This window comes from Uloborus diversus, chromosome 6, assembly GCF_026930045.1.
Source record: "Uloborus diversus isolate 005 chromosome 6, Udiv.v.3.1, whole genome shotgun sequence".
Classification (NCBI taxonomy): domain Eukaryota; kingdom Metazoa; phylum Arthropoda; class Arachnida; order Araneae; family Uloboridae; genus Uloborus; species Uloborus diversus.
Window position 1 is genome coordinate 44,447,599 of NC_072736.1, and position 116,903 is coordinate 44,564,501.

The following is a 116,903-nucleotide window of genomic DNA, read 5'->3' on the forward strand; positions in this document are numbered from 1 at the left end:
AAATCAAACATTACAATTTTTGCATTACAAATATAGTCCCTTCTTTTTGGTAATTCCTCTTTTTTTTTAAATATAAAACATTCTTTCAAAAAAAACGATAAGCCCCCACCCCCCCCCTAAAATGGTCATGCTTGAAAGCAGTTTCGCGTTGTCTTCACGTATTCATCAATTCATCAATCCTAAGTACGACCATGGCTTTCCTGCACTTGGGCTGTGCCACCAGAAAATATTTATAGGGGGGGGGGTACGCTTAAAAAATACCCGTATCTGCTAGAGGGGTCTGGGGGTTCTCCCTCGGAGAATTTTTTGAAATTATAGTCTTAAGAACGCAGTTTTAGACGCTCTGTGGCGGTTTAGACGGTGGAAAGTTTCAGGGGGTCTTTTGAGGGGGGAATTTTAAGAAACTGAAGTCTTAAAAACACGATTATAGGCGAAATGTGTTGACTTCAGAGTAAGGGTTGGGTCTTCGATGATTTTTTTTTTAAAATAGATTTGAGATGACGTAAACTTTTCACCCCAATTTTTTGACACTGAAGTTCCAAAAGGCAGTTACCGACAAACTTTCATGATTACAGGAAAGGGCTCTTTGAATCTCCCCAAGAAACATTCCAAAAGAGAAGTAATAAAAAGCGATGTTTTTAAGCCATTTTCAAGGACTGGGGTGAGGGTTAAAAGGTCTCATCTTAATTTTTTGAAATTATAGTTTTTTCATTTTCAGATTGCATACGGGAGCATCGTCTCAATGTATTAAAAGAGGACTTCGCGCTAAGCACCTCAACAAAGCGTCGTTTTTAGACGATTTGTATGATATTAAAAGCAGGGTGAAACGAGATTTGAAGAGCACTTTAATGATTTTAACTGAGGGAGGAGGCTTCCGAAGCGTAGAATTTTAAGTATTTTCTTATTTTTTGATCGTCTAGTAAAAGTAAAAAGAAAAAAAAGGAGAGGTGGGGGTAAAACAAATATGAAGTGTAGTGTGGGGTGTGATTAACTAAGAAATAATCTGTAACTATAGAAAAATTTAATTTTAAGTTTCTTTTGAAAATAAATTAAGACTTTTTCACGACAATCGATATTTTTTCCAATTAAAATTACTTTGTTTCCCTAAGGAGCATTAATTTCTTCTCTTTAATAGCATGGAACATTTTTTTAAAAATGCTCAATCTAGGAAGGGGGTGGGGGAGAGAGAGGAGTCCTGTGCGCGATCCAATTCCGACAACATGCAGAAGTTCAAAAACTGGACCGTCAAATATGTATCATTATTTAAAACGTGGTAAATAATATAAATAAATACCTTTGTGCTGAACAGTAAAGTAACATAAAGTAACAACGTCTAAAAAGCACAAATTCTGCGAATTTGTGCTTTTTAGACGTTGTTACTTTACGTTACTTTAGTGGTATATAATAATTACTTGCTACGCAATTGCAATATCCCACGGCGCCCCTCCCCACGGGAAAAAATAAAAAGGGATAAATTGACAGTAAATACATGCCAATAAACCTTTAATAGATCATGCCAATAAATAAACAGCACAATGAAATGAAATCAAATTTATTAAAGCTGTACATTAAACTAGACAAAAAAAGGGCACTTCAAAACAAACACCAAATTAACATGTCTTGTATTAAAGACCTCGAAACATAGCTGGATTATCAAATTATTGGAAGAAAAAAACAATTATAGTATTTAATTAATTTAACAATATTTCTTGAGAACAGACAGGATTTTGGAAGTGCTATGCATTACTGACAATTAAAGTGACAGCAAAGCAAAATACTAAAATGGACGAAAAAAATAGAATCGTTATTTTAAAAACATTAACTCATCTTTTTTTTTTAAATAATCATAAAGTAGGAATGCAATTAAACAATTTTTGTATTGGTGCATATTTTCATGACAGCTTAATGAAAATTACTTTCTCGTGTTGTACAAAAGTTTTAGAAGTCAGATTACTGTTTACCGATGTTTCTCTTCTTGTAGTAACTTATAATAAAAGTTCAGTCTGCATCAAGTCTGTTAAATAACTAAAAATGAAAAAGAATACCAGGACAAAGGTTAGAATTCAATGTGTACCGCCCCCCCCCTCCTCTAAATTATTACTACTGCGCACCTTAAATAAACACATTTAAAAGGCTTTTTTTCTTACTTTTAATTCTGCAAACTTAGTGATTATTTTTTTTTAAATCTATTTGTTCAGCTAACTCATGTTCAATAGCCAATGTAGCTAAACCATTTAACCTATCTTGAAGAGTTGTGGAGCGTAAGAAATTTTTTATTAATTTTAGTTTTGAGAAACTCCTCTCTCCACTTGCCACACTTATTGGCAAAGACAATAAAATTCTCAAACTAATAGCTAAATTTGGTGCGATATCAAGAGTTGAAACTAACGACAAAACTTCAATTGGGCTTTGCCTTTTTCGTAATAAGGCGGAAACTGACACTATTTCGTCTGCTAAGTCCACTGCACTTATGTCTCGTGAATCTCCATCCGTCAACACTAATTCTAAATCTTTGCAGAACCAAAACAGGCAACTGTTGACCATTTGCTGTCGGCGACAGCAATTAAGGTACAATAAACGAAGAGGAAAGAAAACCTTCACGTATTTTTCAGACTCCCAAGCTATTGTGCTCGCAAAATACTCTCATACAAATTTGCTCCTAATGTAAAATGTATTTTAGACATTCGAACCAAAATGCCGCCCCTCAAATTTGCCGCCCCGGACAGGGGTCCGGTTTGTCCGGCGCTAGAGCCGCCCTGGATAAGATGGATTTGAGCAGAGAAACAAATGTTGCTAGGTACGGTACTTTCTGATCATTTGGATCTGATGATTTGGTTAGGAAAACCTAAAGCACCGATCCGGTCACATGGTTCAACTACGACGACAGAACGCACGTTTTGCGTGAACCTTGCAGTACTTTACTTTAAAATATACACGGGGCCTAAAATCGTTGCTTTCAAGAGAAATGAAGGCTTCACTCTCTTTTTCTACGTTTTATCTATACTCAATTGACATATCACAGTAGGGAATTTCATTACAAAAAGCAGACCTGGCTTTCTTATTGTCCTTTGGCAACGGGTTAAATATTTATTTCAGTTCTCGCTCAACAATTGGTTAAAATAAATTTAAATCATTTGGAAAATATAACCATCCAATATGAAATTAATTAATTAATTAACAAAAACGTTTTCGAAACCATGCTTGCCACAACTTAATTACACACAAAAAATTTGATCAAAATCTGTCCAGCCGTTTAAAAGCCTTATGGTGACAAACGTCCGCACAGAAGATTTTTATATATTAAGATTTAATGAAGAAAGTAGTGCCTAAATTTCAGCTAAGCCTAAAATAATTCGAGCAAAAACAAAGAACGTTCGATTGCGCCACCCCCTTTTCAGCTATTGACACCAAAATAGAGTCAGCATTTATACCTTCTAGGGGCTACTTGTCGATAATTTTTTCTTTGATTCCGTTCATTATTTCTGGAGATACAGCAGTCACAATTGACGACAAAAAACGTTCTATAGCTCAACCCCCGTTTCAGTTATTGACACCAAAATTGAATCAGCACCTGTTCCTGTTAATGGCAATATATGGACCTAATTTTTTTGATTCCGCCAGTTACTTCCTGAGGAATAGCAAGCACGCGTAACTCAAAAAACGTCCCATTGCTCCACCCCCCTTGGAGGAATTCGCGCCAAAAACCAATGGGCACAAGTTCACATAGGGGCACATATAGGGCTCGACCGATGGCATTTTTTGGCCGATGGGCCGATGTCGTTGGCCGATGGTAAAAAAAAAAAAAAAAAAAATCTAACGGAAATAAATTTATAAGATTGTCAAGGATTTAAAGGATCATTTATTCATTTCACTTTACTTCCTTTCTACGAATAAGGACTTTTAATCAAAAAAAAAAAATCAAATCAAATTTCGACCTAATTTCTATTTTACAATCACCCAATTTAAACTTCACAAGTTTTTTTGGCACATCTGTACACGCATATGTACCTAAGAACATATAGATGACCAAAATATCCATTTTGAACACCTCCTCAGTTAATTATCGCAAGTTCTCTTGTGATGTCTTCATACGCGTAAACTTGCGTCACTCAGAAACGTTATGAAATAGTAAGTTGAAAACTCATACGTACGTAGTATGATCTAAAAGTTCGAGGACAAGCAGTATAAAACCTTTACCCTGAAATAGTTCACATTACCGAAGCACATTTATCTACAAAATAATCACCTTGAACGACTATGCACTTCTGCCAACGTTCGTATAGCTTTTAGAAGCACTCCTGGCAGCCATTTTTCGCAACCTCCTGTAAGGCCTCTTGCGCTGCTGCTTTAACTTCATCGTGGGGAAGAAGGCGATTTTCATGTTGAGGATGCACGGTTTGATTGATCAATGCTCTGATATGACAAACAAATAACATAACGTTTCGTCGGACTTAGCTCCGTGTGACTCTTACCTGTTCCCAGCAAAAAAAACATTTGCATGGACGCCGCTTTCTTCCGTCAGGAGAAGATAAAGCTGCATCATAGTAGGTTGCGAAAAAGGCTTCCAGGAGTGTTTCCAAAAGTTATATGAACACTGGCAGAAGTACATAGTCCCTCAAGGTGACCCTTTGAAGGTGGATGTGCTTCGGTAATGTGAACTATTCTGGGTAACGTTTTATACAGCTTGTCCCCGAAATTTTGGATCGTACTACGTACAATCTATATAGGATGTAGTTATGCTTCTCTTTTTTGACTGTTGTATGAGATAGAAAAAGAAAAGAGCCAAAAAAAAAAGGAAGAAAAACAAAGACACTGTTTAATAACCAACTGATTTTTTTTTTAATTGAACATATAACTAAGATTTCAGCAATATTGTAATAATGTATGGATTATGTATGCTATACATAGTTAAAAAACTTTAAATTATGTTGTTTAATCATTCAAAAAAAATTAAGAATAAAAATATGAAACCTTCAACAAATTACGCAATTGAAGTGGAAAAATTGCACTTCGACATTTTTTAGTCATGAAATTAAACAAAAAAGGTGACAGATAAATTACAATATTAAATCATAATAGGAATATTTTTATACTTATTTAAAATTTATGAATAGAAAAATTTGCATTTTTCATAAAAGCTATAACGGTGACATAGATTTTTCTGAAAAAAGGAATAGGCATGAAAAGAATGAGATTCTTAAAACGCAGCTACAATAAACAAACTCGATATTTACTTCAAGTTAATAATAACTGAATACATATGCTACTTGATCTGATGTTTGGACACATAATATTGAACAATTTGATTGTTTAAAATCTTTTATGAAGCGCTACAAACAAGTTCAAATTAAATTTTTCAATTTGACAATAATTTGCTGAAATTTAAAAAAATGCTTAATAGAAAACCCTTGAAGCTTTTCTATAGCATATTATTAAAAATATGATGAAAACGAAAATAACTCGTTCATTGATTTTATAAAAATAAATGAAAATAGTTACTTACAATAGAAAAAAATCAATCGCTATAAATGATGCAAAAAAGATGGCGCATTACGAAATAAAGATGAAACAAGCATGAAAAATACGCAAAATGACATTTCTTGAGCAAAATAAATGATCGCTAAATATTTAAGAAATGCTTGAAACGACGAGGGAGGGGCGGGGTGGGGGGGGGGGGTGAGTCGACTTCAGCACTTCCGAAGAAAAAATTCAAAAGTCCCTTGATTATGTCACCCGAATTATGTCACCAGTCGAAACGTCTTTAATCAATTTCTTATATTAATGCTGTAAATTCTTCCTAAACAATAGATTAAGTTTGAACATAAAAATCTCTAACTTTATGAATGGTGTTAGTTTTAAACAACTCGGAAGTGCAACTACAGTTTAATTTCAGAAATACAGGGAGGCGGGAGGGACGGGGGTTTTAAAAATTACCGTCGGTTCAACGGGAATCTAACAAAGTGACACAAAAAGCGGTTTCACCACCTGATATTTGTTTCCATGGTCTCCAATTCGGCAATAAGAAGAAAAAAAAAAAAAAAACGATGCATCAAGAAGCAATCATCCAATTGCTTTGGAATTTTGTATGTATGATTGTTTTGACCAGATGTGCAAATGATTAAAATTTGGTAATTGAATGAATAGTTTGATCTGCAGCGCATCGAAACTGCGCATCCAGTAAATGTATATAAAGAGCAGTTCTTCAACAGTTGTTAAAATTTTCGGTTTGATTGCGATTCAGATTACCTTTCAACAACTTAAAAATGCCTCGCCGCAGGTTCGTGCTCATTACGAGCAACTATCTGAGTTTAAACGAGGTCATATCATTGGATTGAAAGAGGCCGGTTGGTCAAATCGGAGAATCGCTCGTCATTTGAGTCGAAGCGATGCGGCGATTGGAAAATGCTGGCGAGGATGGGTGGAAAATGGCAGCGTCAGGATGTTAGCGGTCGACCTAGGGTCATAGCAGATGGTGATGAGAGAGTGATTGTTCGATCAGCTGAAACAGCGCTTTCTTCATCTCTTTGAACTATCAGACATTCAACTCAAACACCAGTGTCCATCATGACCATTTACAGACGGTTGGGACAACGAAATCGACGCTCGCGCCGACCGTTACGCCACCTGCCACTGACGCCGAGCCAGATTACAGTGGTGCATGGCTCTATCAGGTTGGAATGGTGCCGACTGGGGATGCATAGTCTTTAGCGACGAATCCCGCTTCCAACTATGTCATGACGATAATCGAAGACGCGTTTGGAGACACCCAGGGCAGAGGAGGGATCCTGGTTTCACTTTTGCACGCCACATTGGCCCTCAACAAAGCATTATGGTCTGGGGTGCCATTTCCTTTGATAATTGGACCCCTTTGGTCGTAATTAGAGGTACACTTACTGCACAGTGGTACGTCGACGACATCCTAAGACCTGCACCTGTTTTGTTGCCGTTCTTTTTGCAGTAACCTCGACTGGTTTTCAGCAGGACAATGCCAGATAACATGCAACATGTGTTACTGTGAACTGCCCGCAAGCTTGTCAAACTCTTCCGTGGTCTGCCAGATCGTCATATCTCTCTCCCATCGAGCATGTCTGGGACATGATGGGATAGCGATTGCATCTGGCAAGGAACCTCTTCTGACAATTGGCGCGAATTTAGTTGGGAATACTGCAGGACAACCTCCGGGAGCTTTATCTGTGTTTAATACGTCGTGCGTTAGCTTGTATCTAGGATAGAGGCGGTCAATACCTTATTGAGCTTCTTACTGTACCTCTGACATAAATTATTCAATTGCTTTAAGAATTTAATCGTTTATACTATTCTTTGCATTATCATCCTATCCACCAATTTTCGACAAAATCGGATCACTCCTTCTTGGTGTGTCGATTTTTTTTTGTTATAGAGTGCATCACCAAATGATCGTCAGTCTGAGACGCTGTATTAGTTGTGTATTGAAATAAGTAATTAATAGTCACAAAAAATGACTAAATAGGCTTTTTAGAACATCCGATCGAAAACAAAAAGGAAAGTGCACAACTGGAATGTACGCACACCCCACATGCGAAATTTTAACCTTCTACAGCTTACCATTTTTGAGTTATGACTTATGAGAGATACATACGTACATCCAGCCGCAAGAAACAACGCAATAATTAACTTGTTTAGTACCTGAATGCAGTATTAAAAACTCTTTCAGGGGCGATAAAATAGAAATCCATACTGAAGTTTAAGTAAACAATTTTATATAAAAACAATAACTCCCTTTACTTTGCATTAAAAAGTAAAGCAGCAAGGTCTTTTTTTTTTCTAAAACATCGACCAATTCCATCGGCTTTTCGATGTTTTTAAGGCCGATGGGCCGATGTTTCCTGCAATTTAGCATCGGCCGCCGATGCCGATGCCGATGGCTAAACTGTTGAACCATCGGCGCCGAGGCCGATGCATCGGTCGAGTCCTAGGCACATATGTGTACCAAATTTCGTTCGATTTCATGCGGTAGTTTTTGCTGTAGAGCGGCCACAAAAAACTGGTCACACACAGACGTGACACACACACACACACACACATACATACACAAATACACACAGACAGACAGACATTTTCCAAAAATAGTTTAAATGGACTCAGCACACCTCGAAACGTTCGAATCCGTCAAAATTCGAAATTCGAAAATTTGCACGAATCCAATACTTTCTTCTATATATTAGATATTGAAGAAAGTAAAAAGGAATCATAAAGTATTCATGCAACTGATGGTTGGAATTAGGGATTGCAATACCGGATCACAAATTCAATGCCGGTATGCGGTATTTTAAAAACGTGATACCGAAAACCGGTATTTGAAGTTTCTCAAAAAATTGCTTGAAAACATATTGTTTCATTGCCACATTTCATTATTTTGTACGAAAATTGCATTATCCATGAAAACCTATTAAAAAATCAATAATAGTTAAAACCATAATGCAGATATTGAATTGTCTCTAATCCTGGAACTCATTTGAGTGCTCAATTTTTCTACAATTGAAAATACTCTTTCTGAATTCATGCAGGTCGATGGTTTACGATGCTCGATACACTACCTCTAATTGTTAAGAAGTCCTTCATCTTCACGTAATTCGGTCTCTTGCATGTTTTTTTACCTCCTTTTACAAAAAAGGAAGTATTGTATTCGCGAAAAAAATTTCACTCAAAAATTGGCCTTAATTTCCATTTTTCTCACCCCCGAATGAATGTTGAGTTTTTTTTTCGACCCGACCACACGTGTATATATGTCTAGAAACGTACAGAGACCTGAAATATCCATTTTGACGACCCCCTGAGTTAATTACAACGAATTTTCTCGTGACGTCCGTACGTACGTATGTATGTGTGTATGTGTGTATGTATCTCGCATAACTCAAAAACGGTAAGTCCCAGAAAGTTGAAATTTGGTAAGTAGATTCTTAGTGGGGTTTAGTTGTGCACCTTCTCTTTTGGTTACATTCGGATGTTCCTAAGGGGGTCTTTTGCTACTTTTTGGGGCGAAATCATTGTTAATTTCGATGTAAACTCAAGTGGTGTTATAATTTGTCGGACACTTGGCGATATATCGCCAGTCTTTTGGTCGCCAAGTTTTGTCGCCAACCTGGCGACAAATTTGGATTTTTTTTTAAAATCTGGTTTTAATTTTTCCACTGTTGGTGATATTTAGAGACTAAACAATTGAATCACATTAAAATTGCCAGTAATGGGGAAATGACATTAAATTGGAGTAAAAGGAAGTCATGTGATGCACACATCAGTTTTTTTTTTTTTTTTGATAAATCCTTTTGAGTGTGGATGTGTGTGTTTCCTTTGTATTGGGTGTATGTGTGTATTATGATTATTTTTTAAAAATTTATAACAAGTTATAATTTTCTCCGAGACACGATACTTTTCCAATATTGACATCATTTTCTCTTGAATAGGAAAGGTTTGTGTTTGCTTTTTATTTGCCTTTTGGTTAGAAATTAACGATACTATTGACTAAATTTAATCTTGTTAGTTTCTCTAATCTGTTTTCGCTTTCTCTTGAAACTCTTTACAATTATGATTACGCAAATATCTGAAAATATATGTTTCAATTGATTATGCTTTACCTCTATGCAAATTTTAACGCACTATATAATTTCTACATCAATATTATCTTGCCAAGTATAAAGCCAAATATCGAGACAGGACAACAAACCAATATTGGTGACAACAGATTATCATTTGCTATTCTAACAAAAAGCTTTTGTCAAAATTCAGTACAGTTTAGACAAATAATTATAAAAATATCAAAATATTATTTTGATATTTTTTGCTACTGCAGTTGATGGTTGGAATGAATTGTTCATAGGACAAATAATGCATTCAAAATTAGACTCGAAATTAACTTTACAAAAGTGGAAGTGAGTGATCAGGGAAATGAAAAAAAAAAAAAGAACATAGTGCACAAAAGCGCACGAAAATGCGATTCATCTCACCATCTAGTAATGACAATATCATTTTGCAATCTTTCCGCTACTTTTGTTTAATGACATTCTATTAGTTCGTGCTTTTGAAGCCAAACTTTTACATCAATAGATCAATTTTGGTTCTGTATCATCAACAGAACTTAACAAAAGGGGAAGTGAGTGATCAGGGAAATGAAGAAAAAAAGGAACATAGTGCACAAAAGCGCACGAAAATGCGATTCATGTCACCATCTAGTAATGACAATATCATTTTGCAATCTTTCGCTACTTTTGTTGAATGACATTCTATTAGTTCGTGCTTTTGAAGCCAAATTTTTACATCAATAGATCAATTTTGGTTCTGTATCATGAAAAAAGAAATGTATATTTAAAACTTTTTATAAGTTAAAATAAAAATTCTTTAATTGAAACTATTCATTATTTTCAGCTAATATCGAAAATACCGGTATTACTTCAGCAAATGACCGGTATTACGAAATTGCAAAATTACTCGAAACACCGGTATTCGGTATAGCGGCATACCGGTATTGCAATCACAACATGCAATGTTTCTTGGAACATGAAATTTTTGTTGACAGAACAACTTTGCAATGAAATAGTAAAATGAAAGGAGAGAAAACAATAGCATCATTAATTTATTTGACTACTATTTATTAATACTCGTATAATCTCTATATATCTCTATGAATTAAAAAAAAAACGTAACGTCGAAGGAATTGTGGCAGGAAACCTACGGCGGGCCTGGGAGACCCCATAGCACCTACAGCCTTGAAATTTGGTACAAAATTACTTCGAGCCCAGAAGGTTTTCACTTGGAGTTTTTTATTTTAAATTTAAAATTAGTTGTTATAATTAATTTTTTTATTTAACATTTCACGTAAATTGCCTATTTAAGGGATGAAAGGTTCCCCCCCCCCCCAACCATGTCGTTCGAAAGAGATTTTTTTATTCTGCACCAAATAAAGCTTGTTCCAACTTTTTCAATTAATTAGAACAACATGTGTAAGGGTTTCTATTTCAGCAGAAAATCTTAGGCTCAACTCAATTCAAACCCTTAAAAGCAAAATATATTACTAGAGACCTCGAATTTGAAGCGACATTTCAATCGTACAATACTGCCGTTTTGTAGTGCTCAAGAACTCCTTATCACCTGTGTGGATTTACTCGAGCCTCGTGGGGACCTATTGGATTTTGAGTTTAGGTTATAAGAAGAAGAAAATGTTGTATCATGCTCCACATTAGTGGTGGGGAAAGTGTCTACTGATATTCATAAATGTTTAAAAAAAATTACATGGGCATACTCGAGCGTGTCAAATATTGATAGTTTTGATGCTCCAACGTGTCTCTGATAGTAAAGGTATGCTTATCAGCCGACTTGCGTGGTGGGATGTGCGGAAGGAGAGAAAATAAATATATGAAAAAATTCTTGAGATTGTCAGATATTCAAAGGGGAGGGAAAGTGACCCTTAAAAAGACGTTTCGAAAGGGACGCAAGCTCGTAGCGAGTTTTTGAAAGTGAAAAATAAATAAATAAATAAATAAAATAAAATAAATAAATTTTGAAAAAAATATATATATAAAAATTAATTTGAATTTTGACATTTGGAATTCAAATTATGTTTTTCGTAATCACGAGTGTGTGTGTGTGTGTGTGTGTGTGTGTATGTAGGCGTGTGTTTGTGTGCAAGCATGAGTGTGTGGGTATGCTGTATGTGTGCGTGTGTATAGGTGTGTATGTATGTGTGTATGTGTGTGTGTATGTGTGCGTGTGTGTGTGTGTGTATGTATTTGTGTGTGTGTAGGATATGGACGCAACCTGGCGACGGTTTTCGCTAAAGGAGCAGCATCGTGAGGCCGGTTGACGGTGGTGCTGCAGAGGGAGGCGGGGGGGGGGGAATAAAAACATGGGAATTCAAAACAGTCAAATGAAAATAATAAGCAATGTGATTGCTCAAAAAAAAATTATGATAATAATAATAATTTGAGTTTTGAAATCTTGAATTCAAATTATGTTTTTCGCAATCACGAATGTGCGTGTGTGTGTATGTGTGTGTAGGTATATGTGTTTGTGTCTGTGTGCAGGCATGATTGTGTGGGTATGTGTGTATGTGTGTAGGTCTGTGTGTGTAGGATATGGATGCAACCTGGCGACTTTGCTCGCTAGAGGAGCAGCATCGGGAGCAGTCGGTCGACGGTGGTGCTGCAGAGGAAGGCAGGGGGGGGAATGAAGTCATAAGACGTAAAAAACTGTCAAATGAGATCAATAAGTAATGTGATTGCTCAAAAAAAAAATCGTCATTTTGAAAAACGCGAGCGTGTCAGATTTTTATAAAGAAAGTTCATTTTGATGCTCCAGTCACTGTGGTCAGAAATCTGACGATTATATTGAAAGGTATTCTTAATTTGACAGCTAGGGGAAATAAGAAAGACTTTTTTTTTTTGTTTTGCAACTTTGTAACCCTCCTACATCCTTGCGTTACGCTCAAATCTTCAGATGTTTTAAATGTACACTCTTTAGCCCTATGTTTATCTGATGCTCTCGAGTAAATCCCCAAAACCGCTTTGGGCTATACCCTACTATATAGTTCTACTAGTTAGTACAAGTTAGTTTAAAACCTGAGAAGAAAGTGGTACTTTATAAGATTGTGAAGCAATCTGATGGATTGGTGAGCCTGTGCCTGTGCAGCAGGATTGGAGAGCGCTAGCGAGCAGAGGGCGGAACCACCAACTCTTACAAATGTCTCCTACATGTCAGTTATATAGGAGGTGGTGGCGGAAACCCCTCTGGTAGTGGAAATAAAATATACTTGTCAAAAAATGAATAAAAGCTGCAGTTAAATGCTGTTGCCAATTCTTAAGCAGCATTTGTATTTCTAAACTGAAGTGAACTGAACCTTGATCAATTGCGACCTCTAGTGAGAGAAACTTGCAGACAATTTTCAATACACGGTTTGTTTACCGCAGGAGCAGGGTGAGTTTTGTCAGCAGTAAGTGAATTTCCGGCTGACAATTTAATACGAAAATTTGAACTTTTCTGAAAGTGTTTTCAGTGCTAAAAAAAGTTGATTTATCTCTAGTGTTTTCTCTCCTGGGAAATAAACGTGTTTTACAGTTTTCATCTGTGCATTAAGGAATAACTTCGGCACGACCATATGAACTTTATTTCTATATTGGATAATCAATGAAGAAGAAGAGCGATCATATTGTGTGCTCGCTGTTTGAAATATGTGTGCATTTAAGAATAATTCAGCAATCTTGATTTGTGTGGATTCATTTTTCAACGCGACTAAAGCGCGCTCGGTTCATATTTATATTTCTTCTCATTATGAAATCGATGATGTTGCGTCATTTGAAATAACAAATGGATTCTGAGGAGAATAAAATAATCAAAACTCCTTGTACTGATGATAACACGCAAAAGGAGCTTATTGCGATCGTCGGTGATGATGCTGCAGTGAATGTCTCAAATGTCACGGATCCAAGTTCCGGTGCTGCTGACCAAGTGAAACTCGAAATAAATAAACCCGTTGGGATTAAACCTGTCAAAAAAGATTTGCCGAATCTTGCCCCCATTAACACCCAACCACTTGTTAATGTTGCGGGGAGAGATGATGGGAATAGTTTGTCCGAAGACAGCAGTGAGAATTTAGAGTGCTTGGATTGGTCATGCTCAGGAAGTAGAGATGATGGGAGTGGGAACTTCCAAAATCAAACTCAGCGGCCAAAATCTGTATCATTCCATACGGGCTCTAGTCTTCCTGTTGAAAGAAAGATTTCTAATGGTAAGTCATAGAACCCATTATTTTTGAATGTATTATGTATATATTTCATAAAACATCCCTGGAAGTGGTAGTTCCAAATGTAGCAGAAAGTTTACTATTGTAGTGTTTTCCCCAAAACAAAAAAGGAGTAATACTTCCACATGAATGGCACTTTTTAATAGAAATTTTGTTGTAGAGAAGGTTCACTTTTTTGCATATAAAGCAAGTTTTTTTTTTCAATTTCCAATAAAATAACTCCAAAATCTGAGAAAATTCAAATTTTTAATTCAAATCAAATTTTAGTGTATGAGGGAAACAAATGTATATACTAGAGATGTACTGAGTACTCGGTAACTACTCGGTACTCGACCAAATTCTGATCAGATACTCGGCCAATACCGAGTAGTTGTAAAAAATTGAATATTGTCCAAGACACATACTAAAATTTATAAAAAAAGAGCAAGCATTATATTCTGCAGTCATTTACAATTAAAATTTATAAGTCAAATTTAAATTTTGAGAATAATGAAGTTTGTAATGCTTCAATGGAATAAATCTCTATTTTAATGTCCTCAAAATTAATAAAACTTATTTATTAAAAATTACGCAAAAAAAGGTTTGTATAGAAAATATGGAAATTAAAAATGGATTTTTGCTGCAAATAAAAATTAGTTATAAAAAATGTAAAAATACCTTTGCTTAAAAAATAAAAGGAAATAAAACAACGTTAAAAACACAGTGCAAGAACACTGCAGACACCTGTTTTGGTGTTACAAGGAATTCCTTTTTCAATGCACAAAATGGGACCTCATAAATTTAAAGGCATCCGACAAAAGTCGGATTTTTTTGTCGAATGTCTTGAATGTCTTTACGTTCTTTAGCTCATATGTTATGCACTAAAAAAGATGTTCCTGGTAATGGGGGGGGGGGGGCAGAAACATGTGTCTGCAGTGTTCCTGCACATTTGTTTTATTTGCTTTTAAAAATTATTTATGTTTGGCGGACTAGAACTATAATTGATTGGTATACAGTGAAACCCTCCTAACGGACACCCCTCTTATGCAGACAATTATTAATTCCCCAGTTCCAATGCAAATAACATTATTAAACCTCTGGTTAATTCCATATGTGACAGACATTACATCAGACAAACTATTTTTCTTAGTTTCAGGTACCAAATATTAAAATATGTTTATAAATTTTGGTGTACTAAGACATTTTTATGCCCTTATTACATACAAATAAAAAAAAATATTTTGTTGAATTAAATGTTTGAGTTATGAAGTAATAAAACACCGTGACAGACATTACAAAAAATGGACATGGAAATGAGCCGATGCCTCGTTGTTAACCAATTGCTCTGAATTGATTTATGTTATGGGTTCAAAAAAAAGTTGTTAGTAAACAAAGAATGCTTTCTACAATATTTAAGTGAAAAAAGTAAAAATTTCAAAAAAGGTTTTTTTTTTAAAAATATTTCAACTGTGTGACAGACATTACAAGATTTTGTGACAGACATTACATGTGCAAAATTTTTATTTAAATTTCTATCAGTAAATGAAAAATATTTATTTCTTATGACATTAAATGTTACAAATTGAATACTTAAATGATTTGGAAGATGAAAAATTGTTAAACTACGTTATTAAAGTTTGTAAAACCCACGAGAGTTGACCAAAGTTGGAGCAACTGTGGTCGCTACTATTTGTGTTTTATTATACCAAACAGCATGGTCTTCTGACTCAAATTTAAATAGTCCTTTTATTTTGACTGGCACAAGACACTTTATTTGGTACTGTTCTCCCTCTGTTTTAATTATTATACCATTAAACTTTTCATTGTCATATGTTGCAGTGACCCACTGACCGCATTGAAATTCTTCAGGAAATTTTTTAATAACATTACTTGGAGGTAATGGTATTAAAGAGCTTTCCACGCATTCTCCAGTATTAAAATTAAAAATTATTCCCTTTTTGCTGTCTGATATTGAACTATAAAATATTTTCCCTTCAGAGCGAGAACGGCAACTGTGCTTTCCTGGTATTTGGAATTCCCTTGATTTCTTCATCATCTATTCTCCACAAATTATCCCAATCTGCTTTCATTGCTTGAATGTTTTTCTGACCTGAACAATACATTCCAGGACAAACCCTTTTTGCTGCCAAAATCAACTTAGAAATTGTTACAATTTGATGCTTGCATATTTAAATAAACTATTGTGACAGACATTACACATGTGACAGACATTACATTTGTGACAGACATTACAAATTTAAAAACTCTCTATATAATTCAATCTTTTAGGTTTTTTAAAATTAACTACATGGACATGTTTCTTATAACACAGAATAAGAGGAAATATAAATAAAAGTATAAGATATAAACATATAATTGTTAAAACTTAAAAAAATTATGTTTTTTGTGACAGACATTACAGGTTTCAGAGAGATTATTCTAAAACCTTTAAAAAATTCAAAAACATTTTTTATCAATAACTTTGATGTTTTTCAAGTGCTCATGAATCATTTTTCTTGACTAATAAAACTTTTGAAAGGGATCCATTTCAAATTTTTAATTTAAAGGAAAATCAAAGTTGTGAAAATAAAGCTTGTAGTTTCGGTCAGAGAATTCACTCTAAAAAATACTTCATAAAAAATATTAAGATATAATAATAGCAGTGAATTTTATTAATTTCAAAAAATTTGTTTTATTTCCTACACATTATGATCCAAAACTAAAAGTTTTGATGAAATTTAAAAATTAGCAACTATGTCCACATATTCATGGAATTAACCCTCTGTCCTGCGGACACCTCTATATTGCGGACATAAAAATTTGTCCCGTTAATGTCCGCATTAGAGAGATTTTACTGTAATTTGTTTTAATTCCAACTTGAGTAATCATACCTTTTATTTATTTATTTTTAATTTTAAAAATAAATTTTTTGTAAAATTTTTGACACAAACAAAATTGTATATATAATGCATAGTTAAATTTCAGCAGGAATTTAGTTTTAAAAACTATTATATGAAACCAAAAAAACAGCAAAAACCATGCCCATGTAAATACATTAATTTCTAATTTCTCAAAGTCAGCAGGGAAAGTGTCCCTCCTGATCCTCTTTAAGTGACAGGCCTGCCTTGAGAGGCACACCTCACAGATTGAAAAGTACTGGCCTACACAGAGAACGAACAGCATTTGGTGTATAATTGAATTCTGATCAGCGGACGATGGGGAAGAGATAGAGAAATGAACTGCTTTTTTCTGACACGTGACAATAAGTTTTAAAATGGTTATTTCAATAAAAAATTTTCAGTAAAGCAGGATTATTAATGGATAATTTTCTGTTAAGCTTTAATAACTAAAAGGAGTATTATTTATTCCATTAAAATTTATAAAAGTTGAAACATTTCAAAAAAAAAGAGAAAGTTGAACGCATTAGCTCCGATAGGACTCATAATGTCAAAATATTGACTGTAACGCATACCTGATTAGCAGGCATTCAGGGGCTACTCGATAAGAGGTCACTGTGAACTTTCATAAACTTTCCTTTCCCAGAAAATTTTGTTTGACGAGTCTTCAAATTTCGAGTAGTTTTTTGCAAAATATTGCATTAAAAAGATATTCTCATTTATGTAGTGATGTGAGTAATTAGAAATTTCATTCAGAAAATCGAGAAGTAACCCAATCTGAATAGTATAAAATCGGGGAGCCCCTGCATGTATTACACTCAACAGAATGGTACTTACCTATCAGTCTTTTGATTTTTTGAAGATGGTTCCGTGGATGTTGATGATGATTCAGTTGTTAAAAATTGCTCAGGTTCAATTGATGTAGAAGGTTTGCTACATTTTCCCCTTTCAAGCCACCTCTCCATAGCCGTAATCGAATATGTAAAAAAAAGTATTTTTACCAAAATAGGAGCGCTCTTCAGGTCACCTACTCTCAAGACCAAAAGACCACATGAAATTATCTTTATTTTTGTCAGAACGTCCTTTTATTTCTGTCTTTTTTTCTGGTCATCTTGCTCTTCTTTTTTCGTTGGTCTATCGGAAGTGACGTGACATCACAGTATCCATCGTTATGCTGGCTTACGATTTGCTTTTGAAATTGCACTTTAATTTTTAGATTCCTCATCTTTTCTTCTGTAACGTAACGATTTTTTGGTCAAATTTGAGATGCCGCAAACACATTTGAGAAACCGCGCTTCGGTAAGGTACTTTGAAGCCATGTGTTGAATAATGTCAAACAATGACACGTCTCCTTTCCCTTTCTACCCCAAACTTAACCTTTGACCAGCTAAGTGATCTTCTAAATTTTTGTGCATCCTTTGGCCAGGGTGTTGTTGCCAGCTGCAAAAAACCGCCAAAGAGGTCTGGTGTCTCATTTTGTTTGGGTAACATTGGGGTCGCTATAAATTGAATCAAATCGGCGAAACAAACACTGCAAAACTCGAAACAGAAACCTGGAAGCGCCGAGAAACGAGATAAGAAAGAAAGGGGCAGAAGCTCAGATCCCCGTCTGACTTCTGTTGACTTATTAGGACGAGAGTCGTAAAAAAGGGGGGGTTGCATATACGCTGGAGACTCGACAATGGATGGTTGACATTGCACTCGGGAGAAGGTATCCCCTTTCTAGCATCCTCCACTGAAGCTAGTGTGCGCAGAGAGCAGAGCAATGGTTTGTCAATGGAGTTCACTTTCCGACTATCCGTTCATTATACACATCACATATTTTGTTTTTTTTAGTTCTTTTTTTTTCGATGTTCATTTCGTTTTATTTGATATGAATTAAACATGGTAAATTATATATTATGCAACTGTTTAAAGTCTTCAAAGCAAAAATAATTTCCCCAAAATAATGAATTTCATCTTGACAGTTATCGAGGGGGTCTGATTTTCAAGTATTGAAGGGGTCCGGTCCTCAAATATGGGGAGGTCCGGACCCCTTGGACCCCCCCCCCCCTGGCCGCGACGCCCATGAACATCAGTATACAATGAGCAGGCAATATGCTTAGTAAGGAGTTTTTTTGCTCTCACTCATGTATCCATAAAAGCAAGATTCACAATTATTAGGCGATGCACATATCTACAGCAAATGTATCTGCACAGCAGCTAATGTATCCTCGCACGTTCCTCTATTTTCTCTTGTTATGCATCAAATGTTAACTTAAAGGAGGAACGGCAAAGTGCTCTCTTAAAAAGGCCCGGGAAAACATTACTGTAAAATGAAAAAAAAAAGAAAAGAGGATAAAATAAAATGTGATAAGTAACTTAGCCAGCCCGTCATTTCAGAATTTTCAATGGGGAGGGAGGTATGAATTCAATGTATTTTATAAGATAAAGGCATCAAAATACAAGCAAAACTACGTAATATTTTTAAAACCCGAATTGCCCATATGATGGGCCAATAACTTAGATCAGAGGTGTGGAATCTGTTTAAAAGCACAAAAAAATCTGGGGGGAAAAATTTGCGCTGTTGGAGTATTTCTGCAGACGAAATTTTAATGAGTGATTTTTCATAACATTTTGGTGTCATGCAGAAATATCTCGCTAGATTTTTTGTGACGCTTAGTTGCTCCACATAATAGTCTTCAAATGTTATGCAAATGTAGTTTGAAAATTTTATGCTTGGGCGAGGTTATCTGCTTGAATTAAATTACATTATAAAATATATTGAAGTTTTATTTTTCTGAAAATTCATCTCATACTGCAGAACTTGATTTTTAATTTCCATCCGTCCAGCATTTGCCAATAATTAGCAAACGTTTTTAACCCTTGCATTCTGTAAAGATTTTTTTGTGATGCTTAAAAACATATTCAAAATAATATCAAATTCATTACAGAGCACACTACAATGGTTTTACTCGTATTAACAAATTAAAAGTATACGACATATTCATTCCTATTAGGGCTCGACCGATGGCATTTTTTGGCCGATGGGCCGATGCCGATTGTTGGCCGATTGCTCAAAGATGGCCGATGGCCGATGGCCGATTGTTTTCCTCCAAATGGCCGATGGCCGATGGCCGATGGCCGATGCCGTTGGCCGATGGCAAAAAAAGAAAAAAGAAAAAGAAATCAAACAGAAATAAATTGATAAAATTGTCAGGGATTTAAAAGATCGTTGATTCATTTCACTTTACTTCCGTTCTACGAATAAGGAATTGTAATCACAAAAAAAAAAAAAAAAAATCAGATTTTGACCTAAATTTCTATTTTACGATCACTCAATTTAAACTTCACAAGTTTTTTCGGCACATCTGCTGTACATGCATATGTACCTAAGAACATATAGATGACCGAAATATCCATTTTGAACGCCTCCTCAGTTAATTATCGCAAATTCTCTAGTGATGTCTTCATGCGCGTAAACTTGCGTCACTCAAAAACTTTATGAAATAGCAAGTTGAAAACTCATATGTACGTATTATGATCTAAAAGTTAGAGGACAAGTTGTATAAAACCTTACCCTGAATAGTTCACATTACCGAAGCACATCGATCTACAAAGTAGTCGCCTATATGTATATACAAATTGAACATATAACTAAGATTTTAGAAAAAGATTGTAATGATGTATGGATTTAGGAACACTAAACGTAATTAAAAAACATTAAACTATGTTGTTTAATCATTCCCAAAAGAAATAATAATAATAATAATAAAACAATGAAACCTTCAACAAATTACGCAATTAAAGTGGAAAGATTGCACGTAGACATTTTTTAGTCATCAAATTAAACAAAAAAGGTAACAGATAAATTACAATATTAAATCATAATAGGAATATTTTTATACTTATTTAAAATTTATGAATAGAAAATTTTGCATTTTTCAGAAAACTAAAACAGTGACATAAATTTTGCTGAAAAAGAAAAAGCCATGAAAAGAGCGAGGTTCTTAAAACGCAGCTACAATAAACAAACTCAATATTTACACCAAGTTAATAACTGAATACATATACTACTTGATTTGTTGTTTGCACACATAATATTAAACAATTTGATTGTTTAATCTTTGATGAAGCTTTACAAACATGTTAAAATTAAATTGTTCAATATAACAATAATTTTCTGAAATTTAAAAAATTACATAATAGAAAATCCTTGAAACTTTTCCATAAGAAACGAAAATAAGTTATTCATTGATTTTATATAAATACATTAAAATAGTTACTTACGACAGAAAAAAATCAATCGCAAAAAAGATGGCGCATTACAAAATGGGGGGGGGGGGGGGGGGGGTCACCCTCTGATTTTGCAGTAACTCACACTTCGGCCCCAACCTCGGCCTAATTTTTTTCAGTACAGAACCGCTAAAGCCAACGCATTGGAAGAGTTTCTGAATCTATCTCAGCGCTTCCGAAGAAAACAATTCAAAAGTCTTTTCGATTTCCGAATTATGTCACCATTCAAAACGTCTTTAATCAATTTCTAACATTAATGCTCTAAATTCTTTCTAAACAATAGATAAAGTTTTTGAAAAAAAATCTCTAGTTTTATGAATGGTGTTAGTTTTAAACAACTCAAAAAAACAACTAGAGTTTAATTTCAAAAATTGAGGGAGTGGGAGGAGGGACGCGCAAGTGTTCTTGGAAATTCAAAAAATAGTCGTAAAAAATAGAGTTCAAAATAATCATAAACATTGAGCAGAAAAACCCTCTCAAAACTTGCACCCGAGTTTGTTTTGATGTGCGGTGGCGGATTTAAAATATAGCAAATGTTGCAATTGCGCGAGAGGCACCATAATCATAGTGGCACCGTAGGAGTTAGAAAAATGCTTGTGATAAATGTTTTACAACTTCTGTGATAGGGAAATAGGGCCCCAAAATGTATTTCGACGGGCCCCAAACTTGTAACTCCGCCGAAGCGATACAGAAAAGACTGCATTACTGTGATTTATTTTACAAATTATCAAAAATACCCGGCGTCGCCTGGGTCAGTCATAATTGCGAGAAACAATAGCTACTTTCTTCCGTTTTCTGTTTTAACTGAAAGAACTCAAAACACATCGCTTTGACGTCATTAAAAATCGAGCTTCTTCCTTACCCATAAAAGTAAAATAGCAATAAGTATAAAGAACGAACGAATATTAATTTAGAAACGAAAGCACGAATTTAAGCATATAAAAATTTGAAGAATTTCCAAAATACGAACTAGCAAAAACAAAGATCACTAAAAAAAACCGTGCGCTTTATTTAATTAAATAGTACACACACAAAAAAAAGTTCTCTACTAGGTTTCTTTAAGGGTGCAAAAAGTAGAGTTTCCAAAAGTTTAAATGACTTTAAACTCATGTTTGCTCCGGAGAAGCCTTGATTCAAAATTTTCATTATGATTACTTTTAATATTGCTGTTGTTAGGCAACGAATTTTTGTAACAATGGGTTTTATAATCGCGACTCCAGAGCTCGAATACGCTACTTTGCGGTGAAAAACCAATGCTAAAGAAAAAGGTAAAACATTCCATTCCACGTGTTTTCTTTGGGGTAAACTACAGGCTTCTAGCAGTTTGTGGTGTAATGTAATTTCAGAAGAATAGAAAAGAAGGCTTCTCACAAACACGATGAAAAATTAATGTCATTCACTACGCGTCAAAGAAAGTTTTACGGTATTTTTTTGTTTTACCTTTTTCATCCGCCATTAGACAGTGGCTGCTGCGCCCCCTATAGTTTATTGGAGTTGCGAATTTAATCACTTAATGGGGAAATTATATGAAATTTACTGTTTTCCACCATAACTTTTTAAAACTAAGTTTATAAGGAATAAATTGTAGCCTAAGTTGTTCACGGATAATATAGCTATATATGGTGAAAAAATTATTAAAATCCGTCCAGTACTTTTGAAGTTTACCCCCGGACTTCCCCACAGAAGCAGCCATATCTATCTATCTATCTATCTATCTATCTATCTATCTATCTATATATATATATATATATATATATATATATATATATATATATATATATATATATATATATATATATATATATATATATATATATATATATATATATATATATAAATGAATGTTTGTCTGTATGTCATCCAAGAACTCAAAAACTACCCGGCAGATTTGGCTGAAACTTTCACCGTTTGTTATTTTTGGTACTGGGAATATTTATAGACCAGTTCGAAAAAAGTGACAATCCATTGGATAAATACGAATAAAATTATCGGCTGCAGAAATTAATTCGCGTGAAAGATCTCATTGATAAGAAGTTAGCTGTTGCCATTTTTCTTGAGTTTGAACAAATAAATTCTTTCTTTATTGTTTTATGGCTTTTCATGCAACGGGGGATTTAAAACTTTTTCTATTTGATATTTTTAGCGATTGATTGATCTTGCAAACTGCGTGAGTACAAAATTTGAGTATAGTCACGGCTTCACTTGATACCTGGACCGATTATTATGAAAATTGCTATATATGTGTATTTTTCCACGAAGAAGGTGCATAATATGCTCATTGAAGCCACTCACCACCAGGTGGCACTGCAGAGTAGCAACTTCTGCCCCGTTCAACCGATTGTCATGAAAATCAGTATTGTAACGGATTCGGTGCGACTTCCGCTTTCTTGAAATGAAGACACAGTTCTTGATAAAAACACAGGAAATTTATTTACACTATGTACAGGAAAGATCGTCAACAACTGCTAAATTATTCATCAGCAATAAAGCAATTATCACACAACACCGTAAACTCAACGTTTACACACGTATTTACTTCCAAATACGAAAACAACACAGCGAAATGCCTCGCTATAAACAGAGCAAAAATGCACTCAGTTCGAAAATCTCAATCGAAACTAACTGTTTATCCATCGCTAACGGCTTAAATACACCGAAAAGAATTTTCTCAAATATTCCACACGCTTCTCGAAATGCGTTGACCGTTATCAAATTTTATCAATGAACAAAAAGGGAATAGGGGTCGTATATTTTAGCCATATGAAAAAGGGGTTGTATATTCATTACGGGAAACTATTTACAGGTTACGTTACTACAATAATTACTATTTACAGGATTTGTAACATTGCCCCCTTCCTAAGGACTGCACGTCCCGGGCAGTACAATCCCCAGAAAGGGTGCCAAACTTCTATCACATGTTCACAAATATACACATTAATTAATAACTAACAGATACAGAAAACACAATAATAACAAGAAATATTACTAAACATTAAAAGCAAAAATTATCTACAACTTTTATGTTATCAACCATGGTTGTTTACGTAATACTCATGAACTATGGCCATAGTATGGGGCTAACCGATCATAATGTACAACCCTAGGTTTTGCATTAGGTGATTTTTGGATCCTCACTACGACGTCATTTAGTCGGTTAACGACTTTGTAGGGTCCATCCCAATGCGACTGCAATTTGGGTGACAGACCTTTCCGTCGGATGGGATTCCATAACCAAACCTTGTCGCCTTCGTTGAATTCATGTCCAGTAGACCTTGTGTCGTATCTGGTCTTCATCTTCTCCGCCGCGATGTTGATTCGCTCTCGTGCGAAGTTATGAACGTCTTCCAACCGGGCCTGGAGATCCTGGATGTACTCCTCAGGCGATGCAGGCGCATCCGGAGGACGACCGAAGACGAGATCACAAGGTAGCCGAAGCTCTCGTCCGAAGAGCATCTGAGATGGGGCATATCCGGTAGTCTCATGGACAGCACTGCGGTAGGCCAGCAGGAACAAAGGTAGCTTCTTGTCCCAATCCTGTTGATTTCTGGATACCATAAGTGAGAGATTATTCAGGATTGTGCGGTTAAATCTCTCCACCATGCCGTCCGATTGTGGGTGTAGTGGTGTTGTCCTAGTTTTCTCAATTCCGAAAATTTGACATAGGCCCTTAAACACAGCAGAGATGAAATTCCTCCCTTGATCGGAATGAATCTGCAAAGGTGTTCCGTATCTCGAGATCCAATGTTGGACTAGAGTCTCTGCTACGGTGGTAGCCTCTTGATCTGGAATGGGATATGCTTCCGGCCATTTGGTGAAGTAGTCGATGGAAACAAGAATGTATTTGTTCCCATCAGCAGTTCTTGGAAGAGGACCCAGGATGTCGATCCCAATTCGTTCGAAAGGAGCTCCAACGTTGTACAGATGTAGCTTCCCTCTGCTTCTCTTCTTCGGTCCTTTACGAGCAGCACAGGCGTCACAAGAATGGCACCACTTCTCCACGTCATCCTTCGCCTTGCTCCAGAAGAAGCGCTCCCGAACTTTATTGAGGGTTTTCAAGACACCAAAATGTCCTCCAGTCGCACTACTATGTATTTCTTTCAGAACATCTGAAATCCTGGATCGAGGAAGTAGTAACTGCCACCTAGATGTCTTGCCGTCGTCAGATTCCCATTTCCGGTGTAGCACGCCGTTCCGTAAATGGAGTGAGTTCCATAAAGCCCAGTATCTTTTTGTTGCAGGACTGAAGATGGAAACGTCCTGCCAGCTAGGGCGTCGACTGTCACTTTCCATGAACTCTAAAATTGGTTTTATGTCGGGGTCTTCAAGTTGATCTTTTCGAACTTGGTCATCACTCCATGGATCAGGTTCTGATGATGTTGGAGTCACTGTCACCTGATAGGCGGTAGGGCTAGTCGTTCCAAACTGTTTCTCGATTCGGGAACAATAGTGGCAGTTCTCAGAACAGGGTCTCCTTGATAAAGCGTCAGCATTACCGTGAGATAACCCTTTTCGATGCTTGATCTCCATGTCATATTCCTGGAGCCGCTGTATCAGTCTGGCTATCTGACCTTCCGGATTTTTGAAGTTCAAAAGTCAAGTTAATGAGGCATGATCTGTCCGAAGCAGAAATTTTCGGCCGTAAAGGTAATGATGGAAGTGTTCTACAGCTTTCACTATGGCAAGTAACTCCTTTCTGGTGACGCAGTAATTTCGCTCCGACTTTGATAAGCATTTGCTCCAGTAAGCGATGACATGTTCATTTCCGTCAATTTCTTGGGATAAAACAGCTCCGATGCCCTCGTTGCTCGCATCAGTGTCCAGGATGAAGGATTTTTCAGGCTGAGGATACGCGAGGATAGGCGTTGATGTTAAAGCCTCCTTCAGTCGTAGAAATGCATCTTCGCATTCTTTGGACCATTCAAACTTTTGCTTGCTCTCCGTCAGCTTATGCAAAGGTCGTGCAATGTTGGAAAAACCCTTTACAAACTTCCTGTAGTATGTGCAGAGCCCCAGGAAACTTCGCAGCTGATGGATGTCTTCGGGACGACTCCAACTCTTGACTGCAGATACCTTCTCTGGATCGGTTTGTACACCCTCAGAAGAAATGATGTGACCAAGGTAGTTCACTTCCCGGCGGAACAAATTACATTTGGACGGGCTTAACTTCAGATTGGCTTCCTTAAGCTTTTGCAGCACTTTCCTAAGATTTGCCAGATGTTCTTCGAAACTGCGTCCCACGATGATGATATCGTCTAAGTAGACCAGACAGGATTCGTAGGAAAGTCCTCTTAACACTGTCTCCATAAGACGCTCGAACGTAGCTGGTGCATTGCAGAGGCCGAAGGGCATCACTTTAAACTGCCATAAGCCTTGTCCAGTTGTAAACGCTGTCTTCTCTCGATCATCAGGATGTATCTCAACCTGCCAGTAGCCGCTCTTCAAGTCCAGGGTCGAAAACCACTTGTGTCCGGAAAGAGTGTCCAAGGTGTCGTCTATCCGTGGAAGAGGGTAACTGTCTTTCTTGGTGATTTCATTCAGCCGTCGGTAATCGACACAAAATCTGGTGGAGCCATCTTTCTTTCGGACCAAGACGATGGGAGAGGCCCAAGGGCTGGATGACGGTTCGATGACATCATTCTCCTTCATCTCTTTCAGGAGGGTCTCAACTTCTTCCTTTTTGGCGAATGGTAGTCGTCTTGGATGCTGCTTAATAGGGGGGTGTTCTCCAGTGTAAATCCTATGCTGCGTTAAATTCGTACGGCCGACATCCTCCGATGCTGATGAAAACAGATGCTTGAAGTCATCCACCAATTGTTCCGCAGCAGTTCTTTGATCTTTCGATAATGCCGCACTCCCAATTAACTTCGATGTCAAGGACTCGGAAGACATAGTCTCGGGGAAATTGATTCTTCTAATGATGCAGTTTACTGGAGTACAAGTTGCCAACACTTCACCTTTTCGGATATTCCTTGGCCTTTCACTCACGTTGGCGACTCTCACAGGAATTACATCCTTAGAAAGGTCCACAAGCGTAGATGCTACCAGCACTCCTTTTAGGTTATTGCTTAGGTTAGGGTATTCAATGAGTCCAAATCGAAAACTGTTGCTTTCTTCAAGGGAGCCAGGTATTAATGATTCTGACCTTGAGGGAATCGATAAATCTGTTTGAGCTATTATTTGATGAGCGGATTTTACATCACTTTTTGCAGGGAAAACGGCTATGTCTTCTCTCATCGAGTGCAGCTCATTAGTCTTGAAGTCGAGAGTGAAGTCATATTTCTTCAAAAAGTCCAATCCGAGAATGAAGGGGTCTGTGATATTAGCGACGAATGCCGTATGATGGTAGGTGGCATTCCCAAACACTATTTCCAAGTCCACTTTACCGTCAATCTCAATTTTGTCACCTGTCACAGTCTGGAGACTTACGCGTGGCGATGTCCACAGCAGTTTCAATCCAAATTCACGAGCCACATCTGTCCTAATGATTGTCACATTGGCTCCAGTGTCAACAATCAGTCTGCAGGGGTTCCCATTTACATGTGCGTAAATGAAAAGTCCATCACTGCCACTACTAGAAGAGGAAATCTGCAGAGCTTTAGTGGTGGTGATTTCCTTCCCTCGCGTAGCTTGGCGAGCCGGACAACTCCTTCGCAGGTGTCCTTCACTACCGCATTTCCAGCACTTCTGCTCTTGTTTCTTTTGGGCTGTTATGCTGCTCAAATGTCTTGTCAAGTCACCGAGTTGTCTCTCAAGTTCAGCGAGGTGGGACGACCTGGAATCAGACTCATCAGCTTCCTGAGTCCGGATTAGATGGCGATCCACACGGGTTGCTTCTTGGGCGGCCTCGTATCTCATCGCATACACAACGGCAGAATTCAGGTCTTTGACATCCGCCATCCGTAGAGCTTTCTGGATTTCCGGATCTCGAACCCCGTCGATGTAGTAGTCGAGTGCCAGGTTGTCTCGAACATCCGCAGGGCAGTCGTAAAAAGCAAGATGAGACAGTCTCTCGATGTCCGCCGCAAGCTCTTGCAGGGTTTCCCCGGTTTTCTGGAAACGGGACTTCAACTGGAGTCGGCTGAAATCTTTCTGGCACTTCTCACCGAAGCGAAGCTCCAACGCAGATGTGAGGGCGGCGAAATCCAGGCGCTGGCTGTCCGGAAGGGTCTGGAGAATGTCCGCTGCGTCACCTCTCAGGGATGCTACAAGATGACAGGCCTTGGTAGCAGAGTCCCATCCGTTCGCTTCCGCCACTATCATGAATTGAGTTTTGTAAACTTGCCACGAAGTTTTCCCATCAAATGTGGCAAGTTTAATGGACGGTCGAGCAACCGATGTGGGAGTGCCAAACTGTACAGAGCTGCTTTCCGCGGTCGCCAATCTCCTTTCCACGTCCTTAAAGATCTCTTCTTTAAGTAGATGAAATCTTCTATCTTCTTCTTCAAATTTATTTTCTACAGCATTGAATCGGCTTTCAACGGTATCAAATTTTTCTTCAATTGCATCAACTCGATGCTCTATGTCATTAAATTTATTTTCCATCACAGTCTTTACCGAAATAAGGTCGTTTTTAATTTCTTCTTGGTTAGACGTTAAGTCCTTTTTCAGCACCGTTAAATCGCTTTTTAACTGGTCTTGATTTGCCAACATACTTGCAGTCAGATCACTTTTTACAGAGGTGATTGCGTCAAGAAGTTGTTTTAATTGGTCATCCATTGCGCGAGTAATCACCATAAAAACAAAGTCTATAAATTCAAACAGTCTTTATGAAAAAATGTCCAAAGTCAAACTTACTCCAAGAAAGTCCAGAAGAAGCCCCACGTTGGGCGCCAAATTGTAACGGATTCGGTGCGACTTCCGCTTTCTTGAAATGAAGACACAGTTCTTGATAAAAACACAGGAAATTTATTTACACTATGTACAGGAAAGATCGTCAACAACTGCTAAATTATTCATCAGCAATAAAGCAATTATCACACAACACCGTAAACTCAACGTTTACACACGTATTTACTTCCAAATACGAAAACAACACAGCGAAATGCCTCGCTATAAACAGAGCAAAAATGCACTCAGTTCGAAAATCTCAATCGAAACTAACTGTTTATCCATCGCTAACGGCTTAAATACACCGAAAAGAATTTTCTCAAATATTCCACACGCTTCTCGAAATGCGTTGACCGTTATCAAATTTTATCAATGAACAAAAAGGGAATAGGGGTCGTATATTTTAGCCATATGAAAAAGGGGTTGTATATTCATTACGGGAAACTATTTACAGGTTACGTTACTACAATAATTACTATTTACAGGATTTGTAACAGTATAATGATGTATTTTTTTGTTTGCGTAGCAACGCGCGTCGGGTACAGCTAGTTTATATGTAAAGATGAGGATACAACTCCTAAGAAAGCAATAAATGTCATGCTTGCTCCGGAGAAGCCTTGATTCAAAATTTTCATTGTGATTACTTTTAATATTGCTGTTGTTAGGCAACGAATTTTCCTAACAATGGGTTTTATATTTAATCATAACATGGGGAAATTACATGAAATTTAATGTTTTCCACCATAACTTTTTAAAACTAAGTTTTTAAGGAATAAATTATAGCCTAAAATGCTCCCCGATGATGTAGCTATCTGAAAAAATGGTTAAAACATGTCCAGTAGTTTTGAAGTTTACCCCGGACATCCCCACAGAAGTAGCCATTTATGTATATAGATATCGAAAAATTAAGAATTACCGTCGGCTCAAACGGAATCTAACAAAGTGACACAAAAACCGGTTTTGCCATTTCATATTTGTTTTCAAGGTATCCAATTCGGCAATATATTACCAAATGATCGTCAGTCTGAGAAGCTATATTAGTTTTGCATTGAAATAAGTAATTAATAGCCACAAAAAATGAGTAAACAGGCTTTTCAGAACACCCGATCGAAAACAAAAAGGGAAGTGCACAACTGGAAGTGCACACCCAAAATGCGAAAATTATCCTTCTACAGCTTACGATTTTTGAGTTATGACTTATGAGAGGTACATACGTACATCCAGCAGCAAGGAACAACGCAATAATAAACTTGTTTGGTACTTGAATGCAGTATTAAAAACTCTTCCAGGGGTGACTAAAATAGAAATTCATACTGAAATTTAGTAAACAATTTTATATGAAAACAACCTTTACTTTGTATTAAAAAGTAAAACATCAAAGGTCCTTTTTTTTTTTCAAAAACATCGGCCAGTTCCATCGGCTTTTCGATGTTTTTAAGGCCGATGGGCCGATGTTTCCTGCAATTTAGCATCGGCCGCCGATGCCGATGCCGATGGATAAATTGTTGAACAATCGGCGCCGATGCATCGGCCAGGCCGATGCATCGGTCGAGTCCTAATTCCTATAAGGGGCACTGTATTAGAATTATCTATCTTTTCAAAAAAAATCAGTCTGTAAGAACTGAATAAATTTCTTTTGGTGCTTAAAAATAAAAGAACATAATGAAAGGCCAACATTTGAAGGAAACTGCATACAAGTGTTCGGGGGTTACAAGGAACCCCTTCTCCAATACAAAAGAAATAAGCTAATGGATGAAAAGGCATCCAACAAAAGCTAATAAGCTCACTTCTTTTGCATTGCAAAAGAGTTCCTTATAACCCCAAACGCATGTAGTATTCAGTTTCTTGCAAATTTGGGCCTTATTTTGTTGTTGTTGTTTTTTTTAAATCAATCTGTGTCGTAATTTAAATATATTTAAAACATTGATAACAATTACAGTGAAACCTCCCTTAACGGACACTTCCGAATAAGGGACACCTCTAATTAACGGACATTTTTGCAAGTCCCAGTCCCTCAATATAGGTCATTCCATGTACGAGGGCTATCCAGAAAGTAGATTACGTTTTGGAATAAAAAATAAACAAAGTATAGGAAATTTTTTTTATTATATACAGATGAAAGCCACACTCAAATACTACTTTTCGACATAGTCACCATACAAATTAAGGCATTTATCGTAGCGATGTACGAGCTTGGAAATTCCTTCGTCGAAAAATTCGGCCGCCTGCGCCTTCAACCACTCCGTTACCTCTTCTTGCAGCTGTGCGTCGTCATCAAAACGCTGCATAGCCAGCCACTTCTTCATTGCTGGGAATAGGTGGAAGTCGCTCGGTGCCAGGTCGGGACTGTACGGTGGATGAGGAAACAACTCCCACTTAAAAGATTCAAGAACTTTACGAGTGACATTTGCCGTGTGGGGCCGGGCGTTGTCGTGAAACAACAAGATCTTAGAGCTCAACATTCCTCTGCGCTTGTTTTGAATTGCTCTTCTGAGTTTTTGGAGAGTTTGGCAATACCTTTGAGAGTTTATTGTAGTGCCTCTTTCCAGGAAGTCCACCAAAATCACACCTTTTCTGTCCCAAAAAACAGTCGCCATGATCTTCCTTGCCGACATTGTTTGCATGCATTTCTTGGGTTTTTGGGGAGAACTTGTGTGCCCCCACTGCATTGATTGCGATTTCGTTTCACAGTTCACGTGTTTCACCCATGTTTCGTCACCAGTAACGATGCGATCGAGTAAAAAGTCACCATCCTTATGGTAAGCGTCCAAAAAGTTCAACGCTGCAGCCATTCGCTGATTTTTGTGGTCCTCTGTCAAGATTTTTGGAATCCATCTTGCACAAAACTTGTGGTAACCAAGCTTTTCGCTGATGATTTCGTGCACCAAACTTCGCGAAATTTGTGGAAAACTTAAAGAAAGTTCCGTTATTGTGAAATTTCGATTTTCCCGGACTTAAGCATCGACTTTTTCGAGAAGTTCGGCGTTCACTATGCTGGGTCTCCCACTTCGATCTTCGTCGTGAACATTGGTTCGGCCATTTTTAAATCTTATGACCCACTGACGCACTCCACCTTCAGTGATAATGTTGTCCCCATACACTTCACAGAGCTGCCGATAGATTTCTATCGGTTTACAGTTTTTTGCAGTCAGAAACCTTTATTACTGCGCGCACCTCGCAGCTCGCGGGATTTTCAATTAACGCAGACATTTCAAACCGTCACAGTATCTGAACGAACACAGCACGAACCTCTCACTAGCACGGCTAGATGCAGACTGAGCTGCGCAACGCTTTGACCCCAAGATGGCCGCGCTAGCCCCGCCCCTAGCGGCCACAGACGAAAACGTAATCTACTTTCTGGATAGCCCTCGTAATTCACTCAATTCACTCTGAATAACGGACACTCCGAATAACGGGCAGTTATTTCACAAAAAAATTTCCTTGCGATCGTAGCACTTCCGGTTTTTTTTTCTTTTTCTTTTCACAGCTTAGTAACTGCTTGCCTTACAAAGCTTTTCATCCTCCACAACTGATATTCCACCTCCCCCCCCCCCGTCATTTCCTCATCACTGTTTCTTGGAATTAAAAGGGTGGTAATGTGCAGAGGCAGCGATTGGGGCTTAAAAGTTGGGGGCAGAAAGAAAAAAAAGAACTAAAAGACATGGTACTTTTTGCGGGCAGCAAAAAATGAAAAAGAGAAAAAAAGTCATACTTTGGTTACGGCTAGTTTTGAGAGTATTAAAGCAGATAAGTGAAAACTGATGTCAGTCTAACAATTAACGTACGTTTTTCTTAAGATTTTAATGAATTTTGTACACAATAACTATTTAAAAGTTAAGATAAAAAAGAGGAAACTCGCGCTTTTTCTAACTGGGGCTCTCGGACGATGCAATTGAGCAAACCAGCGCCGATGGCGCCGTGGTTTCGTTGGGTTGTTTAATTTTTAGACATGAAAAAGATTTGCCCATATTCAAGGTCATATTGCCAACTGCCAATCATGCAATAGTGATACTCGAGATAAAATAAATAAATTAACCATAAAACGTGTGTGTGGGGGGGGGGAGGGGTTGCTCCGCCGAATCGCCGCCGTTGGTAATGGGATATTCATACCTTGAGATGAATTGAGAGGCAAGCGAATCTGCTTTTCATGCAGCAATCGTAGCTTTGCAGATGCAAACTTTCCTAAAGGCTTGTTGATTTAGTTGATTTTTTTTTGTGTGCCAATAATATTTGAGTTTTAAAATGGAAACTAAAAGAAAGAGACTGACATTGAAAGAAAAAATTAATGTTTTGGATGTTGCCGAAAAAGAAAAAATAAGTGTGCGTTGTCAAACTGTTTTAACTGATTACTTTAATTGATTAAATGCTTTTTAAGACAAGTGTGTGCTGTCAGTATACCTTTATTAAGAAAAAACATATTAATTACACTTGACGTAAAATGTAGTAAACCTTTTGCAATTGTTTCGATTGTGTTCTACAAAGGGAACAACAGCCCATTTTGAAAAAGGTAAATTAAGTAGTTCCTCCCAATAACGGAAAATACTTCTAGTCCCTTGACTGTCCGCTATTCGGAGGTTTCACTGAACCTAGTAAATATTTTGTTACAACTTCTTGGAAGAAATATTATATTAATTATACAGTTCAAGAGATACAGTTGAGCCCCATTTAACGAATTTCGCGATTTAACTAATTTTTCTCTATTTCTGACTAATATGAAGACAAAAAACCCTAGTTACTGAACAATAAACCCCGAATTAACAAATTATTTTAACAGCCTAAAAGTTTTTTTTTTTTTTTTTTTTTGTTAATTTGAGTTAGGAAATATTGGGTTGTTTTCCAAATGTTATATCCATATTGTCTGAAATAGAAAGCGACTTTTCTTGGAATCAGACATTTTTGACAGGCGAGAGGGCAACCAATGAATATTGATTTTGATGCAGAAAGCAATAATGAAACTCCCATTAAAACTTACTTTTTCAAATGCTTTACATGGCCTGGAATCTGTTAAAACGTATCTAATTTCTCATGCAGCAGGCTGCAAATGACACAGTATTTTCTTCTCTCCATAAAGTCGAAAGGGAACTATTTCGAGTCAAGTATCAAGGAAATTGTCTAACATCAATAAAACAGTACTTTAAAATTTTAAATTAACTAGTGTGTAATAAGTCGTGAAATGCTGAACAAAAAGTGTACACTTTCTAAGTATGGATATTTTTGTGCAGTTGCTTATTAAGGGTTTTAGATAAGATAAATGCAGTTTTTTAAATTTATTTTTCACACCCTGATTTTACGAATAGCCTTAATTTTACGTCAGCGTTAGAAATCAGTAAAAAATCCTACTGGTCCGTCGGACCAGTTAACATGAATATGCACTAATCCGCAGACATTATTGCTCGACCGATGGCATTTTTTGGCTGATGGGCAGGGTTGGCAAAAACCCGGGTTTTTTTAAAAAAGCCCATGGACCCAGGGTTTTTTGGTTTTTTTTAAATAAAACCCAAAAAAACCCAACTAAAGCTGGGTTTTTTAAAAGAAATGTGGGTTTTTTTTGTCTTTTTTTAGGGAAAATGTGGGGTGCTTGTAGCATATTGTAGCGTAAGTATATGGACAAAGCACAAAAATTGTCTTGGGGTAAAAAAAAGCTGGAAAATTCAGCGTTTTCTGAAGAAAAGTAAAAAAGACAACGGAACCCAAGAATGGTGAAGTTTCAGATTTTTTGGTTTCCATGATTACCAACAGTTAGGGCAAAGTTACTTCTCGAGTGATAAAATCTATTGTTCGTTTATTCGTTTTTAATTACTACATTTTTTCTGGATTTTACTTTATTGTATTTCATTTAGTCACGCAAAACTACTATAGAACCTCAAGTAGTTTAAATCCCTTTTTACTGAACTCCAACTTAATCAAGACATTTCTTTGAATTTTATGTTGCCTGTTTTTCTATTTCTGTGTACATAGTAAGAAATATTAAACTTTTTCATGAGATAATGAAAATACTGTACATCCTATTCTGTTTTCTGTCCGACCGTTTGTAAAACCTGTTAATTTCTAAAAAATATACCTTGTTTATTCGAGATTTGTGACGTGTTGGTTTGCAGAAAATAATTCACATGAAAGCCTTTTAGCTAGAGTAGTTTCCTCTGTACAATCTACAAATATTGGGAAAATCAGACGTGACATGACTTAGTCAAGATAATTTGAGTTATTTATTGACCAGTTAAAGAAAAAAGTTAAATATATTTATTTAAAATCTTTGAAGCATTTTGTTAATGACGTTAAGAGTTAAGAAATACTATTTAAGTTCAAAATTCATTTTTTATGTCCATTATCTGTGGTAAGAACAAATAAAAAAGAAGTTTAAATTGTGAAAGTATTTAAATTAATTAATTTTTTAAAAATCTTCTACAAAAATTTGAAAAAAACCCAAAAGTGGGCTAAATAATGGGTTTTTTTAAATGGGTTTTTTCAAAAAAAACCATTGGGTCCAACCCAATTGGGTCCAATCCGGCCAACCCTGCTGATGGGCCGATGCCGGTTTTTGGCTGATTGTTCAAAGATGGCCAATTGTTTTTCTTCAAATGGCCGATGGCAAAAAAAAAAAAAAAAAAAAAAAAAAAAAAAAAAAAAATCGAATGGAATTAAATTATTAAGATTGTCAGGGATTTGAAGGATCCTTCCCCCTCCCTTTCTTACTCTTACCACCATTTTCCTGATGGTAAAAAAGGGAAGTTTTTTTTTTTGTTAGGAAGTTTTCAAGAAACTCCTTTATAATCAAGTGTTAACTTTTTCTTATAACGAAATTTAGGAAAACTTCATTGTTTTCTTCCTCCTTGAGTTAACTTCTACATTAGAAAAAACATTGGTTCCATGATTTTCCTCTGCCATCCCCCCCAGTGGCATAGCTACGGTTCTTGCCACCCGGGATGGTCCCTCAATTTGCCGCTCTTTAGTCAGGGGTTCCCGCCTAGGAAGGATCATGACGCAGATTGTACCATTGCAATTTTTAGGGGGGGGGGGGGGAGGGAGTTTGATGGGCATTTTTATGTTTTTAGGAGGGACTCTAGCTTTTGGGAGGGGGTGTTTGTGATATTTAGAGGAGTGGGCCTTTGCTCTTATGGGGGATTGACACCCCTGCTTTGCATTCATTTCTATATATTTCTCTTGCAGAAGAAAAAAAGGAGTCCATAACCCCACCCAACATTTCAAAGTTCAAGTTCGAAATCCTAATTTTAGGTAATTTTTAGCATTGCGAATGAAAAAAAAGAGTTGGAACTCCCTCCCAATTTATTTTCGAAATTGAAGTCAGTTTTAAAGCTTTCTTTCATGACGTTAAGGGCAAGCCCGTCATTTGGGCAATCAGCCCCTGGATTCAAAAAACATATTGTAATTAAGCATTTTTGCATGTATTTTGATGTTTTTTCCCGATAAAATACATTCAGTACGTACCCTAACCCTTCCCCCCCTCCCCCTGGAAAAGTTTGAAATGACTGCCCTGATTAAGAGTCAGGAGCTTCTCAAGAACATTTTACATGGTCAAATGAAAACAATAAGCAAATTGTGCTTGCTGGCTTAGAAAGAAAAAGAAAAAAAACTTTTTCCCGTGACTTTTCAATGCCGTGTCCAAAGGGACAGATAGACAAGCAATAGTGCTGATGTGTCCACAAGATAAACACATGTTTTGTATGTGAGTAATTTTATTATCATAGTCATGTCTAAAAATTTACACTTCGTAGATTTTTTTTTGGCCTTCATTAATAGATTAAAAGCATAATTTTCTTGTTGGGGGAGAATGCGTTGAAACTTTTTTTCCCTCATGAAATGTGTCAAATTGCCGCGCGGAGCGGACCGACCCCTCCGCCTCACTCTAGCTATGCTACTGGCCATCCTCTCAGAGAAAAACAAGGAATTGCACTGATATGCTATCAAAAAAAATTCTTGTTTTGTATCTAAGTAATTTTATTCTGGTAGTGATACGAAAGACTTAATTTCTAAGAGATTTTCTTTTTGATATATATAAAAAATATACTATGAGTCATTTCAGTTCAAATCAGGCAGGCAGGTATGAAAAGTGTCATTTGACCATCACTGATTATTTTGAAAAAATTACAGTAGTTACATCTAAGAGACATATGAAATAGTCCAAAAGGATTTTGCAAGAAATTTTTTTTTTCTTCAGTTACAGCCTACTAAAATTCTGCACAAAATCTGCCATTTTGGAAAAAAAACCCAGCAAAGCACTCCATTTGGAATGGACACTATTTCAAAAGCTTTTAACCTATTTGAATAATTCTTTTTTCTAAAAATAAATAAGGACCTATATATTCTATAGACATTGTTTTTAAAAATTTAGTTAGGTTTTTTGATAAAGAAAAAAATTTATTTTTGTGGCAAAAAAACTGCCTTTTTACAGATTTTATGATTTTTCTCCGTGAATTTTTTTTTTTTTTTAAACTAAACGGAGATGGCAATCTGAAGCCCTTATATGATAGTTTCATATCATATTTTATTACAATCCTCAGATGCATACAGCCTTGGAAATAAAATTTGAAAATTTGAAATTTTTTAAAAACTAGTGATTTTTAAAGTGAGATTACTCAAAGAACCCATTTTTTTTTAATCTAAAAATTGGCGTATTTGAACCCCTTTTAATGCTTATTAAGTGATATTCACCGAATCCTGTATTTTTTCCCAGAAAATGTTTTATGATTTTTTGAAAGTGACCTTATCGCCCACGGCATGCATGCAAAATAAAAATGTCTAATAATTTCATTCACTGAAATTCTGATTATATTAGTGCCTAATAGCTACAATTATGGTGCACTTTACCTGAAACAACTAAAATCTTACTGACTTTTAAAATATATATGTAGCAAACCGCTTTTGATGACCCAGTCAATTCGTTATATAAATATATTTTTCTGCTGATCAAGGCCTAATTGTTATGGGGGCTGAGCTCTCATACTTCCTTATTTATTTCACTCAGATTTTTGTATTTTGACGAATTCAGGCCACTCAAGCATTAAAATAAGTTCTGAAGACTATAGGGCTCCTGCAATTCTTTCGTTAGAAATCGGATCTCTGGCTATAATAGCTACCTTTGGTGAGATCTAATTGGTTACCTCAACTTAAAACCATCTTCAATTGATTACTGCTCTCATAAAACAGGTGGCCTTTTTAAATTCTTAAACTATAGGTGAGTTTTTGCGTTTTGAATTTAGTATATCAATACTTATGTACATAAAAGTAATCAAACGAGGTAGGATCGAAAAATTCTGGGACAACAGTCACCAATGACAACCAAAGCACAAAATTAAAATTAAATTGTTTTAAATGCATTGGCATTGTTCTTCCCTTAGATTTAGATGGTTTCTCCTGTCATGTAACTGAATTTCGGGTTTTAATTGAAAGAGAAAAATGTGATACGTTGCGGGCATATGTAAGTAATGGTGAATGCATAGCTTTGGAGAGAAAATAAACTAATATTGAAACACGAAAAAGGAAAGATTTTAGCTGTTACTTATAAAGTACACCATTATTGAGGTAGCTATTAGGCATTGATATACTCAGAATTTCAGTGAATGAAATTATTAGAAATTTTTATTTTACATGCATGCCGTGGGCGATAAGGTCACTTTCAAAAAATCATAAAACATTTTCTGGGAAAAAATACAGGATTCGGTGAATATCCACTTGTTAAGCATTAAAAGGGGTTCAAATGAGCCAACTTTTAGATTTTTAAAAAATGGTTTTTTGAGTAATCTCACTTCAAAAATCGCTAATTTTGAAAAATTTTCAAAGTTTCAAATTTTATTTCCAAGGCTGTATGCATCTAAGGATTATAATAAAATATGATATGAAACTATCATATAAGGGCTTTCGACTGTCATCTCCGTTTAGTAAAAAAAAAACTTTTTTTCACGGAGAAAAAAAAATCATAAAGGCGTTAAAAATGCAGTTTTTTCGCCACAAATTTTTTTTTTCTTTGTCAAAAAGCCTAACTAAAAGTTCAAAAACAATGTTTATTGATATATGGGTCCTTACATATTTTTAGAAAAAATAATTATTCAAATAGGTTGAATACTTTTGAAATAGTGTCCATTTCAAATGGAGTGTTTTGCTCGTTTTTTCCAAAATGGCGGATTTTGTGCAGAATTTTAGTAGGCTGTAACTGAAGAAAAAAAAAAATTCTTGCAAAATCCTTTTGGGATATTTTATATGTCCCTTAGTTGTAACTACTGTAATGTTTTCAAAAAAAAATCGGTGATGATCATGTGACAGGCCCTGCCTGATCTGGAATGGAATGACTCCTATCCTTTTGAGGAAAATACGTTTGTTTTTACCACATATTGAAAGTAAATTTGCCGCCCGGGGCGGATCGCCCCTCGCAGCTCCCCCCCCCCCTCTATGACCTCAACTATATTTGGTCAATACAAGTATAGTGCAATCGGAAAACCGGGATTTGAAACTGAAGCAGACTATTGAGTGAAAGTATAGTAAGTTCATACGGGCAAAATGTATATATTACTACTACACATATAACTTTATTTTGAGCGTGTTATTATTAGAACTCATTAAATCAAAGAAGTAAAGAAATAATTCACATTAATTTGAGAAAATCTATGAAAGCGAGATTGGCTTATAAGACCAGCTACGTTGGTGGGAGGGCTGCCATTGTTTGTGATTGATAAATTTCTGAGTGTTAGGTTGTAATCAACGCAGTTCATCAGATTACTTTCAATATCTTCTTCGATGCTTCGACTGTGTATGTGGTGCTAATGCTGAAAATTCAGATTCACTCATATGTGAAGGAAAACTACACCAACACCTAACAAAAGGCGATAATATCGAAAATATTCTCATGTGACCACAAAGTTGAGCAAATTATAGTTAGTTTTACTTTTTCATTTTATTTTTTCTAAACATGTACGCCTCCCAGGACACTCTTCTTCGCCCACTAGGGAGGTGTGCACCTCCCACGCCTCAGTTTGAGAACCTCTGCCTTAAGAGCGAGCAGAAAAATCCTTTTAAAACTTGCACCCCAGTTTGTTTTGACGTACAGTGGCGGACTTAAAATATCGCAAATGTTGCAATTGCGCGAGAGGGCCCATGGTCATAGGGGCGCCGTAGGAGTTACAAAAATGCTTATGATAAATGTTGTACAAGTTCCGTGATAGAGAAAGAGGGTCCCAAAATGCATTTCGACTGGCCTCAAACTTGTAACGCCGCCAAACGATACACAAAAGACTGCATTACTGTGATTCATATTACAAATATCGAAAAATTAAAAATTACGCTCGGTTCAACGGGAATGTCACAAAAACCGGTTTCGCCACCTCATATTTGTTTTCAAGTTGGCCTTCAATTCGGCAATATATCACCAAATGATCAGTCTAAGACGCTATATTAGTTTTACAATGAAATAAGTAATTAATAGCCACAAAAGAAAAAAAAATATGAGTAAATAGGCCTTTTAGAACACCTGATTGAAAACAAAAAAGGAAGTGCACAACTGGAACGTACGCAGACTCCACATACGAAATTTTAACCTTCTACAACTTACCATTTTTTGAATTATGACTTATGAGAGAGACACTAGCTTTTACCCGCGGCTTCGCTCACGTTGATGTAGTTTTTTTTCAATCGATTCAAGTTAATGGTCAACACAGGGAGAGGTCAAATAGTTACCAAAAAAATGGTTTTTTCCCCAGTTTCGCTAACATTTAAAATGGCCTCCTCTCTCTTTAATATATCAAAAGATATGATGAAAACTGAAAACCAAGGGAGAGGGTGGGGGGTTAATAAAATTTCGGCGAAACTGGGAAGACACCCAAAAAATCACACAACATAAATCAGGAAAACGTTCAGGAGTTGTAAAGAAGTTAGTTTGGGTAATTCTCAAAAATTCCAATTCGAGTGAGGTCAACAATTCTTAAATAAAGTCAACCATTTCTCTTATAATCCCCATCCCCGTCAAATGGTATCTAGCGCTACACCTGCTATCTACATTATTGTATAGCTTTTGAGAAATCGTCTCAAAAAGGGGTCAATAGTCACTACAAATCCAGATTCTAATAATGTCCCTTTAGAGTGAGAACATCAAACCTTTAAAATCCCCCACGTGAAGGAAATCAACCGTTTCTTAACAACGTAAACAGTCCTGATTAAAATACCAAAAAAGTTCAGAGTAAAAAACCATTAAAATCAGAAAAAGCACAAGTTTTTTTTTTTTTTTTAATTCAGTTCCCATTTAAATGAGGACAATAGTACAAAAAACTTCTCATTTCAAAAAGAGAAACATTCCCTAAAGTTTCTATTAGAATGGTGATATCAGCGTTTTAAAATAACATCTCCCTCTGAAGATCTCCTTCATGATTAATTCCAAAAATCTTCATCAGTACAGGTCCGATAGCATAAAAAAACAAATTAAAAAAAAAATTATATTAATTTGAATTTTTGACATCTTGAATTCAAATTATGTTTTTCGCAATCACGAGCGTGTGTATGAATGCGCGTGTATGTTTGTGTAGGCGCATGTATGTGGGTGCGTGTATATGTGTATGTATGCGTGTTGTATATGCAGTGCTGTGTGTGTACGCGCCCGTGTGTGTGTAGGCGTTCGTGTGTGTGTATGTAGGCTTTTGTGTTTGTGTGCAGGAATGAGTGTGTGTGTGTGTGTGTAGGAGTGTGTGATTGTGTCTGTGCGCAGGTATGAGTGTGTAGGCGTGTGTGTGTGCGTAGGGTATGGACGCAACCTGGAGACGGTTTTCGCAAGAGGAGCAGCATCGTGAGGCCGGTCGACGCGACGGTGGTGCTGGCAGAGGGCGCTGGTGGGAAAATAAAATCAGCGTAACATCAAAAATAGTCAAGTGAGAACAATAAGCAATCGTGATTGCTCAAAAAAAGAAAGAAAGAAAGAACAATACTCTGTATTGTAGCTATTAAATTAGGGTTAATTGTTCCACAAAATCCTAATTAGCACCCATTAATCCTTAAAAACACACCCAAAAAAAGAAAATTAAAAGTTTCATTAATTTTTTTTAAAATTTGCCAATGCGATAACGTAGTCGCCTGGTGAGTCTGGAGATATAAAATGGATTTGGTGGATTAATTTACATTTTAATAGCAGTTTTAATGTTATTGCAGCGTGTTGTTTCACTAATTTGGTGGATTAATTTTAACTGCAATACCCTATACATAGTATTTAATGATATTTTTACCAAAATTAGTTTGGCGAAGTTTTTACATTTTAATGCAAATTTTGTAATGGCTGTAGCGCCAAGATTTTTGAACACTCGTCCCGACCGCGTTATCATAACTCTGCCTATCGAATAAGTTTTTAAAATGTCATTTTGTTTTTTTTGCAATTAATTTCATTTTCTTCAACAAATGCTATCTAATTCATTCTCTATTTTTGCAATTAAAAGCAGCGTAAAAATGTAAAATAATCCAAATCCATTATTTATCGGAAAAAGGACCACTGTGCCATACATTCGCCAGAGACTTGCCAAGTTTATAAAACTGCGTAAAATGTTTGCTTAATCTACGTTCATAAGATATGAATTTTAATTCCGAACAGAAAAATTTTCACATTCATTTGGTCTTTCCTGGTAAAAAATAAATATTTTTCCGACGGTAACTGGGGGTAGGGGGGGGGGGTGAGACTCTATTTAATAACTTTCTTCATTTAGTTACAGATTGTTGTACATAGCAAAAATAACCGGCGTTGATTGGGTGTGTAGTAATTGTGAGAAACAATATAGTTACTTTCATTCGTTTTCTTCTCTAACTGAAATAACTCAAAACACACCGCTTTGACGTGATTAAAAATCGAGCTTTTTCCTTACCCATAAAAGTAAAATTTCAATAAATACGAAGGACAAAATAGCACGCTTTTAGAAACGAAAAAATGACATTAAAGAATATACAAATTTCAGGAATTTCCAAAATATGAATTTCAATTTCACTTGTTTAAAACGATTTACCTTTTTTTTTTTTGAACATATTCTAAAATTGTCTATATTGCTATTGAAGTACAAACTTTTAAAAAATGTAGCCGACCGTAATCCCTTACTGCGATTTAAAATGTTACGAAATTTGCAGTAATCGTTTTGGGATACCTTGGATAAGTCTCCCCCCTCCCTACCTTGTAAAACTGTGTGTTACTAATTTTATCGAAGAGATAGTGTCGCCAAATACTGAGATACTTCTGGTGACCATGAAATGATGCTATCCGAAATGTTTCCAAAATAAGTAGTAAAGTTTGGCAGTTGTGTTTCAAATTGTGCGCAAACTAGTGTTGTTTATGGATTTGACTAACTTAGCTGACGGATCATTTCACATGTTAACAAATGATGTAAAGAAAGAAATATTAAAGAAATGGCGATATTTTGGTTACATGGGGAAAACCGAGAAACAGTATTCGCGCAGTTTTTAGCTTCAAAAACAGAGACAATTGAAAAAAAATTGCCACATGCCTTAGCTATTGAAATGATTCCGCAAAAATGTTTAGCGAGATTCCTGCTGGTGGAGCAAGCACCCAGTCAACACAAATAAATTTAAAAAAAAAAAAAAAAAAAAAACATTAATTGCCTCAAAGTTGCGTAAAACTGGAAAATAATCAGTCAAATCCATGTTTTATTTGCCATCTTGTGCCAAAAATCTTACTTTGAAATTTAACTTGAGAAAAGCCTTGAACAGTCAGATGAAAAGCAAAAATAGTCAACAATACAACAGTTGTCGCTATCGACAGGGAGTTGAGATGATACCCGAAATACTATATTGTGTTGAGGGAAGCCTTCAAACATGGAACTCGTTTTTTGCGAGTACGCAGATCCGGACCTGAAAAACGGCCTACGATGTAAACGGTTTCCAAGACAATAATTTCAAAAGAATTCAAGAGCAAAACCCTATAGCCCTCTCTGCGCCGCCACTTCCAAAAATCGTTTAAAATTTCGTTTTTGGAAATTCAATTTTTATAAACTGGTATGGGAAAGTCTGTGAACTCCAACTTTTTATTTAAACTCCTACCAAAAGCTGACCTACAATCGCGTTTCTAAGCCTTAATTAAAAAAAAATAATAATAATAAAAATCGGGGAGCGTCCCCAAACTCCCGTTTTCAACATCATTAAAGTTCTTCTAAAATTATTTTAGGAGTACAATGTATTTTCAGATACCGTCACCGTATAAAATTGTTTTGAAGCTTCCCTTTTAAAAGATTGCTACGGTAGGGTCTTTGAACCCAATCCCTTTCTTTAACGTTGCCAAAATAGATCGCGTTTTTAAAATTTCTATTTTGAAAAACATTTTGTAGGTGGACACGGGGCGGGGGGTTGCGTCTTGGCGCGGGCAAGAGCCTGAAGGGGGCCCGCGATTTTTAAATGAGGGCTGAAATATATGTAAGGACGTAGGGGTTCACAACATGGAGTGAACCGTGAACCCCTACTGTATTCTGTGCACGCACTTGAAGAGAGAGCCCTACTAATAATCACCGAGAAGATTCTCTAAAACTGCGTTTTTAGAACTTCAATTTCCGAAATTTGTTGTGGACGAGTCCCCAAACCCCACTTCCTCTGCTTTCGCTACCAAAACTGAAGCCTTCAATTGCATTTTTAGGACTTCAATTTTGGAAGATTTTCGGGGGTGGAACACCCTCTGAAACTCCCAACACCAACATCACTGAAGGTCGTCTTAAACTCTTTTTTGGATTTTTTTTTTTTTTTTAATTTCTGTTAAAGATTCTCATAACCTCCTCCCCGCTAACATCATCAAACATCGCCTAAAATTGCACATTTGGAATTATATCACTTTCGAAAAATTGCCGCATAAGAGTGCCTAAATCCTATCCCCACCCCCCTTAACGCTTCCAAAGATGATTTGCCATAGCGTTTTAAAGACAAATTGGATATTATATAATAATAGTAATACAATCAAAGGTTCAAATAAAACTTTCACGTATGAATATCTCTATAACAAATATTCAAGACAGCTCAAAAAGCAATTCCAAAAACTGAAACCTGTGTAAGTTGACCACTTGCGGTGCACTACTTTAGTGATCAACTTAAAGAGGTTGATTTATATAAGGGCCTGAAAAAGGCGGTCAACTTAGACAGGTGGTCAACTTACAAGGGTGGTCAACTTCACAGGTTTTACTATACATACATACTATAACACAACAGTTGTTACACTAAGTGCAGAGCTTTTTTAGCCGTAAACTGAACGTGAATATACTTTACTGGGGTGAGTATGCTACATATTGTTAAACACCATTAACAGCGGATAATTATTTTTTGGCTAAATGAGTTAGATTTATCTGAAAGATAACTGGTTTGTGAGAATAAAAGCTTCTTTTTGTAAGATTTGAGCATTTTTTTTTTTAAATCTTCAACTTGATTTCGATTCCTGTAGCCGTTCACCTTAATAGCTGTGGAGAAATGATTTTCTCAATTGGTTCACACTTATGTAATCTGCGGGGGGGGGGGAGTTGAACATAGAATTTAAAGAAACTTTTTTATCCCAGCATGCAAACCATTTTTCTAAGGTGACGAGTTTTTAATCATTTTTTAATTCATTGTTTTAAAAAGGTCTCTAATATATGCACCACTTTCACATTCTTATCATTGAAATAAGATTAGTATAAGACCATGGTCGGGAACATCATTTGTGTGTAACTGAAGAGAGCTCCGCTGGTCCAGGTGATCCCGCTTAATGTCAATTCATAAAAGTACATGTAGCATGATTTAATATTAATTATATTTTAAAAATAATGGGCCAATATTTTAGATACTGTTTTCCTTGTTTCGCCACTATTTTTCATTTAAGAGGCTACTCACTTGACTGTTTTTAGTACCATAACTCAGTGGCAGACCTGAAACTGCGAATGAATACCAAGCTGCTGTGGCAAACAAAAAATATTCAAACTTGAAAAACAAAAAAGTATAAATTTCCAGCCTTTCCTACAAAATAGGTCCACGATCAACTGTCGATAAATCAAGTCCCAAGGGACTTGCTAAACCCTTCGAGTTATGGGAAGTTCCCTACAAACTTTTCAAGAGTTAGGGACCCAATGAAAACTTCGAGATAAAGGAATTTTTGAGTTATAGGGCTGTTTCAAGCTATCGAGACTCGACTGTATATCCTCTTACATTTTGCAATGGCTATTGGATGTCATATATTCAAAGACAAAACGAAAAAATAGGGTTCTATATTTTAGTTTCCAATTTCCAATCATATTGAGAATGAAACTGCGAATCAACGATTTCTTTAGACTGCCGTGCCGTTAAGTCTATATCTGTGTTCTATCTACGAAATGTGAAGAAAAACTGCTGAGCGATGATGCGCATTTTCCTTTGTTTGTGATAACAAAGGGATTAAGTAAATACATTGTAATAACGGCCGCGAACTTCAAAATTCTTGGAGAAGCATTAATTCTCTTAAGAGGGAATTAGCCTCTTTTCATGGTATATTTTTAATTAAATGCTTCTAAAGTTAGTCCAAATTAGACATTGATACTTTATTACTGTTTTTTTACTTCCTTGTAGTATACGAATTAAAGGAGTTGTAAATAAAGATAAATTTTCACTCAAATCTTTTCATAATTTTTTTTTTCGGCACGTTCGTACGTTCCCCTACGACCGCATGGCTAACCGATATAGGGGAGAGAAAAGGGGGCACATGTGGGCCTTTTTTTTCAATTTTGTACAAAAAGGAAAAAAATCTTTTTCCTTTTACTTTCTCAATTTGTTTTTTACCAACCATAATCTTACACGAATAATGTCTTCAAGTATGCATGCTTAAATATTAGAAGATGTAACAACATTAAAAAAGATAAGAAAAGAAAGAAAGAAAAAAAGCGAAAATCGTCCACGTGTGCGCCTACATCGGGTTCATTTGAATATGCTGAGGGCACATATAACATTATAATAAAACTGAAAGTCTCTCTGTCTGGATGTCCGGAGGATGTCTGGATCTCTGTGACGCGCATAGCGCCTAGACCGTTCGGCCGATTTTCAGGAAATTTGGCACAAAGTTGGTTTGTAGCATGGGGGTGTGCACCTCGAAGCGATTTTTCGAAAATTCGATGTGGTTCTTTTTCTATTTCAATTTTAAGAACAAAATTATCATTAGATGGACGAGTAAATTACGAAATTATCACAACGTGGAACCGTAACATGGCCACAAGCCAATTGGAGAGATACGAAATTATCATAACGTGGGAACCGTTACATGGGTACAAGCCAATTGGCGACAAAATTTCACCATACATTATTTGTAAATATACAGGCGAACCAAAAGTCCTTTAAATTTTTCTATTACGGGCAAAGCCGTGCGGGGTAACCACATCAGTCATAAATAAAACAGTATTAATAATGGTTTGAATTCACAAATAGTCTGAATTCACTTTCACATGAATAGGAAACTCATCATTCTCCTAAAAGTGCTTGTAGTCTAGTCATATTAGACATTAAAATCGCAAAACGTGATGTATAGTTGCTTAGTTTGTTTGAGATTTCATTCCTTCTGTAATCAATGTAATTAAAGTTTTAGTTTGTCTTCACTTAACCCAAATATAGATTACAATTACTGATAACTTTTCAAGCATTATTTGCTTCATAAAGTAGGTTTACTTTCATTAAAAATATGTTGTATTGGTATTTAATAACGCAAGTCAGCATTCATTAACCTGGAAAACCTGAAAATGTCAGGGAATTTCATTCTTGAACATTTGTGGCAACCCTGAGGGGAAGATTGGTTTAAGTCATTTCTGAATCGTCTTAAAAATGAGCTGTCACAAAGTAAATGTCAAAATCTACCTGATCAAGAGCCGAGTGGAGGTCCTGAATCTATATCTTCTTATTTCAATCATCAGTATGTTTACGTGCCGTTCCACCCGAAACCCCTTGAACTACGGTGAAACTGATCTCAGTGATGACTCGGGCAGTGGCGTACCAAGACAGATGGGAGCCTGGGGCGCTACTCGAAATGGGGGCCTACCTGGTATCAAAACTGAAGTTACTCAAACTATGTGTACGTACCATATATTACAGTAATTATTTTAAGTGGTACATTTTTACATATTTCAGTAGTGTTGGTTTGATTTCGGACACTATTGTAAATACCACAGTAAAACATATGGTTTTAAGTAAAATTTAGTAAATACTATATTTTTAATAAAATTGTGCTTTGTCAGAAAATATCAAAAACGGAAAAAAAGTCCTAAAATTATATTGTATCTTAAAAATTTATTGCATCTGATCATCCAAGTACAGTGAACAGAAACGTTTAGGCATTCCAGATTTAATTAATTTTAGGATAAAAATTGGCTTTTACAGAAAAAAAAACCCTTTACTATTCCTTTGAGTAAGACACACCAGGGAACTATTTACCTGATAACATCACCTAATCTCAGAGAAAAATATTTTCAAAACATGCTTACCTAAATAAGGATGAAATTCACACGTTCACAGTCTAAATAAAACTTTTCTGCTAGGTCTCACTCACAAAAAAAAAAAAAAAAAAACGCTCTTCATGTTCTTCAGACAAAAAAACTCTGGTGTGACCCTATACTTGCCTGGCGCGTTTGATTGAAGTGTTGAAGTGGAGAAAACGCTCCGCGCGGCTTCGCTGGTAGAATTAAAAATATTTAATGTTCGACAGAAATTAAGACAGAAAATTTTTGCGTATGAAAGCTCTTAACAAAATAAAAGCAAATGATTTTTATAGGTTTAGTTAATTTAAAAATTTGGGGCCCCCATTAAATTCGTGGCCCAAGCGCTCATGTGCCTTTGTACACTAGGACGGGTCACTATGAAAAAAAGTCATATTTAACAAAATTTACGATATATACTCGCATATATAGGTAACTGATTAATATTTCTAATCATGATGTATATGACAGATCTACTGGAAAAAAATAAGATACAATTTCGGGGCTTATGACAAAGCGGGGCCTGTGGGACATAATTTGCCCTCTCTTTGTTTAGGCAAGAGTCACTGAGAAAATATTCATTATACATAAAAAGTCAACTTTTTATTTATCTAAACCATGACATAAGGCACGTCTGGCGAAAAAGAAAACGAATTAAAATTTTGGGGCCTATGTCAAAGCGGGGCCTGGGTATCATAAACCCTCCAATGATCCCGAAGAGGTATTGATTGTATCCCTGAACAAATATTTGGTCTTTAAAAAAATTATGATTTATTAAGCCAACTTGTTTAAGCATTCAAACCAAGATATGCGACAATATTGGTGAAAACCAAAAATTGAAATTTGGGGGCCTGTGTCAAAGCGGGGCCTGAGGCGGACCGCCCCCTCCCCCCCCCCCCCCTTCGGTACGCCACTGGACCCGGGTTCCAAATTAATGATATTTCGAAGTAGAGTGAAGTATCCTGAAAGCAGTATTAATAGTCCCGAAGGAAGTATCTCCCTAATCTTTGCTAATACTATTGCTGGTGAATTACTATTGCTTGGGGTACTGAGCAACTATTGATGGGTGCTATTGCTGTTGGCTCCTTGCGTTGTCGTGTATAAAACAGAAGGTTTTTCTTCCCCCCCCCCCCCCCCGATTTTCCTGTACATTTCAACTTTTATATTCATTTCCTACACTCCTTTGTTCAAAAAGTATTTTTAATGAATACGCAGTGCGGTTTTATTCAACCCTGAATAAATTTGACTTTGTCCATGGCCCCACTCAATTAATGGCGCTCGCGCGACTTAAGTATTGAGTGGGGCCAAGCTTTGTCCTACAAAATATTTGAAAGCGTTTTCCTTTGAAAAGTATAAGTGTGCAATGTCACCCATTTTAGCAGGTTGACATTGCCCATCCAGTTTTTCAATTTTTAAAATTATATCGAGTGAGTCAAAAATGAAATTCTCTAGCGATCTCGATTCCTTTTGCCTTCCCCCAAACCGCAAAAATTTCACTATACCAATATTCTTGCAGCAAGTACAAAAAAAAAAAAAAAAAAAAAGACTCTTAACTTGAAAACTGGGCAATGTCACCCCGGGTTGCGGTAACTCAAAAACGGTATGCTGTGCTTCTTCAACAAACGGTCAGATAGTAAGAAATTCATCAAGGTGTGTCGCTATTTATTTCTTCTGAATTTTATTTTAAAGAGTTGGACAAAACTCAAAAAAAAAAAAAAAAAAAAAAAGAACCACAACGTCAAGGACGGTGAAATGAAAGAAATAAGCAATCGTGATTGCTCAATAAAAATTAATTTGAATTTTGACATTTGGAATTCAAATTATGTTTTTTCGCAATCACGAACGAGTGTGTGTGTGCAGGCATGAGTGTGTTGGTATGTGCATGTGTAGGTGTGTATTTAGGTGTGTATGTGTGTGTGTAGTTGTGTATGTAATGCGCGTGTGTGTAGGATATGGACGCAACCTGGAGACGGTTTTCGCTGTAGGGGCAGCATCGTGACGCCGGTCGACGGTGGTGCTGCAGAGGGAGACGGGGGGGGGGGGAGAAATAAAATCAGCGTAACGCCAAAAACAGTCAAGTAAGAACAATAAGCAATCGTGATTTCTCAAAAAAAAAATGTTTTCCATTCGGTTTCCTTTGTTTTTTATTCATATTGGATTTTAATGCACTTTTCAATGTTAGTTTTATAAGTTGTTTGTAAGCTTACTAAATTACTTTAGACTTCCAGGGATGCTGGGCTTCGGCATCACAAAGCTGGATCACAACTAGAAGTTTATTTGGCCCGCAATTTTTCTTTCCTGAAAATGGTTTCCAGGAGAAATAATAAACTGTAATTAAAAAAAAAAAAAATTGCAACCAAAATGTGCAATGACACTTCTTGTCCCTCCTTGTCACGAGCTTATATGATCGCGAGTCCTTGACCCCCCCCCCCCCTCAAAGTGCGACGTTATTGCTTGTAGATGACCCCATAGACAAAAACTTTTTAGCCCCATTTTAAAAGCACTTATTTTCGCAAAAAAATAATTTTCGTGAAAATGAAGCTATCCGTGATTTCTCGAGATAAAAACTTTATTATTTTTTATGAGCAGAACCGAAAGTTCCTAAATTGGTATAAATATTATAACTGAATGAGCTGCATTCTGTTAAATTCACGTATAAGTTGCCCTTGCCCTTCCTCCCTACTTTCAAAAAGAAAATCGCGGGGTAAAATCCAAAACCCGCAGATAAGTCGAACTTCTACTTTTTTGTAAAAAAAATCTGGAACGTTTTGCCGCTATTTTTGAATATAAACGTGAAAAAAGGGAGGAAAATGAAGCGTAATGAACATTCTTGTGTTAAAACACGTCCGATTTTTATTCTTTTGTAAGGTTAATTTCTGCGATCGCGATTTCAATTTCGCTGTTACGATTTTCGTTGCTTGTTGCTTTTATTTTAGTTTAATATCAATAAAAATTTTCTCTGTAGCCATATTACGTTTTTTAAAAGAACAAAAATGAGTATTTATTCGCGACTATCGGAAAGAATTCGCGAATGCGTCAACTTTTCGCGAAGTCGGTCGCTTACTGTAAATTATTTAGTCTTTATTTCAGTCAGAAACACCTGTAAGTATTTACTTCATTAGCGTCTGTTTAAAAGGAGTGTACAAAAATCGGGAAAATGTTCACGTTTTTATGTTTTTTTTTTTCTTTTTTTTTTCCAAAAATTGTTCGCCGATAACTTGCGAAAATTCTACTCCGTGTATAAGTCGACTTCATAACTTATAACCTTTTTTGCACTAAACTCGACTTATATGCGAGTATATAAGGTACTTAGTTCAGTTGTAATTATTGTTTTATATCCAAGAAATAGTTGTACATTCACAAAAATTGTATACCTATTTCTTATGTAAATAATTGTGCAATAAATCATTCAATTGTTAACAAGTAAAAATTCAAAATATTTTTTTTAAATATTAGTCGAGGCGAAAAAAGGAAAAAATATTTCGCATGGTTTAAATTTTCGCAATTGCGGTGGGCTCGCGAAAATTAACGCCTTGCGAAAATAAGGGCTTTTTCTGCATTTTACTTTTTTATTTAAACGCTGGTAAATTCATTTGTCTTGGGAGATATGAGGTTCCGATAAAAAGTTTAAGGTTAGTTCGGTCAGCATTATTTTATTGCTAATAAGAATTGTTAACATTTTGTTCAAATAATTTTGAAAAAAATATTAATCAACCTTCTGTTTGTGTTCATAGTATGTATAATGACATGATTTGGAGTGTTTTGATGTTTTATTTTAAGCTTTTCTGTTCTTCAGTATAATTCAGTTAAATTTTAAAATATCATTATAGTAAAAAAAAAATGTAATTTCTAACTTTCTGATTTTTTTTATTTATTTATTTATTTTTTTTTATTTCCAGCACTTGATTGCTTGAGGTATATGATTAATGGAAGCAGTTTAATTAAAGTTCGTCCTAGTGCTAGACAGTATCGGCGATTTTTTTCCCTTGAAGAAGATCTATCTGCTCTTCGCTGGGTACCATCTTCAAAGAAATCATCCAAGGCGAAAAGTAAGATTTGAGTCACTTGATCTCATTACAATGCATGAAGACACGATGAATCTACCAGAGAATAAATACAATTCATCTTACTTACCTATGAATCCTAGTTAATGTCAAGTTGCCATTGTAAAACTGTTCTCATCTTCACTATTAATCAAGGGCACATTAAGCATCTGATTTTGGAGGGGGCAATTATCGGGAAGGGGGGATTAAAATGCTCTATTTCAGCTCAAAACTGTGTCTGGGGAGAATTTTTCAAAATATGAGCTTCCATAATTCAATTTTACGCTACATTTGGTTGCTTAAGGAATGGTGAGTCATGATCCAATTGCAGCCAATAAGATCTATTGCTTGCTTTTATCTTACTTCTACTGCATACTGTTTTTCTCTTTAAAACAAGTAAAAAAAAATTACACTACCTCTATTCTTTTTCTTTCCCTTCGCTACTTGCGATTGAAAAAAAGTTATGAAAAATCTTTTTTTTACAGAGTTAAAGTAATTCTATAAAACTATACAATCAAGTATTAAAATGTCAAAAACTAGAATGCTAAAATGAAGTGCCATAAATAATTTTAATTGTTCTAGAGTCCTTGAAAATAGTTAAATAAGTCTTTGTAACTGCTTGAAAAGTATTTCAATTTTATTTCATATCAAGAGGAATATGAAACCTTAATTGTCCAATCGACGAGGATATTATTCTCTGTTACCGATTTTCTAAATCTATTTCATTTATTTTATAGAATTTTATGCATTTTTTTTACTATTGATCATTTTGCATTTAATTCACTGTCGTGTTTGTCGATGGGTTGAGGAGATGGTGAAAATTTAGCTAGACTGAAAGCCTATGTGAGCAAGCTCCGATGTGTTATTTTTTCTCCTCCTTTGCTATTCTTCTTTATCAATTAATGTCACTGGTCAAACATTGGTCAAATCACAAGCAATTTTTGTTTTGATTGATCTCAATTTGCAAAAGAATGTATAACTTTTTAAAGATATTTGTTTGCCTATTTTTCCTGGTATTTATGTTGTCCCAATCACCCATTATAAGTTCTCAAATTGCAGAATTTTAGTTATATTGTTCAAAAAATTCCTGGAGAGAAAGGGGGGGGGGAGCGGGGAGGAGGGTTTAAAAGGAGTCATGCTCTTGATACCCATCCCCTTCCTAGGTCAATCCAAAAAGAGAGCAGAAGCATTAAAAAACAAGGAAAACGTGGGGTTCTATACAAGCAAAATAACACACATAGTAAATAAGGCTGGTTTTGCTTTCAACGAAGATGCCCGGACTACTAAAGAAGCCCCCTACCTGAAATAGCTTAGGGTCCCATTAAGCCAAAATCTGGCCCTGTTTCAAGTTCAACCATAGTTAAAAATCAGGGCTGCAGAGTCAGTCTGACTTTGAAGTACGAGTCCAAGTCAAGAATACTAGCTACTTACTGGAAATTTGAATTTTCTGGGTTTACTTCTACCAACTATGTTTGTCTAACTTTTCTTTCCGCAATAGTTTCACAATACCACAGAATAAAGGTATTTCACTCTTCAATAAAGTTATTTCTAGCCAATTTAATGCATACTTAATGAGTTAACTGCAATTTTATTATTTGCATTTAAAGTTTAATTCACACTAATTGATTTAACTTCATTATTCTTTCCATTCTTTTGCAATTATGCATGGAAAATTTGTTACTCTCATTTTGGCAGCACATGGCATGCATTTTCAGTTTACAAATCCTTACACTGCATTGATCAGAACTAATGTAAATTTAAGTACTGCTTATGTCAAAAATTCGTTGGAAAATTGTTACTTTTTTTAGAAGTATAACTTTTTATGGCACATACATGCAGGAGCAGTTACAGAATACCATTTTAAGGTGGATCATGCTGAGGAAATTCGCCCCCCCCCCCCTATCAAACGAACGGATGATAGTTTTGGGTGCGAAAAATTTCTGAAACTGCTTAGGTATCAATGTCAATAAAAAGCATCAATTCGGCCAGTAATAATGCACTTATAGGTAATTAGCAATGAAAAGAAGCAGAATTTCAAATGTTTACTTTTAAAATTTCCTAAAGAATTATAAAGATTACTGCAATTGCTCCCATTTCATTCCTAAACTGTTTGAATACAATGTGGATGCTTAATAGAGTCGATGTTTTGGGAAGGGGAGGGTCATGACTCCCATGGCTCTCCCCCTGCATCCTCCCATATATACATGAGTCCACACAGTCATTTTTATGCTACAAAATGTACTTTTGGCTCTTTTGTATGTTTGGTTGTGCAATATTATTTACAGTTAGGTATTTAAATGTATGGAGAGTTTTGTTTTTATAATTGAGGTAGTAAGAAGCAAAGGGATGTAAGTGGACATTTTCATAGGCGGATTTAGGACTGAGTTCCTGGGGGGGCAGGATTTTTTTTTTTTTTGAGCAACATTTTAAATTCCCCCCCCCCCCCCCACGTTTTGGTCTGTTTTCCTCTGATGCATAAGGCCATGCTTTACTTTTTCTTTGTTTCGTTTTCATTAATGTGTTTTCATGCTGTCCTATTTGAACAGGGGTGATTTTGTTCTGGTATTTTACCGAATTTCCGGTATTTTCGGACGTATTTCCGGTATTTTTATGTCCAAAAATACCGGAATTATGTTGTTTTTTTTTTGTTATGCTTTTATCTCCCTACCTCCGAAATTTTTTAAAATTATATAATACTCATCAAATATACCTGCAAGAGCCTTAAGATGGACACTTATCCCTTAAGATGGACAAATATATGTCAAGATAATTTGTATAACACCAGCTCAAAAGTAACTTTGTAACCCATTAAAAATTTAATCACATGTACGCACAATATTTTGACTCAGAACTATTTAATACTATGGCAAAGATGCACTTTAGTAATAAGGGTCAAAGATTACCCCCCCCCCCCCCCGGTCTCGCTTTGAAACTTTCAGGTATTTTTTGATGAACTCACAATCACCCCTGATTATTGAATTGACCTGAAGAGAGGTTACTGGTATCAAGAGAGTGATGCAGGGCTCCCTTTTAAGTAGGACGTAGAATATTCCCTAATGTAGGGGGTCCGGGGGTTTATCCCCCGGAGGAAATTTTGTAAAATGGATGTAAAATTCTGCATTTCGAAGCCTTATAAGGGTTAATTGGATAGACAAAAATCTCTGGAAAAAAAAAGACATATATATATTTAAGTTTTATGATTTAAATGTGCGTAAGTTAATACTTTAAAAGAAATGCTATACAGATTTAGAAAATATGTAACATGAGAGTAGCATACTACTTATTAGAACAATTCATAATTTATACACTTGATAAGAAATAAAATTGAAGCACACTTTGCTTAGGAGTTTCAAAGACTTGTCTAATTATTTTCAAGGTTTGGTTGGTTAGATTGGGTGTTTTGGCACAAGAGCCCTAGTAGGGTATAATGCGCCAAGGATTTTAGAACATTTAATAATTTAAGGCACCTCATTTACACTTTCCAGTCTCTGAAATTGAGTTCTAGATTATACAATTGTACAGTATTATTCAAACTTTGTAAAAAAAAAAAAAAAAGAAAAAAAAAAACAGCTACTTTAAGTTTAAAAGAAAAAAATAAACTATAGAATTCTCTCATTACAATAACCTTGTTTTTAATTATAAGCAGTGCAGAAAACGAAAAGGAATAGAGGTAGTGTATCATTTTTTCCGGGCTAAACAGATTAACAATATGCAGTAGAAGCAAGATAAAAGTAATCAGTACAAAAGACTTTCCAAAATACTGCATTTGGGATTAAATAAATAGCAAGATATGAAACATCTGAGTCACAAAAATTTATTTCAAGTAATATGTTAAAAACGTAAGCACCATGATTTTTACACTTTTGATGCAGGATGTAGCAAGGAGCTGAATTTGACATATTTTGGCATTCCTCCCCCTACCATTTGTTAGAAATTTTAAAATTTCAGGTTTGTAGCCACACGTTTTCCAAATATTCAAGGTTTTCAAGCACTTGAAAATAAAATTAGTTTTTTCAAGCACTTTTCATTTTTTAAGGAACAAATCATGCAATTTTTTTGCGAGTTGCGGACCCACTTCAAAGCAGTAGCCCGAAGCTATGGCTTATTTATCTTATAGGCAAATCCGGCCCTATATGTAATTCACTCTTACCTGCAGATTTTTGTAATTTTTACGAAAATTCGTCAGTTTTTACGGTTAAAGGATTTTTACAATTTTACCAATCTGAACGTGTGAATTCCAGAAGGTTCTTCAAAATGTTTTGTCTGTAAGAACACAAAATATCTCGTTTTTGAAGCCACGCAAATTGAAAATAAACATTCTGAGAAAGAAAACAAATCATAATGAGTAGATCGTTCTGTTAGCGTAATGGGGGAGGGGGGTTCTCTTTGTTTTAGGTTCTAATTTAATACTTGTCAATTATTATAATAGTTGCAGCTGAATGCATAGCTTGTTTAGCCTATATTTTCATTTATATACTTGCCCAAATGGTTTTCAGTCCAAAATAGTGAATATAGGCATATATTTAGCACCCCAGTGACAGCTGTACTATTTGTATTTAATGTTCTTTTTTTTTTCTTTCTTTTCTCCCATCAGAAAAGGACATTCGCTATTCTCTTCATTTCCATTAAACTATCCAAAAAAGAAAAAAAATAATGATTTTTTTTGTTTTAAGATTTTGGAAGATGTGTTCTTACTATTTTAAGTCCTCCCAAAACTGGGGTCCATTGCCCCTCTATGCCCCCCCTCAATACATCCAAATAATAATCCAAATATAAAAATTCTCCCTTCTGAACAAGTCAAAAAAGAAAAAAAAAAGATTTTTTAAAAAAATTTTGGAAGATGTGTTGTTACTATATAAAGTCCTCCCAAAACTGGGGGGGCATTGCCCCCCTCTAACCCCCCATAAATCCGCCCATGGACATTTTTAAGTTTTGAGTAAAACACGTTTAAAGATTACGTCCTAGGTAGGCTTTCAATTGAATTTTTTTTCTAAATCATGCTATACCGCAGCACCTACCAGGGCTACTACCATCTCTTGCCCCAAGACAGGAGGGGTTCCCCTACTGTTTGTACTGGTTATTTCCAAATTTTTAATTTTGCCACTTGCATCTCTTTGCTTCTCACTACCTCAATTTTCTAAATATTCTCAACTTTTCCAGATAGTATAAAGTATTCTGTTTTGCAGTTTCTATTAGATGTATGAAGGAAGTAAGAATGGGACGGACTACTGATGTGCTGAGAAGTAGAGAAATCTCTTGGACTTACTCAGAAGACTGTGCTTTTTCGATTATATACAATGACAACTTTGAGTCATTGGACCTTATTGCATCTTCACCTGATGAGGCCAACATCTGGGTTACCGGACTGAATGTATTAATTGGTGCTTCTAAATGTAAGTCACTGTATATTATTTCTATAAGCGTTAATTCACAGTAGAGCACCGATTTTATGTACCAGTGGCAAAACACGTACCAAGCGGAAAAACGTAAAATTGGGGGGGTGGGAAAAAAGTCAAAGCATATTGTTTAATGATTGACACTTAGTCAAAGAACTAGTACAAAAAATGTTTAATCTGGTATTTTTTTTACATACAATTTCATTTGTAACACATTCTACAGAGAATGTTTTGCAAATTTACCTTTTGGTTTGGTTGCAAATGTGCTTAGTTGGCACTTGCAAATAAAATTGTTTTACAGTTTTTATGCTTTGAATTGCTTGATTAGTGGGGGGAAATATGTCTGCTAGCATTCCCTGGTGGCATTGCCTTTTACTTTTAAGTATAAGTTTCCAGTTGAATTTACTGCTGTTGAACAGAAGTGAAACTGTCCCAGCATATTATTGTTATTGTGACAGTTAAACAAAATACTTTTTATGTTCTGTAATCTTTTTGATCTTATCGTACTTATTTTTCTGTTCTTAAAGTTTAATTTGAAGACTTCATATGTTTCTTTAGTTCCTATTTTGTTGATTTTTAAACAAAGATCTAACAATTCACTATTTTTGTATTTGATCATTGTAACATTTCCTGTAATTTCTCTCTGTGTTGTTTAATCTTTATGTGCATGAACTCCAGAGTTTATATGTGTTTTTTTTTCCTCTCTTCCTTTACTGAATAGCTCCTGACACATTTGATGAGAGACAGAAAATGAGAGAAAAGTATCCTTTTGAATTATTAGTTTCGGATTTCAGAAACACCTTTCCAGTTTACATGTTATACTGATTATAAGCTAATACTAGAACATTCTTTGAAATGTTTCGTATTTCTTTTGCTTTAGCGTTTCAAAAATAATATAGGGTAAAGTCGCCAGTAACAGATATGCTTAAGACATAGCTCTCATGTTAACTTAATTTTCTGAGCTTTTTAATGTATTTAGACTTTTTAAACTATTTTTCTTTCATGCAACTGCATCTCATTTAACGTTTGGCTGCTTCTGGATCCTCTGAATTAGTTAATTCTACTTTTTATTTGCTCAATTTCGAAAAAAGGTCCGAACCCCCAGTAACAGACACCGAAAAATCTGATGATATCCAGTAACAGATAGGATGAGGAACGGATGAGTAAAAGACAAAACTCCCTTTTTCTCTTCAAAATGTGTGAAAATTCTTTATTTTTAGAACTAAAGCCTAATTAAACTTAAATGAACATGGAACACCAGCTGACCTGGTGATGACTGCTCGTAACCTTCCACCACTGCCTCATAAAACTCACTCTGATAACACTAGATGGTTGCACCATATTCATGGGTCGCAGCAACATCATTTTTACCCACCTAAAATTCTTATTATTAAAATCAGAACTTACAACTGTCTGTTACTGGACCTGTTACCCTAGTTGTCTGAGAGCTTGATATTATTCAGCTTTTTTTCTTAATGTATCGGTAAGTTTAGTGCTTTGCTGTTTTCATTTGACATTCTTTTCTTCCTTTTTTTAAAAACGTTTTGTACTTCGTTTGTAACATAAGAAAATTTTAGCCTCTTTTCTTATGCCAAAATTCAATGCATTCGCATTTTTGCTCTTATTATTCCTAAAATGGCAACATTAATCGTTTGGAAATTTTTTCTATGAATATTTGAATGAAGGATCTATAAATGCTTTTAACCTCCAATTTTCACATTTCAATTCTATTGTCTTAGAAAGTTAGCGTTTGAAATGGTGTTTCACTACTTTGAAATACCATTTTTACGGGACTAGCGGTGGATCACCGTCAACTAAGCCATTTATCCTAATTTCCATTTTTAAGGGTTTAAAAAAAAAGAACATTTACACTAATTTTGTGTATTTAACATTTATGTTAAGTTTTGTTTCATTGTACTCTATGAATTAACACTTTAATGCTTTAAATTTCGTATTAAAGGCAGTTAGCTATGTTATGCAAATTAAAACTAAAATAAATAAAATCTCTAAAAAATAACACATACAAATATTGGTAGAAACCAGAGCTGTGGAGTCGGAGTCGGAGAGTCGGAGTCGGACTAATTTTGGGGTAAAGGAGTCGGAGTCGTTAGAAAACATGTCGAGTCTGACTCCGACTCCGGGCTTCTTTTTGTCTTTCATTTTTACTGACTCTCATTGCATTTTTTAAAAACTGACTACTAGCAATTGGTTCGATTACATGTATAAAAAGTTACTAATGAAAAAAAATAACTTCTACAATGGCAATCAGCTAGCTTGAGTGCTTATCGAACTTTCTGTAGCCGTCCCCTAGTTTGCTTGCTTTTTAATATATAGCAACTGTCAGCAAACAGTTTTATCGCCTAACATTTTCAAGTAATCAATTTCAAATAAAAATAAAAATATAGTGTTTTGTTCGATCTCAGTTATAAAATAGTAAAAGGGACGTAACAATTTAGTAAGTCGGGGTCCGTACCTCAGGTGGAAACTTTTGAGAGTGATCGACAAATTCAAATAAGTTCTTGCGCGAAAACACGAATACAAAAGATCCGATGAAATAATCTAATGTTTTTTTTTATTAAGACTATTTCTATAAGTTTGGTTCTCACTAAAAAATTTGGAGCAAAATAAGTATAAATGATTTCTTGATTACAATACTAAAGAATTGCAGTTAATCTTAAAATCTTCACATTAAGGTTAATTCTAAAGCAGCCAATAAAATTGAAATTAAAAATTTAGCGAAGAAGAAATATAGGTATAGTAAAAACTATTCGTATAAATCTGTATACCGCCGCATTTTGTGTAAAATTTGCTCCTGACGTATATGTGCCCTATTTTCGTTGAAATTTTATTGATGAAATATAATTTAAAATATAATCGGGAGAATTTTCAGAATTAAAGTATTTATACCTTTTATAAACTCTGAAATTAACTTTAGGTGTCACCTACCACATGGGTGTCACCCGGGGCAAACCACACCCTCTCAAGAACTTGGACTTAGAAAAAAAAAAAGCTTTTTTCCTCTCAAATTACAGCTTTCAAAAATTGAAAACACACAATTTGATCAATGTCTATTTGTTAAATATTAAAGGGGGCAAGGTAATCCTTTTCAATTTTTTTAAAGGAATTTTGAAGTCATTTCATTTTTAAACTCGTAACTGTTGGAAAATTTGATTTTTAAATTGAATTTCTAACGTTGTATGCATCTTGGGTTTACAAAAAAAATGCGAAATTTTCATAAAAAGGAATTAATATTTTAATCTCTGTTTAAAGGTTTCCCCCTTCTCCTGAAGGGAGAGAGGGAATTGAAAAATACAATTAAAAAAATCCGGAGTCGGAGTTGGAGTCGGAGTTGGGCGTTTCAAAATCCAGGAGTCGGGGTCAGAGTCGGCCATTTTCCTTCCGACTCCGCAGCCCTGGTAGAAACACCTTTCATATCAAAGGGACCAGTACATTTTCTTGCTTCGGGATCCAGGGGCAGACTTGGCCCACGAGAGGGCATCAACCTTGGCCTCCAAAGGACGCAAAAAAAAAAAAAAAAAGGTGCATCAAAAAAAAAAAAAAAAAAGGGGGGAAAAGAAAAAAATGATGGTACTCAGGTTTACGAGTTTAAAGAAAAGAAAAAAAATGAAGAGAAGTCACACAGGTTTGTGAATGCAAAAAAAAAGGGAAATTGCACCAAAATATTTAAAAAATAAATTAATTTAAAAAAAATTTTTTTTTTAAATAAAAAGGTGTTTAGGCTTCAGGGCGCAATTGTACATAGGCGTGAGGGCGCATCGGGTCTGCCCTGTCTGGGTCAGATGAAGCAGTTACTTTTTTTAAGGATTTGAAACAATGTAGGAAGTGCAGCATAAAAATTTGCAAGAAAATTGTCTGGTAGGTGCAGAAATGTTGAAAGAAAAGACAGCACAAGATAAGTATGGAGGTAAAAAGTTAAAGCACTGCTGTCTTTAATGCTTCATTAACAGTGTCCCTTTGTTTTAATGACCCTTTGTAATGTAATAATCTGAGGCTAAAACTCAATGTGTAACAAGCTTAATAGCATATTGTATTAATTATTTCAAACAATGTACTAAATGCAATTATCCCAACAGGATTGTTTTGACAAATCTACTAAATAATGATTTATGTTTTTGTAATGATGATAAAATTATCAACTTAAAATCAGGGACTTAACTCATCTCTGTAGATGGTTGAGAGAAGTTTTTGATCAAGCTGATACTGATCAAAAAGGACTTCTGAGTGAATTCGAAACTATATCATTAATGAAGAAACTCAACAATCAGTTGAGCACTGTTCGTTTACACCAAAAAATCATGGTATGTTTTCATTATTATTAATGTTTATTTATTGTTTTATGTAATGTTGTGTAGTAATAGTTAATGTTTTCTTTCTTTCTTTCTTTTTTTTTCATTTCAAAGTACTTATTGAATTGTCTTGCGAAAGTTGTAAAAAATGTGTACAAGTGAACTAAGACTACAAAATTTATTATTTTTTTTCTATCTGTAGAAAATGTCATAAAATATTTATGTTCATAGTATAATGAACATAAAGTTTTATCTATGATTAATAGACTGAAATTAGGATAATATTATTTTTAGGAGTTTGAGCATGGTAAACAAGGGGAGGAAAGAGGGCGAATTGATAGCAGTGATTTTGTTAGTATCTTTAAAGAAACATCAACTAGGCCAGAAATATACTTCCTTTTAGTAAGGTACAAATGTTTTGTGATATTTTTTTTTTTATTAATTTTACATCTTATGCTATATTTTAACTATTCATTACCTTTTTCGAATAAGTAAATAGCTTTAAAATATTAAATGCTCAGTTTTAGATGTTTAAATCAATTTACCAAATTTTTTTATGTCAAAAATATTGAGCCTTCTATACAATTTTTTCATTATATTATTGTTGTTATTGTTATTTAGGTTTTCAGGTAAAGATTATATGACACTAGAAGATTTGCATTTGTTTTTGGAAGGTGAGCAAGGGGTAAGTTGTTTTTGAATTTAGTATCTTAAATATTTCTGTTATATTCAGTGAAATTAACCAGAGTTGTGAAAACCAATGGGTAATTTATTGCCATAACACTTTTTTAATTTATTGTTTTTATTCATGTATATCTTTCATTAGTGTTGTAATTTTATTTATTAGAGCTTTTTTTTTTCCTTAAATCTAAATTGATATCAAGAAGAATGACATGTGTCAAGTATTTATTAACAAAATACATTTTGCTTATCTTAAAATTATCTCAATGTATTAAATCACTAACAAGTTATATTTTACCTTACTACAGTCGCACCTGTTTATATAGCAAAGTCAAAGGGCAAATTTTGTTATAGCCTTAATTTCATTATAAAAAGTTAAATAACCCATAGTAAAAGGTGAAAGGGCTATTCCATGCCAGCTGCAGCCAGTGCTGTAGTTGGAAATTTTTTGTGGGGGGAGAATTCAGCTTGAAGTTTTGGGGGACTCTCCAAAATAAAAGGTGGTTTGAAACCAATTCACTCATATTTTGTAGTAAGTTGCCGTTCTAATCCTGAGCTAAGGCAGAAATACATAAAATGCACCGCGAGCTCAGTTATTCCATCTGAGGACTGCAGTTTCATGCTTTTTTTTTTAGTAATTCTACATTAGCTACCAGTTTGTTTAGCACTTTTGGCTCCTTTTGGAGGTTTTCGCCTCCAGCTCAATTACTCCCTATCCTGGGCTGATAAGTTCTAAAAAGCACGAAACTGCAGTCCTCGGATGGAATAACTGAGCTGACGGTATATTTTATGCAATTTACTTATAGTTAAACCATTTGAATGATTTGACATGATTTTGTTATGAAAAGTTCACCCAAATTAAATTATGAGAGGGAATCGAAGCTATTATGTTTCAGTTATAGCCAGTGCTGTAGTTTGAAAAAGAGAATTTGAAAGAACTCTCCTTTGAGAGTGGGGGGTACTCACCAAAGGAAAGAGTCGTTTTGAACTAATTAACCCATTTAACCAATTGCATTATTTTTAAAATAAAACACCAAATGTTTCAGCAGATATAGTTCCCCCCAACTACAGCACTGGTTATAGTCATGATTTTGCTGTATACGACTTTGCTATTAATGGGTACAACTGTGTACATTAATTTATCAATTTTCCCTTTACATATTTCAAACTTTCAATTATTTTTATGTTATTTAAAGTAAAACAATTGTCGATGAAGAGTATACTGGTTTTTATTATTTTAGTACTGTTTCTATTATTTCATTTCATTACTGCTTTTATTATTCAGCCGCTCAACCAATTTTTACTTCCTTTTACAAAAAAGGAAGTATTGTATTCGCGAAAAAATTTTCACTCAAAAATCGATCTTAATTTCCATTTTGCGCACCCCCCGAATGAATGTTGAGTTGTTGTTTTTTTTCCGACTCGACCACACGTGGATAAGTGCCTAAAAACGTATAGACATGCGAAATATTCATTTTGACGATTCCCGAGTTAGTTACAATGAGTTTTCTCGTGACGTCTGTATGTACGTATGTATGTGTGTATGTATCTCGCATAACTCAAGAACGGTATGTCCTATAAATTTGAAATTTGGTATGTAGACTCCTAGTGGGGTCTTGTTGTGCACCTCCCCTTTTTGGTTGCATTCGGGTGTTTTTAAGGGAGTCTTTTGCCCCTTTTTGGGGGGAAATTATTGTTAATTTCGATGTAAACGCAAGTGGTGTTACAATTTGGCAGACACTTGGCGATATATCGCCAGTCCCTTTGATCGCCAAGTTTTGTCGCCAACTTGGCGACAAATTTGGCGATTTTTTTTTTAAAATCTTGTTTCAGTTTGGCCACTGTTAGTAATATTTAGAGAGTAAACCTATTGAATCACATTAAAATTACCAATAATGGGAAAATGACATTAAATTCGAGTAAAAGGAAGTCATGTGAGGCACACATCAGCTCGTTTTTTCTGGGAGGAGAAGAAATATTTATTAAAGCAATCTTCATCTGTACATACAAGGTCTGTTCTGAAAGTAGTAGGATTGATTTTTTCCCCGGCGAACGGGCTGACGTTTAATGATCGTACGTGCAAGATCAGTATAGGCGGGTATTGGGAATGCTGGTAAAAATGAGCAGTCTGCTGTCAGACGTTGAAGAGAGCAGGTTGCTTCTACTGTGACAGTGTTGCCAGATGGTCAAATCCAGATTTCCCCGATTCCCTTTCAACTTTTCCCCAAAAAGCAATGTTTACTATCAAAATTCCCTAAATTCAAAAAAAAGTTTTCCACTAATATTTTCATAAAATGAATCGACTTCCTCTAATATTTTTGTCTCTTGAAAATTTTTTTTTTCCCCAAATAGCCAAATTTTCTTATAAAATTCCCCAACTTTTTTTTCTTCCCATTTTCCTTTTTTTTTGGTCTTTATCTTTATCTTTCTTTATCTTTACTTTAAAAAAAACCTGAAAGTCTCTCTGTCTGGATATCATCAGGATCTCTGTGATGCGCATAGCGCCTAGACCGTTCGGCCGATTTTCATGAAATTTGGCAAAGAATTAGTTTGTAGCATGGAGGTGTGCACCTTTAAGCAATTTTTCAAAAATTCGATTTTGTTTTTTTTGTTCTACTCCAATTTTAAGAGCATTTTCCCGAGCAAAATTATCATAAGATGGACGAGTAAATTACCAAGTTATCATAACGTGGAACCGTAACACGGGCAAGCCAATTGGTGAGAAATTCATCATGCATTATTTGTAAATATACAAAGGAACCAATAGACCTTTTAATTTTCTACCACGGGCAAAGCCGTGCGGGTGCCACGAGTCATAAATACAAGCACCTGACCGAAAGATAAGAAATAACCAAATATTTTTTTTCTACTTGCATTTACTACTGCTTCTGTATGTACATTAAAACTATGATTTTTGTATATATTTATCCAAGAACATTCTCCATCATACTTATATTTGCATTTTCACCTATCAACTAGTTACTCACGCAGAACAATAATGCAAATTCCATAAAGTTGAGCAAAGCTAAACCAACGCTGTTTGATACAAACAATGTAACTACTACTTCTAGACGCGAATTTAAATACGAAAAAAAAACTTTTTCCCCGAGGGTTTTTTTCCCTCGGATTTCCCCAAGAAAAAAAATTTTCCCCATAGAATTCCCCTCAAAACCCATTTCCCCAAAATTTCCCCAGAGAGCACCGGATTTCCCCAAACTGGGGAAATTTCCCCCAATCTGCAGGGCTCCCAAATGGTCCGCTTTTCCCGCCAAAGTCCGTTTTTTAGGGTCAAGTCCGCTTTAGACCGCTTTTTAACATTTTGGTCCGCTTTTATATTGTTTTTACTCAAAAATCAGATTTTAAAAATTTTCATTACATTAAAAGATATTGTGTGCTGACGTTTGTTACGCCCGAACACGTGACCGCGGCGCCGTCTTTCTATTGAACCTGACTTTCTGGTATTATTTCGCTTCAGATTGACGTCAATACTCCTCCTCCAACCGCTGTAACATCGAAATCTAGCAAATGGAGAGGTTTAGAGGAGGAGTTATGACGTCAAATCAAAGCATTTTGCTACCGAAATTTCTTACAAGTTCGTACGCCCTTGAAAAAACCTTGAAAAAAATCAAGCATGTTTCATCAGTGCAATTTTCTGAACTTGTGTTCGATATGTAGCATCGCGAAAAATTACTTCCTGCTTTTGCGAGTTCAATCTTTTTGCATCTTGTTAATATTTTGATGTTTTTGACTGTCAGAAGTTATTTTAACATTCATTAACGTAGGTTAGCTTATTTTATGCTTAATTCCGATAGATATTAAACTACTTTTTTTTTCGGAACCATAGTAACATCAAACTTCTTTGGACTTCGCCGAAAATTGTTGCTGGGTTTTGAGATTTCAATCTCTTTGCATCTTGTAAATATTTTGATATTTTTGGCAATCGGAAGTTATTTTGACATTATACCTCCTTAGATTAGCTTATTTTTTGGTTAATTTTAATGGACAATTAACTTTTTTATTTTTGGAACCATAGTAACATTGACCTTTCTCGCACTTCGCGGAAAGTGCTTGTTGTGTTTGAGATTTCAATCTTTTTACATCTTGTAAATAATTTGATATTTTTGTCAATCGGAAGTTATTTTGACACACTCCAAAATTGATTGGCTTATTTTTTGTTTAATTTTAATAGATAACAAACTACTTTTTTTTTCAAAACCATGGCAACATTGAACTTACTCGCACTTCGCGGAAAATTGCTTGTCGTGTTTGAGATTTCAATCTTTTTGCATCTTGTTAATATTTTGATATTTTTGGCAGTCGGAAGTTATTTTGACATACACCACCATAGATTAGCTTACTTTTTTAATTAATTTTAATAGATAATAAACTTTCTTATTGTTGGAACCATAGCAGCATTGCACGAACTCGAACTTCACGAAGAATTGCTTCTTGTGTTTGAGATTTCAATCTTTTTGCATCTTGTTAATATTTTGATATTTTTCGTAGTCGGAAGTTATTTTGACATATACCACCATAGATTAGCTTATTTTTTGATTAATTTTAATACATAATAAAGTTTTTTATTTTTGGAACCATAGCAGCATTGCACGAACTCGAACTTCACGAAGAATTGCTTCTTGTGTTTGAGATTTCAATCTTTTTGCATCTTGTACATATTTTGATATTTTTGGCAATAGGAAGTTATTTTGACACACTCCACCATTCGCAACTCCAACGAACTATAGGGGGCACTGTAGTCACTGTTTAATGGCGGAATTGAAAACTAAAACAAACGCATGTGGTAGCGAAGAAAATGCTAAAAGTGTTGTGATTTTTGTTCGTATGTATGATTTTTTCGCTTTATTCGTTTGAAAAGATTTTTCAAAGTCTTTTGGTTATTCTGACCCATATAGAAAGAGATTAGAAACCAAAAAGTATTACGAAAGTAAACAATTAATGTAGAACACACAGTAAGTTGTTCTGAAGCAGCCATTTTCACGATGTTGAATTCGGAATTCATAAATTTTTGGTTCGCTTCGAACGGCATTTTCATTTTGTACCGTTTTTTCTATACATTAGTACATATTAAGTTCAGTTTCGTGACATTTCCAGCATTTGTTGACATTTTTGTCACATAGTGCACATACGTGGCAGACTGTCAAGAGTAACGTTTAACACTAGATAATTTATTTCTATGACTATATGATTGGATATCCAAAGAAATCATGCATTTAATTCATTCGTCATGGAAATAATTTACCTGATATGCGAAATCTTGTCAAGATACATTATTCTTTCACATAATTTTAAAACCATAACACTATAAACAGATTTTTGGCGAACTTTTATTTTTTATTGTTCAAATTCTTAACGTTCTTTCTGGATTTTTCAATCTGTTCTGCGATAAATATTTTCAAGAAAATTTATTTGCATACTGTCTATTTCAGTAGGATACTGTAGTAACAAATTTTATTTAAATCATTTATGTGGAATTAGGTTAAAGAAAAGTGTCCAGTCAATGTTGTTAAGTTCGTTTTTTTTTCATCGAATTGAAAAACTGATATTTATTCAAATTCACTCAGAACAAAATAAATAAAATGTGTACTCACAGTTTATATATGGTGGTAGTTTTCTTTTCAGTTGATTGACCATTATTTCTTTTTACTTATCGAATTCTGTAATCTTACTATCATTTTATTCCACTCATGATAAAAATTAAAAATGGTTTAACTAAAAACGCGAAAACTCGCCAAGGCTACTTTGCTTGCACAATACTAAAACTACTATAACCCTAAACAAATTTGGCGAAACCTTTCAGCTGAGAATAAAAGGAATAAAGTAAATTCTTTCTCGGTTATTCATTTTGTTCTACGATAATATATTCAAGAAAATATTTTGCATACTGTCCATTCCAACTAAATGCTGCTGTAAAATATGATTAGTTAAATTAATTTAAGATTAAAAAAAACTCATATTCTTACAAATTCATACAAAACAATAAAAATTTTTACCTGGTATAACGTTATCCAATTTTGTTAATCCAGAGTTTTCTTGTTTACGCTTCCACCATTTAATACTTTTTTGAAAGAAATAAGAAAAACTAACATTATTTTGAGAAGCTCGAGAATACTACTAAGGGACGAATTAATTTCTGTAGCTGAAAGCAAACTAAGACACATCGATTGCGTTAATAAATACTCGGAACAAACTGCCTGTGTTTACGTCAACAGACACACGTGATGCGCAACGTGGCAATGTTTTAGGTGCAGACGCAGTTTTATAAATCACCGCAAGGTAGCGTATTCGAGCGCTGGAGTTCCGAATAGATTAGCTTTATTTTTGTTTAATTTTAAAAGATGATAAACTACTTTTTTTTTCGAAACCATGGCAACGTTGCGCGGAAAATTGCTTGTCGTGTTTGAGATTTCAATCTTTTTGCATCTTGTTAATATTTTGATATTTTTGGCAGTCGGAAGTTATTTTGACATACGCTACCATAGATTAGCTTATTTTTTTTTAATTTTAATAGGTAATAAACTTTCTTATTTTTGGAACCATAGCAGCATTGGACTTCCCGAACTTTGCGAAGAATTGCTTCATGTGTTTAAGATTTCAATTTTTTTGCATCTTGTACATATTTTGATATTTTGCGCAATCGAATGTTATTTTCACATATGCTATCCTGGACTAGCATATTTTATGTTCAATTTTAGTCATGTTTAGTTTTAGAGACCATTTTTTTTTGGAAATTATGCCAACAGTGAACATACTTCGCGAAAATTTGATTCTCGTGTTCAATATTTCAATCCTTTTGTATCTTGTAATTATTTTAATATTTTTGAAAATTGGAAGCTGTTTTGACATGTGCTACCTCAAATTATATTATTTTATTTTAAAAACTAAAACTTTGTATCCTTATTTTTTTTAAATACTCATAATGAGTATTTTCAATTTGAAAATATAGCTCTATGAATCTGAAATTATACATTTATTTATTACATTAAGTTATCCAGTAAAAGCAGACTCAAGTTTACATTCAGTGTATTTATTGCTTGAGCAGCATTTGTATATTTTTGGGTGTGGTGACTTTAATAAAAAATTTTCTTTCTCACTAATTTTTATATATACATGAAGACATTACAATATTTTTTGGTGCCCGAATGACTAATACCTACATATGAAGAAATGATTTGGATACTTAGCATACTAATAAATGATTTGCAATCCTCTAATATTTTTGAACTTAGTCAATCAGTAGCGTAGCCAGAAATTACCTCCTGATTTGGTGTTTGATCATAAACTCTCATATGTATATGAATGTACCATATTTAGGCTGGAAATATATGTAAAAACCAAGGGCTGTGGAGGGGGAGGGGGACCTCCTGGCCTCCAAACTATATCTTCTTGTCTTGCGGTACCTTATATCGAAATGAATTCTCTTTAAACTGGTTATGCGAAAAATTTTGTAAACTACTATGTGCTAAGGTATTTACTGTAATAACTGTATCTAAAAAGTCTTTATTAGGTATGCACTGATTGATCGGTCACTTGGGTGATTATTTTTAACTAGCCAGTTTTTACCTGTTAAGTAGTAGAAAATTTATTTTACAATTAAAGTTACTCTGTAAAATAGTCAGTTACATGCTTGCTTGTCACCCCCCCCCCTCCCCATCCAAATGTTTGTGTGAATAATATAATTCAATGGATAAGAAGTTCAGATGTATAGAAAATGATAAGGATTTATCATTAAAAATCATTATTTTGGCTAATTAACGAATTATCTTCACGTATTTATTGCCAGGCAGCTAATTTGATATTTTGGTGCTACCCTGGGTTTAACTATGAATGGTCCTCCCAAGGTCCTCTTTTTAATCCTAACTGGTCCTCTTTGGCCCCCTTTTTGATTCAAAGTGTTCCTCTTTTACCCTTTTCTATGGCTAAAATGTGTTGGGAGCCCTGATCTGGCAACACTGTACTGTGAACCCCTGTCGAAACGCCTCGCCATGGAGAATCATGGTGGAGCGTTTATTGGAGCACAGCAATACGCAATCAAATCTTGTGTAAAGCTTGGTATAATGGGCAAAGAGACTCGCAACATAATAAGGGGGCTTATGGGGATGCTGCCATGGGTAGCTCGAGTGTTTTTGCGTGGCACAAGTAATTCCGAGACGATAGGGAAAGAGTGGAAGACGGCAACCACTCCGGACATCCTTCAACCAGTAAGACTGACGCAAATGTGTCGTGAGTGAAAAATTTACTGAATAGTTATCGTAGGTTGAGTATTAGAATGATTTCTAATTATTTGAGCATCCCTTAAACCCAAGTTTTTGAAATCATGACAGAAAACTTACCCACGAGGAAAGTGTGCGTTCAGTGTAGCGAAGTATCTCACCCAGTACAACGTGGTAATGCTACCTCAGGCCACCTACAGCCCTGACATGACCCTGCCAGAATTTTTTCTACTTCCGAGATTAAAATTGACGCTCTGTTAGAAGCATCACGGCTCGGTAGAAGCTGTTCAACAGACCGCGACGAGGAAACTAAACAGCATTTTGGTCCAGGGGTCCCTGGAGGCATGCGAAAGCTTAAAAATCCACTGGCAATAGTGTGTAGATGTGGAAGGATCCTACTTTGAAAAATTCTAAGCGTTTGTACTACTTCCATGAATATATATATATTTTTTAAATGAATCCTACTACTTTCGGAACAGACCCTGTATATACATAAGACAATAAGTGTCGAAGCCATTATTTTTAAAGAGTTAATCTATCTCCACCCCCTTTCCTTTTGTTTAAGCATTCCTATTGTTGCTATATATATATATATATATATATATATATATATATATATATATATATATATATATATATATATATATATATATATATATATATATATATATGAATAATTTTATATTTTACTGAGAATTTATTGCATTTCATTTAGTTATATTGCATTGAATATTTATCTTATAATATTTCAGATGGTTAATGTATCTACTGAAGACTGCTTAAAAATTATTGAGCAATTTGAGCCATCAGAAGAAGCCAAACAAAATAAACAAATACTTATTGATGGTAAATGTATATAGTTTTCTCATTTTGGGGGCATTTTCTATGATTAATTTATATCCTTTGATTACTTATTAATTTATTATTTGCAGGATTTACTTTGTTCCTGTTATCTGATTGCTGTGATATTTTTGATCCAATTCACAAAACTGTCTGCCAAGAAATGACTCATCCATTCCCACACTATTTCATTGCTTCATCTCATAACACGTATGTATGTTTTAAAAGGTCAAAGTGTTGTTGTTTCTCTGGTGCAATAGTGATAACTTTCTCCTCAAAATTTTAAATGCAGTGAAACCTGCCCAGGAGAGACCTCCTGTAAATGGAAACCTACCTTCCTTTACAGGACCTTGCAGCTTTCATATGTAGACTAACTTGCATATGGAAATCTGTCTCATACAGTTTGACCACAAATTATATGCTATTTGGCAATCAGCCAGGTTCAGACGATTCCATCTGAATGAATCTAGCAGGGGTGAAAGGAAAACAGCGATGGATTTTGATGCACAAGTTTTATAATGTGACCAGCACCTTATTAATTTATTGCATTCTCTAAAATAAAATAAAAGAAAGCAAAAAGAGTTCTCATGAAAACACCAAAAAGAACATAAAATGCTTTCATTTCGTCCGTAAATGTAAAAGCAAAATGGTAAGATCAAAATTATGTTGATAGATTATAAATCAATCGATTTTTGTTGTGAGAATATAGTTCGAATATAGTTCAGATTTTAAAAAAATATTGCTGTGCAAAAACTGTCATTTTTACAAAACTGCATCTAAATAATTAAGAGGTAAAAGCACACATCTGTATCGAACAAACTACCACCCCTGTAAACTAAGAGATGCGTCCATTTCCACCAATAAACCGGATGTTTGCCTTTCCATGTTATCAGTGGTCAGACTGTTGGTGATATTTTGTTGGTCTCTTTGCATTGCATACTTTAAATAGGTTCCACCGTGAAATCTTACTTAAAAAGTAATAGTATTTTTTGTGAAACTAGGGGGCTCAGCTCCCTGCTTGCTGATGCTCACCAACCCCCGAAGATGAAGATTGCTTTGCAATCTTATTTGATTTGCAAAGATTTAAATTGTCAATTAGGAAGAAACAGATTAAAAATGCTTTATGAGTTTGGAGCAAAAAGCAGCCTTTCCCCGGGTTTCAAAATAACTTATACCAACTTTCCAAGCCCTAAGGACTAAGGGGCTCCGAGCATTGCAAAACTGCAGTTTTGTGCGTTTGAAAAGTCGCTTTCATATTCGTGATCTCTAGTAATATATTTTGCTCTTTTGCTCGGGGCATGAATTGAGTTGAGTCTAAAGATTTTCTTAGTTTCCAAAGTTGTGCTATAGCTTCTCTCCCCTAAGATTAAGGGTTCGATTAAAATCAAAACCTTTAAAATTTTTGAATAAGAAAGAAAAAGAATCGAACCTAAAAGACGTAACTATGGCAACGCCAAATAAAATATCAATAATTTGAATGAAGATGAGATTTTTCAAACTTGATTGAAACGGCTTGTAACTTTTTTTCCTTTGGAGATAGAAACTTAGTTTTTGGACCATAGGTGGAGTTAGATCTGAAGTAAAAAAAAGTCTCTCTTTCCAGTGGTGTCAGAAAGAAAACTGTGGAACAATTCCTTCATTTTTTACTGATAGATTTAATGAAGAAAGTAGTGCCTAAATTTCAGCTAAGCCTTAAAAAATTAAAGCTAAAAACCCAAATAACTCCTGCTGTATATAATATTAATATGTGCAAGTAATTTTCACCCCTTTAAAAGGAAATTTATGCAAAATTTGTGCTAAAAAATGGATTACAAAAAAACTAATTCTAAATTTAAAAAACAAAGCCCCAGGTGCAAACCACTGGGGCTCGAAGTAATTTTGTACAAAATTTCAAGGCTGTAGGTGCAATGGGGTCTCCTGGGCACAGCCCCCCCCCCCCAGACTTCGTTTCAGAATTTCTTTGATCTTACTTTTTTTTAATATAAAGATGTACATATTTCGCTTTTAAGCAATAAAGTATATTTTAATATTACTTTTCTTTTAAAATTTTCATTTTTATAACTTTTTGATTTAAATTTAAATTTTGTAGTATATTTCATTCAAAAAACACTTTTTAGGTATTTATTAGAAGATCAGTTGAAAGGACCATCCAGTATAGAAGGTTACAGCACGGCATTGAAAATGGGATGTCGCTGTGTAAAAGGTACATGCTATAACATACTTTCCTGAATCTGTCTTAGAAAATTTTTTTTAGCGTGATTTATTAAACTACTACATCTTTGAATTAGTTGATTGCTGGGATGGTATTGATGGACCAATTGTGTATCATGGGAACACTCTTACATCCAAGATTCCATTACAGGATGTTTTAGAAACAATTCAAGAGTTTGCCTTTGTTACATCCCCGTAAGTTTTTGTAATGTTTGATAATACTTTTCTTCCTGATAAATGTGCTTATTAGATTCAATTACTATACTTTTTTGAATAAATCATTAAAAATTAAGTAATTAACCATATTATGAAAAAATATATAATTGCTATCAATATGAAATATTATTAACATATAAAAATTGTTGTGATAATTTTCTTAAACTGCCACTTTACTAGTCCTCTCTAACTTATTTTACACGGTGCAAAAATATCTTTCATATATTTAAATTACAAAAGATAATTAACAAAAATTTCCTGCTATCGCCAACTTCTTGATTTCAAACAGAAAATAGTTTTGAATTTTTTCTTTGCATCATTATTGAGCAATGATTTTTTTTTAATTTTAATGTTGTGATCTTTTTCATAATTGACATATTTTGTAGCAACATAGTAACACATAGAAAGAAATATTGTCTATGAGTGTAAAGTAACAGTTAAAAAATTTAATAAATCAAAATATTATTGTCACATTGTTTTTTTTTAATTAATTTTTAGACTTATATATATATATATATATATATATATATATATATATATATATATATATATATATATATATATATATATATATATATATATATATATAGGAATGGGGGAATTTTTTCCTGTATTTCTATTACTTATTACATTTTGCCCAAGATTAATTTAATGTATAATTAAACATGCTTTGTTTCATAAGAGCATTTGTTAATTAATTAACTAATCAATCATTTTTCCTTTTTTTTTTCCAAATTTTGTTCAAAATAATAATTGCATTTATTTCTAATGAAATTTTAAAATTGTTCTTCAGATATAAAGTTATAGCTTTTTCTTTCTTTCTCTTTGTAAAAAAAGTCAAAAATTATTGATCAATCAGAATAAATTCTTATTTCCTAAACTCTTTATGCCCCAAATTATGAATAATCAGAAGCAAATGAGTTTAAATGAGACACATTGGCATAAAAATACCCTTTCAAAAGATTTTCAGATTCACAAAAATGCAATTTACTGGTGACACAGAGAACATTGAATCCAGATGTACCCTTGATATTCAAAGGAATTTAATATTTTAAATGGTAGTTTGATCCTAGTGGTTCTTTAAAGCATTGTCAGAACATAAAGGGTTTAGAATGGGATATTTCTCATGATTCTCAGATTTTGATGGGGTATGGTAGTTGCCGCACATTTAAAACACAAGTTTCAATGTGCTTCAAAATAGGTTGAATCATGGCACCACTAAATTTGGCTTATGCTTATAGGCTGAGACAATCACTGAAACTAATGGCAACAAAGAGGACGCTACAAGAAACCCCTGTTTCCATTACGTTTTGTCGTTGATTGGTGGATGATGCCATTGATTGGTGGATGCAGGGTTTCCGTTTAGCACCTCTTGCAGTCAAAATGGACAGCGCCCAATCAAAAATAAACTAATTTTGAAACGTTGACATTGATTGGTGGCTGCATGAGCGGGTCATAGCTGCATCAGATTAACACAGAAAAGCCAAAAATTGTCAAGGCCAGTTAAGCATCAGCGTCATATAGTGGGGCCATGGTTGAATCAATAAAATGTAAATGCCAAACTACTAGAGCTAAATGTATTTTTAATTATAAATATGTTTGAATTTCACCTAATTAAAGATAAGAGCTGCTCTTATTGCCTTCATGTGAAGTCCAATTCATGATGTAAATTTAATGTAAATTAACTGCATACTTTTTTTTAAAAATATTCCTACGGCCGTCTGTGGCATTTCTGCCTTCAACCGACGAGCAACTTATTTAAGAAGATGAAGTATAAGGAGAGGATAAAAATTCAACGTTCGTAGAGTTGTCATTTCAAAATTTAAAAATAACATGGCAGGTCTTGAGATGGTCACCATCCATATCATCCTGGTGACAATGAGGGTAACAAGCGCTCCATATCGCCAGGCCAACAACAAAGGCTGTGTTTTTATACCACTACCGGCAGACTGGTGACTAACCATAGCATTCTAATAGAGCCGGTTATCTGGTTGTTTCCGAAGTTGGTGCTTTAAGTGCTATAGCTTCATCGGTAGATCCACCGGTCGGTCGTAATTTAAGATGGTTTGTTGAATCACGTGACATTTTTGATCAATAATAAGTATTTTTCACCTGCATGTTATTTGTCTGTGCAAGTAACCGGTGATGAACCGAAAGCCTTCGATGAAGCATTGGTTGGTGAACAACTGATTAGTAACCTTTGATGTCATTAGCTGTCATATTATCCATCGATAGCAACTGGTAGCGGTATGCGAACACAGCCTCAATGTCTGCATGGCAATAAAAAACTCAGCTTTCTCAAAGGTGCCTATTTTCTCTTTTACATTTAAAGTTCACATAGACAAAATTATTGTTAGCCATTCTCTCTTTTTTTTTTGAGCAATCACGATTGCTTATTGTTCTCACTTGACAGTTTTTGGCGTGCTGTGATTTTATTTTCCCCCTGTCTCCCTCTGCCAGCACCACCGTCGACCGGCCTCACGATGCTGCTCTTCTAGCGAAAACCGTCTCCAGGTTGCATCCATATCCTACACGCAAACATACACACACGCATGTCTACACACACACACTCACACATACATATACACACACACTCATGCCTGCACACAGACATAAACACACGCCTACACACACACATACACACATGCCTGCACACAGATACAAACACAGACCTACACACACTCACACACATACCCACACAGACGCAAACACACACCTACACACACACTCACACACACACATACCCACACAGACACATGCCTGCACACACGCAAAAAAACACGTGATTGCGAAAAACATAATTTGAATTTAAAATGTCAAAATTCAAATTGTTATTTTTTTTTCATGCATTGAGGAATTAAGCTGTTGTCACAATTTAATAGTTTAAAACTCCTGTATGGCAGCATGCTTTTATGTCTTAACAATGCATTTTGTAAATTCATTACTTTTTTCTTTTCAGATATCCTTTAATTATTCACCTTGAAAATCATTGCAACCTCAAAAACCAAGAATCTATTTGCTCATTGATCATTGAAACATTTGGTAACCAACTGTATATACCTAGTAAAGACGGGCATTTAAAAATTTCCCAAATTACACCAGAACTCCTGAAGGGGAAAATTCTAATTAAAGTGAGCATTTGCTGATTTTTTCTTTATTAGTTACAATAATATGGTAAGTGTTAATCAAATAAAATATTTTTTTTTTCTTTTGTAGGGCAAAAAACTTTCTTCCAGTTGTACAGATGTTTATGGCGAGGTTTCAGATGAAGATGAAGATCAAGATTGTAACAGCAAAGTAAGTATTTTGATTTTAGTGTCTTTCACATGTTTTGCGATACTATTTTTATTGTATATAGTTCTCGTAGATTAGATGAATTTTTTTGCTGCCTTGTTTCAATTTAGAAAGTAATATTTCTATTGTTTCCTAATAGTTTACAACTATTTAACTCAAAATTTAAATAGTGTTTGAAAAAAATATATATCTTAATATATAAAAATCAATGTCCTGAGATAACATATATATATATATATATATATATATATATCAACGCACAGCCGAAACCGCTGAAGCTTCAGCCTTGAAATTTGGCAGGCATGTCCGCATGATTACAAAAGTAACCACTAAGAAAAGATTTTTCGAAATCTCAATTACTTTGGGAGAAATTAATTAAAACCCCTTAATTTCTGCGAATTTAAAAACCTGTCATTGAAATTCAAATCCCTTATTTTCGAAGGCTTTCCTCCATTCAAATCATTATTCAGTACTTCATCTCAACTTTTGGTCGATAGTGAACTATAAATTTGATATCGTTTTTGTTTCTCACGTGATTCTTCGAGGCTTTTCTCAAGTCAAATCATAATGTTTCTGTCTTTTGCTTTTCTTTTTTCAAAACTAGAAACGAAGTTTTTAAGAACATCATCACAGGCGGACTATCCTTTTAAATTTAGAAGAGTGCAGTTTTTTTGTTAAAGTTTGCTTTGCAATAAACATTAATAAGTCACAAGGACAGACATTAAAAGTAGCGGGGATCGATTTAAGACAAGACTTTTTTCACACGACCAATGTTATGTAGCTTGCTCCAAAGCCAGTTCATCAAGCAGTTTAATAATTTTAGCACCAGAAAAAAAACTAAAAATGTTGTATGCAAAAAAGTTCTAGCTTAAACATAGGTATAACAATAAAATGTGGATGACCTGTGTCTGCAAAGATAATCAATACTTTAAAAGGATCGTTAATAACAGTTAAAGATCGGTTAAGGACAAGGGCGTATATTTATAAGGAGTCCAGGGTCCCCGGGATCCTCCCCAAATTAGAAAAAGTTATAGGTAATAAGTAATTATTATAGGGGATTTTCGAAACTAGGTGCACCAAGCACTGTTAACCCCTACCCGAGTAATGCCGGGTACGGGAATGCTAATATATATATATATTCCTTCTATTTATTAATAGCGTTTGAAAATCAAGATTCTACTGTAGTAACATTCATTTTATCAACACGCAAAGCACTTTTCTCGTAATAACTCCTCTAACCAGGGCTAGAGTTTTGATTTCGAAAACTGGATTTGTGTAGGAAAGGTGGTTTTTATTGTCCAAAACTGTCGAAAAGTGCCCAAAAGTGTCTTAAACTCTACAGAAGTTGTGATTTTAATTTTACCTTTATTAATGTATTTATTTATTGTGCTTATGAGGAAATTAATTAACAAGATTTTATTCTTTTGCTATTTATAAATAGTCATGTCTTAACCCTCATAATAAATTATTTCTTCTATTATTTATGCAAAAGTTCATTTGCGTATGTTAATATTTTAAGAGTTGAAGCTTTTCAAGCAATATTTCCCTGTATAAAGCTCTATTTATGAGAAAATGAAATTTTAAGATTTCGCTTGCAATTATTTAATTAATCCTCAGTAAATTGGGTGCAAAAGTACAATATTTATTACCCATTCATTCATAAAATCTTCAGGACTTTAGGCAAATCAAACTATTTTTCTTACAACATAGCATTAAAACTATATAAACCTAAGCTTAAACAAAAAAATGAAAGAAAGAAAAAGAAAAGAAAATTGTTTTACGGGTTCTGCCAACCCTGAACCATGTTGTACATTTTGTTTGCTTTCTATTCCTGAGCAGAAAGCATTTCGCTTTTCATGCTAATGCGCTGATCTTCATGCTTTTTTATTCCTTTCAAAAATTTAAAATGCTAAAAAAAAGTATTGTTTTCTTATGCATGTTGTCTTTTCATAATATAGTAATATAATAATATAGTCTCTATTATTGTAATTCTGTAGGAAAAGTACCTTAATTAAAAAATTGGTTAAGGTAGACTCAATTTGGGCTTTTATCTACTTTAAGTGCTTACTCTTTCTTCTGTTTTGAATGCATTAATAATTTCAGAATTTATCATAAATTTAATTAATCTGTTATTTGATCCTAATTACACAGAAGACTGAAATATTGATAACTAAATAATTGAATATTGATTTAAAGATTATTCATTGGTGACATTTTTTGTTAGAAACTTTATTACCGGATAATGACTCATAATATTTTTGATGCCAAACATGTAAGAAATATGTTTTTTTTTTTTTTTTTTTTTTTTTTTTTTTTTTTTTTTTTTGAGTGTGATGTGCAGTTTATTAAAGATTGTTATATTAATACTTTTGTTGCATAGCATAGAATTAAATTTAAAAATAATAAATACATTTCTTTCAGAATATTTTTAGAAAAATCAAACTATGTCGAGCGTTATCAAATCTAATCTCTTTAACCAGAATACGATTTTGGGATCTTGAAATGCAAGAGGAAGTTCGTAAGTTTTGAAACTTTTTTTTTTTTTAATTCCATATGTTATAAATATAATTGTGACTTCCTGTACCTAAAGTTCATTCAGTGAAAATGACAGATTTAGATCGTGCTGTAGGAAGGAAAAATATTTGGGTGAATGTACCTTTTTATAGTGTATGGTGGACTAAAATTTTTTTTTTGACCTCAAAAAGGAGAGTTAAAAGTTTTGATCACTTATGCCACCTTTAATTCTAAATGCAGACTTTTGTTTTTCAAAAAAGATGTTTTGAAACCAATATACTTTAAATTTGCGTTATTCTTATAATAACAAGCAAATATTTCAGGGCTTAGTGCCCCCTACTCCCTCACCTCCAACTAAAGCACTGAATGTAGGTGTAACTATTGTCATTAACCTTTTAAATGCCAATGAATGTTCTTAAATATAAACATCAAATTAAAATGTTGTTTAAAAAAATGCTTATCAAGATTTTAAAAATTTAGTTTTATCTTTTAATAGTAAATAAAAGTAAGGTTTCAAAGACATTCTGGTAGGAAGTCTGTGGCGGACGTGCGTATAGAGGAGACCCCATAGCACCTACAGCCTTGAAATTTTGTACAAAATTATTTCGAGCACCGGGGGTGTGCACCTGGGGTTTTATTTTTTTTTAATTCGAATTAGTTTTTTATGATTAATTATTTAAGCTAAATTTCGCATAACTTGCCTATTATTGTCTATTAAAGGGGTGAAAAATTACTTGCACATATTAATATTATCTATCGTTGGAAAGGGTAGAATTTTCCGCGTTCTATGCAACTTGTTTCAATTCTCTAACTTAAATACGGCAAGAGTTATCTGTGTTTTTAGTTTGAACGTTTTTAGGCAAAGCTTAAATTTAGGCACCACTTTCTTCATTAAATATGTCAGTAAAAAGTTAAGGAATTGTCCCACAGTTTTTTTTTTTTTGACACCACTGGAAAGAGCGACTTTTTTTACTCCAGATCTAACTTGACCTTCAGTAGAAAAACTGAGCTTCTATCTCCAAAGGAAAAATAATTACAAGCTGTTAAAAATCAAGTTCGAATTATCTCATCTTCATTAAAATTATTGATGTTTTATTTGGCGTTGCCATAGTTACGTCTTTTCGATTTGCATGTTTCTTCTTCCTTATTAACAAACTTTAAGGGTTTCAATTTTAACGGAAAATCTTTGGCTCAACTCAATTCAATCCCTGAGCTAAAGAGCAAAATATATTACTAGAGATCACAAATATGAAAGTGACTTTTCAAACGTACAAAACAGCAGTTATTCAATGCTCATGAGCCCTTTTAGCCCTTACGGCTTCGCAAGTTGGTACAAGTTATTTTGAAACCCAGGGAAACGTTGCTTTTTGTTTCAAAGGGAGTTCATAATACGTTTTTAATCTGCTTCAAGAAAAAATACACTTTTAGTCAACTTTTAAGAAGTTTGATGAAAAATCATTGTTAAAAAAAAAAAACTTTATGTTTATGAAAATTAATAGAGATAATAAATTAGGATTATATTAATAAACAAGCATCATAAATTAAAATTTGCAACAAAAAGTTTTTTTCTTTAAGCTATCAAACTTCTCTATTCTCATTTGAGAAAAGTGATATAATTCACTGTACAAAAAGCAATTTACGCCTGCCTACAGCAATTTAGGCCTTATAAGTTTTTTAATTGGTTAAATAAGAGTCTCAGATCTACTATGAAACCACTGTTGACACAGCAGTAGAAGTTGTCCTATATTTGAGAAAAAAGAATCATCAAAAATGTCCTATATTTCAGAAGCTGTCTTATATTTCCTGATTCCTACATTCCCATGGTTTGTCCTACATTATTTAAAAGATAACCATTGAAAAAACACTTTAGGATACTTGGTATGTATCTTCTTTAAGGCTTGATGACAGATAATTCAAGGCTTCTTAAAAAAGACAGGAGTATGTTCGTTTGAAATCATTAATTATAAAAAGTACAATAATAATTAGATAATATTGTATGTATTTATTTTTTTATTACAATGTTTTTCATTTCATGCATCCTATAATTTTTATGGAAAATGCCCTGCATGTTACACACTGATCATTCCTACCTACCCAGTGCTGTAGTTGGGGGAAAAAATACTCACCTTGGGGCAGGGCCCTCCCAAGAGGAGGGGGGGCGAGTGGGGCAATTGCCCCTGGCGCCATGAAATGAGGGGGTGCCTTGCGGCACCCCCTCATTTCGTGTATCACGTCACATCGTGTATCATCAGTCAAAAACACACAAAATACAGAATCATTTCAATGATTCTCTATTTTTTTTCCTAGGGCACGAAAATGTTCTTCTCTCTGTCTCCAAAACATTAATTTCCTTTGTATCATTGAAGTAGATACAATTCCTCAGAATATAACTGTTTAGAGTCAAACAAAAGGCACTTTCCTTTGTCTAGTTCTCTCCAAATTTGCTTGAATTCTGCCCTTGCGTGCAGTGACGTAACCAGAAAAAAAGTTTTAAGGGGGCACGTTGAAACAAACAAAAAACAGAAAAAAAAATGTTTTTTGATCAGATAGGAAACAGTTAAAAGGTGTCCGGTCCAAATTTTGAAACTCTTAGTTTTAAAAATGCAATTTTAGCCTTAAAAACGCAATTATACGTCATGTTTTTTGACTTTAGGGTAAGGGGCTCAGAGGCTGTTTCCGACCAATTATTTTTTTTAAATAGATTGAAATCAATTACTTAACTCCCTGCAAGTTTTCGAAATTGAAGTTTCAAAAACGCAACTTTAGACAAACTTAGAAGATTTTATGGATAGGAGGATCTGGAGCATTTCCCAGGAAAATTGTTCAAAATTATGGTTCAAAAAATTCAAGCAATGTTTCATATTCAAGGGCTATTCCACTTAAATTTTTTTAAAGTGTCATTTAAAAAATCCATTGCTTGTGATATTAAACAGGGATGAGATTTTTCCGGCTTTTGCCGGAATTCCGGCTTTTTCTTCTGACTTTTAAAACCTTTCCTCCTTTTCCTCCTTTTTTTGCCTCTTTCAGGCCTTATTTTCCCCAAAAATCGGAAAAAATTTTTTTTTGGAATTTTTGGTACTCGATTTCTTATTCTTTCTATTTTTTACAATCGAATCTTCATCCTCCGCGATATCTGCCGAAAATGTATGTTTTGGAATCATGCCAACGACGTCAAACACGTGCTGCGCCGAAAGTTGCATGCCTCGTTTGAGATTTCAATCTTTTTGCATCCTGCAAGTATTTCAATTATTTTTAATGTTAGATGGTTTTTTACTGTATGCTACCTTATATCTGCTTATTTTATTCATCATTTCAATAATATTTTTATTTCTTTATTTTATTTTCGAAAAAATTCAGAAGTCAATCAAAAAAACGTGGGTTAGCACCCACAGTTTCGAATTTTTTGAAACTTGGCATGGTTACTTTTTTTGTGTATTTAAGTCAGTGTAAAAAATATTTATGGTGAATCTCAAATGGTTTAGGCTTTACAGCCTGTTAAAAGTTTTGAGATTTCATGATTAAATGAGGCAGCTGCAAGTTGTTCTTTTGATTCCAAAATCGTATTAGGAAGCTTTTAAAAACAAATTTTGGGTTCCAATGCAAGAAAAAAGATAACCAATCGTTTATATATTTATTTATTTTCAATTTTTCTGTGAAAAGTATGTTTTACCACATAAAGAAATTTTAGACTTTTCTCTGTTGTAAATTTTTACTTTACAAACAGACTTAATTTTAAAATTTATGTTCTTACTCGTTTAACACTATAAACGCAAATGTTTTTAATGAAAAAAATGTATTTTTCTCTAAAAAATATGAAAAGTTGACACTATTGAGTGATGCAGCCAAGATTGACCTCTGGCTCCCCCAACCCTTTGTTCAAGGACTCACTGGTTAGAAATTGTTGCCTCTTTTCAAAATTTAGATTTATTTAAGATTAAATACTCTTGCAAGAAATGGTACAATGCAGCAAATTGTACAAAATTGTTACTTATACTTAGTTAAATACGTATTACCTTTAAAACTGGTAAATTAGCCATTTTTGTTGAATTTTTGAATATCATAGCTTCTAGATTCTATTTTGATATGGTTTTGGGATATCAACCCTTTCACGAAATGTTTTTGGATATCATCCCTTTTAGGTTTTTTTTTTTTGGATTTCCTCCTTTTTGCTCTCTGACCACTCTCATCCCTATATTAAAGAAAGGCGGCATGGGCACCCTTGCACGAATATTTTCTTAAACTCACGTCTCAAAACGCAATTTGTAAGGCCATATTATTTAATATTAGGGCCAGTGATTTTTCAAAATTAGAGCTCCAAAAAACACAATTCTAAGAGATTTTCGATGATTTTCAGTATTTATGGGTTTCTCCTAAAACTTACAAATATTTGATGAAAACATAACATCTTTGTTTATAGCATATATGAAAGCTGGTATTTAGTTGGTACATGTAAAACCAAAAACTCTTGAAAAGAAACATTGGATGAGTCCAAATCGAAATTTAATTTTGATGTAATTTACTTCAATAAATACATTTTCTATTTATAGTCAGCAAATTATTTATTCGTGTTTTTGGTTTGATCAATATGAATAACCAATTCAGTTTTAATTGTTTGGTTTTTATCTAGTGGGATAATATTTTACATGATAAATATTTGTATTTTTAACATTTCCATTTTTTGAAAAGTTTTTGGTTCATTAACGTTTTACAAATATTAGAAACAGTTTCATTGCTTGTGTTTTAATTAGTATTATGAATACCCCTCTGATTGATCTGTTCATTAATATGTAAAAAAATCAAGTATGTATTATGCACTGATGTTAAAACTAACTTGATTTTTCTGTGTATATGGGGGGGCGACAGAAAACCTTCGCCCCGGGTGCTGTCAGCTCTTCGGACGGCCCTGCCTTGGGGTTTGGGAGACTCACCAAATGAAAGATTGTTTATAACCAATTTAAATTACATTTGCATTCTTTTTGCAATTAAAACACAGTAATTTCCGGGGGAAGGTGCTCCCCCCTCCTCCAACAACAGCAATGCCTCTACTCCTGCACATGCAAAAGTACGTCTGTGACATTTGGATCTTCAACCACAGACTTCTCTCCCTTCAGCCTCCAGTTTTGGGGTGGGAATGATTTAGATAACAGCTTTTTACTTATACATGACGATATTCAAGCCATTTTTCATGAAACTTGTTAAGGATGCAATCTGTTAGTAATAAATTTCTTCTTCTTGTCACATCAATTATAGTATGAAAGTTATAAATTCTTCTATTTCCAGAAAAGTTATCTGATGTTTCATCTTTTTCTGAAGTAATGGCATCTAAACTTGCACAATTCTCTGCTGAAGACATGGTGAATCATAATAAACGGTTCTTCACTCACGTTTTTCCAAACAGCACTCGTGTTGATAGCAGTAACTATAATCCGCTGGAGTACTGGAGCTGTGGTTGCCAGTTCGGTAGGTGTTTTTAATTTTATATTTGTTTTGTGATTTAGTTTGTTAGTTGTTTTTTTTTTACTAAGTATGACATGATGATATGTGCAACATAAGAGTAAACTAAGGACATAGCTAGCTGTAGCATTGAACTATATTACTTTTACTCTATCTTTAAAAAATCTAACTTCAAACTTGAAAATTATTAATATAACTCATAATAAACTTTGCATAAAATAAAGAGAACTAAAATGTAAAACTAATGCTGTAAGTCTCCAAATTTGAAATTGATTTCACCTCTATGTCAAATTTAATAGGAACCCTGGAGTGATGATAAAAGTCACTGTGTCAGAAAATTGATGGCTCTAAACCACCAATGATACTCAACTTGCAACCTGCTAGCTACATCTGGGTCGCAAAACTAGTCCCTGTGACCTGTTGTTTTGTTCAATTTTACAAATTGAAAAGCATGATTACTGACACTGTCACAATTCATGAATTGGCTTCTCTCCCTCTCTCTGAAAAACATGCATTTATAAAATGAGCAACAAGTAAGGATTCTAAATACCGGTATTTTGAGAAATTTCGCAATTTCGTAATACCGGTATTTGCTGAGGTAAAATACCGGTATTTTCGGTATTAGCTAAAAATAATAAATAGTTCCAATTTTTAAAAAATTCAATTTTACTTATTAAATACCTTCTTATATTTTAATTGTACATTTCTTTTTCTATGATACAGAACCAAAATCAATCTATTGATGTAAACATTTGGCTTCAAAAGCACGAACTAATAGAATATCATTAAGCAAAAATAGTGGAAATATTTCAAATTGATATTGTTTTTACTAAATGGGGAGATGAATTGCATTTTCGTGCGCTTTTTTGCACCATGTTTTTATTTTTTCCATTTTCCTGACCACTCACTTTCCCTTTTGTGAAAGTTAATTTGGAGTGCAATTTTGAATGCATTTGTCCTATGAACAATTTCATCCAACCATCACTTGCAGTAATACTTTGACTCCTTTTCTAATTATTTGTCTCAACTGTATTACATTTTGACAAAATCTTTTTCTTGATAACATACCAAATGGTAATTTGTGGTCAGGTTTGTTGCCCTGTCTCGATATTTAGCTTTATACTTGGCAAGATAATGTTTAGAAATTATATAGTGCCTTGAAAATTTGTATAGAGATAAAGCATGATCAATTAAAACATATTTTCAGATATTTACATAATTATAATTGCAAGGAATTTTGAAAAGAAAGAGAAAACGAATAAGAGAATCTAACAAGCTCAAATTTAGACAAATTTATCATAAATTTTGAATCAAAGAGCAAATAAAAAGTATACACGAACCTCTCATGTTCAAGAGAAAATGATTTTAATTTTTGATAAGTATCGTCTCTCGGAAATTACTTCTAGTTATAAATTTAAAAAATAGTAATAATAATACACACAATACAAAGGAAACATACACAAAAGAATTTATCCAAAAATAACAGGCAAGAGACTGAATTACTTGAAGATGAAGGACTTCTAATACAATTAGAGGAGTTGTATCATGCATTGTTAACAGTTCAACCGACCTGGGTGAATTCAGAGAGTATTTTCAACTGCATGAATGTTGAGTAGTAAAATGAATTCCAGGATTAGAGATAATTCAATAGCTGCATTATGTTTTTTACTATTATTATTTTTTTATTATGACATTTGTTCCTTCATTTCATATTTGTTCACAATACGTTTTCATAAATAATACAATTTTTGTACAAAATTATGAAATTTAGCATCAAAACAAAATGTTTTCAAGCATTTTTTCAAAATTTTCAAATGCAGGTATTCCGGTATCACGTTTTAAAAATACTGAATCCCATAGCTGCATTATGTTTTTTACTATTGTAATTTTTTTTATTATGACATTAGTTCCTTCATTTCATATTTGTTCACAATACGTTTTCATAAATAATATAATTTTTGTACAAAATTATGAAATTTAGCATCAAAACAAAATGTTTTCAAGCATTTTTTCAAAATTTTCAAATGCCGGTATTCCGGTATCACGTTTTAATAATACTGAATCCCTGTATTGAATTTTTGGTCCGGTATTGCAATCCCTAGCAACAAGTAATGAAAGCAGCAATTATTGGTTTGTTTTTTTTTTTTTCCCCTTTCTTTTTCCATATTTTCCAGAAAAGAATGAGTTATTTTGAAATTTTATATGTGCTCTGACCGGCAAGAATGGTTTCAGTATTAGATGCGGCCCTTGAGCAGAAAAAGGTTGGGCACCACTGCCCTAAACTATCAACAATTTGATAACGCAGTCAAACTTTTGAAGGAGTAAAAATTAAACTATTGCAAAACTGTTTCAAGTTTTTAAAAAGTTCAGGTTTAATTTAGCAATATTAAAGTTTCAGTTGAGTATATTTTACTCCCCTACAAAAGTTAAGCACAGATCGATAAATATATTGCTCAAATCGATTGAGAAAATTTTCAACACTTGACAAGTTTTGAAACATTAAAATCTAATCCTTTTAAGATTACAAAATAATCTTTTGTGAATCCATAATCCATCTTTTTGTTTTTCATTTTTTATGTCTTTCCATATGAGCTTTTGAATCACTGAACAAGTCTATGTTATTTAGTAACAAAAATTAGCTTTCCTATTCGTAACTCCAATAAACTATAGGGGGCGCTGCAGCTACTGTCTAATGGTGAATGAAAAAGGTAAAACAAACAAATGTCGTAAGTTATGTCTTGCTTTGACGCTTAGTGAGTGACAGTAATTTTTCATCATGTTTGTGGAAAGCTTTCTTTTCTATTCTTCTGAAATTACATTACACCATAAACTATCTGAAGCCTGTAATTTACCTCAAAGAAAACACGTGGAATGGAACGTTTTACCTTTTTCTTTAGTATTGTTAATTACCGCAAAGTAGTGTATTCGAGCGCTGGAGTTGTGAGTTTGTAAAATCCAAAGATAGTTAATACAATAAATTACTCAACTTCTTAATTGACTATTTTTTTAAGGAATTTTAAATAAGGTTGAATGTTTATAGCTGAGATTAAAAAAATATGACATTGTGATTATATACTGAGCCTAGTGAATAAATAAATGTGTATCAGAAACATAATTGCTCGACTGCTGGAAGAAAAAGTAAAAATTATTTTCCTCATTAGTAAAGATTCAATAATTGAAGCTGAGCAAAAAGATAAAAGTTTAATTGCATGAAAGTTTAAGGTTGTTTTGAAAGTATATTATTAAATGTTTAAATAGAGTAAATGGCGTGTATGATTTCATTCATGCTACTTTATTTTTTCTAATATATTTCAGTGGCTATGAATTATCAAACTGCTGGCCATATGATGGACCTTTATCAAGGATGGTTTATGCAAAATGGAAATTGTGGTTATGTTTTTAAGCCATCTTTCCTACGAGATCAATTGTGTCTTTATTCTGGAGGCTGTGCGAAGGATCCTTTGCCTGGGGTTGAACCAACCATATTGTATTTAAAAGTTAGTTTTCTTTTGAACAGTAAATATCTGCCACCAACATGTCATTTCACATAAAAATCAAAGCATCTTGTCTAGAGATAGGAATAGGTCGTTAAAAAAAAAAGGATTTTTTCTATGTGGGGGGGGGGAGGATCGCCCCCCCCCTGTTTTTTTCCCAAAGAGGTTTTTTTCCGCCTATGGAAATAATTTAAAATTTTAATATTTTTGACACAAAATAATGTATTTAGAAATTTGCAATATTTGCTTTCCAATGCTTTTTTGTTTGTTTGTTTAGGTTCAGTATCCTACATGAAAACACTAACTTTAATAATGCAAGATGTAAGGTAAAATTAATTTCCCTTTAATTAGGTGAAATGTTAAAATAAAAAGGATGTTCAAACATTAACTGAAAAAAGGTTAAAATCTGATTTCCTTATGTGTTTGTTTTATGTATCCCTTCTGTTTAAACTTGGCAAAAAGAAAGAGTTAGGGGAAAAAAAGAAAAAAAGTAAAAAGATTGATTATCTAACTTCTATCTTTTATGCTGAAACTACATTATCTCCTTATTATTATTATTATTATTATTATTATTATTGTAGAAACTGCTCATTGAACTAGCATTTCAGTTAAAAAGAATGAATCTTTAACTCAAAATTTTCCACATTTGAACTTTATTTGTTATGCAGCTAAGTATGACATTGATTTAAGTACAATCGAACCTCCATATATCAAACTTCCACATATCAAAATTTTCTATATATCGAAATCCCAGCAAATTTCTATGTTCATTACATAGAAAAATTGTTTCTATATATCGAAAAAAATCTGTATATATCGATTTTTTTTTTGAGACATTCGTAGATTTTTTTTTCCACTCTAGACTGTTTGTCTTGTAAAAACTGAAGGTTAAGGGAGAAAATAATGTTCACTAAAGGTTGCTACAAAACTCATAAAGAATCTGGGGTTGAGGGATGTGTAGATAGGTCGTTGTTTCGTTCTGGAGTTCTTAAAGTCCCTCAAGTTTATTTCAAATCTTAGTTGTAACCAGTAACATTGATGTAAAATCAGTTTCAAGTTATCCCTTTTGTCTGTTGATTATCATTCCTAGTATTTTTAGCTGCGGTAAAAATCATTCAAGTTAAGTAGATTAATTTTTTACTTTCCTCTCGATTACATTGTCAAAACGAAAATCTGCTAAAGTTGCGGATCAAGTTGAATTGCCGAGGAATGAAGATGTATGAAGGCGCAAAAATGTAATTTCTGTTATTTTTTTAATTATTAACTTTCATTTAATCCATGCTCGTATAAATTAGAAATTGGGTTCCATACACGAAAATTAGCTTTAATTTTAATCTTTTAGGAGATTTTTAGGATAAAATAAGATTGTTTCTATATATCGAAATTTCTATATATCGAATTTTTTTCCGGAAATTCGCTACTTCGATATATGGAGGTCCAACTGTAGTTAAATGTGTTTTACAAGTTTAATGACTCAGTAGTTAGACAACATCCTCATTTAGCTGAAAGTTGGTGCATAATTCACATTATGCTTGTGTCAACAATGCATAAATTTGAACATGAATGATTGATTCTCATTAAAATTAATATGAGCAAAGAACTTGTATCCCAAATTTTTTTTGAAAATTTATTATTATGTTATTATAGTTATAGAAGTGCAGAAAGCTCCCCCCCCCCCCCCGAGAATACTTGGTTTTATCATATATTGTCTAGTTCTAATGTGATAGTTAATTGTCATGGAAGGACTATTATGACCTGCCCCCTCCGCTTTCAAAAAAAAAAGTTGGCAAATTATGGCTGGGTTAATGGCAATAGTACTAATAAATATCTCAATCCAAGAATATGTTTTAAAAGATACAGTGTTAAAACGCAATACATAAAACCCATTTTTAAATCAAATTGTTCTTGTAGTAATTTTGTTTTATTTTTGTTGTATTTTACACACAAGGAGTATAATGTTATGACTGTTATATTTATTCGTTTTGGTTGTTTCAGATTATTAGTGCTCAGCAATTGCCTCAGCCAAAAGGAGCTTCTGCTAAAGCAAGTTCAATTGACCCTTATGTTGTTGTCCAAGTATATGGGATGGCAATTGATTGTGCTGAAGCACGCACTAGAACAGTATCAAATGAAGGTAGTTATAAGAAATAGATATGTTTAATAGTTATGATTTACATATTTAATTGTGTGATTCAATAACTTTTTCTGTTTAAGGTCATTCTCCTATATTTGATGAAAGTTTTGAATTTACTGTGACTGTGCCCGAACTAGCGTTGTTGCGAATTGCAGTATTAGATGACGAATTCATTGGTGATGATTTTATTGGACAGTATACAATTCCATTGACATGTTTACAAACAGGTAATCAACAGTGTTAATATCTCAAATGTAGTGCAGTGAAACTTAAGTAACTCAACATTTTCCCAATGGTTAGCCTACTGCTAATTCAAATGTGGGAAAAACTTTAATTGGGATAGACATTTCTAAGACTATGCAAGTTGAGCCAAGGGTTGATCCAGCTTTGAAGGGGTCGTTATTGGAAAGGGGGAGGAAGGTCAAAGAGCAATTTTAAGCTCAAATAAGAGATCTGGGGCGAAATTTTCTAAATATGTCCCCAAAATGCAGCTCTAGGCAATATTTGGTCCCTTTAGGTCGGGACCATGACCCCAATCCCATGATCCATGCCTGAGTTGACCTATACTTGCCATTTCGGTTGACTTTTTTCTTCCAATTTTACAACCCAAATTCAAAATAATAGAATATCAGAACTGTTTGAACAAAACTTGTCCCTCAGTTGGGAAAAATGAATGCAACAAATTAAAAAGAGTAAAACTCGTTATTCATGAATGGGTAAATCAATTTAAACAACTTTTCAGATATTATTTTAACAACTTACGGATCATTAACACATTGGAAAAATAGATAGGTTTTTACTTTCTTCTATATCTATTTACATAAAGGTGACGGTGTTTCTTTCTTTCTTTGTTTGTACCCGATGGCCAGAAGCCCCCATAGCACCTACAGCTCTAAAACTTGGCACAAAAATCGAACGTACCCCAGTCTGCACCTCGAAGTCCAAGTTCTTAATTTCTAATTAGTTTTTCTTAATTAAATGTTTTATGTGATTTTTAGCTCTTTTTTGTGTTTAATTCGTCACAGACCCCCAACCAATCGCGCCAGGAGAGAAATGAAAATGAAATGATATAAAAATGAATGTTTGTCTGTATGTCATCCATGAACTCAAAAACTACCTGACAGATTTGACTGAAACTTTCACCGTTTGTTATTTTTGGTACTGGGAATGTTTATAGACCAGTTCGAAAAAAATCCGATAGATGGTTCCTTTTTTATTTCAATTTAAGTCACAATCCATTGGATAAATACGAATAAAATTATCGGCTGCAGAAATTAATTCGCGTGAAAGATCTCATTGATAAGAAGTTAGCTGTTGCCATTTTTCTTGAGTTTGAAATAATAAATTCTTTCTTTATTGTTTTATGGCTTTTCATGCAACGGGGGGATTTAAAACTTTTTCTATTTGATATTTTTAGCGATTGATTGATCTTGCAAACTGCGTGAGTACAATATTTGAGTATAGTCACGGCTTCACTTGATACCTGGACCGATTATTATGAAAATTGCTATATATATGTATTTTTCCACGGAGAAGGTGCATAATATGCTCATTGAAGCAACTCGCCACCAGGTGGCACTGCAGAGTAGCAACTTCTGCCCCGTTCAACCGATTGTCATAAAAATCAGTATAATGATGTATTTTTTTGTTGGCGTAGCAACTCGCGTCGGGTACAGCTAGTAGTGTATAAAATTCAATTTCAAATATGACAAATGAAAAAAATTTTAAGATTGACCAAGCTTTGGGTGTTTTATGAATTTTTGAAAAAAACCTTTATTTTGCGTTTTTTTCCAGGGTTTAACTATTTTTTAAACCCATCCCCCAAAAAGTATTTCTTTCTAAAAATTTAGTATGTAGTAGTCAAAACATGTCTCCCTCTTCAGAAAAAAAAAGTTTTCAAAAATATGCGATAGCTTTTTTTTATAAAATTTAGAAAAAAAACCTTTTTATATTTATGCCTGTATTATGGCTTTAAAGTAAAATCTTTTCTCTTTTAAAGGTTATCGCCATTTGAAGCTTTTGTCAAATAATGGAGATCCCTTGTATAATACTACTCTTTTCATTTACATCACTATGACTACTAGATCAGAAAAACAAGTAAGTATAAAATAAAAGTGTTCTTGATGACTTCATGTATCATTGCATGTTTAAGTTATTTTTTCTTTTATTTTTCTATGTGAAACTTTTTAGCTATATTACGAAGTATAAAGAACCCAAAATATTTTCATCCTTGAAAATAGTTACTCCATTGAAGCACCAGCACAGTTTTTCAGAAAAGGGACCAGCTATTTCGTTTTGGTGATGCAAAAGAAATAAAAAAGGAAATTTAGAACCTAAATTTCAGAAAAATTATTGTTGAGATTCCCCCCCCCCCCCCTTTTTTTTTGCCCTAATATCATCAAAGATGGTCTCAAACTGAGTTTTCGGAACTTCAATTGAGATAAATTTTTCCTTTATGTCATCAAAGATGGTCTACAATTGTGTATTTAAGACTTAAATTTCGAAAAAATTAGAGCAAGGGTGCATTCCCCTAAATATTGCAAAAAACCCCTTAAAAGCCAAAGCCGCCTTAAAAAATGAAAAAATACCCCTCAAAACAACTCCACCTAAAAATTTCAATGGCGCCGTCTCAATATCATGTTAAAGATAATCTAAAATTTCATTTTTAGGAATTCAATTTTTATAACTTTCCGGGGGAGGGCAGTGTCTTTGGAACTTTAATTTTTTAACTATTGCCAAGGAATGATGCCTGAATCATGTGCTTGAAAATAGTTCCAAAACCAAAATGTTACCAAAGATAGTCTACTAACATATTCTTATGATTTAAATATAAAAATTTTCTGGAAGAGAGCAACCAAACCTCACCCTTTTTTGCTTCATCACCAAAGATTGTCTAAAACTGCATTTTTAGAACTACAGTTTTGAGAATTTTCTGAGGGAGAATTCCTAGAACTGTGTATTTTTGCTTGAATCAATACTTTATTTACATCTATGTTCATAATGTAGATTCTATTTTTCCACATGTATAATGCAATTCTGACTTGAGTGTTTTTATTTTAGTTATGATCCCTCCTAAACAGGGTTCGCCGATATATATCAGTCGATATATATCATGATATATATCACGATATATATCCGATATTTATTTTGAAAATATCATGATATTTTCGATATTTTTTATATTTATTTTTCCAGGAAGACCTTATATAAAACATTATATGTGTTAATCATATTAAAATCTTCATTTATTTTTTAAAATAACCAAAAAGCATAAAACTTTATTTATTAAGCATGTAAATAAATCATTAGGAATATTCCTTCTTTATTTTATAATCATCAAAATTATTAGTAATGAAGCAATTTTATTTTTATATACATTAAAAATACCTAGTTAAAAGTTAAAAGTTGGTCAGGAAAAAAGAAAATGTCTTATTGGTGTGTTCTCCTCCTCTCTATTTAATTTGCCTTTTGAAAAATTGAGGGGTCACCAAGTTCATGCTAAAAGCCAGTACCATTACACACAGATATTTGACTTTGGAACTGCCCTGACTCAAACTCAGCAATTGCTCAGTGGCAGAAATACTCTCTTGAAAATCTTTACCTATGTACTTGCACTATAGCCAAGAGTCATAGGGCCTTGCTCCTGGTTACCTCTCTGTACTGTAGTGTACTACAGCTTGACCATGGAAAGATGGTAGATCAATTGGAAGCAGAAATAAACCACTTCATTTTGTATTAGGTGGGATCATCAAGATTGCACACGTCGTAAAAACTTGTTGGTATTGTTTTTAATGAAATCTGATGATCAAACTATTAAATAAACTCCACTTTCCATGAAAGATAACTGCTTTTCACTCTGAGTCATTTCAGGTTCAAAAATGTTTCATATAAGCATTAGTTAGTATTATTTTAAAATTTTGAATATATATGTTTTTTAATATTTTATCCGCCTTTTAGAGAACTAAGAGAAAAAAAAGCCTGGCTGAATATGAAGTGTGTTGGTATAAAACAAGCAGATGATGTTTTTAAGGTACTGAGTTTTTAATAAAATATTTAGTATTTTGAATCACATAAATTTTTTTATGCATTCAGTTGTGTATCATGTTAAGTATACCTGAGGCAATTGACATTTTATATTGCTTGCTGTTTTTAACCCCCGACACAGAAGGAAGGGAGTTATAAGTTTGATATGTCTGTGTATCTGTCTGTAGCACTCTAACGCCTAAATGGATGGACCGCTTTCGAAAAAAACAAAAAGATTTTGTTTGAAAGGAGAGTTGCTTGAGAGTGTTCTTAGCTGGGTTACATCTTTGGTGGCATTAATTCACGAAGATATTAATCAAAAACCTAATGCAAAAAGGTTTTTTTGCAATTTTTGCAGTGAAAACATATTTAAAAATTTACAAATTTAATATCAAAATAAAGAGTAATTTTTTTCCTGCGTTTGATAGAATGTTTGGAACTCCCATGTTACGTAGAATTGGAATTATAACGTTTTTTAAAGCAGATTTTAAATACGTCTAAGCCTTTATTCACACAATTGATAACTGAATTCATTGTTGGCCGACAAGGAAAAAAAAACACAATGATTTAAAACTTTTATCTGTTGCCAATTTCTATTTGTTAACAAATAAAATACTTGTAATTGATTTTAAACAGTAGGGTAACGGCACCTGTAACAGACAAGGGACCAGTAACAGATAGCCATAAGTTTGGATTTAAGTAATAAGAACTGATGGTTGCTGTGGCCCATGAATACAGTGCAACCATCTAGTTTTATCAGAGTGAATTTTATGAGCCAGTTGGCATTTACAAGGCAGTGATAGAAGGTTATGAACAGCCACCACGATGTTAGCTGGTGTTTCATGTTTATTTAAATTTAATAAGGCTTTAGTTCTAAAAATAAAGTACATTTGCACATTCTGAAGAGAAAAAGTGAATTTTGTCCAATACCCATCCTTTCCTTAACATATCTCTTACTGGGTACAATCAGATTTTTTAGTGTCTCTTACTGGGGATCGGATTTTTTTTTTCAAAATCAAGCAATTAAAATTAGATTTAACTAATTCCGACTATCCAGAAGCAGCCAAATGTTAGATGAGATGTAGTTGCATGAGAGAAAAATAGTTTAATAAGTCTAAATACATTAAAAGGCTCCAAAAATTGAGTTAACCTGAGACCATTGTCTTAAGCATGTCTGCTACTGGTGCTGTTACCCTATATGGTTTTTAAAAGAAGTTTCAATTTTCCCTCTTGATTCTCCATTTGCGACTCAGTCAGGGTTTTTTTAATTTTTAACTTTTGTTATACAGTGTGTAAGAAGGTCATTCTTTGATACTGTGCCGAAGTTTATTTCTTTGATACTATGATAACAGCAACACTGGCACTTACTTTGGCCCAGTAACAGACTAATGATTTTATCTTCTATAGTACTCAATTTCATAGAGTTTCATGGAAAAATATTATGTGCTTTTGGGACATTGTTTTATTTATTTATAGTTATACCTACAGTGAAGTAATTATACATGCAGGTTACCTATAGAATTTTTTTAACTCTTCAAAATGTTGCACCAAATAGACTGTTTGAATGTAGGTTACTGCAAGAGACACTACTGTGGCAAGTATGGTGAATAGAACCAAACAGAAATATCTGTTGCTTTTTTTTTCAATCAGAACTTCTGTTGCAGCTTAAAATCTAACTTTTTAAGAATGAAGTGCAACATGGTAGGGAAAGAAGTGATGCATACTATTTTGGTTTTTAACATTTGGAATGCTTGACATTTTATATTTAAAAAAATAACAAAACATTCAAATGGAGTAGTTTAAAAAATATTTTCGATTTCTTTTCTCCCATTTTCCAGAATAGTAAATTAAAAAAAAAAAGAAAAAAAAATCATGAAAACTCACTTGAACAAATTTTGAGTCATATTTCTGACTTTCAAAGTGTAAAATATACTTACAGAGGCATTAAAAATATCTGTGTAGGCTTGAAAAATTTCTACTCAAAATTAGCTTAATTCATTGCAAAAATCTATGTATAATAATATTTTTTGAACCATGGAAATAGCTCAACAAATTTTTGAATATTGTAATGCTAATTCATCTGAATAATTGATTTACAATTTTGAACTGTCTCTTTACATTTACAGGTGATAGCCATTTTAAATGCATTAGTATGGTTATTATTAATTTTAACAAATTAAACACTTATAAGCTAACTGAATACCCATGTAACATTGTGTTAGTGTTACAAATCTTTCCAATTATAGTTGTTTCTTTTTTTGCACTGTATTCTTTATTATTTCTTGTAATATAACAACTTAGTTATACCCTTAATTTTTTTGCATGTTTTGAAATAGTGAAATCTTTTATATATTAGTGAACTTTTATTAGTATTGCAATTATTAAGTATTCTTGATCACTCAAAAGCAGTGAATTCTAAAACTAGGGAACCTGTAAAATAGAAGTATTTTTTAATCAACAAAAATGTATTTAATTTTATGTGTAAGCCAGAGTTGCCAACTGCTACGCACGTTGCAAAGTTGCTCCGCAAAAATGGCAAAAGTCTGCGGCTCCGCTAAGAAGTTCTTGTGCTCAGCATTTCCCAACTAAAAGTTTTCAAGCTTAAATTTTGCTATTTTGTTATAACAAACATATAAATATGGGAAATTAAAGATGCTTATGGGTCCTCCAGAAAATGTGTAACTTTTGAGTACAAATATTTTTAAATTTTTGAAACCTTTGTTTTCTTTTTTTTTCTCATACTTACATGAAAGTGTTACTTACTAGAAGTAACCATAAACAATAGCCCAGCTAAGTTCCAATTATTTTACGTACAAATAAAAAAAAATTGAAAAATGCCTTGTTCACGGAAATTTATTTAAAAAAAAAAAACCTTTTTATTTTTAAAAAATCAAGGCCAATTTAATATCGAAGTAGTAATTTTGTTAATTGTGCAAACAATGAGCTATTTTAATGATTAGTGGGAATCTAATATTTAGCGCTCTTAATCAAAGTAAGGCAGGCTTAATTAGTAGTTATCCTTTTTGTTCAAACTTGTGTTAAAAAATAGTATTTAGTAAATTTGAGACTATACTGGCAATTTGTAATGCTGGTAGAATGCCTTAGATTAATGTATTTCCCCTCCATCATTTATTTTCACCTCATAAATAATGACATTGATAAGGTCTGTCAAGGAGGTGGGGAATTTTCCATTAATGTAAGACTAATGGATACATTTTTCAAGGAATTTTTTTTTCTTCGTTGCTGGGTCATTCCATGCGAAATGAGCAAATCAGCTGTGGCTGACATGTCACAGATTTCAATGAAAAATTTTTTTTAGGTAAACCATATGCATATCTATGAGGGAAAGCAAAGTATGGAAGTTTAAAAACTGTTTGTTGCTTTGTTATTGAAATTAGAAGTTGATGCTTACGCTAAGCCTAAATTTTCAGAGTTCATTGCTGCCAGTTTGTGATTCAATTACTTCTTAAGTTACAAACGTACACTTAAAAAATAAATATTTCCGCATTCTCTAAACAAATCTCTATTGAGAAAGAGCAAAGTAAAATTTATTCGGATCTTTTTTTGAATCTGAGATATTAACAAAGATTGAAATTTTGCCAATTTACTTCAGATTTTAAATCACTCTTCTAGCTCTTTTAATGAAAAAATAAGAGTAAAAATGATTCAGATTGAAAAACTATCTATAACTAACTATCTGCTCTAATTTAGTAACTGTTTATGAATTTCTTAATGACGAAATTGTACTTTAAAAAATCGAAAATTTCCAAAAATTTCATTTTTTCCTTTATTTTAGATGTTTTTTTGAAAATGAGAGAAAGCTCTAAATTTACTCAATTTTTTTTTTTTTTTTTGCGTAACATATTGAAGTGTCTTTTAGATGCTACTAAATTTTAATCATTGGTATCAGCGTATTTTTGTTACTAGAGTAACTTGAACTAAGGTAAAATTTCATTAGTTTCTTCTTTTTATTTTGTAAGTTTAGCAAAACTAATCATTTCTTTCGTGTTTCATTTTCTCAAAAGCATGTTTATGAAGTTCATGCTGAAATGTACATTTTTTTAAATTGAAATAAATGTTAGTTTTACTCGCTTTTGCATCATTTAGTCGTTTATCTAGTTCTTTGAATTCTCGTAATTTCACATAAGGGTCAATACATACAGGTTCCATGCTGTATAAACTGCTCATTCATGTCCAAATATTTCTAAGTTATCAAATTAAAATAATTATTTTAAAAGTTACGATATGTTTTTCAGTAAAGTGTAATATATGGGGCACAACATACATAATTTAAGAAGGTACCATGAAGTTTTCACACTATTTATTTCTGTTTTAGTATGTGAATTGACTATCAAAATTGCTTAATTTCAAAGACTGTGTCTTTTTTACAAACCAAATACAAAAACAATATGTATAACATGTATAGTACTTCAATGGCATATTCAATTGGCCAGGAAATTTTATTTTTAATTCCATCCCCTTTTGGTTTATAGGGGTCTAAAAATGTCATTTTTGTCATTCTTCCAATTTTTGAGGGGCTGTAATCTATAAAGGGTACACAAACACACAGCAACAGTTACATATTCATTTTAGCATGGTTCCAGTGATTAGTTTTTGCCGTATTTCATTTTGTGTTTCCGTCCCCTACGTGAGTTATCCCCCTTTGAAATGAGTAAAATTTTTACATTTGGCCTTGAACTTTAACTTGTTGCCATTATTTTAATTATTAACTTGCAGCTACATAACTCAGCATGTAAGGCTATCAACTTATGCACTTTAACATCAAAGCGTTAAATTAACTGCCATAAATGTAATTCAAATAGATTTTGGCCAAAATGCAAAGGTCTAAAAGACCCATTTTTGACTACGAAAATCACTTTTGGTGACCTCTAAAAAATCAAAGGTCCAGTTGAGAGAAAAAATAAAAATGGTTTTAAACATCTTTCATATGCAACTTTTAGGGATATGAATTTCAAAAAAATTTAAAATGGTCGAGTGCACCCATCGGTTGAACCTGTATGGATTGACCCATAAAACAGAAAGAAAATGTTATTCTTCTGAATTTTAGTTTACGTTTGGAAATCAAAAACCAATTTCAAGTTTCTTCAAGCAAATAGTAGAAACACAGCTCTATATTCTTATAAAATTTTAAAATTGTCTGAATTTTCCCTCATTTGAATTTTTGTGTGTATGTGAAGGGGGAAATCATCATTTTACAAAATGTCACTAAGTTTAAAACTGATTTTGAAGACAAAGGAGTTGAAATACAACTTTAAAAGTAAGGTATTTCTCTTATGATACTTAGCACATTATTGGGTATTAATTTCATCAAAGCTAAAGCATTCCTTAAAGATCGAGATTAAAAAATAAAATGTTTAATTATGAGAAAATGGAAATATTTTCCGATTTTGAAACTCGGTTAAAAGTTAACTATAATAACTTTGAAAAATTTACCGATATCAGATTAATTACCCTACTCCATAGATTGCAACAACATATGACTTTAATGCTTTCATTAAATAGTTAATAAGATACAAACCTTTAAAAGTGCAACATTTAGCATTTATGAGAATGCTGTTCAATTTGACCAATTTTCAATCGCATGTAACTATTCAAATAAAAAATTTTAAGCAAAAATATTTTAGATATTTTTATATAGGCATAAAAGGAATTTGTATAACAAATTTTATGAAAAATCTGTTACCATGCGGCCACCACTTTTTTGCGAATTTTGCTCATTTCGTATGAAATGACCCTGCTACAATCTGCACATGTTAAACATATGAAAACATGTTCACTTCTTTTTTTACAATAATTTACATCCCTGAAAATTCAAGTTCATGGAAGCGAGAAGTCACAATAACCACACTTAGTTTTTGAAACAAAATTTATCTTCTTGTTTTTCGACAAAAATCTCACAACTTCTTTATGGCAGAAAATAAATAAGGGGGATGTCATTACTGCCAGGTGTAAATGAAGAATGGCATTTTGTGTTTAGGTAACGAAGGTGAGAATTTGTGTGACATGATTCCTTATCCTACTAAAACGAACAAAACACAATATTAAAAAATTAAATATACTTAAACGATTAGTATTTGAGACACTTGTGAAAGCAATAATAAATAAGTATATACTTTTAATTAAACACGTTATTAAGCAATATAAATAGTCACACGAGGTGTGTGACATGCCACGGAGGTGATAATTCAGTTGCTGTGGACCAAAAATATACTAAAATAAAATTATTATTAAAAAATTGTTGGCAGGTTTAAATAGATATATTTTTGATGAAATTAAAAAGCATTGTTAAATGATTTTTTACTTTATAAAGTTTTTATTGTAAAAGGCGTGGGACAGAAAAGTTATACTTTTTGAAGAGTGTTTAAAGCTGTTTTATTAATTTAAAAATAATTATTTTTAAATTTGTGCTTAAAATGATTTATTAAATAAGACAATTTTAGATAAGTGGTTTCAGTTATTTTTATTTATTTTTATACAAAATACCGAGCTGCTCCACAAAATTTTAAATTGCTCCTTTAAATCACCACAGATGCTCCTCAAATTGTTTCTCCAAGGTTGGCAACCCTGGTGTAAGCTGATAAAAAATAAAATTTTTGATTTTTATTTCTTATGCGACATGTAAAAGCCTACTTGGGTATTCATTTGGCTTTGAATGCTCTTTTCAAAATTAAATCCGTAATGCAGTTTTGCAATCATAGAGAGCCCATGTGCCTCCGTTTGATAGAAACTTGGCATCAAACTCACTGTGCCGTTGACATCTTCAACTTAATGGTGCACATGAAAGACTGGGTTCCATATCAAGGGATCACACAAGGTCTGCAAAAGGTTAAGGCACCTAACGCAGCCCCATCAGAAAGAAAGAAAAACTTTTTTCAATCACAATTCTTTGTACGAAATTTACTGTATTAATATTGCATTGTTATTAAAAAATTTATGCTTTCAGAATGCTGCAAATCACTTGGCAGAAGCATACAAAATGCGTATGGATGAAGAACAGACTATGCTGGATCTGTGTAAGGAATGTGGCGTTCCCGATAGTGCCAATATAGTTCAATGTTTGCGTGTGTTGTCTTTACGCATGGCGAGCTGTCCAGGCTTAACCAGTTGGGAGATAATTAATATTTCTGATGTGAGTTATATTTCATACAACCAATTAAATTTCTGAAATTTTATTTTAAAAAATTGTTATATGTATGAGGTTGATATGTGATTAAATATACATGTGCACCTTTAGTATTTATACTAATTATATCATTGATAAGCGACGCAATTTTCCCAAGGCTGCGGAGTTGGAGAGAAAATGGTCAACTCACTAGCTCCAAAAATTTTAAAACCTTCGACTCCTTTACCCCAAAATCAGTCTGACTCTGACTATACAAGTATTAATAGAGTTGCAGATTTTGAGAGGAAATGACCGACTTCAACGCTTGGAGCTTTGAACCTTCAACTTCCGACTCCGACTCCTTTACCACAAAATCAGTTCAACACTGCAGACCTGGATTTTCGCCTGTTCTATCAGTTCTAGAGAAACATGAAGTTCATATAATTTCAGAAACGATATGTATTTATTTTTGTGTAACAAAAGTTTACATTACAAGAATAATATAAAATTTGAATGCAATTTATGTAAATTTCACCTTGATTCATGTGTAACCCGCCCTCTGCACAGCATTGTACTCTATTTTCGTGGAAATTTGGCAGATAAAATATAATTTAAGTTGCTAAAGGGCTTCGTTTCCTGATGGCTAAAGTTACCAATCTGTAATGATTGCTTCACAATCTCACAGGGTTCGTACGGGTCATGGAAATCCTGGAAAGTCATGGAAAAAAAATTAGCAAATTTCAGACCTGGAAAAGTCATGAAAAATTGAAATTTTCAGTCAAAGTCATGGAAATTTATTTAGAGTCATGGAAAAATGTCCTGTGCAAAGATAAATTAGCAGTTGCTTAAAGAGCATTAGACATTTTGATTGATTCAACAGTGTTGCATATAAAAACTATTAAAACTGGAAAATTGAACGATCCTGATAAATCTGAATTTTGAAATCTCATTGCATCCATTCTGTAGCAGCCACACTTTTTTTTTTTTTTTTTTTTGCAATGCGATTTTACTGCTTGGACATCACCCATTTTGAATTTACATTATTTTCAACATTTTTTATATTTTATATTCTGTAGTAGCGAACTTGCACGTTCTTGATTTTTTCCACACGCACTCAAAAAACGCAATTCAATTGCATCCGAGTTCGTTTCCATAACTTGTATAAAATTTATTTTTAAATTTATCGTAATTTGTTGAAGGTTTTAAAAAAAATAAAGACATGAGTCAGGTGATAGAATACATAAATAGGGGAATTCTAATACCCTAAAACAGTAGTGCCCAACATATGGCTCTCAAAACTGATTCATGCGACCCACTGCTATGTTCAGTGTCAAGAATCAAACACTATATTCCAGAATTTCTGAACCTATTAATTTTTATGCATTTGAAAATGTGCAAATAAGTAAACAAGAAGATTTGAATCAGAAGATATATTCACTGCTGAGTGTGTTTTTTAAATAAATATCTGGTTTAGAAACATGAATTTAGTAAAGAATGTTTCTTTACTTTGAAGAGCCCAAGTACTGTCAAGTTATTCGGATGATTAAATGTACTGTTGATACTAAAAGCCTTTTAAACCAAATTTATTGAAATTTAGTAATAACTCATTCAACTTTTGTCCCATTCATTATCATTTTGCCTGTTTATATATAAAAAAAAAATACATACAAAAAAACTACACATTTGAGCATCATTATATTTGATTCACTGTATTTTTACTTTACTTAAATTTATATGAAGAAGAGATACGAAGTTAAGTTTTTTAGCTGTACACTGATTTCAATTATTTAATGCTTGGATGAGATAGTGGCATTAACGTGGAAGTTTTGCTAATGCTCATTTTCAAAAAATGGCAAGTTTGATATTATATAGTACTATTTCCTTCATGTAACAAGGTCGTGAAAATTTTTATGAAGTCATGAAAAAGTCTTGGAAAAGTCATGGAATTTTTTCATCCAGATAGAGTATGAACCCTGATCTCAAAGGTTTAATTTGTTTGTTAGGAAGAATCAGATTATGATTGAAACAAAATGAAATTCTTGCTCCCCTTCCTATAGAAAATATAATTTAAGTAAAGAGCTCATTATAATTAGAACAGCAATAAATCCTGTTCCCACATGAAGAAAAAAGAACTTGATGAAAATATGCATAATAAAATAATTCTTAAAGGAAAATGCTTTTAAGAACACTTTTACTCTGGGGTCCAAAATAACCTGCACAAAATGTTACAGATATTGGTGCTAAGGGCTCTTGCTCCTCATAGCAGAAACAGCCATTTTGTACGTTTGAAAAGTCGTTTTCAAGTTCATTTTTTCCAGTAGCATTTTGCTCTTTAGCTCTAGGCTTGACTTTAGTTTAGCTTAGGACTTTTGCAAAAATAGAAACCCTCATATTTATTGTTCTAATTAATTTAGAATATTGAAAGAAGCTTCATCTGATGCAGAAAAAAAATGGGTCTTTTGAATGATATGAAAGTTTAAGAGTTATAGAAAATCTTTCAGAACCTAAAAAGAAGATTTAAGTGAAAATTTAGATTAAAAAATGAGTTGAAAAAAAAAAAAAACTATCCAAGCAGTAGTGAAACTATGGGATCTAGCGCCCCTGGCAAACTTAAGAAATTGGACCCCCCCCCCCCCCCAAATTCTCCTGATAGAAAGTCACCAGAGGTCACTGTGACTTCCCAAAAAATTTTTTTAGAACATTTTGACTAATTGATTTGACAAATAAGGCAGCAATTCAACTTTAATGTTCTTTTTTTTTTTTCTGAATTGTTTTCAATGATGCCCAATGTTCCTTCGCAGTAGAAGTTATGTATAGTGCGGTCAAAAAAATATTTACATTTGGATGGCAATAAAAATCTGACATGCAAACTTCTTGTCATGATTTTGCTTGGCATGCTCATCTCATGATGTGAGACAACTGGCCAGTTCCACTGTGCTCCAGTCATCTAAAAAATAAATCAGTTGAAATGCCGCGCTCCTGACTGCTGCTCCCCTGGCGAGAGCCTCTCCTGCCAACCCCTAGGTACCCACTGACTCCAAGGTACAAATAAAGTAATTTTGTACCAAATTTCAAGGTTGTCTGTAGGTGTTGTGGGGTCTCCTGGACATGGGATTTTTTTTTTTTTTTTTTTTAAATAAGAGTCATGTATAAGAAATAGATGTATATGCTAGCTTCTGAAGAATAGTTTTGTTTTTGCAAGTAAAATTCTAAAATTAGTGATTTGAACAGTTATGTATTGCAACTATTTTGTTAGCTTTTGAACTCTAATATTAAAACAGCATTTAAGCTATAAACTGAAAGTAAAGCCGGTTAATTTTATACTTATATCTCTTTAGCAACCTACAGTGCGTGTTTGTGGAGAGCTTACACCTTGCTTATCTAAAACAGTATTATTACTAGAAAAAGTAAGTTTATAAAGTCTCTTTTTTAAAATTAAGTCTTTTAAAATGGTAAAGAGCTTAAATAAAATTTAAATATAAAATATTTTTTTTTTTTTTACAAAATTTTTCCTAATTCCAGGGTTTGTGATTGTTTTCAAAAAATCAAAAAAGTCAGATTTTTTAAAATTTGAATTGGATTTTTAAATTTAAATCATATTTATTTGATTTTATTTAAATCTTCAAAAATTGGTAGTCATTAATTACTTTACATAATATATTTCATACAATAGATGAATCCATTCAGCTTACTTTTAAAACCAAGATAAGTTCTCTAACTATTCAATACATTTTTAAGATGTTATAATACTTAGATAAGATGTGATTTTGTTTTCTGCTTTGCTTAAAAAAAGGGTTTCCATAATCATGTACATTTTAGTGTAAAAGAATATGTTGAGCAATTACTTTCCTGACCTACAGTAGAGTCTCAAAAATCCGAGTCTCGAAAGTTTGAGGTTCCGCTTAATCCGAGGGGCTTCATTCATATTCTAAATTTAATTTTTTAGTCGCTCAAAAAATATTTTCATTAAAATCTGAAAATAGAAATTTTGCGTCTAAAACTAATTTAACTCTCAACAGGAAATAAGGAAAAGACATTGAGAAGTTTATTTCAACATCTTCCAAAGAGACACAAAATATTTGACTAAAAGATATATATTCAAAGATGCCTTGGAGATAATAACTTGATACGCAAAATTGACACTCGACAAAGAACGTGTCAACATCTTTTTTGGAGTATCTGATTGCAATAAAAAAGTAGGTGCACAGCTTGATGCCACATGAGTTTCAAAAAGGAAATTTTTCACAACTAACCTTTTTTTTGTTTTGCAAGATACATCTGGTACATGCACACTCCAATATATACAGAAAACTTGTCAAAATGGTATCGGGCTCAGCCAAAATCATGTTTTGGTTGATTAAAACTGTGCACACAAATACGCACTGATATTGTGAAAAATTAAAATTATAATTCATTTAGATGCATTTAAAGAGTAAATTTATGTTGAGATTTGAGTAATAAATTTTGCGTGAAGAAAAAAAATACTTCTTTTTCTTTGCACAAGGAAGTAAAACGTGTCTCTCCTATGTTGTACGAATAGTGTCAATTTTCAATCTGGAAGAATTTTCCGGATAATCCGAGTTTTCAGTAATCGGAGGTGACATGAGCACCAATTAGCTCGGATTTTCGAGACTGTACTGTATATTAGTGATGGTGTATAAGAAAAACTGCAAACTTTCATTTGGTTCTGTACTGAATTGAACTGTAATTTTGGAGTAAGAGCAATATTGCAAGAGTGAAAACCTGTTTCACACAAAAAGCGGGATCTATGTAGTTTTGCCTGAAGAAGTTAAGATTGTGTAGTGCAGTGTAGTTAAATTTAGAGCAATACATTATAAAAATGCAAAATTAATTTATAAAAATAATATAATTTGATTTTAATTCATGATTTTGTTTTAAAAAAATCACTTGATTCCCAACATTTAGTATAGGCATTCTTAGAAGTTCACAGCCAATTAATTGTTCAAGGAGCTGTGAACAATGAACTACAGTTGCTGGACATGTGGTGGGGGGAGGGGTAGGTTGTAATCAAAAAAGTATGTCAGAAAAGAAAAGCATGTTCATGTTGAACAAGGTTAGCAAAGCATTTTGACTTGACGCAGTTGTAAAATTGAAACACTTCAATAAATATAAAACTAAAACGCATAATAATTACTAATGTTTAGAAATGCTTTTGTTAGGATTTTTTTGAAATGTTTGTCTTATTAGCAAGTATAATGGTAAATAACCTTAAACATTTTTGATTATTTTAAAATACAGTCGGACCTCCATATATCGAACTTCCACATATCGAAATTTTCTATGTATCGAAATTCCAGCACGTTTCCATGTTCATTACATAGAAAAATTGTTTCTATACATCGGAAAAATCTCTATATATCGAAATTTTTCTCGAGACATTCGTAGATTTTTTTTTCCACTTTAGACTGTTTGTCTCATGAAAAATGAAGGTTAGGGGAGAATATTATGTTCACTAAAGGTTGCTATGAAACTCGTATGGAATCTGGGGCTGAGAGGTGTGTAGATATGTCGTTGTTCCGTTCTGGAGTTCTTAAAGTCCCTCAAGTTCATTTCAAATCTCATTACCAGTAACATTGTAAAATCAGTTTCAAGTTATCCCTTTTGTCTGTTGATTATCATTTTTAGTCTTTTAACCTCCCTAAAAATCATTCAGCTTAAGTAGATTGTGGTTTTTTTCTTTTTCTCTCGATCACATTGTCAAAACGAAAATACAATATTGCGGATCAAGTTGAATTGACGAAAAATGAAGATGTGTGAAGACGCAAAAGTGTAATTTCTGTTAATTTTTCAATTCTTAACTTTTAATCTGATGCTCGTATAAATTAGAAATTGGGTTTCATACACGAAAATTAGCTTTAATTTTAATGTTTTAGAAGATTTTTATGATAAAAACAGATTGTTTCTATATATCGAAATTTCTATATATCGAATTTTTTTCCGGCAATTTGCTACTTCGATATATGGAGGTCCAACTGTACTAAGTTTTAGTCACTGCTAATGGTTTTGTTAACCATTTTTCATTTTTATCAATGTAACTTTTCTTACGTTTTAAAAACTTTCAAGTTTATAAACTGATAATTAGCCAACTATTGTAGTTTGAAGGGTAGAGGGAAGGGAAGAAGTTAAGTCTTACATACAGTCAATTCGCGGTAACTTGAAGTTCGATAACTCGAATATTACCATAACTCTAAGTTTTTATCAAGTCTCAATCCCTTTGTCTTTAATTCCATGATAATTAATCTCAATATCTCGAACTTAACTTCCTTAAACTCAAAGTTTTTTCAAAGATAACTCAATATTATTTCGAAAGAACGAAAAGGGGGAAAAAAAGAAAGAAACTAGTGACTATGAGAGAAAAATTAATTCACCCTCACTTGCGATTTCTGCAACATAGACCTCTAAAGCAAGAAGAACACCTGTTGAGCAAATGTGCAATAAAAGGAAATTATAGGTACGATTAAAAGTACTGACGTATAAAAATTATATTCTTAAAGCGGCAGTGTATTGAAAATTTATTATCAAAAAAGAACAGCCTCATAGTGATTGTATACTAGCAAAAATATATTTTTTTTTTCAAGATTGTAGATCATAATGAATTTGAAAAATAATAAAATTTGATCATTAAAATTTTCATTTTACAGGTTCTTATGGAGTATAATTACATAAAAAAAACAGCTCAAAAAACACTGAAAGTGGTATGGATATTGTCTTCATTACTTTTGTTAAATGTTTTTACACATGCAATTAGTTCTACATTTATACAAAAAAAAAATTTTTTTTTTGGAATATTACATAAATATTTTGATCTTTCTAGTTAGTTGATTTGTATAAAACTGGAGAGGTTGCTTGGAAAGAAATGGCACGTAATACATCAAATGTAGGTTCGAAAGGCAGAAAAGTAGAAAAGGTAAGTTTTAATGAAAATCAGCAGAAGAATCATTTATTCTGTGGCAGGATTCTCTTTGTGTTCCCTTCCTCTCTGAAAATGCCATTAAAAATTCTGTATTGTGATTAATGTTTTTATTTTATTTTATTTACCCCCCCCCCCCTTTTTTTTTTTTGCTTATACAGGGTGGCGACAGATCAGGGAGATCAGGGAAAAGTCAGGGAACTTTATTAATCAGGGAAAAGTCAGGGAAATATCAGGGAATTTTGAAAAAATAACAAAAAATCAGGGAAAGTTTATTTTATGAAGAATTTTTTTTTTTTTTTGCTTTACAAAATTAAGTACTCTAATTCCATACGCATTTTCTGCCAATGATCTGTTAAAAAAAAAAGTAAAATTAATGAGGTGTGATTATACACTGCCGCATATTTGTGCATCTTTTTTCCTCAACGTCAAAGTATTGAATCTTACTTATTAACCAAAAGATGAACTTCCTAAGATTGCTTCTGTGTCTGTTAGGTTGCTTATTTTACCTAGCTTGAAATTTCCTTTTACGCTTTCAATGCTACGTAAAATAAACAACCATACAGGCAAAGAGGAAGCCTTCATTAATGCCTTAGCTTCTTTGCCTTTATTCTGTTGTCTTGAAGTGATTAGCGTACTGTAATCACGATCTCAAGAAGAAATCTTTGGTTTTTGAATTAATACTATAAAAGCTTAAAAGTTATCACTTCTTTGCATTTTCAATTTAATTGCTAAAACTGAACTTTCAATTAAAAAAACTTTGTTTTTTGCCGTTATACTATTTGCTGCCACCGCAGATTATAAAGGTTTTCTTTTCTTCAGACTTAAGTGATTCTTTAATTTTATAACCTAGTTGTATTCTTTTATATGTTTTGAAATTAACTAATTGCTTTTTTTTTCTTGCATTTCAAAGTTTTTTGTTACAAAAGCAATCTAAGATTTTTTTTTTCATTACATACTGAAATGATTTTAAATAGAGTTAACTTGTGTACTTAAGTAAATTTGTTTTTAATTGTTAAAATGCTGTATTCATTCATTAAAACCTGTGTTCTTGATTAGAGAAAAGCTCCCTATGAATGGATGTCAAATGGTTTCATCTGTTTTGCATAAATATTCTATTCTTTCACTATTACTTGTTATTCTTGCAACAATTATTATACTGTTTGAAAACTTATTTCAAAATGACTTTAATTACTTTTTAGTTCTATCTTAAATACACATATGTTTTTAAGAGTCATTTTAATAGTTTCTTAAAATTCTCATGCTAAGTGGTTTCTGGAAGTGAAGTATTTTTTTTTTTTTTTAAATTTTCTATAATCTTTCCATTGTAGAAAAATTTAATGTACTGTTTTGTAGGTCCCCCCCCCCTCAAAGATTGACTTGATATATTTTTTTAACCATTTTATTAAAAAAAAGTAACATCTTTTGAAAATATATCTTTAGTTCAACAACTTTACACAGCTTAAAACGTTAAAAATACTGCATTTTATACAGATATACAATGGATTTCAAGTAGAGCAAAGAAAGAAAACCATTATCATTGGTAACGTAAATCAGGGAAATTTGGTGAACTTAATCAGGGAAATCAGGGAAAAGTCAGGGAACTTTTTTTCACATTTCCTGTCGCCACCCTGTTATAGTTATACAACTGATAAACTTCAAGTTGTAAAGTGACATTTTTGGTTACATGAAATTGTAATGATTGGAGCTTGGATTATATGCACCACAAAATTATCAAAATATGCAAACATTTTTCATTTATGCATATAAACGTTTCAACGAATAAAACATGAATCAACATTCTATTCTTGCATTTTTTAAATTTTTAGTGATAATATTCACAAAAAAATAGTATATGCATCAATAGTATGCTCAAAAAATCAAGCGACGAAAGAGAAACCCACAAGTTGACCCGATTTTTGTTCTTTATGACATTCCTACAGATCGACACTAAAGCTGTAAAACCATAAACATTTGAATCTCATAAGTATTTCTACTAGTAGTATATTGACTGCTGAAAGTACTGAAGTTAAGGTTTTTCAATCCCATTGGTGCAGAACCTTTTTTTAGGATTGAACGAAATAACTCACTATCCGATCCTGTATCAGAAAGTATTCATTTCTACTAAGGCTAAAAAACTTTTTAAGTCATATCCCTAATATCCATGTTCTTTGTAAAGTTCATGTAATAAAACAAGGTTCGAAACTATTTGGAGTCTTTGTTGCGTGTTTTGTTCAACAATAGATATGTCTATTGAAATGAAGCTAAACAATAACAAGTTCCTTACACAGTACGGGACTTCAAATCTAAAAAGCTTACTTCATTTTGCTGAAACAAAGTCGAAGATAAGTTGCAATGGAGTAGAGTTCATGGATGTAGCTTTTTATTATTATGCAAAAAACTGATTGACACAATAAATAAATCATATTTTTACTAAAAATAATTTCGTACTTTTGTCAAATAGGATTTGTATTGCAAACTTATGGGAAGAAAAAAAGAATTATCATTAATTGAAAGTGGATGTTAAAAGATTGCTGCACTATTACAGTGAGACGCTCATAACATATGGCATCGAAAATAGGTTTAAAAAAACTGAGCTTATTGCACTGTATTTCTAACAAATAATTTCCGAATGTTTTCAATTTTAAACTTTTAAAACTGAAAAAAAAGTTGCAGATTTACGGATTCTAAAATTGTGGTCTCATACTGTATTGTGACCATGACATAGAACACAAAGGAAATGATTGTGAGAATAGAAAGCACATGACAAAAACTTTAAATCTTATGTTCTTAGATTTACTTTGTAAGTCTTCCACTTAAAGGTTTACTTACTTTTTGGACATTAAATAGCACTAAAAAAAACTTCAAAATATTGCATTAAGCTTTTTCTGTTTTAAATCTACTTTCCCAATTGCTGTAGTTTGACAGCAGTGGAAGAAACTCGCACCAGATGTTCTATCAAAATAGCAGCTTCAAATGAATCATGAAACTTAACTTACAACTTGGCATAAATGGTACAGTAAAACCTATGAAGTTGACCACCTGTCTAAGTTGACCGCTGTTTTCGGGCACGGAATTACCCCTCATCATATAAATCAACCTCTGTAAGTTGATCACCTGTTTAAATTAACCACTAAAGTTGTGCACCGCGGGTGGTCAACTTACATAGGTTTCACTGTACGTATTCAAAATCAAGTGACATTTCCTCAAAACTAAATTTTTTGTTTAAACTCTTTTTAAAACACTCACAAAATTCATTTTAAGGACCTATGAATTTGTTAAAGAAATTTTTTAAAGCTACTAGCACCCCCCCTCCCTTTTACCAAAAATGAAAATGGAGTGTCAGGGCTACACAATTTGTCTACAGCAGATTTTTTTTATTATTATTATAGCTAAACTTTAATCAGGACTTATTATTTTCTGAAATTTTATATCTTACAGAAACTTTTTATGTTTAAAATTCAAGCTCAATTCTTTACAAAACTCAATAATTACTTATTATTGTATTTACAGGTTGTAGAGAATTTTCTTTGGAATATGACTATGCTTGCAACACAGACAGAGCTTTTAAAAACTGTTTATAATCAAAGCTGTACGTCTCTAAATCAGGTAATAAATAATTTAAGTATTTTAATCATTCTGTTTTATTAAGCAAAAATTTGTAAAGGAACTGTGTAATTGTAAGCATTTTTATACATACAGCCTGAGTAAAAACTTTAAGGCCAGTATAATTTTCTTTAAAAAAAAGGAAAATGAAATTAAAGGGATTTTAATATTATTGTATTATTAATTATTAATATCCGTTGGTAAGAAATAACGCAACAGACAATGTTTGTAAAGCATGCAATAACCAGAAAAGCAGTGGTTTATTAACAGTTAGCGTTTCAGCTTGAGTAAAAACTTTAAGGCCACTAGTATTTTTAAAAAACTGCAAGTACTTATACTGTAATAAATGTCACCTCAGTTAACAAGATTGTGGAAACCCTTCAACTTGCAGTTTTGTGATTAATTTCTTCTAAGTTTTTGTCCTACTTGTGACGATATTGTAAGGTAAAAAGTTAACTGTTCAAGAAAAAGAGGGTAGATAGAAGCTTTTTCTTCAACAAGGATAAGTAGGCATACTATTGCGAAGAAATAGAAAGATCAAAGGCTGAAGTCAACATTTTTGTTTGATTTAAACGCAATTAGAGTAAAAAGAAAACCTGGGAAAACTTAAAGCTTTGTCCTCGCGTCTTGGAAGAAGAGTTTGAAAATCATTACATTACCTGAAAAGTACTCAACCAGGAAACTTATTCAGACGATAGGTTTAAATGTTTGTCAAAAACGATATATAACACAATTAGAAGGTGTGGAAATTTTATTAATGCTGCAAAATTGCTTAAACCTCATTTATTGAAAATGCACAATATAGAGCGTTTCAACTTTAGCTATGAAATCATGACCTGGGATAACCAATGAATACAAATATTTTTTTCTAACGAAAAGAAATGCAGTTTGAATGGACCTAACGGACGGAAGTACTATTGGCATGATTTACGAAAAGAAAAAGAAATATTCTACAAGCGTCAATTAGATGGATGCTCTGTCAGAACTTGAGAGTGCTTTGCTTACAATGGTGTGCGCTCAGTTGCGTTTGTTTCAGGTAAAATGTCCTCCCAATTCATCTTTTACCAAATGCTGAATTTATTGCTGGAGAAAATTTAAAATATCAGCAAAACAATGCATCTATCCATCCGAATAACAGTGCAAAAAATAGGCTCCAAGTAAACAATGTTGAAACTTTGAAATGACCAACTAAGTCTCCAGAACTTGACCCAATGGGTGACTTAGCAAGAAGAGTTTATGCAAAGGAGAGACATTTTACTTCATCAATAGAGCTGAAATCTACCATCGAAGATGAATGGTAAAAAATACATCCCGAATTTTATCAAAAACTAGTTTCATTCACGAAAACAAGAATATTTGAAGGAATGGCTCCCAGACAAGCTTATAAATATTTGAATTTTTGTCCTCATATGCTTTTTTTTATGTTGGCCTTAAAGATTTTACTCAGGTTCAAATATTGATCTGTAATGTTTCCTGATAATGAAACACTTACAATTAATTTTTTTTTTGTCTTTTTTACTTGTATTTAATGTTAATAATTATCACTCATATGATTTTTTGATCCTAAGATTAAGGTGTGTCCAGTTTCTCAAAAAAGTGCACTGGACTTTTTTAATAGTAAAAGAATTTTTTTTTTTGAACATTCATTTCTCATATAAAAATGTTTATGTATTTTGTGCAGCTTAACAATTTGATGCCAGTTTTTTCCAAGTTATTTCAAAAAGAGCGTGAAAGTGTTATTACTGCCAATGAATCCAACCCTGCTGTAACACCAGTATTGTCAAATCAAATCAATTTGATGCCTTCATCAGAACAATTACCACTAACTCCAACTTCCCCTGGTGATGGCCGGTTGAGGGGGATTTTGAAGAAGACAAATGTCACCCCAACTCCTATTCATCCTTCTCCAAATCCACCAAATAATGGTGGATCATCTGTATTCTTCCCTGGTTATACTACTGAAAACGCAAACAGGTAGCATACAGTTCCATCAGATAAGTGTAATTCATCAAAAATACATTTGTGAGTGTGTTGAAGTTGAAAGTCACTATTGTATAGTTTTTACCATTGGGATCAACAGCATGAGATTGTTTAAGCAAAGATTCTTAAATGAAGTATGATGTGTATTTTATAAATCTAGTCCTACATTCCTTGCCCAGTTACCAGTAAAACATTGTTTTGGAAAAATAATCCCTATATCGCTTTTCAAATGTTTTTTTAGTGCATAAGATGTTTTTGCCGAAATTATGAATATTGTTTGGGCATGATTTTAAGAGAAATTTTAAATATTTCTCTAGCACAAATATTGCTCAATTTGTTGAGATCCTTCCATTTAAATATCAATATCATCTACTTAAAAAATATTTTAAGAAATGTTGCTTTTAGTTTATGAAACAATTTGCCAAATATTTTGCTTAAAACATTTTCAAATTTTATTTTGTGTTGTGAATGTATGTTTGCCAATCTTATTTCAGCTCAACTTATGCTAAAAATGAACACTTTCTAGCTCCCTTTTTATGGTGTGATTTACAGTTGAAAAGACTAAATTAATCTTTCTCATTATTAGGTTTTGATTTTTCTTCAATTAAGATATATTAATTATTGTTGCTGTTTACACAATAAATTGTATGTTTCATTGAAAAAAAAATAGATACAGTAAACTCCTAATTATCCCTGGAACCTGCACAAGATGTGGATAACCCACTAGAAGTTTAAATGTCGTTGTTTTGTGCCAGCTAGGCTGGAAATTTGGTGTGAAGTCCGACTTCCATAGTACACACATGCCATAAAGACTCATTTATAGCGTAGGCTAGCCTTCACAGTACAACACATTCGTACAAAGAAAGGACAAGAGAGAAAGTTCATCTTTGCCCGAGCTGGGATTTGAACCCAGGACCTCCCCATCTGCAGTCAGACTTCTCTGACCACTAGACAAGGTGTCTGACAGAAGTTTAAATGTGAGCGGGAAATAAGATAAGAATTGTTATTGTGGAAAAAACTACTTGGTATATTAAACAATCAGTGAAAAGATTTACAATATATTGCACTAAGAAATATTAAAGCAATAACAAAAAACGTGCTTATGATAAATAATGCACAACCCCAAGAATGTGGAACCCCAAACTACTTTCTTCAACACCTATCAAATAATTGATGTTTTTCAATGTCTCAAAAGAATGCGTGTTTGTACTCACACACGCATAGCACGCACATAGAAGCAATACTTCTTAAGTGCATAATTGTTTAGACATTTTCCAAAACTTATAAAAGTATGGTAAACAAGAGAATGTTAATGTAAACAAAGGCAATGTTTTTTCCTAAGGGTCTGAGTTGGGAGCAACAAAAATTGAATACAACATATAAGAAACTTTAATACATTATAATAGTGCCTTAGAGTAAACAGAAAAACATTTAAAATGCTTACACCTCTAGTTTGTTGCTAACCAATGCGATGCAGAAAAGACTTCTGTGGAGATTAATTTTCCAAATATTGATAATTTTAACACTTTGTGTGGGAATCTAGTTAAATATCACCAAACTGACACAAAACTGGAAATTTCATTTTTGTCGCCAACCTAGCGACATATCACTAATGGTCCCTAATTTAATTGAATCGCTTCACTTTGCATTGCAGTTAACAACAGTTTGCCTCAAAAAATATGCAAAAGACCCACCCCTTCTGGAACATATGAATACAACCGAAAGGGAAAAACATTACTAGACCCCACGTATGAAATTACAATTTCCTACAACATTTTTGAGTTGTGTGAGACACATACGCACATTTATACACGATTCATTTGTGATAATTGGCTGAATTTTCTGAAATTGAAATGATCTTTGTTTTTGCTGCCAAGGTTTTTTTTTTCATGATTTTGGATTGAACTTTTCTTAGCATCAGTTTTTCATTCACCTATGCATCACTACTTTGTTCCTCTAAATAGTTTTGCAACTTGCAAAGTATTTTGTAGTCTTTTACTAATTCAGTAGAATAGTTTTTACTCCCTGGGTCACTGGTGGATAGTCGGAAGTTTACTGTACAAAACTCAAATCTCTGGAATTCAGAACTTTAACTTATGCACAACTTATTTTGTGTATTTGTGAAATACATTACCACAAAATAGTGTATTTGATATACTATTTTAAAATATTATCCAAATAATTAAAATTTTAAGAACAAAGAAGATATGCATATTTATTTTTACTCAGACTATGAAAGACTTTCTTGCTTT

The 116,903-nt window shown here is 33.5% G+C and overlaps 1 protein-coding gene across 1 annotated transcript; it reads left to right on the forward strand.

Annotated features, from left to right (window-relative positions):
• Positions 1–13,335: 13,335 nt before the first annotated feature.
• On the forward strand, positions 13,336–105,665 carry LOC129224368 (inactive phospholipase C-like protein 2). The gene is made up of 22 exons (XM_054858810.1): positions 13,336–13,756; positions 52,073–52,222; positions 57,403–57,609; positions 58,334–58,373; positions 61,802–61,931; positions 62,214–62,326; positions 62,541–62,604; positions 71,584–71,677; positions 71,764–71,881; positions 73,789–73,874; positions 73,960–74,077; positions 77,260–77,272; positions 77,315–77,395; positions 79,814–79,910; positions 85,187–85,366; positions 88,676–88,857; positions 90,850–90,988; positions 91,069–91,215; positions 92,988–93,085; positions 101,976–102,161; positions 105,473–105,541; positions 105,657–105,665. Exons 1-22 carry the CDS (start codon positions 13,336–13,338, stop codon positions 105,663–105,665), a joined length of 2,742 nt encoding a protein of 913 aa, XP_054714785.1.
• The last annotated feature ends 11,238 nt before the right edge of the window (positions 105,666–116,903 follow it).

What these genes read in the sequence shown, in the direction of transcription:
- LOC129224368 (XM_054858810.1), top strand. Translation starts at nt 13,336, where the DNA reads ATGGATTCTGAGGAGAATAAAATAATCAAAACTCCTTGTACTGATGAT. An exon ending in ATATACTTCCTTTTAGTAAG is followed by an intron (nt 62,327 to 62,540) that starts GTACAAATGTTT and finishes ATTGTTATTTAG; the next exon opens with GTTTTCAGGTAAAGATTATA. An exon ending in ATTGCTTCATCTCATAACAC is followed by an intron (nt 71,882 to 73,788) that starts GTATGTATGTTT and finishes AACACTTTTTAG; the next exon opens with GTATTTATTAGAAGATCAGT.